This window comes from Xyrauchen texanus, chromosome 8 (genome assembly GCF_025860055.1).
Source record: "Xyrauchen texanus isolate HMW12.3.18 chromosome 8, RBS_HiC_50CHRs, whole genome shotgun sequence".
NCBI classification, from domain to species: Eukaryota; Metazoa; Chordata; class Actinopteri; order Cypriniformes; family Catostomidae; genus Xyrauchen; species Xyrauchen texanus.
Genome location: NC_068283.1, coordinates 37,762,722 through 37,878,239, shown reverse-complemented (window position 1 = coordinate 37,878,239; position 115,518 = coordinate 37,762,722). Strand labels below are relative to the sequence as shown.

Genomic DNA, 115,518 nt, shown 5'->3' with positions numbered 1-115,518 from the left:
TGAGTAACTTGGCTGGCAGATGTTCCACAATTTGTCCAACATGAACGATCTGTTAGTCAGTGATGTCTGCATTGGTAACAAGCATGCTGTATATGGACTTTAACCAGTGCATTCTGTTCCTTTAAACTAAGATATGACCTGTGTGTGATTGTATGCTACATGGACAATAGTATCCGGACACCCTCTTCTAATTAACAGGTTTAGCAGGGCTCCTTTATTCCAGTGAAACCTTTCTGACTCGCCTGCAGTGTTGGGTAGTTACATTTACTTAATGGATTACATGATCATTTTTTTTATTACATCACAAATTTGCCAAAGACTCCTACATTTTGAAAGCAGTCCGAGCCAGAGCTTGAAATACTGGTGAAACACAAACAGCTTCGCATTTATTCATGCTCTCATGTAGAAGTGCCACCGCTGGGCAAGCTGATGCCCTATGCAGTGCTCCGGGAATGTTGGGAGGCGCTGGGCAGGGCGTGAGGTGAAAGTGCACAAGGCATTAGTCTGTATTCCACAACTGCTACCGGGTCCTTGAATAACATATAACGAGCGAGTAAGTGTAGCCAGTGAAGTTTCAGTGTAGGTGCCCTACATAGACTGCATAATATGAGTATTGGGAGCGGTGGTACTTGGGTTTGCCAATGAGGAGGCCACCTCCATGCCAACTCAAAACCCCAATAAGGAGGGTGGGGTTATAGGGATCTCACTTATAGGGATCTAACCAAGTGCACCAAAATGGAACATTATTCCAGACACTCTTCTGTAAAAAAACGCATGTTGTAAACAAACATATCAGAGGTGTTGGTAACATCCACATTGTTTTATTTATTTTTACACCATATGCACTTCAATCCATGCTTCAGGATGGCAGTCATAGATTAAGACCACACCATCTCATAAATGGTTATGAGGTACAGATTCTCGTTCATTTTCTACAACATATCTTGAGACCTTCTCTCATTATTGAGTTCAAAGCCAAAAACAAAAATAGTTCAGTCCCCATTTTGAATGTCCAAAATAACAATATAAAATACATGCATGCTATCATCGTCTTCTATCTTGGGTAATATGAGTTGTTCATGGCGTTAAAGCACATTTTTTTCAGTGACTCGCAAATAAATTTGATATTTAGCTTATTTAAAATTAAATGGTCTAAATGGTAAATCGTCTGCACTTATATAACACCTTTTTAACCTTAACGGTATTCAAAGCGCTTTACACTGTGACTCATTCACCCATACACACACACCAATGGCAGCAGAGCTGGCATGCAAGGTGCTAGCCTGCCATTGGGAGCAACTTGGGGTTCAGTGTCTTGCCCAAGGACACTTCGGCATGTGGAGTCGTGTGGGCTGGGAATCGAACCGCCAACCCTGCAATTAGTGGCCGACCTGCTCTATCAACTGAGCCACAGCCACCCTAAAAAATTATGCAATCAGTAATCCAAGAGCAGTCCAAAAGAATTATAGTTCCCCTTCTGTCGCTCTCTCCACGTTGTGTCAGAGAAGCCACACTAGGGGTCTCTCTTGAGCGCCGATATTCACCTCTGGACTATGAAAAAAGGCCAATGAGAGTTGGCAACCAGTATTTGCATGTCCCGCCCCCGGACCTACGGGTATTTAAGCGGCGCAAATACGGGAGTTCATTCAGAAAATTTCTTCGGAGCCGATGGTCGTGTCTGCAACTGCTGCGTGTACACACCGAGTTCCTGTTATCCCTCTGCTGCATGCTGTTGGATTCTACGGCGCACAACAGCGGCTTTCTCCTGTTTGCACGGCTGTGCATTCCTGCCCCTGGGCGCATCGACAGTGCAGATTTAAAAACTCTCACGAGTTTTTCCCTAAAAGAGTGATTTTATTTAAAGAGTAATTTCCTCTAAAAGAGCAAAACACAGCGGCGTTGAGCGTCCTTTTAAGGACGCGTCTTTATAAAGATGCCCTTCCGCCCCTGTGTTGTTTTTGGATCGCGGTAGAGTGCTCTCCGCTTCCGGCGGCCACAGGCGCTGTCTCGTGTGTCTGGGTAGCGATCACACCGAGGCTGCGTTTGTAGATGGTTCATGTTCTCACTGCGAGAACATGACCATGACTAACGTTAGCGATCGCGGCTTGCTTACAACCGTGAGCAAGCCACTCCAGCCGCCCCGTGTCGCTCCTTCTTCCCACGGGATTGAGGGCGATGCGGCTGGCGATGGAGGCGATTTGGGGAAGGCAGCGGGTGCAGCTCCGCCGGGTACGCCCCCTCGGACCACCCGCGCCCCGACACGCTCGTTGATTCCCGTCCGTGCTCGAGGTAGCGGTGACTTGCCTCACAGCCAGTCGGCCAACCCTCTTGCGATGGAAGCCGATGAGCTCACCGCGGCATCGGAGTGCAGGTTATCTGATGCTGAGGACTCCCCTGGGCTGCCGCTTTCGGGCCTGCATGCCCAGGCTGAGGCCGACGCACAGATGACGAACATGCTTTCCCGGGCAGCCGACAGCGTGGGTTTGGACTGGAACCCTCCATCCTCCCCACAACCATCACGGCTCGACGACTGGTTCCTGGGGTCTGGGCGCCGCTCACAGCCTTGCCCCCCCGGTCCCGTTTTTCCCGGAAGTGCATGACGAGCTGACGTCTTCGTGGAGAGCACCCCTCTCCACTCGTCACATCGCCACAGGCTCGTCCGCCCTCGCCACCCTCGATGGCGGAGCGCGCCATGGGTACGAGGCGATTCCCCAGGTGGATAGGGCGGTTGCGATCCATCTATGCCCCAGTACCCCTACCACCTGGCGAGGTCGCCCCGTACTCCCTTCCCGGACCTGTAGAGCAACCTCCTCGCGGACAGCGAAGGCCTACAGCGCCACCGGACGCGCTGCTTCCACCCTGCATGCCATGGCTCTCCTGCAGGTCCACCAAGCCAAGGCACTACGCGACATGCACGGGGGTGGCCCTGATCCCGACACGCTGCAGGAACTGCGCTCAGCGACCGACCTCACCCTGAGAGCGACGAAGGTCACAGCGCAAGCACTCGGGCAGGCGATGGCCACGCTAGTGGTCCAGGAACGTCAACTGTGGCTGAACATGGTCGAGATGCGTGAAGCTGACAAGACTCGCTTCCTCAACGCCCCTGTCTCCCAGTTCGGCCTCTTCGGCGACACCGTCGAGGACTTTGCCCAGCAGTTCTCCATGGTGAAGAAGCAGACGGAGGCCATCTCTCACATCATGCCTCGCCGCAAGTCTGCCGCCACGGCCCATGCCCCGTCTGCTCGCCGAGGGCGTCCTCCCGCGGCCAGAAGGCAAGCCCCTGCTCCGCCTCAACCCGGGCCCAGCTCTCAGCCCCAGCGTCGAGCAAACCGCGGGAAGCGCACGCCCCCTGTCTCACGGACCCCCTCGAGGACCCGGAAGGCTCCCAGGCGCTCCTGAGACAACACACACAGAGCCCAAGACGTTAGCTCCGGAGGTGGTAGGACCGCTCCGTCCCCCGGTGGAGGGCCGGGAGGAGAATCCTTTGTTTTTTCATTTGCCGCACCCCTAACACGGGCTGCGGTACCCAAATTCTCAGTCCTGGCTCCACGGACGCGGTATCCCCGCCTTCAGCGCCACGACAGTTCCCCGGCCGGCCGGTTCAGACGAGTCCAGAGGACGCCAACATCAGACCTCCTCCTCAGTCACGAACCCGCAACCTGCCGGGTGCGCGGAGCAAGGTAAGTGCTTTGAGTTCATTCTCAGCACCAGAGCCTCGGGACGCCACGTTGCCTCCCGACACCCCGTTACCTGTTCCGCACCGCTGCGAAGCCCCGCCGGGTACGTCCAAAAACCCGTCCCCTTGGTGCCCCTAGCACGGAGTTTAGAGGCGTGGCTTTCACTGCCCAACCCGTCACGCTGGCTGCACCGGACCATTCGACTCGGTTACGCAAATTCAGTTTGCCAGGTCTCCGCCCCTTCATGGGCGTACATTTTTCCGCAGTACACGGCCAACATGCCCTCTCCCTGCATGAAGAAATCGCCTCCCTTCTATTAAAGGACGCGATAGAGCCTGTCCCTCCAACCGAAGCGAAGAAGGGTTTCTACAGCCCTTACTCGTTGTACCCAAGAAAGGCGGTGGCTTACGACCGATCTTGGACCTCGCGAGTTTTCAATCGGACCTTGTCCAAACTCCCGTTCAAAATGCTCACCCAGAAACAAATTCTATCTGGCGTCCGGCATCTAGATTGGTTCGCAGCGGTAGACCTGAAGGGCGCGTACTTCCACGTCTCAATTCAGCCCTCGACACCACCCCTTCCTAAGGTTAGCATTCGACGGCCAGGCGTATCAGTACAAAGTCCTCCCCTTCGGCCTGTCTCTGTCCCTCGCGTCTTCACGAAAGTCACAGAGGCAGCTCTTGCTCCGCTCCGAGAAGCCGGCATACGCATACTCAATTACCTCGACGACTGGCTCATACTGGCCCACTCCGAGAGTTACTATGCGCACACAGAGACCAGGTGCTCAGCCACCTCAGCCGTTTGGGGTTTCAGGTCAACTGGGAAAAGAGCAAGCTCTCCCGGTCCAGAGCATCTCTTTTCTCGGTCTGGAGTTAGACTCAGTCCCAATGACAGCACGTCTCTCCAACGAGCGTGCTCAGTCAGTGCTGAAATGCCTCGCTTCCTTCAAGCCAGGCGCCATGGTCCCACTAAAACGTTTCCAACAGCTCCTGGGGCATATGGCATCCTCCGCGGCGGCCGCGCCGCTGGGGTTGATGCATATGAGACCACTTCAACACTGGCTCCGGACTCGAGTCCCGAGACGAGCATGGAGCCGCGGCACGCACAACATAAAAGTTACCTCTGCCTGCCACCAAACCTTCAAACCCTGGACAGACCTCTGCTTCCTAAGGGCAGGAGTACCCTTGCAGCAGGCGTCCCGACGCGTTCTGGTCACAACCGACGCCTCCAAATTGGGTTGGGGCGCCGTATGCAACTGGCGCGCAGCCGTAGGCCGGTGGAACCAAGGCCCGTTGCGCTGGCACATCAACTGCCTAGAGCTGCTGGCTGTTTTTCTGGCCTTGAAGAAGTTTCTCCCGTTAATTCGGAACAAACACGTCCTAGTCAGGACAGACAGCACCACGGTCGTAGCCTACATAAACCGCCAAGGCGGAGTACGCTCCCTCCACATGTCACAGCTCGCCCGTCGTCTCCTCCTTTGGAGTCAGCAGCGACTCAAGTCACTGCGCGCCACTCACATCCCGGCAACCTCAATGTGATAGCGGACGTGCTATCAAGACAAAGCTTGCCCGGCGGAGAGTGGAGGCTCCACCCCAGTCGGTCCAGCTGATTTGGGACCGGTTCGGCAAGGCTCAGGTAGACCTGTTTGCCTCCCAAGAAACCTCCCACTGCCCGCTCTGGTATGCCCGGACAGAGGCTCCCCTCGGGGCAGATGCGCTGGCACACAGCTGGCCTGCAGGGGCTGCGCAAGTACGCATTTCCCCAGTGAGCCTTCTTGCACAGGTGCTATGCAAGGTCAGGGAGGACGAGGAGCAAGTCATTCTGGTAGCCCCTTACTGGCCTACCCGGACTTGGTTTTCGGACCTCACGCTCCTCACGACAGCCCCTCCCTGGCGGATTCCCCTGAGGAAGGACCTTCTTTCTCAGGGATGGGGCACGCTCTGGCACCCGCACCCAGACCTCTGGAACCTCCACGTCTGGCCCTTGGACGGGATGCGGAAGATCTAGCCGGCCTACCACCGACCGTCATAGATACAATCAATCGAGCCAGAGCCCCCTCTACCAGGCATCTCTACGCTCTAAAGTGGCATCTGTTCGCGGACTGGTGTTCTTCCCGAGCCGAAGACCCGCAGAAGTGCGCACTTAGGTCAGTGCTCGTGTTTCTTCAGGAGAGGCTGGAGAGGAGGCTGTCCCCCTCCACCCTCAAGATGTATGTCGCCGCTATCGCGGCCCACCACGACACGGTAGACGGCAAGTCTCTTGGTAAGCACGACTTAATCGTCAGGTTCCTAAAAGGTGCCCGGAGGATAACTCCCTCCCGGCCTAACCTGTTCCCCTCCTGGGATCTCTCGGTCGTCCTCACGGGCCTCCAGAGACCCCCTTCGAGCCGCTTGACTCAGCTGGACTCCGGGCCCTCTCTCTCAAGACTGCCCTGCTGATCGCTGCCGCTTCCATCAAGAGGGTCGGGGACCTGCATGCGTTCTCTGTTAGCGACGCTTGCCTGGAGTTTGGTCCGGCAGATACTTTCGTGATCCTAAGACCGCGACCGGGCTATGTGCCCAAGGTTCCTACCACACCCTTCAGGGATCAGGTAGTGAACCTGCAAGCGCTGCCCCGGGAGGAGGCAGACCCAGCCCTTTCACTGCTGTGTCCAGTACGTGCTTTACGTATTTATCTGGACCGAACACAGAGCACCAGACGCTCTAAGCAGCTCTTCGTCTGCTTTGGGGGACAGCAGAAAGGGAATGCTGTCTCCAAGCAGAGACTCGCCCACTGGGTTGTCGACGCCATTTCCCTGGCTTATCACACCCAGGCCGTGCCCCCCCTTGTGGGTCCGAGCTCACTCCACCAGGAGTGTTGCGTCCTCATGGGCACTGTCTAGGGGCACTGCCCTAGCAGACATTTGTAGAGCAGCGGGCTGGGCAACACCTAACACTTTTGCGAGATTCTACAATCTCCGAGTTGAGTCAGTATCGTCCCATGTTCTCTCAGGTACCGAACCCGTAGAACTCGGTGGCACGCCCACGATCTGACCAGGTGACTCGCTTGCACCTAGCGCCCTTCCCCTTAACCAGGGGAAACAGTGCGCCTTCATTCCCAGGTGATCTCAGGTTTGGGACACTGGTCGATTCCTCCCTAGCCCTCGTGGGTCGCAGTTCAGCGGAGGAACTCGCTGACCCAAGCCACTGCGGGTACCGGAAGCTACCCTGTACTGGTATAGGTGCTCCACAGGTAAGGCCTCCTTCGGACTCCCCTGTGTGTAACACCACGGTTCTGTCCCCTCTGGCTGAGCTGACTCCCGTGTTCCCTTAGGCAGTCATGGCTGCCTCGGCTGCCGTGCTGTATGTTCCCCCTCTATAGGCTGGATCCACCACCGCACCGACTTTTCCACAGAGGCCCTAAGCAGGCCTCTGATGGTTTTGCCACTTAAACTTGCCTCCCTCTCGGGTAGGCGTGGCCTCCGCAGGGTCTTCTCCGCCCTGGATAAGGGCTAAGACCCCCTTCCCTCAATGCGTGTAAGGGCCCCGGCCTAAGTTGCTCTATGCAAGAAACATAGAGAGAAAGAGGCCCGGCCAGGCTTGGCCCGTTCCCAGGTTGGCGGCCAGCACCTTGTTCCCCTTCAGGGTAACGATAAGGAATCCTGATGGCTTAAATGGGGCATTGGGGAAGGGTACGTGCAGCCTGATACAGTTGGTCGTCCTGCACGTAAGAATACCTGCTCGCTCCTGTATCAGCAGTTCACGTACACGGCTCAGCGCATGGCGCTTTTATAAGTGGACCCCTAGTGTCGCTTCTCTGACACAACGTGGAGAGAGCGACAGAAGGGGAACGTCTAGGTTACGTATGTAACCTCCGTTCCCCGATGGAGGGAACGAGACGTTGTGTCTCCCCTGCCACGTCGCTGAGCCGAGCCACTGTTGTGGCCGGACCATTTCCGGCTCCTCAGAAAAATCCTGAATGAACTCCCATATTTGCGCCGCTTAAATACCCGTATGTCCGGGGGTGGGACATGCAAATACTGGTTGCCAACTCTCATTGGCCTTTTTTCATAGTCCAGAGGTGAATATCGGCGCTCAAGAGAGACCCCTAGTGTCGCTTCTCTGACACAACGTCTCGTTCCCTCCATCAGGGAACGGAGGTTACATACGTAACCTAGACGATTACGTTACTGATCAGTACCAAATTACATTTCAGAAGTAATCTACACAACACATGCCTGAACAAAACCCAGACCTGAACCCCACTGAACACTTTTGGATGAATTGGAATACGAGCCAAGCCTCACTGTCCAACATCAGTGACTGACCTCTATGATGCTCTTGTGTTTCAATGGAAGCACATCCCTGCCGCCATGTTCAAACATCTTGTGGAAACCCTTCCCAGAAGAGTGGAAACTGTTTGGAAGAACGAACACAATCTTAATGCTAATGGTTATGAAATGTCAACAGGCACATCTGGATGAGGTATTAAGGTGTCCTTAATCTTTTCGCCATATAGTGCTTATTTGTAAATATACTACATGGTTTAACTTGCTTACCATTTGACTTGAGTGGGATTACATCATAATACAGAGGTCATCGATCTATTTTTAAATCATGAAGAAAAAAGCAGAAATACAACAGCAGTTCTCCAACAATTCACCCACACATACAAGACCACAGCTACTTGCACAATCTCGTGGGTTTGTTTTTGTTAATGGTTTGGTAGTATCCTGTTTTACAGAGAAGTGTGAATTTCCATGCTGGTTTATGCTGGTCTAGCTGGTGGACCAGAAAAGTCAGCATGGTCATGCTGTTCACCAGCTATGCCAACCAGTCATTCTGATGGAAGCTTGCTGATTATGATACTTAATAAGCCTGCTGGGGACACCAGCACACCAGGATCTAATACCGGGGACCATTATTCAATATACAAAATCTATGTCTTTTTAACAGTTCAGCAGTCAATGGTTTTGGATCATGATGAAGATCATGACAGTATGAAAAAATGGCATTGTTACCATGAGTGTGAGGTTGGCTCACTAGATGTGTAACAGTTCTCTGGTAAAGGTCAATTGTCTCGTCAGGGGAAGGGGGAGGGATTTACACTCTTGCAAAAGAAGAAAACAGCCTCGGATCTGAAAACCGCAAAGAGAGGGTGTGCGAAGGTTTTAGGTAGGTGTCAAGAATATGCAATGCTTAAATTAAAACTGAAATAGGCTAAAGACTAAAATATTACATAAAGTGCAAGTGATATTATCTGAATCAGAGCTTATGCATCACTTTATGACCTCTTATTATGTTAACGGTGAATGATAAAAATGTAAATGATGTTGTCATTTACTCATCCTCATGTTGTTCCAAACCTGTATGACTTTCTGTCTTCTGTGGAACACGAGAGAAACTTTGAAGAATGCTGATGCTTTTTTTGGGCAAACAGATCAAGAAAATGTTTCAACTCTATCAACAGCATACAAAACAAAACAAAAACAAAAAACTAAACAAAAACAAAAAATAAAACACAAAACAAAACACAAAACACAAAAACCACAAAACAAAAAACACAAAAAAATAAATAAATAAAAAATAGAATCAAAACAAAAACAAACGTGTTAAAACAAGCACTTAAATTGAAATCTCTGGGGTAAATGCACATTGATTTCTATTGTAAAACTGCCAAAGTTTTTTTGTTCAACAGCATGACTTGAACCACCAGGAATATTTTTTTAATCAAATAAAACAGATTCAATGTGATTTTGTGAAACAAAACTGTCCCAATAGAAGCATTTGAGAGACATAATTTCAGGGTGGCAGATGTAATATAATATTATGTTATTATTACTTCCAATGCATCAGCTCAAGATCTGTGCAATCTGATGAGATATATTTTAAATAAAAAACTCTCCTATTCCATAAACTCTGTGCTATATGAGTTCATGAATAAAATGATAATAATTCATATTTTTTAGGGTTAACACTGAGATTTCAGTAGGTTCTGATTATAGTAATTGTTTCAGTTATAAAGACTTAAAACAAGGAATATCTCAAACTGCTGCCAGAAACATCTTAAGACTCCTATCAATCCCTTTTTATAACATTTTGATGTATTATTCTTTGAACTCTCTAAACTGTGTTGTAGAAACCAGACTTGAATTACAAGATTAAGAAAATAATACAAAATTAAAATACACAGAATTATATTCGTTATTTATAAAATTACACACCCGAAAGATTTAAAAGGTTGATCTGCCGTTTGTTGCATCTACTGCAAGTGTTACGCAAGTGCCTTTGTTTGCAGGAAGACAATAAATACAGGAAAATATGATGCAATGGAGCAATGTTCTTATGCAATCGACATAACCGCCACAAAATGACTAAAATTGACTAAAATACTAAATCTAGTTTTGACATTCTTTGCTAAATCAGTGCAAACTACCGGAATATAAGATGTTAAAGCATTGTGAAATGTTTCAGATATGGTCGATCATGCGAACAACCTGACATTTCTGACAATTTGTGCACTTGTTGTGTGCCACAAACATGTGAATCAGCCCTGGATTCGGAGTACAAAACCACAAGAGAACAAACACGCTCTGGTTCGTGAAAGAAAAAACAGTCTGTGGTGACCGTGAATATTTTTTTCCTGAAATCTAACCTAATATGAGTTGTGGTGTTTACGAAAAGGGCAAAAACAAATTTGCAGTGTGAATGGCCAACAACTGACTAACAAAAAACTTAAAATACACAAAATAAACAAACAGAATATAAATGGTCATTACATATAGATTTAATTAACCAATTCTCCATATACCATTACAGTGATGATTTTCTTTTCTTACCATACAAACTCTTTCATCCCGTGAACTATTGTGTTTTTGTGTGGAGCTGGTGTTTAAAAACACTTTCAAATGATGTGTATTGTCTCTGATTTGACCGTATTTTCAGGAAACTCAAGATGAAAAGAATCAGCCATTACAACCGGAGAGGGAAAAAAACAGGTTTCAGTGGTTTTTAAGCTCAAACCACGTAAAAGCTGTCAGTTTTACGTTATGTTGATACCACATCTTACGGCAAAAAGACATCAGTCGCAGAAAATTTCCCCACAACACTTGACAAAATGTCTGTAGACACGATCTTTATCTGCATTCCTCCTTGGGTCTTAAAGACCTATTACAAGGAACTGGCACCTGTATTATGTGATATCTACATTTTCCCAAAACAATGGAAGGAGGCTATGGTCAAAACTGTTCCTAAAAAAGCAAAGCCAAGTTTTCCAGCAGATTACCACCAGATCTCATTAATCAGCTGTGTTGGGAAAGTGTATGAAGGATTCCTCAGAGATGCCATTCTGGAGGATACAGTCACAAAGATTGCACCATCGCAACATGGCTTTATGGCAAACAGATCAACTGTCATTGCTACAATACTGGCATGAAGCACTTAATAGCCACCCCAACATTCATGCTGTTTTTGTCGATTTTACTCAAGCCTTTGACACCATTGAGCACTGTCAACTGCTTCATGCACTGGCTGACATGGATGTCAGACACCCCATTTGGCGCATCGTAAGGAGTTATCTAAGCAATAGAGAGCAAAGGGTAAAGTGGGGTCCCTGTGTGTCTAACTCCAATCCAATTCCAGCTGGTGTTCAAAAATGCATATCATGCAAAAACCCAAATAAACATGACAAAATCCATTCCAACCAATCTAATGATTAAAATAAGTAAAATGCCAGTGTAAACAATGACCAAGGTATTCAATATCATTATTCTTTATAGTATTCTTTAAAATATGTCTGGAAGGAGGGCATTGCAGTAAATCTGCCTTAAGCACAAAAGTGCATCTAGAATGGTCCTGCAAATGGACCCAAAGTTCTGGCATTTAACCCCATCTGATTACCATTTTTTTAGTACAGATTTGTCGCTGTGTTTTAAAGGTATAGTTCACCAAAAAGAAAGTTCTCTCATCGTTTATTCACCCTCATGCCATCCCAGATGTGTATGACTTTTTTTTCTTCTGCACAACAGAGAAAAATATTTCAACTCTGTAGGTCCATACGATGTGAGTGAATGGTGACCAAAACTTTCAAGCTCCAAAAAGGACATAAAGGCAGCATAAAAGTAATCCATATGACTCCAGTGGTGTAATCCATGTCTTCTAAAGTGATATGATATGTGTTGGTGAGAAACAGATCAATATTTAATTCCTTTTTACTATAAATCTCCTCCCTGCCCAGTAGATGTGCAATAAGAATGTGAATTGGCAAAAACAAAAGAAGAACAATCTGAAAGTGAAAATGTCTTCAATGAATCTTCAATGTTTATTATCCATTTTATATCATAGCATTACTTTGTTTACAATTTTTAAAAACACTAAAACTTTATTTATTTCCAGGTTTATATTCGCTTTTGATGCCAGATTTTTAATGTTGACTCAAAGACTTTTGAATCCCACTGTCTAATGCTATACTTCTCATCTTTAGTCTACTACAACTGGAAAAGCAGTCTCTGTCCAATGCTCTGAAAGTTCACTTTATGAAGAAAACAGCTCCAAATTGCCTACGCAACTGAACTTTTAGCCAATAGTAGCAACAGTAGTTGTTTTTCCAAAATGCACGTTAAAAAACGTATACGTTTGTTTGAAGTGGATACATTGTTTTATTTGATAAGAAGAAATGTGCATAAACTACAATGGACACACATAGAATTTATATAGGAATATACAGTAGATACGCATCAAAAAAGTCATGTGACTTTGCCTCAACAGGCACTGTTAATACACAATTTGCAAAGGGAATATCATCAATATCTTAGCATCTGAAATGTTGCTCTGGTTATTCTGAAAAGCAGGACACAAAGCTTGTCATCAAAATGATTGGCTACTATTACCTCCAGAACTGTCTGAAACGCTTTTGCTCCCAGATACAAGGAGACAGCCGCTGAATGCTAGCAAACATCAGAGCGTTTTGTCTGTAGAGTTGAGTGTGTATTTGTGAATACTGAGGGTCACAAGTGCATATTTAAATGTAAGTCTTTAAGTAAAACTGTGTGTGTGTATGAGCTTGGATGGGTGTCATGATAAGGCTTTTCTGAATGTGTGATGAGGCATTTATTTGCTGCGGTTTTCAAAAGTGTCAGGCTTATTTGGACACACCCTTGACCTCCATTTCCTTCAGCAGCTCGTGCAGCTGTTACATTTTTATGAAGAAAATGTAAGTGGTCCCTGCAAAACACACCACTTCAACACTGTTGTGTTCTAACTGGTTGCCAGTGCATTGCTGTAAGGTTGCTCGGAGTGGTTGCTTACTGGCGCAAGTTAAAAGAGCCCACCCTCAGGTCTAAAAGGCTATATTAACACCACAGCTGAATGTGGCTCAAATCAGATTTTTTTGAAAGGTTGCTCACATGCTGGCGTGCTGGTGTCCCCAACAGGCTTCTTAACTAGTTTAACCAGCTTCACCTAAAAGATCATGCTGGTCAACTAACCAACTTACCAGCTGGGATTTGCTGGTGAAAAGCATGGCTATGCTGGTCCACAAGCTAGACCAGCACCAACCAGCACAAGCCAGCTTAGACCAGCATGGAAACTGACCAGCAACAAAATCTTGAATGCACATCATTATAATATGAATGGATGGCATTGTGCAATTAAATTATAACTGAATCCACAATTAGCAGTATTTACAATAATATAATAATACACTTATAATAACAATGCTACTCATTTGTAAGATTAATTGAAAATTATTAATAATCAGTGCTGGGTAGTTTACTTCTGAATTGTAATCTGTTACGGATTACAAATTACACAACTAAAATGTCAGTCAGTAACGTAATCTCTTGGATTTCACTTTAAAGGGACAGTTCACCCAAAAAAATGAAAATTCTCTCATCATTTACTCACCTTCATGCCACCCCAGCTGTGTATGATTTTTTTTCATCTGCAGAACACAAACAAAGATTTTTAGAAAAATAGCTCAGCTTTGTAGATCCATACAATGCAATCCATACAACTCCAGTGGTTAAATCCTTGTCTTTGGAAGCAGAACAGAACAGTCCTTTTTTACTCTAAATTTCCCCTTTAACTTTCACTTTCAGATGTGAAAATTGAACTAAACAGGCACCACCAGGGCTGGTAATCTGGCATACCGGGCATTTTCCGAGTGGGCCGACGCACTTTTGGGCCGATCATGGGCAGAATGGCCATCGGGAGAACCGAGCGGGCGGTGGTTCGGCCGCGAAACGTGCAGAATGGGCTGAGATAAGCAACAACGAGCCGCTGGGTTATACAGAACGGACCACAAAACGGCACCGCGATATGCAGAAAAGGACGGCGATTTAAAAAAAATGTCAGATTAAATTTGCTTGTGGATATTCGTACTGTCACATATGAGGTGAATAACTTCATTTGGGCAACATTCAGCTTTCAGCTGCAGTGTGAATGTGAACCTCTAATATACAGATCCCTAGATATGGCTTAGGTCCCTTTCTCAATGTTAGTCTATTGGATTTTTCCTCCTGTTTTATCTTCTGGCAGGTGAAAATCCCAACTATGATTCTCTCCTCAAAAAGGCACATGATTTGAGGTATCGTCCTGTAACAGTTAAAGGATGGACAAATGTGGAGTGGTGGTGTCGTAGTCGGCTAAGGCACATAACTGGTAATCAGAAGGTCGCTGGTTCGATCCCCACAGCCACCACCATTGTGTCCTTGAGCAAGGCACTTAACTCCAGGTTGCTCCGGGGGGATTGTCCCTGTAATAAGTGCACTGTAAGTCGCTTTGGATAAAAGTGTCTGCCAAATGCATAAATGTAAATGCAAGGAGGAGGCGGGAACCCGCTGAACAGTAAACGTAAAGTTTACTGTATAAGAAACTCAATATAAAACAAATATAAACAAAGACAGACACACACTCCTTCTCGTCACACATTCATGATATTGAGAAAAGAGGGGAACTATGCTCTATGCAGTGGTTATAAATATAGTACTGATTCTAATCAGAATTCATGTAAACAGCTTCACTTTTTGAATCACTGTGGCAAATCTGCAACACCACAAGTTTTCAGATCCTATGTGGCTGATTGGGGATGCTGAACATATGAATCCTTGACTTGAGACGACCACACCACTGGGGGCCCTGTGAAAATCATACAGTACATGATGTCAGAATGTTAGTGGTTAGGGGCCAATTTTAGCAGTTCTGCTCAAAACAGACATATTTGGGATTTGATCTTGGTTGTGGTGAGCATGTTTGCACTAAAAAGATGTGGTTTGGGGTCCTGGGTAGCTCAGCGAGTCTTGACGCCGACTACCACCCCTGGAGTCACGAGTTCGAATCCAGGGTATGCTGAGTGACTCCAGCCAGGTATCCTAAGCAACCAAATTGGCCTGGTTGCTAGGGAGGGTAGAGTCACATGGGGTAAACTCCTCGTCGTCATGATTAGTGGTTCTCGCTCTCAATGGGGCGTGTGGTAAGTTGTGTGTGGATCGCGGAGAGTAGCATGAGCCTCCACATGCTGTGAGTCTCTGCAGTGTCATGCACAACAAGCCACGCGATAAGATGCGCGGATTGACGGTCTCAGAAGCGGAGGCAACTGAGACCTGTTCTCCACCACTCAGATTGAGGTGAGTAACTGCGCCACCATGATGACCTACTAAGTAAAATTGGGCATTCCAAATTGGGAGAAAAAGGGGAGAAAATATATATAATTTTTTTAATAAATAAATAAATAAGATGCGGTTTGTGCGCATGTGTGAGACACTAGGGAAGATGTTTCCACGCAGATAGTGGCCCATCATGTGATAGGATCTGTGCTCATCTGTGCCTGTGTCAGAGTAATGCGGAGCACAAAGCGGAGAAACCTGTGGGCACAACACTGTGCTCACCTAAAAAAAACAAAGATGTTATATTTTCAAAAACAATTCACAGTTCATACAATTTGAATATTGATGTACATATAAGCCTAGTTAATGTAGAACTCACCTGGTTCCTGTTGTTTATGTCTTTTGACTGGTCGTTAGTGCTCATCCTGGAATGTTCCTTTGGTCCAGCAAAGGGTGTTAATCACACAGGAGAAATCTTGTATCTTTATATAAGCATGATAACTAACGATCACTACCCCTAATTCTGAAATATGCTGCACTCACCTCTGAAACAAGCTTTATGCTGGCAAAAGAAGAAGAAGAAAAAAACATGTATAGTTTTATATTTTATAGTTTTAAAGAGTCACACGCGCGAGCCTCAGATTCTTGGCAGTGGTTACGGACTGTGACGTCAGAACGAACATTTCATAAACAAACTCGCGCGCAACGGTTTTTAAGTAATTACTACATAACTCGAGACAGCAAGATAGTACGATACTGAAAAAAACCGAAACAGACTTTTTGGACAGCATGCAATATTAAATAATAATAATAAATATAAACCCGTTTGAATTAAATGTATTGTTCACCCAAAATGAAAACTCTTTCATCATTTACTCACCCTCATGCCGTCCCAGATGTGTATGATTTTCTTTCTTCTGCAGAACACAAATGAAGACTTCTAGAAGAATATCTCAGCTCTGTTGGTCCATACAATATAAGTGAATGGTGGCCAGAAATTTGAAGATTCAAAAAGCACATGAAGGCAGCATAAAAGCAATACATACATTTTATGCATTTGGCAGACACTTTTATCCAAACCACTTATTACAGGAACAATCCCCCTGGAGCAACCTGGAGTTAAGTGCCTTGCTCAAGGACACAATGGTGGTGGCCGTGGGGATCGAACCAGGGACCTTCTGATTAACAGTTATATGCTCCAGATGTTATACGACTCCAGATGTTAAATCCATGTCTTCTGAAGTGATATGATAGGTGTGTGTGAGATACAGATCAATATATAAAGGCGCTGCAAGCGTTTTTAGCATTCTGAAGCTTTTACGTGACTGAGCCGTTGAATTAGCCACGCCCCTCATTCCAAACCCCACCCTCCAAAGATAATTTTGAGACCAAAACCTTTAACCACTTTAGAGTTTTATTCAAATAATTCATACACTCATCACATACATCATGGCCACACATTTTAATTAAAAGTTATGAAATAGTAAAACAGTAAAAAAGTAAATTCATATTGTTTATATAGCCATAATTGGCAATATACAAAAACCCTTTATCTATTTCATCCTTGCTCGAGGGAAAATTACTCCATTGTGAATGATCTTAAACCAGTTTCCATCAATAAAAACAGAAATAACCTTTCCCATCACTTTTGTAACAACACTGGTAACAAAACAGCCAACATCAACTTCAGTCTTGATTCCTTTTCTTCTTAGAGCTACTCGTTCAATTCAGTGATGAAGACACGTCAAATCTTTATTTACACTCAACTGCAGTTTTGGGGTTTTTATTGAGTGGTGAACAATTGGCTAGGCACAGACTGTTTGATCGTCCACCTGCCGCTCTATGTTGGAGCAAATCTCTTAGCTTGTGCCCTCACGCGCTTCTCATAGTCCATCCTATTTTGACTGCAGGAGAAAGGAAGATGGGCATGATTCAATATAGTAAAATATTTGATATCTGTCTATGTAGTAAAATATCAGAACTGTGCATGCAGTGTTTCTCTATGTGTCTGCACGTACCAATATATCGTATAGGCCTCTGCCTGTGCTGGGTCCTGAATGTTGGGCTCATTCAGGAGCTCTTGGATGCCCAGTAAAATCTACAACCACAACAATTAAATATGGCAGTTTCTCAGTGAATCTGCAAACAACAACAACAACAACCCTTGCTGTTTATGTACGTTTGAAACATATCTCTGCGCCATAATACGCACCAAACAGAATTGTAAAAATAAATGACTTTTCCCGAACAAGTTACAAACACTCTTCCCATCTGCTGGTCGGGACTTTAAACAAGACTGCAATTCTGTTTGGTGCTGCAGCTTGTGTACACAATTATCACGTACTACACTTTTAAAGACAGACATCTAGCTCTGCATGTTTGTATTTGTGTGTGTATTTTAGCTTACTTGTTTGATAGTGATAGCTGGCCTCCAATCCTTCTCTTCCTCCAGTATGGACAGACACACTGTACCTGAAGGATAAACATTTGGGTGGAAGATGGGAGGCTCAAACTTACCTGAGGAAAAATGATGAGGGATATAATCAAGGTTCCACAAATAAAAACTTTCATGATCTTCCAACTCCATCAGAAGAGCAGTCTGTTAACACACCTTTGACAACAACTCTCTATTCTCTTAAATTAATACATGTGAATGTAAAACTTTATATAAAGGGTGAAGTGACATAAAATGAGTAAGTAAATTGCAGTAATAAGGGATAAACTTATTACATAAACTTTCTGGGCACAAAAATGCCTCCTCTCATTGAAAAAGAGCAAACTCACATTTTGGTGGGGAAGATGGGTAATCATCCTTAAAGAACATTCTGAGTTTGTAAAGACCTCCCTCCCAAAGAGTCTACAGAAAAACCGAAAGACATTTTCAAACAATTAAAAAAATGTGTGCAATATTTAACAAGTAAGGATGCACCGCTACATTGGCCATCTATATTTATCCGCCAATTACTGACCAATTTAAAACTCTCAGCAAAAAAAAAAACAAGTTCTATTGTTATATAGTGTGTACAACAAGTGCCAAGTGTACAACAAGTGCCAAAAATATTTAGAAGTACATATTTAATAATAACAATAATCTTATATTTATCTTACATAACATGTCTTAAAGGGATAGTTCACCCAAATATGAACATTCTCTCATCATTTACCCTCATGCCATGAAGATTTTTTGAAGAATATTTCAGCTCTGTAGGTCCACACAATGCAAGTGAATGGTTACAAATCTTTGAAGCTTAAAAAAACACATAAATGCAGCATAAAAGTAATCCATACGACTCCAGTGGTTTAAACCATGTCTTCAGAAGCAATGTGATAGGTTTGGGTGAGAGACATATTTACGGGTATGTCCATTTTTACTACTATAAATCTCCAACTTTGACCTGCCCTGACCAGTAGGTGGCGAAATGCGAGCATAATACGAATCGCCAAAAAGAAAAGAGATTTAGAGTAAAAAAAGGACTTAAATATTTATCCGTTTCTCACCCACGCCTATTATATCACTTCTGAAGACATGGATTAACCACTAGAGTCATATTGATTACTTTTATGTTGTCTTTATGTCCTTTTTGGAGCTTGAAAGTTCTAGTCACCATTCACTTGCATTGTATGAACCTACAGAGCTGAACTATTCTTCCAAATCGATCTGTATTCTGCAGACGAAAGAAAGTCATTTACTGCAGATCTGTGATTGCTTGTGGGTAAGTAAATGATGAGAGAATTTTCATTTTTGGGTGAACTAAACCTTTAAGGCCTTTTTGAAGAGAATGATGTTTCACATTAAAGCCTAGTTCTACTTTTAGTTTTAATTATGCATTGACAATCCTTTGCAGGCAACAGAAATCTAGATGGGAATAAACAGTTGTTTTAAGGGACAGAACAAATAATAAATGCAGGAAAGGGTTACAGGTCTGATCATAGACTTTGCATAGTAACATCAAATCATAGAATCTGATGGAAATGTCTGAACCCCTTTTGGCTCCACAAAGCCAAAGAATAAGTATCTTGTAACAACACACTGCGAGAATCCATAACATATATTGCACACGTACAGGTGTTTAGAGAGTGTAGGAGAAATATGTAACAAACTTTGAGAAATTAAGCTTTTGATCAGTAACTGTTTTCATCTGATAAATGATTAATATGAAACATTTGTGAATTCTTACACAGAACAACCTGCAAGACAGCAACCAGTCTGGCTTTAAAAGCGCTACACTCTACAGAGACTGTCCTGCTGTCAGTTACTGAAGCTCTGAGACTGGCATCCAAATCATCGGTATGCATCCTGCTGGCTCTGTCTGCTGCTTTCGACACAGTAATCACTAGCTCCGCATCCCACTATCTAAACGCAACACTTCAGACTCATGTGCCCTCCAGACGCCTGCGTTCTGCAGGTGAACGGCGCCTTGTGGTGCCATCTCATAGAGGCACAAAATCACTGTCCCAGACCTTGACCTTGACTGTTCCCCGCTGGAGAAATGACCTGTCTAATTCCACCCGAGCAGCTGTGTCCTTCGCCTCTTTCAAAAAGCAGCTAAAGACGTCTTTTTCATGAACACTCATTCATCTTCATGTTCTTTAAAAAAATAAATAATAATAAATAAGATAAAAACTTTCCTTGCTATGTGTACTGCTCAAAACTATGTGAGACTTGTATTACAGCACTAATTATATTGTTGCCCCTTCTGTTGGATGAATCACTTCTATTGTTCTCATTTGTAAGTCTGCTAAATGAATAAATGTATATGTAAATATAAGTTCAAGAGACACCATTTGGGCAGAGGGATATTAGAAAATTATTTACCCCCTTTTTGCCTGGTATTGCACACTCCCAATTCATTAGATTCATGGTGCCATCTGGGTTCTTGGTTGGCACAGCCACAAAACCCTATAGAAAAACAAGCAAAGAGAACCAGTGGCATTGCTCAGCATTCACACTGAGAAGACAATAGATCTTAGGACAGACAAATAGAATTATGATACTATTTTATTCATATGGGGTATTCTGCATTGTAGACTGACTGCACATTTTGCAAGTTTAGCTTTCACACATGTGTGTGTCTTACAAATGGATGATCTTTTCTCCAGTCTTTACGCTCCTGTGACAGTCTACTCAACGCAATTCCAGACATACTTCAACAGCGCCGTCCTCTGCACAGATAGAGAATCAACAATCAAACGTGTCATTGGTGCATCCATAAAGACAAAAATAAAGATAACAATGTGAATGTCCATGGTGTACACTATAAACACTTTCAGCGAACTAATTGCAGCAGTTTAAAGCATTAGTGTGTAGCATGTGACTTGCTTTGCTAAGCTTACACTTGTTATCTTTAACATTGGATGGCTAGCTAACAGTTGCTAACTTACCTTAAAAAAAAACCCAGAAAAATTCTCAACGTTAAAAAAATCAAATGGTCACAAAAATAAACCTTGCCACCCCGCCAATTATGACTACTGTATTATATCCAAACGTTAGATTTTTTTTTTATTAAAATTAAAAAAAAAAATAATAATCTGCCCGTGACTTTGTCAACCCGTTGGTAAAATGTTTGCAGATCTTACAACGAATTTAAAATCACGTACATTTTTACGTAACTGGTAAAGAAAAATCGGTAAACAACATTAAGTCATACATGCAGTGGAACGGAGACCAGCGCTAGTTCGTTTTTGCTCACAGGACCCTCAGGCATTATCCGGGGCGACTATCAACGAGGAAAACACGTTTAAAGTGATGCCATCCCAGATGTGTGTGACTTTCCTTCTTCTGCAGAACACAAATGACGATTTTTAAAAGAATAGCTCAGCTCTGTAGGTCCATACAATGCAAGTGAATAGTGACCAGAACTTTGAAGCTCAAGAAAGCATATAAAGGCAGCATAAAAGTGTTCCATAAGACCCCAGTGGTTTAATCCATGACTTCAGAAAAGATATGATAGGTGCGGTTCAGAAACATATAAATAATTACATCCTTTTAAAACTATAAATGTCCACTTTCACTCCCACGTTCTTCTTCTTTCAGCGATACACATGTTCGTCATGCATATTGCCACCTAGTGATGGGCGCTTTCAGTACACTACTTCATGAAACTTCAAAACCTTTACGAATCATTTGTTTCACAAAACCTTGAGTTGTGTTCTTGAAAAATTAATTTTAGAGGGACATAGATATGTTGTGATATTTAAAGAGATTTATTTGTTTTGCAAAAATAAATATGGAATTTCAACTATTGTACATGTAAACGTGCCATCAGTTTCTTTTTTATTAAGCAAACCCAATTTCATACTATTGCAAATGCAGTGGTGAACACACTCGCTAAAAAATTATATAAGTATTCCAGGTTCAATGGCAGCAGTTAAGCTCAATCGACAGCATTTGAGGCATCATATTAATTACCAAGAAACATAATTTTAACTCGTCTCTCATTTTCTTAAAAAAATAAATGAAGCAAAAATCTGTTACATTGATATTTTACATGTTACATGTTTTTTCTTCCATAGAGTAATATATATATATATATATATATATATATATATATATATATATATATATATATATATATATATGTATATCATAAGTGTTTTCAATTAGTCATCTGTTCAACAAGTCTCATAAACTGTTTTTCTTTTCCCTCAGAAATCACATGTTCCGGTGAATCCATGGTGAACCCCTCAGCACACACCCCATCATACAGACATACACCCGGATGGCCACACAGATAAGCAGCAAGGGCGATGGGACAGGCAGTCACACCTGAGCCACAGGTACCACAGAAGGGCTTCTGCAGGTCAACTCCATTCTGGTGGAAGAGCTTGGCGAGTTCCTCTACAGGAAGTTCCAGACCTGATGTTGAGCCCATGAAGCTGGTAAAGGGCATGTTAACAGAGGATATGCCCTGGTTCTGTGTCTGAGATAATGAGAAAATTGGGAAATAAGACACATGCATGTCTTGCAATGGTACACCATGTCTATGATTATTATTTCCTGCTATGCTGTATTAGGGAAATTGACCAATAGTGTTGGGTAGGTTACTCAAAAATAGTAATCCATTCCAAATTTCAAATTACTTCTCTAAAATGATAAAGTATTGATCACTTTTTCGAAAAGGTAATCACATTACTAATTACTTTTAAGGGTTACTTCCTAAAACTCAAAATAATGTCTACATTTCCTCCGTTCATTGTCGTTATCCCGACAGCTGTCACAGAAACACAAACAGACATACACATGAACACAATTCACATTTAAATGTATTTTACATAAATAATATTATTTTAGAAATATGTGTAATCCAAGTAATGTCCTTACAAGTAATTAATTTAATTGGAAGGTAGGAATAGTAACAGTAGTAATCTGATTACAAGAATTTAAATGTAATGTGTTAAATTACTTTTTATACTTAAAAAGTTTATATTACAGTAACTAATTAACTTGTAATCACATTACGCACAACACTGTTGATCAACAACTTGGACACTAACTTTGGTTTTTCATTAATATTTCAGGCTGAACACGATATGAATGTCACAGGTTCTTTACGTTTTAATTTTTTTTTAAATAACTTTCAGCTTTTTTTTGTAGTTCACTTGGAAAAAATAGTTCACCCAAAAATGATCTCATCATTTACTCACCCTCATGCTGCCATCATTTCTTCTGCATAAAAATGAAGATTTTAAGAGGAATATTTCAGCTCTGTAGGTCCATACAATGCAAGTGAATGGTGATCAAACCTTTGACGCACACTTAAAAGCACATAACGCCAGCATAAAAGTACTCCATAAGACTCCAGTGGATAAATCCATGTATTTATGCGAGAACAGACCAAAATATAGCATTTTCACTATAAATCTTGACATCAGCTCCTTGGCGATCATGATTTCAAGCTTGATTATACTTCCTATTTTACAAAGTGAGCTTAAAATCATGATCGTGCCTAGAGATTACAATAGCAAGATGTGCACTGAAAAAGGAGTGACATTTTGGTCTGTTCTCACCCAAAATCGACTGGATCGCTTCATTAGACATGGATTTAACCACTGGAGTCTTACGGATTACTTTTCTGCTGCCTACATGTGCTTTTAAGGGAGCTTCAAAGTTGTGGTCACCATTTACTTGCATAGTATGGAGCTACAGAGCTGAGATATTCTTTATAAAAATCTTAATTTATGTTCTGCAGAAGAAAGAAAGTCAAACACAAACAAATCTGGAATGGCAGGAGGGTAAATGGTAAAAGGGTGAGTAAATAATGGGATAATTCTCATTTTTGGGTGAACTGTTCCTTTAAATCTCTTGACTTAATGAAATCATCAATCACTGGTCTACTCATCATTCTTGCAATACACATGTAAACCAACAACCGCAAAGCCAACGTACTTTCCATTTGCTCATGTTCAACCCCACGAAATCTCCCATTTGCTCTGGCGTCAACAGCTTGACATGTTTTGGTTTTTATGTAGGACAGATTAGAACGTGCTCGAAAGTTCTGACCCAGAAAACGTCAAAGGACGCCTTGATCTCTGTGCGCTCTGGTGTAGTACAGTGTTACAACCAGTTCTTGAACCATCCGTCCAGAACTGATACCGAGTTATGTCTGAAGACCCTAAACATCCACCACGTGCAGAGGAAGTGCCAAAGTCGCTGGCATCGTTAACGACCACATGCGTGTTGTTCGCCATGCCCAAATTACTCAAGGAGTCGGCAAACTCGCCCTGCGTGGGCAGAAAGTGATCAGACTCGGAGCTTTTGTCACAGCATTCGTCGATGTCGAAAAACGAGTTGAGTTTTTTAAACTCGGTCGTTGCGTTTCATTTTAGGTAAATACCAAGACGCGTCTTATATTCGGAAATTTGGTCCCACTCGGTTGCTTTTGACAGCGTCTGCGAGCCATCGCGGTGCAACGAGAGCTCGAGCTGGGGCATCCATGGTGCTCATGTGCGCACTTAATTTTGTGTGGGGGTATAGCTCAGTGGTAGAGCATTTGACTGCAGATCATGAGGTCTCCGGTTCAAATCCGGATGCCCCCTTGCTTTATAGAGTTTTTGACAGGAATAACACAATATACTGGAAACATAAATATAATGTAAACATTACATACTTTCTTAGTGGATCATCAACATGTTCCTGTAGCCAGATAATATTACGCATGGCTCTATTGTTGTCTTTTGACAGAGCACATTGACCAATGGTTTTCTTGCTGGTAGTGAAATATTTGTACAGTTATTTTTCCTACAATATACTGTTACTAAGGCATGTCTAGGGTTGAATTTGTGATGATATTGAATATTAATTAAACTACATATTTAAAAAATATCCTAAACATAATTTTGAGAAATGGCCCATTAACCTGAATTTAGTGCCCTGTTTTAGTTACTCCATTTTTTGTGGCAAAAAACGGCCTGGATACTCTGCAAATCTCAGCATTTTACTTAGCGATCATTCAATTATAATTCATTATGCATTACTATGATGTGCTAATTTGCATCTTATTTGAACCTTATTGAATATTAGCCATTAGAATGTCAGGATACATTACAATGTTCTCATCCAGCCTCTGTAAAAGGAAATGCTCTTCCCAATGTTCCTACATGTCAAGGTCTCCCCTTTTCTCCCCAATTTGGAATTCCCAATGCGCTCTAAGTCCTCATGGTGGCGAAGTAACTCCTCAATCCGGTGTCGGAGGACGAATCTCAGTTGCCTCCGCGTCCGAGACCTTCAATCTTTGCATCTTATCACATGGCTTGTTGGGTACATTACTGCAGAAACATAGTGCGTGTAGAGGTTACCCCATGTGACTCTACCCTCCCTAGCAACTGGGCCAGTTTGGTTGCTTAGGAGACCTGGCTGGAGTCACTCAGCATGCCCTGGAATCAAACTCGCGACTCCAGGGGTGGTTGTCAGAGACTTTACTCGCTGAGTTACCCAGGCCCCTAGCTGATATATTCTTAAGATTACTTAAAATTCAAAAAGTCCTTGTAGAGTATTAATTGACAAAGATCCTTTAAGGCATGTACTTTTTGGCCTTTAGTCTGGGAATGATTTGCATGTCCCTGACATCATTGTGCTGCAGAAGCCAGCATAAGTATTTTTCTGTGCCCATACCCCATCCACTTGTTGGAAGAGGGATTACTTGATGCATGTTGATGTACCATTTGTATGAGTCTTCAGGTATGGCATGGTGTAAGGCCTCTCGAACCATTTCAGATATGGAGTGACATTCTCCAAGCTCTACTGTTTCCCCCAATCCAAAGAGAATGTCAGCTGCCTTGGCTTTGCTCCTGCATGAACCTTCAATATATGCTTGGTAGAAGGGCAATCCAAGATGATCCATTTCTGTCAACCAAACAGCTCCTCAATAATTCTAAATCAGGACTTTTCTCCTTTACAAGTTAGCTTTCTGCCAAACTGGGGTTGTCCCTGCTGAACAAACTCAATGCATTCAGATGAAGGCATTATGTGAATGGCTTGGTCTAAGGTTACTCTTAGAAGAGGTCTTTCTAAACTCTTCAATAGTTCTTGAGCATGGGATAGTGTACCAGCTGTATTTAAGATAATGTTGTAATCAAATGAGCAACATAGCCTCCAGCTATACTCATGGCAGCATCTATATCACCAAGGAGCTCACGCTCAACATGGTAAAACTGGTTTAGATGTGTAGCATCAGGATCCTCCCCTCTGAAAGTGGGTGACACATAGGAAACCCCAGGAAGACAATCCTGAAACCTCAAAAAGTACTCTAATACAAACTGCATAGAGTCAGCCAGATATACATCCTGGCATAGCAGGTTGACAAACACAGGCTCAGAATCTGACCATTGAAGAGGAAATAGTGTCAGTTGTGATGGTGTCAATGCATAAGTATACTTGCATTTGTTGTGGAAGTACTCTAATTTGCTATGAAACAGGGTGTTTTGGATTTGAAAGAGATTGTGATACCGTTTGCTTTTGATGGCTGATGTAGCTTGAGTCTGGGGTTTTTCCAGGGCTGAGGGGGAGTAGTTTTTGTGTTCTTCATGTGTATCTCTGTAAGGTCCTCTGTGCTGACTATGGGACCATCTAAATATGTTACATATCCTGTATAAGATGATCAGAACTGAGAATCCATAGGCCACTGGACTGATGATTGAACTAATGGAATCAGCTTGGCATGGGCATAGTCGATTTCAAAGCCTTCAAAAATGAGAGCCACACCATGAGCATTTATTCCCTCTTTCACAAGATGAGCAACCTTTCGTGTTGCCACAATTAGAGATATTTAATCAATCTCATCCAGATGGAAGATGTCACTGGTTAGTTGTTTTCTAGGTACTAGAACTGTAAGGCCTGGTGCATTTGGAAATGGAGTAAGGAACGCTACATGTTCACTATCTTCCACAGAAACACCACTGTTGCTCCTCACCACAGATGATGCAGGGGAAAAGGCCACAATCAGAGGGTTCTCCATGAAAATAGAAGCAAGAAGGGGCATTAGGTGTCGGAAGTCGAGAGTGAATCTTTGCCTGCACATGGTCAAGATCAGTATCTTCACAACGTGCACCTCTTTTGGAGCTACAGTAACCGGGGTCATAGGAATTGAACTCTCTTTCCTCTGAAAGGTGAGGCTTCCAGTTGGGTCCTAGGCCATGTAAAGGCACGATTTTAATGTAAGCAGGCTTGTCCAGTTCTGGCATTGAAACAAGGGCACAGTGATGCACACCAAGTTTCTCACATTAGAGGTTAGCAACTGTCTTTGCCCCTTGCAACATTGTTACATAGTCAGGTACTGCTAACTGAAAGATGCTACTAGGCCCATTAAGGGTCTTTTGAGTGAGGACAGTTACTCCTGGGGTCCAAGGATTAGACTGTAGTTGAGCCACTAATTCATTTGTCTCCCAAATAACATTTGAAAAGCTCTTCATAGGTCTCAAAACCTCAGTTTGGGGAATGCCATTGACTGCTGAACCAACTAGAATCACCCCAGCATTGGTTTCAATAACAGCTTCACCGTGATAGTCAACAGCAATAATTCCAGCACACTTCTTTTCCAGATCATTATGGATCACTTCCTGACAAGCCTGACTGAGACTGTAACCTTTGAGGTTGTATAAACTGGCTAACTTGTGAGCAACTGTTTGGCACAAGAAGGCATCAACATCACCAGAGCATGTCACTGCAAGTTTCTCATCAGCATATATTCCTGCCCCCACGATAGCCATGTCACCGACTCTGCCTTTCAACTTGCCAACTAAACCTCCAGTGGATGTGGCTGCTGCTAACTTGCCAAATTTATCCAATGCAACTGCACCAACAGATTGAGGGTGATTATTTTTCCAGTAACTGACTTCATAATCAATTCCTTGTACTTCACATCAATGTCAAAGTACTCTGACTGCAGTGTTGTTTTTTCCTCTCCAAGTCTGTCCAGAAACACCTCTGCACCTTCTCCAATCAGTAATGAGTGCACACTCTTTTCCATAACGCAACAAGCTGATTTTTTTTTTGGGGGGGGGGGGTTCACTTTATGCATGCAAGCCACTGATCCAGAGTTCTTCCAATGTCCATCCATTATGGTGGCTTCCATCTCGTGCTCTTTATCACTGTTATATACTGATCCCTTGCCAGCATTGAACAAGAAGCAGTCCTCCATTGCTACTACAGTTCTTTGTACTGCATCCAGGCTACTACCTCCATTATTAAGCACTTGTGCTCCAATAGTTAGGGATGTTTGAAGGGCAAATTCGATGAAACCAGTCACCTTCTGATACAAATTAATTTCCTCTCCTGTCCCACCATGAATCACCAGTGAAATCTGGCTTAATTTTTTGAGCATTGTCAGAAGCCAAAGAGGATTGGACCATTGTTTTATTATGTTTTTGTATTTGTTTTTGCACAGAAATACTGGCTACATCTTCCTCTGGAGGTCCATTTACTAGTCTTTCTTCATTGTCTTGCAGTAGACAGTCGATGGCTCCATCTGCCCTGCTATGACGTACCTTAATGCCAGGAGCAGTAAAAAAAAAACATGAAAGTGTTTTTTGACAAATTAACAAATTAGGATGGAAACCTATTGGTAACAAATATGAAAGTGCTTTTTATCACATCTCTTTTTGTGTTCCACAGAAGAAAGTCACTCAAGTTTGGAATAACATGAGGGTGAGTACATAATGTTAGAATTTTCATTTTTGGATTAACTAGCTCGATACAATTACAGTGTACTAATTGAAAGTGCTGATCATAAAAATTCACCTTTTTTCATACCTTGTCATAGTATCTCAAACATTTGCCATCTCCTAGGTGGACAGCATTGAGAGTATCTGCAAGATTAGCTGGTGCTGGGCAGTCAGAACTGCACTCTCTATAATTCCAGTGATGTTGCTGCTTCTCCCACTGCTTTTAAGATGTCTATTCTCACAGCATGCCAGGCTTGACGATGAAGAGACGACAGACCACAAATAGTGGTTGGGTCTTGAAAAGGGGCTGCTGCTGGATGACTCACTGCATGGACCAATTGGGTGTAGATGTCATAGAGAGGTAAAGGAGAAAGAGATTCCCCTGAACATAAAATTTGGATTGGAAATATACCCCCTTGGCAGGTCAGTATTGCATGATGTCTGTCTGGGTATATCTGGAACATGAAGGCCAAATAAACATGTCATTAAGATGAGCAAATACATCTGAAATGTACTTTATCCCATAGGGAAACATGTTTACATTTACATTACAATTGCATTTGGCAGATGGCTTCATCCAAAGCAACTCCAGATGCATTCGAAGCATGCATTAGTTAGTAGAGCTGTTATATATTTGTAATAAGATGTTCAAACATCATTACATCAATGCAAAGGCCAACCAGGAGGGCTAATTCGCCATGGTAATTTCCTTGGGTTTTTAGAATAGTGTTTTTTGGGTGGAAATTCTGAATGGATTTGAATGAGTAAAATAAGGTTTGTTTTTAACATTATTGAAGAGTCTTAAATGGACTCAAGATGGCGCCGAGTATGGCTGCTGCGTTGCGAGCTCCGTTACAACACTGCGGTTTATTGTTTGTTTTGTTTACAGTTCTTAGTTTTTTTGTCTTGGATGTTGTCTGCCTTATTGTTTACGACAGACAAACGCTTTTGGACATTGGTTCTACAATTACACATCGAAAACCGGACTTCAAATTCCTTAATGCCGACCCGCTGTTTACAAACACGCCGGCGGAGCCCTTTGTCTGGGCTGCTCGGCCGCGGAAACGCAGAAGGAAAAGAGGAAAATGAGCCGGCGTTCTCATCAGAGTAAGACGTCGTGCAAATTGACCCCGCTACCCAGTATACTACTGGCAAATGTTCAGTCTCTGGACAACAAGCTCTGCGAGCTGAGAGCCGGATCTCTTTCCAACGAGAGACGAGATTGCTGTGTTATCTGCCTTACAGAAACCTGGCTGGCTGCGGAGATTCCAGACTCGGCCATCGAAATCACGGGCTTTTCCGTGCACCGAGCGGACAGAGCGAAAGACCTCTCCGGTAAAAGCAGAGGTGGTGGTGTGTGTTTTATGATCAACAAATCATGGTGTGATCAGAGGAATGTACATTTCATCAAGTCTTTCTGCTCTCCTGATCTGGAATATCTCATGCTTCTGTGTCGACCATTCTGGCTGCCGAGGGAATTCACAGCGGTCATCATCACAGCTGTGTACATCCCCCCACAAGCCGACACAGACCGGGCACTCAGGGAACTGTATGGGAGTATAAGTGAGCAGGAAACCGCGCACCCTGAGGCTGCGTTCATTGTTGCCGGGACTTTAACAAAGCCAACTTCAAAACAATCGCTCCAAAATACCACCAACACATAAAGTTCAACACACGAGGGACCGGGTTTTAGACCATTGTTACTCTCCTTTCGGGATTGCTACAAATCCCTCCCCGCCCCCATTTGGCAAATCGGATCATTCTTCCATTCTACTTCTACCTGCTTACAGGCAGAAACTAAAACGGGAAGCACCCACCCTCAGAACGATCCAGTGCTAGTCGGACCAATCAGACTCTGCGCTACAAGACTGTTTTGATCACGCGGACTGGGAGATGTTCCGGTCCGCCTCTGATGACGACATGGAGGTTTACGCTGACAGCGTAACGTGTTTCATCAGGAAGTGCGTAGAGGACGTTGTTCCGACCAAAACTATACGGATATACCCCAACCAGAAGCCATGGGTTAACGGCGAGGTTCGCGCGGCACTCACTGCGCGGACCTCCGCTTTTAATTCTTCTAACACGGAGGAGCGTAAACAAGCCAGTTATGCCCTCCGTAACACCATCAGTGAAGCCAAACGCCAGTACAGGCACAAACTTGAAGGTCAGTTCAACACCACTGACTCCAGAAGTATGTGGCAGGGAATTAACACAATCACGGACTACAAACGGAATAAAGTCTCTGCCATGAACACCGCTGCATCTCTCCCGGACGAACTTAATACATTTTATGCTCGTTTTGAGGACTACACCACCGCCCTCGCGGAGAGAGCACTCGCGGCTGTCGCTACAGAGGTTGATTCACTCTCCGTCTCTGTTGTGGATGTAACCCGATCCTTCCGACGGGTGAACATCCGTAAAGCTGCGGGTCCGGACGGCATTCCGGGCCGCGTCATCAGAGCGTGTGCGAATCAACTGGCTGGTGTTTTTACGGACATTTTCAATCTGTCCCTCTCCCTGTCTGTAGTCCCCACATGCTTTAAAACATCAACCATTGTGCCTGTACCAAAGCAAGCCACAATCACTTGCTTAAATGACTGGCGTCCTGTTACTCTGACCCCCATCATCAGCAAATGCTTCGAGAGGTTAATCAGAGATCACATCTGCTCTGTTCTGCCCCCCTCTTTGGACCCATTGCAGTTTGCCTACCGCAACAACCGCTCCACCGATGATGCCATTGCATCTACAATACACACTGCTCTCTCCCATCTGGAAAAAAGGAACACATATGTGAGAATGCTGTTTGTAGACTACAGCTCAGTATTCAACACCATAGTGCCCTCCAAGCTTGATGAGAAACTCCGGGCTCTGGGCTTAAACAGCTCGATGTGCAGCTGGATCCTGGACTTCCTGTCAGGCAGACATCAGGTTGTTAGAATGGGCAGCAACACCTCGTCATCACTGACCCTCAACACTGGAGCCCCACAGGGCTGTGTTCTCAGCCCACTCCTGTATTCCCTATACACACATGACTGTGTGGCAACACATAGCTCCAATGTCATCATTAAGTTTGCTGACGATACGCCGGTGGTAGGTCTGATCACTGACAATGATGAAAGAGCCTACAGAGAGGAGGTGCACACTCTGACACGCTGGTGTCAGGAGCACAACCTCTCCCTCAACGTCAGTAAAACCAAGGAGCTTGTTGTGGACTTCAGGAAGAAAGATGGAGAACACAGCCCCATCACCATCAATGGAGTACCGGTGGAGAGAGTCAGCAGCTTCATGTTCCTCGGTGTCCACATCACTGAAGAACTCACATGGTCCATCCACACTGAGGCCGTTGTGAAGAAGGCTCACCAGCGCCTCTTCTTCCAGCTTAGGAAGTTTGGAATGAACCAACACATCCTCACATGGTTCTACACCAGCACTGTAGAGAGCATCCTGACTGGCTGCATCACCGCCTGGTATGGCAATAGCACCGCGCACAACTGCAAAGCCCTGCAAAAGGTGGTGTGAACTGCCAGGAACATCATCGGAAGTGAGCTTCCCTCCCTCCAGGACATATATACCAGGCGGTGTGTGAAAAAAGCTCGGAGGATCATCAGAGACTCCAGTCACCCGAGTCATGGGCTGTTCTCACTGCTACCTTCAGGCAGGCGGTATCGCAGCATCAGGACCCGCACCAGCCGACTACATGATAGCTTTTTCCCCCAAGCAATCAGACTGTTGAACACTTGATCTATCAGGATCAATAATCAGCACTGCACTTTATTCAACTGTAATCTCACACTGGACTGTCAACATATTCTCCTCAATATACTACTTCATATATATATATATATATATATATATATATATATATATATATATATCATATACTCCTTACTTATTGTATTGCATATTATGTATTCTATATTGTATTCTATATTGTGTGTATTGTATATAATTATCGTGTTGTGTAAGTATGTGTACATTTGATATGTAAATTGTGTTGTGTAAGTATGTTGTTTATTGTAATTGGTATATGTTTCGTCACTGTCATGACTGCTATGTTGCTCGGAACTGCACACAAGAATTTCACCTACTGTTGCACTTGTGTACATGGTAGTGTGACAATAAAGTGATTTGATTTGATTTGATTTGATTTGATTATGGTCATACCTCAAATGTGAATTTTGAAGCTGTTGTTTTAAAAAAATATATAATTTGCAAACAATGTGCTTCAAAAGAATACTGTGGAGATGGGGACGTGGCCGAGTGACGTCTAAGGAGAGTCAGGCCAGGAGAGGAAGGTTCACTGTACAGATTTGCAACCACCCACAGTACAGCTGTAGCCCTCTCTATCCGTGCGCTCTCCCCCTTTAGCTTAGAGGAGGCAGGATGGAAGGAATAGCTGTGGAATTGGGCAGGGTATTGTGGCAGGAGAGCAGCCGCTTTTTTAATTCCTCAGTCACCAGTTCTCACGCCCAGAGGCATGTGCCTTCAGATGTTCTTGGGCTTCCTTGAGTGCATCTCTCTGCTGAAGGAGGGCATTTTTATAGTGTTGGTACTGCTCAGGATTCAAGATGAGCTGAAGCACCCAGCTAGCCTCCTGCAGAGTAACATCCAGTTCTGGAATGGTATAATCAAGTAGCGCCATCCTGAAAAAAAAGCAAAGCACCAAAAATGAATGCCACGTAATAAAGCTACATTTGCTATGTCTGACCACAGTATATATATACATATTGTTAATGTATAATACAATTAATGAGTGCTAGTGTCGTAACTTTCTGCTAAGACTGTAAGATCTCCAAAACAGAGGATTATACAGTGTATTGCATTGGCTGGGTGTGTATAGTGTTGTTCATGAGTCATGTGATTTTAATTTTGAACTATGTTTGAATGATTACAACCATTTTTTAGCATACATTTGGTACATTACATTTTCGTTAAACGTAATCCAATAACTTCATTACATTCAATTTAAAGCACAAAATACTTATTGTGGTTATGGACTTTGACATTGCAAGCATGGTTCAAATGAATACAATAGATCTGAGTATGAGCACAATTAAGCTACATGATGTCCCATGCACATGCTCCATATTAACTTCTGCCTCACTACTTTTTGACCATGCGGCCATAATCAGATTCAGAATAAGAATGACCTTTATTGCCAAGTATCCTTACACATACAAGGAATTTGTCTTGGTGACAGAAGCTTCCAGTGCACAAACAATACAACAACAAGACAAAAAAAATAGTGAATAGAAAATATAAGTATAAATAAAAATACACAATATATATATTTACATATATATATATATACACGTATGTGCAAATACAAATCTGTTATGTACAGATGCAGGGGAATGTATGACAGAAGAGGCAGGGTATGTTGGATAAATATAAATAGAATAAGCTGTGTGTTGCACATAATTATTGCTTAATGGGTCAGCTTTAAGTGTTCATGAGACAGATAGCCTGAGGGAAAAAACTGTTCTTGTGCCTGACGGTTCTGGTGGTCAGTGCTCTGTAGCGCCGGACAGAAGGCAACTGTTCAAAAAGGTGGTGGGCTGGGTGAGCGGGGTCCAGAGTGATTTTTCCAGCCCTTTTCCTCACTCTGAAAGTGTACAGTTCTTGAAGGGAAGGCAGTGGGCAACCAATAATCCTCTCATCGTCTTGGATGAGGCCAATGACAGTAATATCATCTGCAAACTTCAGGAGCTTGATCGGGGGTGGGGTGTGTGGGGGAGGTACTTCTTAAAAAATGAATACATTTGTGTAAGTTTTTTACTGAAAAATGTAAAAGAAATAATTTTTTTAATTATTTAAAAAAAAAAAGTGAAATGGAATAGACGGAAGTTACACGGTTTGTCCGCGGATCCTCAATCGTCCACCTTTGGATATTTTATTTTCTCATTTTTGTTTTGAAATAACCAATAAACCGTTAATTTATCACATTTATGTTATCTCTAACACATCACAACAATTTATGTTGTATCTGCTTGTTTTTCAATTTAAAAAGAAATAGCCAAAAACAAGAAAACCATTTTTTTTCTTGCATACATACAGTATAAACCGAGTTTATAAAGTTATAAATATGTATATTTTTCTTATAAAAATGCATATTAACCCTCTGGAGCCGTATGGATTACTTTTTTGATGGTTGATGCACTTTTTTGGGCTTCAAAATCTAAGGTACCATTCACTCCCATTATAAAGCTGGGTAGAGCCAGGATATTTTTTATATAACTCTGATTGTGTTTGGCTGAAAGAAGAAACTAATATACACCTAGGATGGATTGAGGGTGAGTAAATTATGGGATAATTTTCATCTTTGGGTGAACTAACCCTTTAAGAGGCCATAACATGCTTTTGCATATTTCTTCCCAACATTATTATAATTACTGTTTTGCTAGTTTGGGTTTATACACATTAGGATGTTAATTTGTACTTTGTTGTGTAAAAAGTAATTCAAAGTTCTCTAATAAGTTTTGGGGGGTACTGGAGGGTCTCGCCTAGGGTGCCAAACGGGGTAGGACCGGCACTGAACAAATGAATATTTTAGTGTACAGTTATACAATTCCCTATGCTGAATGCACTAGTCCGATAAGTGGCGGTATACGCCAACGGCATTCCACCCGCCATAAAATACGGAAAGAAGAAGAAGAAGAAGAAGAAGCTTCGCCAGTCAGTCATTTAGTTCCGGAGCAGTGCTGCTGGGCGATCTGTACTGAAGGCTAATCAAACCTTCATCCTTGAAAAGCTACACACTTTCCCCTCAGACACATTCAAACGTGAGTTATGGGGTTTATTAGGCTCTGGCATGAGTTTATAAAGTCTTTGGGACTTCAGAGTTTCCGATGATTCAAATATATCCACATTAATAGAAGGTCACTGGACATGTGGCTAGCTAACCGGTAGCATATCAATAACTGCTGCTCTTTTTCATGATGGACTCTGTTTTATACGAATTCACTTGAACTGTTCCCTGTTGAGCTTATTATTAGTCCAAAGTTTATTGTTTATTTAGACTGACATAAATAAAGGGTAGCTGTGGAATAGGCTTTATTGCAGAGAATATCAGTGGCAGTGGGTGTGTAGATACTAGCAGCCCGGTCTCCTTTAATAGACCTTAAAACGTTTGTTTCCTCTTAACACTGCAAAGGTGGCACAGAAGCTGCATCTGAAGTGGCATTTAAGTGTACACAGACTGTTTAATGCTGCTCAGAGGTGGCTTAAACGCATTTACACAGTGATTACATTCATGTATAATTAATGTTTTAGATATAAATGTATCAGTGCACAAGTATAAAACGAATGGAAATCTGAAATGATTCTTTTAAATATTAAAATAAATGATTAAAAATGTATGTTCTGTCATGACAGCAAGAACGTCTGATGCTGCATTTCATTTACACAGAACCAAAACAGCCTTTGCAAGTGGCTGAGCTGGGTCAGAGCAGCAATTTAATCTGGCTTTTATGCTGCATTGCGTCTTCACACAGAAATGTAAGCAGACACAGAACAGCCTTAACAGGGCTGTATAAAGATGCCTTAAGTGCATCAATTGAATCCTTTTTTTTTTTTTTTTTTAAAGATACATCATGTGTGTTAGAGACTTTTAATTAATGCACATGATCTACAACCCCAATTCCGGAAAAGTTGGGGCAGTATGAAAAATGCTTATACAAACAAAAAAGTAGTGATTTGTAAATTATATTCACCCTTTGCTTTATTGAAAGCACTACAACTAAACATATGATGTTTTACCTTGTGAATTATATATATATTTTTAAATGTACAGTAATTTCAAATCAGATGATTGCAACATACTCCAAAAAAGTTGGGACAGACGAGTGTTTACTACTGTGAAACATCACCATTGCCATTCATCCATTATGCAGGTCTTTAGCTGAACAATTGTACAGAGTCTTCGTTGCCATCTAATGCGCTTCATAATGCACCACACACTCAACTGGAGATGGTCAGGACTGCAGGCAGGCCAATCTAGCACCCACATTCTTTACTTATTCAGCCAGTATATGGTTTGAAGTTGTCCTGCTAAAAATGTCGGGAAATCCCTGGAAAAGACGGTGCTGGATGGCAGTATATGCTGCTCCGAAATTGGTACATATCTGTTTGCATTAATGTTGCCCTCACAGATGTGCTAGTTACCCTTGCCATGGGCACTGACACACCCCTGGCCCATATAGACACTGGCTTTTGGACCTGACACTAATAACAGCTTGGATGGTCCTTTTACTCTTTGGCCTGGAGAACGGCTGTGGTTTTTAAAAAACTATTTGAAATGTGGACTCTTCGGACCAAAAAACAAGGTTCCATTGTTCTACTTTCATCTTAAAATGAGCCCAGAGAAGTCGGCAGCGCTTCTGGACAGTGTTGATGTAGGGCTTCTCCTTTGCATAGTAAAGTCTTAACTTGCATCTGTGGATGCAGCATCGAGTGATGTTGACTAACAAAGGTTTACTAAAGTTATCCCAAGCCCATGTTCATGATATCCATTACAGATTAATTATGTTTTTGAAGACCGTGATGTTTGAGTGATCAGAGATCACACGCATTCAGAAGTGGTTTTCGTCTTGCTCTTTATGCACGAGAGTTGACCAGATTCTTTGAGTCTTTTAACTATATTGTGCACTGTAGAGGGTGAAATGCCTTAAATCCTTCCAATTTGTCTTTGGGGAACATTGTTCTTATAGTGCTGGATTATATACTGAAGCATCTGTTGGCAAATTGACAAGTAGGGCTGGGCGATATGGCCAAAATTGTTATCACTATAATCTTTTTCATATTGTTCGATATCGATATTTATCATGATATACATTTACACATTGCACTTTATTTTTTTATTTCAAAGTTGATGGAAGAAAATAAGAAAAAATGTATTCTAAACAGTCAAAATAGTCTCTACAAAACTGCACAGGGGGTCCAGAGATGGCCAAAGCAGTGGGGTCTGCGGGATCTTTTACCAATTTTACCATCTTTTACCGTTTATCAATTGAAAATGAATGTTAACAGATCATCTGTTTGTTCTGAAGCAAAGTGACATCAGTCCAGTATTTGTTGGAATATTTTTACATTAAAATGAAATATTTTTAATATTTCTTTAGATTCAGATACCCAAGTATGGGGCAAAGAAGCCCTTGTGACTGTGGAATGATGCTGAATGTGGGTTCAGGGGTGTCCCGAGAGAAAATGTAGAAAAAGTTTTTTAAAAAATGTAAAAAACATTTATATATTTTCATTAAAGTGAGAGACTAGTCTACCAACTAGTAATGTTTTAGTCTTTCCTTATCCATTCCAGACATCTAATTAATTTTAACAAAATTAGAACAGAAATCAAAAAATTTGTTTATTCGATTTGTTTATTATTAAAGACTCGTAACATGCTGATTAATAAAGATACATTTAGAAGGGAAAAACGTTATGGTCTAAAAGGTGCTTTGAAACGACGTTAACTCATGCGGCGCTTCATGTCTACACACATGCAGGAAGAGGCAACGCGTGCGGAGCGGGACAGGGCAGAAATTATGCACGTCTGTTGCTAGAGAACAATATTCAAGATTACATCACAGAAAAATCAGAGCTGTTGTCCACATCGCTGTTGTCCACATCGCTGTTGTTCTGTCGCGCTCTTCACACTTCATGACACTCAAAGTTCATTGTTAATTTCAGGAATAATTCACTCAAAAATGCAAATTCTCATAATTTACTCGCCCTCATTCCATCTCAGAAGTGTATGACTTTCTTTCTTCTGCAGAACACAAATAAATGTTTTTAAGAAGAATAATTCAGCTCTCTAGGTCCATACAATGCTAATGAATGTTGGCCAGAACTTTGAAGCTCCAAAATGCAGATAAAGTTAGATAAAAGTAATCCATAAGACTCCAGTGGTTAAATCCATGACTTTAGAATCAATATGATAGGTGTGGATGAGAAACAGATCAGTATTTATGTTATTAATTTTTTTAACTAAGTCTCCATATTCACTTTTTTGACTTCCACATTCATCTTTTTGTTTTTTGGCGATTCACGTTCTTAGCGTGCATATCACCATCTACTGGTGGGTGGTCAAAATTGAAGATATTTTGTAAAAAAAAAAAAAAAGGACTTGTATATTGATCTGTTTCTCAGTCACACCTGTTATATCACTTCTGAAGATAAGGATTAAACAACTGGAGTCCTATGGACCCTGTTTACACTTGTATGATCATGTGGTCATACAAAACACATCACTGTTTACACCTGGTACTTCACACACAATCATGTGGTCATACAAAACACATCACTGTTTATGCCTGGTCACTTAAATGCATCTCCTGTGACCACTTGTGTTCGGATTTCGACGGGAGGGTATAACACTAACTCTGTCAGCCGGCTTTAGGCTGAGCTGAATACGTTCTCAGAGTTGTGTAGTGACAGCCATCTGGAACTAAATGCTTCTGAGATGGAGATGAACATTGATTTGTGCAGGGGAAAATCAACCATTTAATTAGCTAGAGGTTAGTGGTTAATCTATTGAGAGGGTGGAGATATAAGTACCTTGATACCATGATTGTTCATAATCTCACCTTTAAAACAAATATTGTGCCCACAATGTCTGTTTTTCCTCCGGAAACTCTGAAAGCTCCACGTTCATCAATTAGTCTTACAAGCTTTTTATTTAAAGTATTCACAGCGCTTCATTTTTTCCACTGATTAGATAATCGCATGAATAAGTAGGTGTACAAGTGTTCCTAATAAAGTGGTCGGTGAGTGTCTGTCATCAATCATATTAGATGTATGAACACATTTATTTGTTATGCATGTTAGCAATGTAATCCTAACTGTGATGTTGCCTTTTTATATTTACTGTCCAGGTGTGTGTGAGACGTCTGTCTCGGCCTGCTCTGAACTCTCCCTGATGGGCGGCTGGTCCCGCAGTGCCGTGCTGCAGCTGTACAGAGCGCTGCTCCGTGCAGGGCGACACCTACAGTACACAGACCGTGACTACTACTGCCGGGCTGTGACTCGAGAGTTTCGCCGCTGTCAGACTCTCAGCGCCCCGGCAGAGAGGGAAGAAGCGTTGAAGAGAGGCCAGTTTTTCCTCAGCAGTGGTCTGGGGGGTTTGGTATAGAAGAGAAGGTGAGTTTAGGTCTTTTGTGTTTATCACCACTGGACGATCTGACCGCTAGTGGGTACATTGTCTTCTACTGTCTTGTTTTGGAAAGACAAATAAATGATTATGTGTGTGTGTTAGACAGAAATATAATTGTGCCAACATATTGATTTAATTAAAGAAATTGATGTCTTGGACCGAATCATTTAGAAAAGCAGCCAATATGTGCCCAGCATATAGATGGGAAATCCTTAAATACTGTTTAAAAAGCATCCCAGGGTGATACCTCAAGAAGTTGGTTGAGAAAATGTGACGAGTACTGTAGCGTGGAGGAGTGCAGGGACGGCCCGGAATGACGCCAGATAGCCTGTAAGCGTCCCTAAACTTTTGAATGATAGTGTGTGAAAATTATAAGAGAAAATTAATTTTAAAACCAATTAAGAACAAGAAATGAGAATAATAAGTAATGAAATTAAATATAAGTAAATTATTAAAGTAAAGAAAAATAATACAGAAATAAAATTATGCAGTACAATCAGTAAGTGCAGCACCGTGTTCAGTCTGTAAATGTTAAACAGAAGTGTTTTCAGTCTGTAATTGAATGTGGCTTCTGTAGCACATCTAACCTCTTCTGGAAGCTGGTTCCAGCTGCAGGTGGCATAATAGCTAAACGCTATTATGCCACCACAAAATTATTTCACAAAATAATGTGAAAATATTATGTGGATTGAGGTAAGCTGTTTGTTGAAAACTTGTTATGTGACTCGATATGTAGCAGATAAGCTCCACTGGTTATAGAATATTTAGTTGATGTGAAAATCCATTTCTATCTCTTCCTCCTTTCTTGCTCCTTAGTGACGGAGTAAAAGATCGATGGCAGGAGTGAACGGAGATCGTAAGGGGAAGAAAGACGACAATGGGCTTGGCACGGCGATCGACTTTGTGCTCTCCAATGCAAAGCTGGTGCTGGGAGTTGGAGGGGCAGCCATGCTTGGTATCGCCACACTGGCGGTCAAAAGAGTGAGTACTGGAACATGTTGTAATGCTCTCCGGTCCTGTGGGTATTTTCCCTGCATTTTCTTTGAACTTTTAAACCATACTTTGCATTTCCTTCAGAAGGATCCAGATGATTGGAAAGTGCAGCTGAATTTATTTAAAATAAGGCAGATTTGAACAGATTGTGAGATGCATTTCAGTGCAGATTGTTTCGTGGGTCTGTCACAATGTAATTCAGGCTGTTATTGAAAAACGGGGAGTATTTCACACGACCGCAAACCTGGATCCCATTCATGAGAACGGCAAAGTGCTGTTTCTTATTTCAAATGGGGGGGGTTACTTCAAGGTACAACAGAAAATGTTGCCTGTTGAAAATGGTAAAGTGGTGTCATAAGTGGACCTCAGGGAAAAAATAAGACGTTAAAGGAATAGTTCTCCCAAAAATGTCATGTACTCACCCTCATGTCATCTTTCAGTGGTTAAATCCATGTCTTCTAAAGCGAGCCAATCGATTTTGGGGTGAGAACAGACCAAAGTATAAAAGCTTTTTCACTGTAAATCTTGTCATCTGCAGTCTTCTTGGAGGTCATGATTTCAAATTCCATTACACTTGCTAATGGCATCTATTGCTCTGTGCATGAGTCAAGCACTAGGAAGTGTAAACGAGCTTCAAATCACGATTGTGTCTAGAAACTGTAATGAACATATGTATGTACAGTGAAAAAGGTGTCATATTTTGGTCTGTTCTCTCACAACCTATTGGCTCGCTTTAGAAGACATTGATCAAACCACTGGAGTCTTATGGATTACTTTTATGCTGCCTTTATGTGCTTTTTTGGAGCTTCAAAGTTTGGTCACCATTCACTTGCATTGTATGGACAAACAAACATGATATCTCCATTTAAAATGTAATGTAACTATGTTAATGATGTATAATTAAATTTGGTGTGTCTCAGATGTACGACAGAGCTCTCAGTGCTCCAACCAGCCCCACTAAAGCTGACCCATCAGGACAGAGAAGCTGGGAAGAGCCGAGCTGGCTGGGATCTTCACCACGCACACTGAACCATGACATGAAGCAGAACATAAGCCGCTCTCTCCAGACGCTTCCCACCTCCTCCAGCTCCTTCAAGCCAGGTAATGAATTTCTGGCAGCCTGTTGACGAGACATCCTGTGCTTTTGGATGCAGCATTCATGCGATGACTTGTTCTTTTCAACTCCCTGATTATCACTTAAGTTCAACAAAAAAACGAATCATTTACTCACCCACATACCATCTCAGTGTATGATTGTCTTCTGCAGAACACAAATGAAGATATTTAGAAGATTATTTCAGCTCTGTAGGTCCATACACTGTAAGTGAATGGGTGCCATAATTGACTCCAAAAAGCACATAACGGAAGCATAAAAGTAATCCAAATGACTCCAGTGTTTTAATCCATACCTTCAGAAGTGAGATGATAGGTGTGGGTGAGAAACAGATCAATATTTATGTTTTTTGCTAGAAATTGTTCTCCCTCCCTGTTGGGGGTGATATGCATGAAGAATGTGAAGAACCAAAAACTCAAGAAGAAGATATTGAAAGTTAAAGGGTGAATTTCCAAACAGAAGTGAGCATCCCTATGCACTTGAAGTGGTAACTCTGTAGGGAGCAGGGCGGTCGCATCTCATGTATGGCCGTTTGGAAAACCCTTGATGAAGGGAGTAATGAAAGTCAAGATTTAGACTAATTTTGGGTCACTATGGACAGAATTTATTCCTGGTGTATTCTAACTGTTTTCTCATCTATTACCAGTCTTCATAACGGAGTGTCTGTTCTACTTACTCGGTTGGTATTTACTAAAATACTGAAGGTTTTTGTAGCCTCCCTATTGATGTACAGTATTCATTTTGAGCATATGTACTAGTCAACCATCCTGTGGCATCCTTACTGGGCATGGAAGCTCTCCTCCCTAGTCCACAGCTAGGCTTAATTTGTGTGCTTTAGACTGACTGTGCTTTGAAGACTAGGCTTCAAATGTTGTGCTTTAGACTGTGCATTGTGTATTTGTTAGAATTATTCTAAAAAGTGTTGTAAGACCTTTGAATGATCTTTGAATGTTGAAACACATGCTAAATAATTGCCTTTGTATAATATTCTGTTTGACTTTGCTCATTTTCAGACTCTTTGCGTCGTGTGATGGGTCGTGGTGGTGGCAGTGGTCCTGGTAAGGCTGAGCTCCAGAGGGCAAGGATGCGTCTATCACTACAGGAACACCTTTGGGCCTTCTTTCATGAGCGAGTGGCGATCCCCTCAGAAGAGCAGGCTGTGGCTCGGCGTGCTGCGTTGGATATCTGTGCCGAGCTCAGAGTCTTCCTGCACGCCAAACTACCGGACATGCCCTTACGAGAAATGTACCTCAGCGGCAGTCTCTATGATGATCTCCAGGTGAGGACAAGGGTAAAAATTATTTGTCTGTTTTCCCAACCTGGGTCCATTCAGGAGTGGGCATGAAACCTCATGCATTGAGGTTCTCAAAGATCCATAAAATGCACAATACCAGTAAGAAAGCATGTCAGCATCCTTGTCTATCGAAAAGATGCAAAGAAGCAAAATCTCAAATTAAAAATGTAAACAAACAGAGCCAAAATATTATGACCACATACAGGTGAAGCAAATGACGTTGATCATCTCCTAACAAGGCCACATGTCAAGGTCTGAGTAGATTAGATGGTAAGCAAACAATCAGTTCTCGTAGTCAAAGGGTTGAATGCAGGAGAAATGGGCTGGAGTGAAGACCTGAGCGAATTTGCGTCAGAATATCTCTGAAATGGCAAGGCTTGTAGAGTGCTCCTGGTCAACAGTGGCGAGTACCTACCGACAGTGGTCCAAGGAGGGACAAACCGGCAACATGGTGTTGGCCACCCAAGGATCATAGATGCGCAAGCGCAATGAAGGCTATCCCGTATGGTCCAAACCAACAGAAGGTCTACTGTGGCACAAGTCACAGAAAATGTTAATGATGGTTATGGGAGGAATGTGTCAACGTACAGTGCATCGCACCCTAATGCGTATGGGGCTGCTTAGACACAGACCGGTCGGAGTGTCCATGTCCACTGTTGAAAGCGCCTACAATGGGCAAGCAAGCGCCGGAACTGGACCTTGCAGCAATATAAGAAGGTCACCTGGTCCAATAAGTCCCGTTTTCTTTTACATAATGTGGATGGCCATGTACGTGTGCACCTTTTACCTGATGAAGTAACGGCAACAGGATGCACTGTGGGAAGACACAAGCCGGTGGAGGGGAGTGTGATGCTCTGGGCAATGCTCTGCTGAGAAACCCTGTGTCTGACTATTCATGTGAACGTCAATTTGACATGTGCCACCTACCTAAACATCGTTGCAGACCTGATACACCCCTTCATGGCGATGGTGTTCCCTGATGGCAGTGGACTCAACTCAAACAGAAGACTTATACACCTCCTCCCCCCCGTCGACTTAAGGTGTGAATCGCTGAAGCTCTGGGACTTTAAAGCGTGTCTGTTAAGAAAGTTTCTAGAAAAGTCCTTCATTAAAGAGTTGTAAGCCATGGACCAAACCAACCAGCTCCGACATGAATCACATCACCACAAACTTTGTTTTGAAGCAAAAAAAGGATTTGAAAATCAGACAAAAAGACATGGGTACAAGTCATTGCGAATGATGTAATCAAATATACAATTATTGAAATGTATAACTATTAATTTTAGGTTGATGATTAGAAGTAAAGAAACTATATAGTTTACATTTATTGTGAAATATTCTCGTATATACAAATATGTAAGTAGTTTGAGTATGAAGGGAGACTGACTCGTTTGCATCATTCACAGTATGTCATGGGATTGGGCGGTCGCTTACAGGCTTGTTTGGCGGGCTTTCTTGGTAGCAGTTGTCTGATGGATTGTTCTGCTGGACCACGGGTAGTGTAGTTGTTCACCAGGAACTCTGCTATTAAACACAATTTTTAAATAATGCAGTTGAATTAGTGTTGACTGATGGCTTCAACAGAAGCATACGCCATCGATGAACTAACTTGGAGATCACGGTTGGTCTGTCTTTAAAGGTTTGTAAATTATCAGTAAAATTAAATTCGTATATGGGGAAAAATGAAAGGGATTTTTACTTCCAGAACAAGAATGTTGTGCTCCATTTGTGTGTTAGGCCACTTCCACTTTGCCTTTTAAAATACAGTAATTTATGCTATGTTTACGCCTCTCATGCACACTAGAACAGCATTTTCATCCACTGAAAATAGAGCATTTTGAAAACTCTCTTCATAACCAGATACTTGGAAAATAATTATGTTTGGAAACAGAAAACCGCCCCCAAGTCTTCATTTTTCATGCTTGTTTTTAGGTGGTGACTGCAGACCATGCCCAGCTGATGGTACCCATGATACTTGAGAAGAACCTCTGGTCATCCATTCCTGGCGAAGACACCATCATGAAAATGCCTGGCTTCTGGCTGGTCCGTAGGGAAAACCTTGAATACTTCCCTCGTGGGAGCAGCTACTGGGACCGCTGCATGGTGGGTGGCTACCTTTCTCCAAAGAGCATTCTGGAAGTCTTTGAAAAGCATGTTGCTGGGTCCATCAACTGGCCCGCAATTGGTAGCGTTTTAGATTACATAATTCGCCCCGTGGTTCCATCGGAAACGCTAACGTTGGAAGTGCAATACGAAACAGACCGTCGCCTTTACGTAGACTTCCTCCCATTGCTTGTTATGGAAGATGGAGTCTCGCTGATCGCCAAACCGCATCGATTGGCTGCCGAACGGCATGAGAATTTGTGGCGTCAGAGTTTTCGTGCAGCAGAGACAGCAAAGTTACGTACGCTCGATCAGGAAGATGGTGGGTGTCGCTGTGCTTGTCTCAAAGTCGTTAAAGCGGTGTGTAAAATCAATCCCGCACTAGCGAGAATAAGCGCAAGCCAGCTCACTAATGCAATCCTCCTCCTAAGTGAACAGGAGGGCGATTGGACTCAGGAAGCGCTAGCCGACCGTTTTTTGCAGCTGCTTCATGTTCTAGTGGGACACCTAGAGGCTGGGAGGCTACCCTGCACCCTAAATCACAAAGTCAATCTTTTCTGTGAGCTAACTCCACAGGAAATCGATGAACTGGGTTACACACTCTACTGCGCGTTGTCCGACCCAGAGAGCCTGCTCAGAACTGTTTAACAAAAATGTGCTCGTACCCTTCTACAGTTTGGCCCCTGTGCAAGGCCTAAACATGGATATATATACAGTATATACCCAATCATTTGAGCATAGTTGATCTACAAACAAAACATTTCTGTTTTCTTTTGTGTCCTGGTATGATTAGATCAATAACCTCACTCATTTCACAAATGTGCTTTTGTAGTCATATTTTACATGTTAAGTGTACCATAAACACTTACTTTCTCTTGCAAGGAATACCACCTAATCTTGTTGGTCATATTATTTACAGCCGGTCATATATCATATATGTAAATGTGACTCTCCTAGAGCAGTTTTGAAGTGTCAATCAATTTATCTAGTGGAGATTCAAAATCCACATCAGCGCTCTGTACACTCAAAATAATAATAATTTTAGCCTATTTTTTTGATTTACGCATTTAAAATTCTTAACAAAATTCCATTTAAAATAATTAAAAATAAAATGAATACAACTTGAAATATTTCTTTATTTTATTTTAGATTACTCTATTTATTTTAAAGGAATTTTGGTATGAAATTGATTTGCGTGTATCTTAATAAATGTATTTTTTTAAGTGTTGTCATGTTACATTGATCTATTATTTTGTAATTTTTTATCTTATGTTCTTAAGTTATTTGCTGTGTGAACATGATTCAGGATATCTTCTGGTTTAGCTCCTGGATTCATTTAAAATATGCGCACCTGAGTTAGCTGCCTTTGGGTGACGTTCAGAGTTATATGTGACCGTATTTGTAGATTATTCAAATTGTGTGGTTGGGTAAGAAACTGGACTCTGACCATCAAAACAGGATATGATTCGAGAGTTTGATGTTGCTCTTTGTTACTTTTCAATTTCAAGTGACGTTTGGACACATAATTGAATCTCTTAAGAACTCTTGTTTCTAACATATCAAATCTTAAGGTAAAAAAATCTAAATACTTGATCTAGATGTGATCTTCTTTCCAGATGATGTCTGTCGATTAATCAAAATTGGTATGAAACACAATTGGAGCGATTTGCAAATAAAAACATTAATAAAGTAAAAATAAAATGTGTTTTGTATCTGCATTAAAATATGCAAATGACCTATTATTAAAGCTGTGCTAATGGAGTTAGCGTTATACGTTTTTTTATTTGTTGAAATTGGTGCAAACATGGCCTGTTTCCAGCTGCATTCTTTTAAAATTACCTTTCCAAAGTTGGTCATAAGTGTTCCAGAAGAGTGGTGGATGTTATTGAAATGGTTGAAACGGGTTACTATCACACTACTGATATCAGAGAGTACTAAATTCTTATCTGAATGAATAACCAAAAGACATCTTTATTCATTAGACTGGCTAAACAAAGAGCAAAATATGTATTAAAGCCGGCTAATAAACCCAAACAGCCCTTGCAGACCTCTAGGAAGAGTTTCTGCAGAAATGTGAGACTTCCCTTCCCTTTGTTTTCTGTTCGTGTGGGTTTTAAAGAATGTTTGGATGAATTGAGTGTGCATTGAAAAATATGTAAATGAGCTTAATAAAATATACTTTATAAAAATCATAGACATTTTTGTATTGATTGTACAGATGTAACCAAAAAAAAACAAGTGTGTAGATATGTATGTAAATATGTGTAACGATCATACTTAATGTGCTTAGTGTGTTAGAACAAGATCTCTTACGAAATGTCAAAACTGGCAGGAGATGGCATGTTTATGTATCGAATCATTCATTTTGCTTGCAGAACCAGAACACCTGTGTCTACCTGTGTTATGTAGCAGAAACACATTTACCCTGCAAATTATATTAATCTGAGCAGCACCAAATCCAAAGTAGACCAACTTTTATCTTGTGGGTTCAGCTTGGCCTAGTACTTGTGATGTTTGTGGATTTGTTTCTTCAGCGGATTATGTTTATTAAAGAGCACTTTGTATAATTGTTTTATGTTCTGGTAGAATTATTTGCTGCTATACAGAGTAAAGGATGACATTAAAATGGACTGGAGTGAAAACTGTTGTGGCGTTTTCTTTTTTTAGCTTTATTTACAGATATTAGTAAATCAGTGTTAAGTCATCGGTCGTCCTGGATCTGTTTGTAGTCATTCAAATTATTAAAGTATTGAAATATTAAAACGTTAAAAGGAACGTTCCAGGTATAATACAAGTTGAACTTTATGCTGTCGATTACGATAGATAATAACCTCGCTGCCCCCTCAGTTTGTCAAATCAAAGACAGTATTGCACTTAAAGTGGATGTCTGTGGGGCAAGGCATTGCACTGGGATATAAGTTGAAATATACAGTTTTGAATGTATAGCTTCAAGAACAGCAGTCGAAGTGCTAAAAGTTTGCTTTACATTACACTTTGCATAAATATTGTTAATATGCTCTCATTATGCATCATACGCTTGCATTAAATTTGCAACACGTTTGTCCATATAGCTGAACCTTTATTGAAGTTGGAACACAATTCAATATAAAATGCAATTTACACACAATCTTTGATTTAATGGTGATCAAGATTTCAACTAATCTCAACACATCTTTTTTTTTTTGGCCCCGCAGAACAGAGTTTTCTACAAACCCAATCAGCTTTGCTGGATTCAAAATGAGATCTTTGTTGGGGAAAAAGGCAAATATAATTAGTTTCAATGAGATGACTTAAGTTCATCCATTTAGTGCAATTTGGAGACATGTCTGATGTGTCATATTAAATGAATGGGAGACTAAACCGACGCTAGATATAATCATGGACACTTGGGAGAATTCTCTGGGAACAGCCTAGTAATGAACTGATGCCATAAATTAATGGCTGTCATCTGAATAAGTGAAGTATGCAGCAACACAATAGTCACAATTTCTAACCCCAAATAAGCATTGAGTACAGTATAAATGGGTGTAATCTGCTCCATAAAACTAATGAATCGGAGTCTACAAATACTATTAAAAGCTATTTGTATGCAGGAATTAGGAGTTGAGGAATTTCCAGACCTGTAGATCCTTTGAACTGGATTCCTTACACATTTATTTTTGCTGACTTTCAACTGAGCAGTTAAGTTCAGGTTTGAGAAATCAGCTATGGGAAAGTGCTTTTAGAAAGAGGAAATTAAAAAGGCAAAATATACAAAACACTTCACGATTCTGCTCAGGCCTTCATTGTGTGTGGTCATGTAAACGCCTTAAACGAATCAAGCTTAACACAAGTTCTGCTCAATTGACAGCATTTGTGGCATTATGTTAATTACAACAACAGAGTATTTCCTTTAAAAAGAGCAAAAATCTGGGTTACAGTGAGACACTTACAATGGAAGTCAATGGGGCCAATCTTTAAGCATTAAAATACTCCGTTTCTAAAGTACAGCCACAAAACAAAAACAATATGAGTGTTTTTAATGTGATAAAAATGCCTACTAACCTAATCTGTGTAAAGTTATGGCAATTATTACTTTGTTTTCATGACCACATAACACTGGAAATCCTAAAAAGACTGCAAAAATGACAATATAAACAACTAAGCAGCTCAACTACACAAGTATTAAAAAACAATAAGCTTCAGATTTCTGCCTTAAAACCTTCCAAAATTGCCGCCACATACTTCCATTGTAAGTGCCTCACTGTAACCTCGACTTTTGCTTTTTTTTAAAGAAAAGGAGGGACGGGTCCACATTTTTTTTTGGCGGTATGGCACAAATGCTGTTGATTGAGCTTAACTTATATTGAACACGGAATATTCCTTTAAATTAGTTTCAACCTGAAAGGTTTCTCTGCAAGGAAGAAGCTACTGCTCTAAAATTGACATAAAAAAGCCAGACAACATTTTGCAAGAGCACATGGGGACAAAGACCTTTTTTGGAGAAATGAACTCTGGTCTGATGAAACAAAAATCGAACTGTTTGGCCATAATGACCAATGTTATATTTGGAGGACAAAGAGTGAGGCTTGCAAGAAGAACACCATCCCAGCCGTGAAGTATGGGGGTGGCAGCATCATGTTGTGGGGGTGCTTTGCGGCAGGAGGGACTGGTGCACTTCACAAAATAGATGAAATCATGAGGAAGGAACGTGATGTGGATATATTGAAGCAACTTCTCAAGACATCAGCCAGCAAGTTAAAGCTCAGGTGTCCCCAAGCATACCTCCAAAGTTGTGGCAAAATGGCTTAAGGACAACAAAGTCAAGGTATTGTAGTGGCCATCACAAAGCCCTGACAGTGAGTGTGCAAGTAAGGAGGCCTACACACCTGACTCAGTTACACCAGTTCGGTCTGGAGGAATGAGCCAAAATTTCAGCAACTTATTGTGAGAAGCTTGTGGAAGCTACCCAAAACGTTTGACCCAAGATAATCAAATTAAAAGCAATGATAACAAATACTAACAAAGTGTTTGTAAACTTCTGACTCACTGGGAATGTGATGACAGAAAATAAAAGTTGAAATAAATAATTATCTCTACTATTATTCTGACATTTCACATTCATAAAATAAAGTAGTGATCCTAACTGACCTAAAACAGGGAATTGTGAAAAACTGAGCTTACATTTAAATGGCTAAGGTGCATGTTAAAGACTTGAACTATACAGAGCTGAGATATTCTTCTAAAAATCTTTGTTTGTGTTCTGCAGAAGAAACAATCATCTGTGATGGCATGGGGTGAGTAAATGATAGGAGAATTTTCATTTTTGGGTGAACTATACCTTTAGTAGACCAGTACTTTTTACTTTTGATACTTGATACATTTGAAAGCAAGTCATTTTATTTTTACTGGCTTAATCAGTGTATCTGAACTTTTACTCAACTACAGGATTAGAGCACTTTGTCCAGCACTGCTCAAAACACTTGCACGCATTGGATAAACCGGTAGAGGTGTTTACATGCAACCAGAATCAGTGTAATGGGCCAATCGGTTTATTCTTAAGCCGTTTATGATCCTACACCAGATTAAGGAAAGTCGCTTTCATGACCAGAAACGTTGTCAGAAACATAATCTCAATAAAAAAACTCAAGCTTCGAAAGCCTTTATACACAAATTTTAGTGACACTGTTCAATAGTTAGTAAATAGTGAAGAAAGTCAAGTAGTCATGATCAAGTTTGAGTTACCTAGTAACAGAAATCCCATTAATTACTTCTGAAATGGCAGCAGTGCAAATGGACTATAATACACCAGTGATCAGAATGATAAATACAAGATCAAGCACAGAAGCTGTTCAACCAGAGTACTAGCCTACATTTACCAGCAATTCTTCTTTCAAAACTTCAATCTTTATTAAATGTATTACAAAATAGCTTAAGTATAAATTAAAAAAAAAGCATATATCTATTGAAACTCAGTGCAAAATAAAAACAAATGGTTCCAAACAAGAAGTAAAAGTACAGAGGAACCCCAGTTTAACAATATTGTCTTAATTCCTTTTTTCATTTTGGTTTCACTTCTGTACTTTGGGCAATCTCACTTAAAGCCTATTCCCAGTGTTCCCCAGTGGACCTCTCTTGCATATTTCAAATGTGAATACATTGAACAACTTAAATGGAAACAGTGGTTTCTCTACTAATGACGACGGTCCATGGTCAGATACAATAGTGCGATTCACTCTCTCTTCACTTAGATGGAGCAAAGCCCACCCGATCAGCATTCCTGTCAAACACTGTGTAATAGCGGCCAATAAACACATCTCCTAGAATCCACAGGGGCCCAGCGGGGGGCGGGACATCCAGAGCCATAAAGCCAGATAGACAGATGCTCATGCCCATTTGAGTCACCTGAGAACAAATGGAAAGGAGATGAACTGAAATAAAAATCACTCAATCAGTCCAGAAATATCCTTAGAGCGTATTTACACATCATGCATCTTGATCGATTGGCAAAGGGCTCTATTTTCATGACCGTGCTAAGCGCAGCACTACGTACAACAACTGTGCTCTAGAACCTCTCCAATTTTCGTGAGAGTGCTAATTCGAAGTGCAATTTTTGTGCCAGCGTAAAGCGCAAGCGGTGGGAGTATTTGCGCTATCTGTGGGTGTATGCGCGCAAACTGTGTTTGAATTGTGTATTAATGAGACGGCACAAAGAGTAATTTGCTATAGGTCACTGCGCTAAGACATTTCAGACCCATGTCTGTTTTCAGCGCAAATGATAAATTCAGTTCCTGCATTTGCAGTTTGGAGACTCCACCTATAAAGTTGGCTATAAAGTTCATGATCAAACTCCGAAAATACAGTGAAACATCAAATCATGTCCCTGACAATTAATGGACTACAAAATAGGATGCAGACAGTGCAATAACTGAAAAAGAAACTCCAAATTAAATTGCACTTGACCCAGCACATTAGCGCATTGTGCCTGCAATTTTGCCAAACCCACTTTCGTCTTGTATTAGCAAATGTTTGCATGCCCACAGACTTTACAAGTATGACGGAATGTAGTGTTGCTCTTAGCGCTGGCACTCTTAAAATAGGGCCCTTTCTGTGTAGCTCAGTGGTAAAGAAGCTGGCTACCACCCCTGGAGTTCGCTAGTTTGAATCCCGGGGTGTGCTGAGTGACTCCAGCCAGGTCTCCCAAGCAACCAAATTGGCCCGGTTGCTAGGGAAGGTAGAGTCACATGGGGTAACCTCCTCGTATTAGGCATTCCAAATTGGGTGAATTGGCCCCCTTAGGGCCCTTAATAGCCGATTAAAATTCTAGATTGAGGTTTTCCTATGTATGAAGCAGAGTAAGTGTTTGGAGCGGCATGATTTTGCCTGGAGCGAGGAGAGGGTTTTTAAAAAAAAAAAAACGGAGGGTCATTGTTTTCTCTCGCTCCAAGAGCGCTCCACTAATGCTCTGTCACGGGCACAACACCTGTTAACAGCCCTTACTGCAATAATTCACCACATGTTATGCAGTATTAAACACTATTGGCATGAAGGAAAGATGGAATTTCTGATATAACCAGAAAAATACTCATTTTAAATCTAGCGGCACTTGGTAATGTTCGATCTCCAGCACGAAGGTTACTTTCGCTTTCTGTTTTCCCGCTCCCTATTATTGAGTTAAGCTTGTGGTATAGCTTGACTTAACTAAATCCTTGTGTTTCATGTCTCATCTCTTTATTCTTACATCAACTGGCATATATTGAAAATGAATGACAGGATGGCGAAAGAGAACACGAGTGAGGAGGTGATTACCACGATCAAAGGTTTGTTGTGAAATCCTAAAAGACGTGTCCAAAAAACAGGATGATTCCATTCAAATGTGGGGAGACATACCTTCATAACATAGTCATCACCAGTTAGATTGAATATCTTCCCTCCAAGGTTGAAGGAAACAACAGGAAGCGATGGAATCTTCTTACAGTCAATCCAGTACTGCTCAGATTAAAACATTTCAAGATTATTTGCTTGCTTAATGCTGGAAAATTAATAGAGTATAAGAGTTTTCACAGGACAACCACAGGATCTTCCTTGGTAGTGCATGCTGGTACAGGAAACTCATTCACTATTTTTTTTGCTGGCTCAAATCAAATAATATGAACATAATATACTAACAGGCATGTAAAAAGCTTTTGAAGTAATGTTAGCTGGAGCTCTCCTACCTCTCCCATCAGCAGTGGAATTGCTCCGATGGCTTTCTGCAGTGCTCGAACCTCTTGAACCGGCCCAGTGATCAGTGATGTTCCCGTGTCAACAATTGCCTGGCAACCACTTTTGCAAAGTGTAAGAGTGCCACCCACTTGAACTCTGTAGGAAATTGATCAAAAGATGCAAAAATGATTTGACAGATTTGTTTCAAATGCCAATTTTCAAAAAGATTGAAACTGGAAAATTCGGGTGATTACTGGGCAGGAAGGAGAATTTATAGTAAATAAAAAAAAGACGCTGGTATTGATCTGTTTCTCACCAACACCTATCATATCACTTCTGAAGACATAGATTTAACCACTGGAGTTGTATGAAATACTTTTATGTGATTTTTGGAGCTTAAAAATTTTGGCACCCATTCACTTGCATTGTATGGACCAACAGAGCTGAAATATTCCTCTAAAAATCTTAATTTGTGTTCTGCAGAACAAAGAAAGTCACACATCTGGGATGCAATGAGGTTGAGTAAATGATTATGATGTACATTTTTGGGAGAACTATTCCATTAATCAGTTTAAAATTGTGGTCTCATTGCACAATAAAAAAAGTCAGTCTGCACTTCTGAAAGATTGCTTCTACAGTAGTTGCATAAAAAGTTAATTACATACTCATCCATCTTGATCTGCCAGTAGGCTTTCCTTGTGACATTGACATAATGCAGATCGCCGTCAAAATACTGTTGGTCGAAACCTCCCAGCATCAGTTCACCTCCAACCCCACCTGCAGGGTCCCTGCAGACCACACACACACACACACACACACACACACACACACACACACACACACACACACACACACACGTTTGTTTTTCTATCATGGTGGAAATTTTCCATTGACTTAACCTAAACCAACCCCTCTGCACATTTACATTAAGACATAATTTAGTATGTTGATTAAGCTTTTTCCCTGTGAGGAATGCTGGCTAGCCCCACAATGTAGGTGATTTCAGGTTTTACTATTCATTGTACATCAAATCAGAGTCACACACTCATTTCAGTCACTCAAGAAGCTTTCTTCACAGACAGTTCAATCCACTATAATATGATCAATTGTCCATAAAATGCACGTACATTTAGCAAAAATAGAATCCATTGAGCTGTGCAATCAGAAACGCAAGTCACATGTTACTGTTTAACACAAAAACGTTCTTTCATGGTTAAGGTCAAAGACCATCTTGCCACACTCTTAGCCACATTCTTCAACTTTATAAACTGAAAAGGAGAAGCAGATAATAGAGGAACCTTAGATAAGGGAAACAAGACCATTTCCCATTTTTTTTAGGGGACATATGACTTAAATGCAAGAACACACGTTTGCATTGTATACCAGTAAATATAACTATAACACATCCTTAAAACAAGACAAATGTACATGAGAAGGAAAACAGCACAATATATAAAAACCTGTTTTCAGAGAATATATCCTGAATTAAGAATTTTATTACCCATATTGGATTTTTGTTTTAATGAGGCATCAATCCGACAGGATTTTAGTGAGGTTTATGCTTAAAATGGTTAAATGCATTGCATTGGTGAAAAACACATTTAATTAACATATTCTCTGAAAACCCGCGACCCTGTACACAGGATAAGCGGTTGACGATGGATGGATGGATGGATTCTCTGAAAACTATTATTATGTTTTTCACTTTTTGCAATTTTACTTCAAGTACATTTAACTTGTCTTAATTATGTTTTGGTATTTTTACTGGAAAGCAAGACAAAAATACTGATTAAGAAACTGATTTTTTGGAAAGTGCACCTGTTGTGTGTGTATATAAGAGATGGCGCTCTGTGCGCGTGCAAACATTTCCATTTTCTCTTATCAATGTTAAATTTGCAGATTGCCTAAACAATCAGAAAAACCTGTCAAATAAACCTTGAAATAAAGTAATGCAAAGAGAGAAGTCTTTAAACTCGCCTGTTGATGTAAAAGGAGAAGATATTCTGGGGCAAGATTTTGGCAGCCATGGCCGTGTCAAACACTGGTGTGACGCCATCTACAGAGATGGCAGGATATCCCATACCCAAGACACCATCAAACCGTGCCACCGCAAACACAATTCCAGGCTGCTTGATGGCCTCACCAAACTGCTGGTCAAGCACCTTTAGCCCTGCCAGCTACAGACAGCAACAAACATGTGACTCTTCTGATTGAAAGCTGAAATCATGCCGATATTACTGGTTCCTTTTTGACCCAATTTATAGAAACAACCGAAAATTACACATTATAATACACATTTATTGTTATGGGTTTATGTGATAATAACAAATATTGAAAAATTGCTGTCTGCACACTGAATTAAGATACACACTAGAAAAAAGTTCTGGCTAAAATACATTTGGTTTTACATTTGCATGATGAAAAAGTATAGTTTGATAATCAACATTCATTCGAATCTTTTCTGACTACAGTTACAGACAGTTGAGCTTCATATAAGCACACAATTTGATGTCACCACCCATTTCACTTCTGTAACATGAAACGTTTGAGTGAAGACGTTTATTTAAAATCTATACCGATAGTTGCTGACAGTTTTTTTTAATAATTTCGTCATTTCAAAATAAGAGTCCCCGGTGTGTTTCAGGCTTGTTTATACTTAGAAGTTCTGCATTATGCACCAAATCTTCATTTTCCTGGTTATTATTGGGATTTTGGTTGATCAATAAACCGCTTCTGGGATTTTATTCATTTTTGACTATTTTTCTGTGCCCGTCATAGTAAAACAATTTTTTTTAACATTCTCTAAATCGATTTTAAAAACTATCGGCCAATTAATCAGTAATCGGCTTTTCCCAGCACCTTAGCTACTGGTATCGGCAAAATCAACTATCGGTCGACCTCTAGTCTGTCCAGCCCAAAAAGGATTAGATCACTTCAGAAAACATGGATTTAACCACTGGAGTCGTATGGATTACTATTATGCTGCCTTTATGTACTTTTTGGAGCTTCAAATCTTTGGTCACCATTCACTTGCATTGTATGGACCTACAGAACTGAGATATTCTTCTAAAAATCTTCATTTGTGTTCTGCAGAACAAGGAAAGTCACACATCTGGGATGCAATAAGGGTGAGTAAATGATTATGATGGAGCATCATGGAGAATGTTATTACATCTCGGTGAAAGATTACTATATTAAAAAAAAAAATCTTCTATTTTTGTCAAGATTGTGTAATAAGTAAATATGGTTAAGTCTGATTTCATGCTGAATTTCAACTTTGACAGAAGTGTCACAAAAAGTGACACAAAGTTGTTTTTCTCTTGTCAAAGTCATTAATGGCGGTCTGGTGTCTTTACTCACAGTGACTGTATCCTGACTGATAAAGCCTGAAAGACTCCCTCTACCATACTGGATTGAAAACTTGGTGCCGTTCTGGACGTAAGTGCTCGACTTCTTTGAGTTGTAGCGATGGTGCAACCCTGAAAAACAGAAAGCGAGAAAATGCATAAAATGACAAAAATAAAAACTGTACAATAACACAAACTAAACTAGGCACGCACCATTTTACATTGACATTATATACAATTGCTTGAGTGTTCTGGGTTGCATATTGGTCCAAGTAAAAAGTCTTCGCAAGCAGCACTAATAACATACTGTACTGCAGGCGACCGTGGGCACCCATTTGCCAAACGGCACGCTGACATCGAACACATCATTACAATACATCTTTACTCACAGCAGGCAATATTCAAGAAAGAGCAATGGACAGACGGAACCCAGAGGTTGGATGATCCAGTGTCGAACAGCACGGTGAAGTCCTGAGGAGGGGTCCCAATACTGATCACTCCAAAATACTGGGCCTGGAGAAACAGACAGACATTTGTAGACCTTGGTAAACACTTATCCCATGCAAGTCATTCCTTCTGTAAGAACTAAAGAGCAAGAAACAAGTGATTTGATGCGCTTACATCCATGAAGTTGGTGAGTTTCTCCACAGGTGGGGGTAGTTTGGTTGGGGGAATGGTTGGAGTTGTGGAGGCAGTCTGTCCAGATAACTTGGCCATGGATTTGATCTCTTCAATAGACATGCCATTGTCTGCCAACGTGCGGCGCACAGTGCGTGTCTTGTGCAGAGGAATTCTAGATGCAGAGGAGCGTTTAATGAAGCAATTAGACACCCAAGACAGTGCGTTACAACCATTTTACCTTATGGAAATGGTGTTAATAGGCATTAACACAAAGCTCAGCCTTAAAGAAATAGTTCATCCTAAAATTACAATTTTGTTATTTATAGCTAAATGTACAAGCGGCTCTTTTCAATACAACAAAAGTGAAGGGACCACAGCTGTTCAGCAAGAACATTGATTGATGACTTACACTCAAAAAACATATTTTAAGATTTACGCATTTTAGTTTAATAACAAAATTCCATCAAATTGAATTGAGTAATCTTTAATAAAAAATCTTTTTTAATTTTTTATTCGTTTCATTTGGTTAAACATTACACAATTACATTTTTTATGAAATTGAAATGTGTAAATATTAAAAATAGGCGAAAATATTATTTATTTCAGTCCGTTCCACAAACAAGCCTATTGTGTGGCTCCAGAAGGCTAGGAATAAAGAGTGTGATTCCTATGAACGACTTTAATGATGCTTTAATAGTATTTTCATTTTTATTTATTTGATTTATTTGTCATTTTGGAGCTTGATCCTGGTGCCAACCCACTTTCATTAAATGGAAAAAGCAAGAAAGCAGTTCAGAGATTCTGCTAAAGTTTCCTTTGGCGTTCCACAGAAGAAACAAGAAGGGTCAAGTGGCTTTGGAACAACATGGGGATGAGAAAATGATGACATGATTTTCATTTTTGGGTGAACAGTTCCTTTAACAGTGTTAATATTATTGTAACACAGCCTCGAGTGTCTTATAGCTTTTATAAAATGCACCTGCTTTACAATAAATGGCACCAAAGGTTCAATAAATAAAAGGTACATTTATTGATAGTAGCCTAATTATCTGGACAAACAATTATTCCACCAATTAAAATGATTTAATTATTAATAATTAGTTTGCAAAAACTGTTTGCCAAACATCATAGCAACTTGGCGCATTAAGAATTAATTCAAACGATTTGCGAACGCTTCAAAGGCACTTCATCTGATCAGAATTTAAAGGGGAGCGTTCACACCAAAATGCGTTTTTGCGTTCATCTGCGCTGTGTTTTAATAAAAAAAATTAAATGTACACACGCGTTGAAGGACATCTTCAACTGTTCCGCCACGTCTCACTCAAAAGTGTTTTTTAGACCCCGTGTCAGGTGCAATTTTTTGAAGATGTCACCTTGGACTTAACTAACACCTAGCATTGTGGATGCATCATCTTTTAAACAGTGGTTTTCAGTTTCAGATGTCATGGTAGAAATTCACTACTAAACTTCACGGCTGATCATGTGACTCTAACATGGCAGCCCCCATGAGGGGACCCTCTCCATGTAGAATAAAACAGCTTTTACAAGGTTACAGATATGATTGGAGTCTTCATCCAATCATGGGAATGGATGACTTTATACATATGTTTCAAAATGACAATTCGTTACTTTAATGGTAAAACTTTTTTTTAAAGTGAAAAAATAACTGAGTGCACCTTTAAAAAGAACGTACTTTTTTTTTTAAAGCGGGTAACACCTGCATAATATTCGTTGCGCTGCGTCTAAGCTCATTTTTAGTGCAAGTACGCATATCTAGAACGCTCGCGACACATTTAATACTTTCTGCAATGCACGCGGGCTTGCCAGCTTCGTTAATTATAATAATTGGAGCGTTTAGTCCTTGTGCATTGTAGATGGGCATGTTTCACAATGTCGCACTGTTCACTTCACTCATGCAACTGTTTATTAGCAAGACTCACAATCACGTGATTTGTACTTCCTGAACTACAAAACCAACTAATGCTATAATAAGCTCTAACAAATAACGACCTAACCACCAAGTATGAATAACAATTTATTTGCACCTGTCAATATGATTGGAGAGAGCTCGGATTTGTGAGCAACTGCTATAAACGCAGATACAATTCAAACATAGTGAAAGCCATTGTGCAAATCATCAAAATGGAGGTAGTTTAATAAAAAAATTTTATGCTCAATACAAGCATAAATATGTGCAGCACAAATACAAAACATCCTCGGTGATAAATAACAGAATTGATGCATTTTACCTGATTATTGCTTTGCTGTCCGCAATTATATACCAAATTAAAAACGCAAACAGGTGAAAGCGATTCATGCTGCAAACTTTAAAAGAAACAAATGTATGTATTTATGATCCGAAACTATATTCTCGACTTGCAAGAGCAATTCTGAAGTATGACTTCCTCCACCGCGCGACTTTATAAATCCGCAAAAATTCCTTTCGGAAAGCTTCGTGCCATTTCGTCCTTTTCCGTTCTTCTTATAACTGATTGGCTGGAACCATTGTTCTAACAATACGATTGGTTGTAGAAAGCGTCAATCAAATTCAATATCAGGCTTGCTTCCTCAACATCTGGCAGATTAAGGGATGACAGATTGTTTGTTTGATCAAATGTCAAAGAATCATGGACTCATTTAAATCAAATTAATTCAACAGATTTTTGTGCACTCCCAGTGAACACACTTGTTTGCCTGTAATCACCAGAAATGTCAGCAACATACACATTTCCAATTTTTTCCCAACTTATGTAAAGTAAATGACTTCCTGCTTTTTTTTTGTGGCAAAAAAATAAATAAATAAAAAGATATTGAGGAAAAAGTGCACCATGCAAAGGAGGAAGTCGAGCAAGAAAAACTGCTCCTGCAAGATTTTCTACAATTCAAAGAAAAAGTTCACTCATGAAGTAAAATGATCTCATCAGTTACTCACCCTCATGCCAACTCAGACATGAATGACTTTCTTTCTTCTCCTGAGCACAAATGAAGATTTTTAGAAGAATTTGACACCTCTTTAGGTCCATACCATGCAAGTGAATGGTGACCAACATTTTGAAGCTTCAAAAAGCACATAAAGGCAGCAAGAAAATAATCCATACAACTCCAGTGGTTAAATCAATGTCTTCTGAAGCGACGTGTGTGTATGATACAGAACAATATTTAAGCCCCCCCTCCACCCCTCCCCCCTATCGCCACCTATTGAGCAGGGAGGAGAATTTATAGAAAAATAGAACTTAAAAATGTATCAGTTTTTCACCCACAGCTGTCATATCACCTCTGAAGACATGGATTTAACCACTGGAGGCGTATGAATTACTTTTATGCTGCCTTTAGGTGATTTTTGAAGCTTCAAATGTCTGGCCACCATTCACTTGCATTGTATGGACCAACAGAGCAGAGATATTCTTCTAAAAGTCTTTGTTTGTGTTCTGTAGTAGAAAGAAAGTCAAAAATTTCTGGGATGTTATGAGGGCGAGTAATTGATGAGAGAATTTTCATTTTTGGGTGAACTATCCCTTTAAGTATGCAAAAGTTACTTCCCCCTCTTGGACTTTTCAAATGCCTGTATTGAGTGCAGCTACAGCATCAGCACTAAATTACAAACAACTGTAAACAAAGAACAAAATGGCATTATTTGTCTTGAAAGCTAAGGTTGTGGTTGATATTGTACACATTATTTATGAAACATGCTCTTAAAACGAGAGAAATATTAAATGTACAGCCATATCTTCAACTACGGACACTTTTATGTCCCAGGAACTGATTTATTATTTATTTATTTTATTAACTAGCAGATTTAATCTTTCTTCTTTTGTTATATTAAGGTCACATTAAAACTTCCAAGCCTTCATCCTTTGTTTTTGCTACTTTTCAAATGTCTTTTATGATTTTGCAGTTTTCCCATTGTAAAAGTGTCCATCCATATAGTTGGAAAAGCACCTTTCCACAGACTACAGCCCTTGTTACTGTTCCTTTTATTCAGAATGATTAAATATGATTATTTGTTTTCATTCACAACTTTATTCTTTATTTATTTACCCCTAAGGTACTGTTTACCTTTAAGTGAATTGAAAAACCACAGAGCTCAACATAGTTTTTATATATTGAAAAGGGAAAGAAAAGAAAGCAGAGCAATTAATACACCCTTATAACATGGCACATCTATTTTTAGCTTTCCCAGTTAAAATCCATTACAAATAGACATTTATTAGCACATGGACAGCAGAATATTAAAAACGTAACTGCTGAGGGAACTAAACATTGTGAGCCCATGCAGTCTTCATCAGGGCACCCCCAGCATGCTCAACAGAATGTGTTGTCTTCAGTATTTAACTGTTTAAATATCTATTATAGCACATGGTTTGCACTCGTTGTGAAATGTGATGAAATTGCCAAGTGTGCCAAATTACCAAATGGCACAATACCTTTAGTAAATGCATAGGCAAAAATATAATCACACAAACTAAGAAACAATTACATACATGAATAACACTACAAAGTATTAGTAAAAAAATGCTTTATTCTGTCCTTGGTTCAGTTCATATGAAATTGGAGTTTCTTGATTGCACAACAGAAAAACAAATGATGGAAGTCTGTGTCGTAATGTGCGATTGGCAAATGGAGCTCTGAAATAATGTATTGACTAATTTGAATTTAAGAAAGAAGAGAAGAGAGTATATGATTCACTATTCTGCTTTTAACGGTTAGACTTTATTGTACAGAAGCAGCTGAAATGTCTCGGAAGATTATGATCTTTCTAGACTGGGGGATATTAAAGGGATGTTTCACCCCAAAAATTAAAAATATCACCATTTACACATCCTCATGTTGTTTCAAATACATCAAACGTACTTTTTTTTTTTTGGAACATAATATGAGGCACTGACAGCTTCTCGCACTATTCACTTTCAATGAATATTTCCCATTGAATATCCCCCAAAATAAAGTATGTTGTAAATTGTCTTATATGTTCTGCAATATACTCAGGAGACAATTTCATTTTTTCTTTAGTTGCCATGAAGGGGATTAATGACAATAATGTAATTTAGACTTTTACAAGTTTATGTCCCCATTTCCAGAGAAAGGTATAGGTGTTTATTTACTCACTTCTAAAACTTCTAGTCATTTCTATATGTGCACTTTGCACGAACAACACACATTTTCTCACCCAGAACAGAAAGTTAGCTGTGGTCATTCAGTGTACATCAAGATCTTATAGTTTGTGTAGAAATTTTTTATTTAATTTTACTTTTGTTTTGCAACATCGCCCCATAAAAGTCTCTAAATGTAGATCCTGTCTTTCAATCTCTAAATTCTGCTTTTGAAAATGAGCATTATGTTGGACAATGAGAAACAGTAAGATACACACTGTTGCAACAAATTGTTTTTAAAGCATTTATCAAATGTTTCTTGAACAATTTGTATCATAGTATTCTTATTAGCCTGGTGTAATGTTCTTTAAATTGCCATATGCCCATAGGTGAATATCATTCCTTAATTAAAAATAGCATAATTGTATTATAATTATTATTATTATTAGTAGTAGTAGTAGTATGTTGTTGTTGTAGCAGCAGTATAGTAACAGTAGTAGTAGTACGGTACAATGAGGTTAAAAGCACACCTTAAGGGTAAAACCAAGATTAAACAGCCCCAGGGGAATAGGGTGGATCAAGTCAATATGAGACCACTTTGAACGTTCTTCATAAAAAATCTATTACCTCTATGTGTTTTATGGCCATGCAACAGGTTTTTTTTTTAATTATTATTATTATTTAATTTTTACCCCAAATACTATCCTTTCACTTATTGGACAGTTATTATTATTATATATATATATATATATATATATATATATATATATATATATATATATATATATATATATATATATATATATATATATATATATATTTTTTTTTTTTTTTTTTTTTGACTCAATCACTTTGAACCAAATTGAAAATGACAAATAAGTATTTTTCTCAAAATAAATGTGAGAAGTTCAGTGATTTTCATCATCAAAAAAAAATGTAAAACATTTTAAATATGATTAAAAATGAGCTCAAATTACCCCAAAATCATCCAATAGACATTACACACAATAATCTCATATGGATCAGGAATATGTTGTAGTGTAAAGTGACTAATATGCGTTTAGGAAAGTCTTTGATGCTATTTATTATTTTAGGAGAAAATAAAATCCTTTAAACCCATTGTATTAGTAGTAGTAACACACATAACAACACTACGCATCGTAATGCGATGACTCTTTTATTCTGTTAGAACGCCAGCCTATTGTAATAGTGACGTCATAAAGACGAAGTTCCACCGTCCGCATAGAAACCAGCGCAAGTTGCAGAAATCTTATTTGCAGTCTACAGATCGCATGGTTTTCTTCGCGCAAAGGTCAGTACAATTATATCTTTTTACCGCAGCTAATTTTCACAATATATACTGTAATATAATCAGATTCAATTGAAGACTAACAAGACATATCCATTATTTTTCATGATCTTATATAGGTTTGTCTTATTTTAACAATTTATTAGGCAAGACAGAGTCCAGGAGTAACACTTTTTGCTATACTGCACAAATACAATAAGCATGACTTTTTTCACACAAGATGCTTTTATACACCTAACAATAAAACAAATGCATCTGTAGAATTTACGTCTATCTGGCTTTCTATCACTTCATGCCTTTGTCTGGCTTACATATCAAAGTTTTCTGAATAAATAAAAGCTAACAAAACATTTACTTAACAAGGAACATTTACATCCATGTCTCTTATGGTGTGGGAACATTTGTAACATAGTGTTACTTATCTCCCCCTCTGATCACCTTGCATGTTTTCCTGATTTTCGCATCCAAGCATGTCCAATAATATTTACATTTTAAGGAGATTAATTAATTATTACAACAAGGAAAGTTTCCTTTCATAGTTCAAATTAAAATAACGGGGGAACATGACCAATATCTCTTTTCACTGGAATGCATTTTTTCTTAATTCTGCTTTTAACTATTAGAAATTCTTTTGGCAGCTACAATGTCTGAAATTGAAATGGTGGTGATGATGATTGTCGCCGAGACTCTCAGAGTGGCGAAAGAATGTCCAGGAGCGGAGATCCAGGGCAGTCCTGATATTCAAGACGATGAGTGTGACTCATCCATCGTTGAGGATTTGTGCAATGACCAAGAGGTCTCAACACCATCAGATGAGGTCAGAAGAATTTACATCAGCACTCCAAGAGCAACCACCATTGCAGAAGTCCACGCTGAAGATGCCTTGAGCAAAGTTGTCTCCAATTTGTGCAGTGAGGGTATTCCCTCAGACAGTGCAAGTGTGAACCAAAGCTCAAGTGTGGATTCCCAGGAGCTAGTGACACACCAAGCCAAAAGATTCATTAGTGAATTACTACTGGGGATCCAGAGTAAACTTGCCAGTGGGAATCTTGAGATTGAGCGGGGAATCACACCAGAGGACCAAGACCTCTTGCAGGATATAATAACGGATATGCGTAGACACGTTGTGTCTTCCAGCCCCATATCCTGCCCCTCACCTGAAGGTATTGCTATGATGCATAGAGACACAATCAAAGATATAATCCGCAGTACCCTCGGCCATATCCTGCAGAAGGATTTCACCACTGACCTGGCAGATCACGCTTTCATAGAGGAGCTGCTAAAACAGCTCCCTGAAAACAGCCAGGTGAGAGTCACCGACAGGTGGGAAGAAGTTAATGCCCACCCTGAGCCGGAAGAGATGTCCGAGCTGGCACTGTCCATTTTTTCAAAGCTCCAGATGCTCTACGGTGACCGCAAGACCATGGAGAGTGAGATAAGTGTACGGTCCAACACGTTCCTACAGGATTTTTCAGATGTTCTGTTCTTGCAAATCCTCAAGGCAGAGCCAAAAAAAGAAGGCACTGAGAGTCTGACTAGAGACGTTGAGGCACAAGAAACACCGGAAATCTCCACCATTCCTCCAATTACCAAGAAGAAAGGAATAAAGACCTTTTTGAGAAGAACCTGGAAGGCCATAAAACAAACATTCACCTGCTGTTGTTTTTCCAGTGTTGCCCCTGAACTGTGAATGCAATACTTGTGCATTCTCTGTGCTAAAAAGAAAAAAAATCCCCTGTCCACACACATAAAAAAAATCCCTGTCAACACACATAAAAAATCTCCTGTCAACACACATAAAAATCCCCAAAAACAAACCCTCTCCCAAAATGAATGTGGGTACAACATCTCTGCACAGAGAATGATTGTGATGCCCACAGTATATGTTAATGCATGACTAAAAATCAATAAAGATTTTAAAAGTCTAAAAATGATCTTTGATGCTTGTTGTCTCTTTTCAATCATGCTTGACTATTTTTTACTTGGCATCTTTGTATCAGAGGATGCAATAGCTGGTCAATCATTAAGGTTGGGGTTAGGGTTAGGGTTTGACTTCATACACATTATCTTACAGTACACATTTGACTTTTTTGCACAAAACATTTTGTTTAAAACATAAGCAAAAATGAAGGTTACAGTGAGGCACTTACAATGGAAGTGAATGGGAGCCAAGTTTAGAGGCTTTAAAGGAAGAAATGTAAAGCTTATAATTGTATAAAAGCACTTACATTAATTCTTCTGTTAAAGATTAATGTATTTTCAGTTGTGAAGTTGTGTAAATTGTCATTTACTGGGATTATATGTTTTACAGCGTTACGTCGTTATGGCAAAGTAGTTGTAAAATTGGATATAACTTTACACAGAAGAGTTCGTAAGTGATTTTATCACACTAAAATCACATTAACACATATGTGGTTTATGTCTTGTGGCTATACTTTTGAAACAGTGAGTATTTTAATGTTTACGGATTGGCCGCCATTCACTTCCATTGTAAATCTGGTGGGAAAAACTGTGTTAAGTAAAATTATTAAAGTGTAAAATGTGACTTTCATGTACTTTGATTCATAAAATAGTGAATTGGAATATAATTGATATAGTGATCCTCTTTTCATTTTTAGTTGCAATCTTGATACAGTCCCAGTTTACCAAGAATGGTTACCATTGAAGTCATTTTAATGGGGGTAGGGGGTAATAGAGTAAATTCTATTGGAACTGAATACATTCAATTTGTATTTGCTAATCATAAAGGTAGTAAAACTTCATTTTAATCCTACAGATTAAATGTAAAAAAATAAATCTTTTATTTTCTTCTTTCCTGCCATTGGAATGTGAAATACTAGAGTAAATTATTGAATGTGGAAATAAACAATAGGAGGGTAAACGTGTATAACGGTAATTGTGAGACCACGGCAAATATAATTTTACTTACATGTATGTTCCAACAGCAAACAAAAAATGTGATCCATTGCACTTTCCAAACAAGATTTGTTTTTTAAAAAAAGCATACAAAGTTTAATGTTTTAAATTTACACTAAATAATAAAAAAATTGCTAATATAAAATGTTTGGCTAGATTTACGCTGCTCTTTAAAACAGGGTCCATTTCAGTTTCGGTCTTGATCAACAATGTTGTTTAACACATCAGATGAGTGAATGATTCAGTTGGATTAATGATCTCAAAAACAATATAGCACCTTACATATATAATAAAATTGGTTAATATGACTTTTGGTCTATAATATCACCGTGAAGCAGTGAAAAACAACTTAAATCTTTTTCTCACACTAGCTATTGTATGGCTTCACAAGCCTTGGAATATGCCTCGTTTTGTGTTTTTGTAATGTTGAAGCTTGATAGCCTCAGTCCTCATTCACCTTTATATGTAAACATACATTGAATACAAATTAAAACTTAAAACTGTTTAAAAGTACTCATTTGTATACCCCATTCCAGGTTACACTGTAAGAGGTCCAGTAGATGCCTTTTAAACCCTCAGAGCTTTGAGTTTAGTCAATAGAAACTTTTAAAGGAAAATAATACATTTGGAAAATTAAGAGAAAAATCTCCTATTTTATCATATCTTAAATTGGGCAGTTCCTCTTTCAGCTTTTATAATGAAGATTTTGAGAGGAGGATGGAAAAACTGCAGGTCTGCATTGGTGCTGACAGTCATAGTCTCCTTGTGTTTTAAAAATTGTTATACAAGAAGCTTATTATAGAAGAGCCTAAAGGCATAAAAGGACAGTAAATCTTGGTGCGCCTCAAATATTTGTGGTTTGGATAATTTAACTCATGAAGATTTGAGGAAACAACAAAAACAAGTGTTGTGTCAGAGTAAGTTATTGTCACGTGTTTCTACACCTGTTCAAATGTAAATAATTAATTAAAATATAAAGGGGGGTAGTAGCACAATGACAAATAATGTTTTTAACAATTTTCTTTAATGCACCCTTAAATCAGACTCAACTTCGAATTTTGGCATAATTTCATTTCTCATGCATATTCTGCTATAGGGTGAGTATTTGGTTGTTCTTTGTGAAGGTTTTTGCATTCAGCAGCAATTTACTCTCTCTTGATGAGCATGATGAGAACTCAATTTGTACAAGATTAGAAAGAAAAAGTAAAACAAATCTCTGTCTTTACCCATTCGTGTACAAAAGCTTTTTTGATGCTGTGAAATGTGGTACTCCAGTGTTTATTTGTATGGCACAAAATTAGATTTTTGTGAGGTTAAAATCATGAATTTGTTTAAAGTAAAAAGCTTTGTTTCAACTAAGATGAAAATAAGAGAGAGATATAAAATTATTCTGTGACCTGTCATGTGCATTTAAAAAAAAAAACACCAGACCCTAGGCCACATTTTACACACTTTTTTGTCATAATATAGCTCTTTTTATTTTGTTCGGTTGCAAATAATAATAATTTTTCATTGCAGCCTTTTAGTAAGAGGAAAACGGCACCATGAGTCTGGTAATATTGCTGTTCTTAATAACCTCCTGCAGGTCAGTCTGGGATATTCCCGCATCCCTGCGTCTACGATGACACAAAGCTCACTGTGATGTGCATAGGGATGATCTTGTGCACATTACATCCGCCATAAATGAGGTGAGAGACAGACCAAAAATAAATAAACAAAAAAAACACTATACACCAATAACATGAATGACACAAAGCAAAGGCACAAATGCATCAAACAATGAAGCTCGTAAATTTGGTAGCATTTCATGATGCCATCCAAAAACCTACACTGAAATAAACAGGGACCAAAAACGAATTGTTTTTCATTTTGGTTAATTCCAAGCACAAACTCCTCAGTTACATATGTAACCTCGGTTCCCTGACATGAAGGTAATGAGACATTGGTTCACTAAGCTGACGCTATGGGAAGTGTCCTTCTACACAACCTAATTGAAACCTTTCTACAATAATGCCATTATTGGCTATGGTGTTTAAGCCCCGCCTTTTAGTTGCAAAGCCGTCCGGTATAAAAGCGGGCACACAAACACCATTCCTCAGGATTTTCTGACTGAGGGACAAAGAGTGCATCGCTCGCACCTCAAAAAAACCTGAGTCCGAAGAGCGGCCAGCTTACACAATGTCTCGTTCCCTTCATCTCAGGGATACGAGGTAACATACGTAACCGAGATGTTTCCTTACGATTCAGTACACTTCACTTGCATCACTAAGCTGAACAGATTCCCAACACGCCACACTACACGACATAACCTCCCCAGAGAGGACAGTGCAGTCCCGGTGGACGGCAACTGACATGAGTATGCCACAAGTGAATGACCCTCATGGTGAGCCAGGAGGGGAACACTCAGAATATATATATGAACTATGGTCATATAGTATGTATTAACCCCTTCATGAACCCAGTTGGGAAATACGTTTTATTTATAATGAAAGTGCTTGTGACTTTGGGAGATACAATGGCCTGAATGCAGGCAGTTAATGACATGGAGACCATACTTGAAAAGAGGGCCATAAATGTATGTTTGGGCAATGAAATAGCAAGCGCTGTAGACAGACAGGACTTGCGATAAGAGAGATGTCACATCTAGGTTGTAAAACCTAGCAAACATGTTTTAAGAAGACCATCTTGCTGCAAAGCATATGTCTTGTAAAGACACCTTTCGTCCATGCCCATGAAGAGGCCATGCCTCTAGTTGAGTGTGCTTTAACACCAATTGGGCAATTTGCTCCATGCGACTCATAGGCAAGGGTGATGGCATCAACAATCCAGTGAGAAAGTCTTTGTTTGGAGATGGACATTCCTTTCTTGCATCCTCCTTAGCACACAAAGAGCTGGTCAGACAGTCTGAACTGGCAAGTGCATTCAATATATGTATGTAGCACTCCCACAGGGCATAACAAATGCAATAACTTGTTCCTCATTCAAATTAAATGGAGGAGGGAAAAAGGCTTGAAGGTGAACCACCTGCACTCTGAAGGACGTGTGTTAGAAGCTTAGGCGCATAGCCTTTTCTGGGTTTGACAGTGAGTTTTGAAAGATCCGGACCAAAATCCAGACATGAATTTTCGACTGACAGTGCTTGCAAATCACTGACCCGTTTTAATGAGGCCAGAGCCAGCAGTAATGCAGTCTTAATAGAAAGCACACGCAATTCAACAGAGTCCAGAGGCTCGAAAGGGGGGCCCGTGAGTGCTTTCAGGACCAAAGCTAGGTCCACTGTTGGAACCGGCAGCTGCTCCTCTAAAGATCTTTATGATTAAATCATGTTTGCCTATAGAGGTGCCGGCTTTGGGTGCATGATACGCAGATATAGTCAGCACATAATTTTGTGCACTGAAGAGTGAGCCCTGCGTCCAATCACTCTTGAAGAAATGTGAGAATTTAAGGTATTGGGTAGTTCACTGGGTCTTTGCCATGTGAAAAGCACCAATTAGTGAACACACTCCATTTCAGTGCATAGAGGCATCTTGTAGGCGGTGCTCTAGCCTGTAAAACCGTGTTCATAACCATGATCTGTTACATTTAGCATGCCCCATTCAGGGGCCACACATGCAGGTTCCACAGCTGGGGCTGGGGATGCCAGAATGTGCCCTGCCCTTGAGAGAGGAGGTCCCCCTCAGCGGTATTTCCCTGGTTGGGCCACTTCGGCACAACCAATAAAATAATTTCCTTGTCCTCTGAGTTTGCATATGACAGATTGATTGATGCACACAGGGGGAAAACACATCCACTCCTAGCGGAGCTTGGGGCTTGGAGTACCAGAGGGGACAGTGGCTGTTCTGGAGACACTGGAGAAGGGCCTGAATGCTCTCGATTGTGAGATGCGTGTGCTCGCTCGTCGAGACGCACTCCTAAAAATAAGATTTGTTGGCTGGGAGAGAGCATGCTCTTCGCTTAGTTGACATTGAGGTCCAAGCTGCCGGAGCAATAAGTGTCGGTGCTGGCATAACAGAGCCTCTGATTGGGCCAGTAATAGCAGTTCCCTTGAACACGAATCTCAAAAACATTCTGTGATGTTGTACAATTTGAACATAAAAGTATGTGTCTTTCAGATCTATTGATGCAAACCAATATTGTGGGCGGAGTTGCAATAAGATCTTTTTCGGAGTAATCATTTTGAACGGGCACTTCGTAATTGTGCAGTTAAAATGTCTCAGATCTAATATTGGCTGAAGCCTGCCATCTTTCTTCAGTGGCAAGAGGTGGTGACCCAATGATGGGTAAGAATCTCCAATGGCAAAAAAAAGGGGGGCAACCTAAGGCAGGGCATCACTGGCCTAGAAACCTGCCCAAGAAGGTTTGATATGGGATTAAGGAAGTGGATGAATGCTCTTAGGTCAGTCAGGTCTCCACTGAACCCGACTGCATTTTGATAACCATTTTAAGATTGCTTGTCTTGTTATAACAATTTAAATAGAATTGTTTAAGAAATGGGGTGCATGTTTGGCTAAAATTGGTATAATGATTGAAACAACAATTCTGGTGAGAGGAACAATATTCTGTTGTGTGTTACCACTGATCAAATCATTCTTGATCCGAGCGATAACAAAGCAGATGATATTGATCAATGTGAATGGTCCAATGCAATACAATGACAACTCTCTTGGATGGACAGAAAGACCAAATTGGGAGGGAATTGATTCCTCCAATGAATGAAGAGATGAATGATGAGCCATGCCCTGGGATGTAACTGCTAGCCTATCCACTCCCCAGTGGTGGCCCTCTACGTTTCGCAAAGTAACTGGGTTGAAGACCTTTTGTCAATGTTATCTTTGAAAGAAAATAACTTTTAGTGTTGAGTTATTTCTACCACTGTTTTTTACGTTTTCGATATATTTACTGATTTTGATCTTTACATTGTTATATTCAATATGCTAGAGACTGAACAGACAAATTATAGAGTAAAAAGAGCTTATCAGCCTGAGCCTAATGTATATTTAGATGCAATTGGGCAACCAAGAGGAATACCACAATCATTTATGGCCAGATATGAAATAAAAACAGAGCTGACTGTTGTACTTGTATCCCAATAATACAGCTCCTGATGGATCCTTTACTACAGCAATAAAAAAGTGGGAAAACTTACGAGACGAAGTGACTGCGAATGCTGGAAGAGATCAACATATTTGAAAATGGTTTGATAACCTATTTGGATCCTGGAGAGATGGCTTACTAAAGTAGGAATAATAATGAATAAGACATAAATGGTTCTATGGTGTAATGGTTAGCACTCTGGACTCTGAATCCAGCGATCCGAGTTCAAATCTCGGTAGGACCTACGATTTTTATATTTTTCGAAAGTAAGTTAACACGTTACCGAAAAATGCCAATAACTATAGAACAACATGCTTAAATTGTCAATGATAAAACAATTTGGCCCGCTTTATTACATTGATGACGTGTGTTTATTACACAGAGGAGTGCTGTAGTCTCGAGCACTCTCGCGAGATCTGATCAACAGCTGTCATGGCGGCCGCGATGGATGTGGACACCCCGAGTGGAGCGAACAGTGGAGCCAGTAAGAAGCGTTTTGAAGTGAAAAAGGTAATCGTTTGTGAATTCAGTATTAAGAAATGATATCAAGTAGTCTCTTTAAAATTCAGACTCCTCTAGAATAGTTTGTTTTAATCCGCTGGTTAGCATTAGCTGTGCTGCTCCTTCACGTCGGGGTTTGATTTAATCACCTGCCCATACGTTTTTTATTTCTTTCTTTCATTTTTTATTATTAGATACAGCTTTTAATATGTCCTGGTAATGTTTGTAATCTTGTATCAGGTAGATACATATAACCTGGGCGTTCCATTTGCTTCTGGTCTGCTCTCTGGTCCATTCTGAAGCGTGATACGAGAGATTACTAAACTAGGCCACTAGAGAAATAAAGCCCGGATGGGAGTCAAGTATCTTAAAAGCCTGCAACAAACAGCTAGACAGTATTTTGAGCACTATAGGTGTGTTCTGAACGTCCGATTCGAGTCTTTTTGGGAATCATATGCGTGTTCCAAACGTTCGATTCCAGGGCGTTGGCGTGTCATATGTTTTGTGGCACTGTGAATCTGTTTATGTTCAGGACAGTCTGTTTTAGCGTTTTGGGGCATTTATTCTTAATGTATGATTTCTGTGTTTTTGGGTCATCATAGGTGTGTTCCTAATGTTTGATTTGGGTGTTTTAGGGCATCATCATAGGTGTGTTCCTAATGTTTGATTTGGGTGTTTTGGGGCATCATCATAGGCGTGTTCCTAATGTTTGATTTGGGTGTTTTGGGGCATCATCATAGGCGTGTTCCTAATGTTTGATTTGGGTGTTTTGGGGCATCATCATAGGCGTGTTCCTAATGTTTGATTTGGGTGTTTTGGGGCATCATCATAGGTGTGTTCCTAATGTTTGATTTGGGTGTTTTGGGGCATCATCATAGGTGTGTTCCTAATGTTTGATTTGGGTGTTTTGGGGCATCATCATAGGCGTGTTCCTAATGTTTGATTTAGGGCTGTCAAAATTGCTCAAAAATGACATTCGAATATTCCCTCTAAAAAAAACACATATATTCGAACTATTCGAATATCTGGTTGCGCATTTGGTCAATGACGCGCATTACGTCAATAACAGGACAAATTAATACAAAGAGACATAACTATTTGTATAGGTAGTTTATTTAAGTTTAAACATATTTGACAACGTATTACCTACACAAAAACAAGTAAATCAACTAATGGCCAAGACCTCACTCTCGCTCGCACGACGCAGGCACTCTTTCTCTCTCTCTCGCCCTCACGCTCTCTCGCATAACGGTTTAAAAGAACAACAACAATAAACAAATGTTGAGTGCTGATCAAGAGTTTTGTGCAAGCAATATAAGGTCGCGACTCTTGTCCCAAATATAGCAGGCTTCATTCAGTGATTAAAACAAATTATTAACATTAATTGAAGTTTTACAGTATATAGAACCGACATTGAACGCTCCGAGCGAGCTGTGCTGTGGTAAACATGGAACTTTTCCTTGACATGAAACGGTAAATAATCAAACCAGTGGAAGCCTGCAGTGCATGAAACTGCTGTATCTAACCTACCTTATTCATGCAACATCTATTCAGTCAGTACAGTAGCCTTACATTTTAGTCATGTTTCTGTTTAACGTTAAATAAAATGAGGCACACAATTCCGAGAAATGTGACAACAAAGACCCCTCAGGCAGCACGCCCACTCGCAAAGCAGACAGCCGCACATCTGCTACCGCGGGCTGCTTTTTTCCACATTCGAATATTAATTTTCACCTTCGAATTTCTGTTTTTTAAAACTATTCGAATATATATTCGAATTTAGAATATTCGTTGACAGCCCTAGTTTGATTTGGGTGTTTTGGGGCATCATCATAGGTGTGTTCCTAATGTTTGATTTGGGTGTTTTGGGGCATCATCATAGGTGTGTTCCTAATGTTTGATTTGGGTGTTTTGGGGCATCATCATAGGTGTGTTCCTAATGTTTGATTTGGGTGTTTTGGGGCATCATCATAGGTGTGTTCCTAATGTTTGATTTGGGTGTTTTGGGGCATCATCATAGGTGTGTTCCTAATGTTTGATTTGGGTGTTTTGGGGCATCATCATAGGCGTGTTCCTAATGTTTGATTTGGGTGTTTTAGTGCATCATCATAAGTGTGTTCCTAATGTTTGATTTGGGTGTTTTGGGGCATCATCATAGGTGTGTTCCTAATGTTTGATTTGGGTGTTTTGGGGCATCATCATAGGCGTGTTCCTAATGTTTGATTTGGGTGTTTTAGTGCATCATATGCGTATTCCACACTATCAATTCGAGTATTTTAGTGTATCATATGTGCCTTCCGAGCATTCGAATGTTTAGCACATATGTGTTCCAAACATTCGATTTTATTATTTTAGTGCATCATATGTGCCTTCCTAACATTCCAATCACGTGTTTTAGCGCATCATATGTGTGTTCCAAACATTCGATTCGAGTGTTTTGGGGCATTATTTGCCTGTTCAGAATGTTCAGTTTGAAGAGTACTGTGGCATGTGTTCCCAGTATTCAATTTGGGTGTTTTGGAGCATCATATGCATGTTCTTAACATTGCATTTGAGAGTTTTGGGGCATGTGTTTCAAATATTTGTTTTGAGTGTGTTACGATCATTTGATTCATCTGTTTTGGGACATCGTAGGTGTGTTTTGAACATTAGATTTGAGAGGTTTTGTGAACGTTTATTTCTTGTATTTTGTCATAAGTGTGTTCAGAATGTTTGATTTGATTGCGTGAACCATTGTTGAGTAACGAATGTTCGATTGGAACAGTTTTGGGCAAATGCTCATTTGATGCCCTAAAATGCAGTAAGGGCAGGCTCAAATCGTGGCAGCGGCATCTAGCAGTGGCACTTCTGGTGTCATGCTCCGATGCCACTGACTTTACGCCATGTGCCGCTGTTTGTGGCTGGTGCCATTGAATTTCAAACGGCATCTGCCGCTGTTTATGGAAGAAGCCAGTGAATTTCTACGGCATCTGCTGCTGTTTATGGATGATGCCAGTGAATTTCTACGGCATCTGCCGCTGTTTATGGATGATGCCAGTGAATTTCTACGGCATCTGCCGCCGTTTATGGATGATGCCAGTGAATTTAAATTCAATGGCACCAGCCACAAACAGTGGCACATGCTGTAAAGTCAGTGGCACCGGAAGTGCCACTGCTAGATGCCGCTGCTGCGATTTGAGCCTGCTGTCTCTCCTAAAATTTTCAAATTGAACGTTCAGTGCCCAAATATGCTATCTAGGTAGTTCACAACTAATGATTGGAACCATTAACATCTATGTAGCACTTTGTTGCTTTGGTGACAGAGTCAATTATCATTTAATATGATTTAATATCATTCTATGTATTTGATGGGTTAATAGATGAACAGAGTTTAACAGAGCACTTCTGGTATGTAACAAGGTTATGTTGACAAGGATATCTGGTGGTTGCATTAAGGCACTCTCTCTTGCAGTGGAATGCTGTGGCGCTGTGGGCTTGGGACATTGTTGTGGATAACTGTGCCATCTGCAGAAATCACATTATGGACCTCTGTACGTATCAACTCTCATTTGACTTCATTACCTTTTAATGTGGCGTAAACCTATTGCATGTTTTGCTCACAATTTTCACTGTTCTCTGTTCTGTAAAACATTATCTGTATTGAGTCTGTCCAGAATGTTTTAAATGTTACTCTAGCATTGCCATTTCCACTTTCAGAGCTCCATTACTGTAGTATGAGCTCTAATGGTCATCTGAATCTTGGTTTGTTCATCTGAAAGTCCTGTATGTCTTTCAGGTATAGAGTGTCAGGCCAATCAGGCTTCAGCTACATCAGAAGAGTGCACAGTGGCCTGGGGAGTCTGCAATGTGAGTATGACCGCACACACATACCATCTGAGCTTTGGGTCTGTAGAATGGTGCTTGTAACTGTGTGGTGTTTGGTTCTGCAGCACGCCTTTCATTTCCACTGCATCTCTCGCTGGCTGAAGACCAGACAGGTGTGTCCCCTGGACAACAGAGAGTGGGAGTTTCAGAAGTAAGTGACTTTGCATTTAAACACCTAACAGTATAAATCAAACTGTGGACTGTGGGCCTGTTTAGATTAAGAATCCCCATTGACGTTTATCATCAGTCTAGGTCTCTTGACTCAATTAGGATGCAATATATCATGGATTTTGAATCTTTTTGATTGAGTTTACCTATTAATATTCCGTAATGGCACTTTCCTAAAATTATAGTAGTGCTAGTAATAGGGCTGGGATAAACGATTATTTTTTAAACGATTAATCTAGCGATTTATTTTTTCGATGCATCGATTAATCTAACGATTCATTTTTTTCAGTTCGATTCGATTAATCGACTTGTGACAACACCGGTAATACCGGTTTCATCGGGGGTGGGGGTGTATAAAATGTTAAAAAAAAAACATTTGCCGGGAGTTTGATTGACTGGCGATCTGATCAATCAATCATAATACGCCATTTTTGTCCGACAAAGTAGTCAGGAGAGAGAAGATTAACGTCGGTGGATTTGAATTTGAATAATGGATTGTAGGCTACTGTACTGACATCTTTCCGCGGTTAAAACAACAGTCCTTCTGATGTAGGCTACATTCATGTTTAGCCTATTTGATGCTATAAATTAACCAAGGAAAAGATGATCGGTTCACGAGCAGCTTTAACTGAGGCAATCTGTCACGACACATTAAAGAGCCACAAAATAGTAGGCCTATTTATGGTTTAATTTTCTTTGAATGACCAAATTTTAAAGTTGAGACTTTATTAAATGTTACCTGCTTGGTCCTGTCTGTCAGCGCGTTGTCAGTGTCCTCTATGTATTTTTCACGACATTCATTCATAGCTATAAGCGCATTATTAATAGCTATAAGCGAAAACTTTAGGTGTCGACAACGTATTATAGCCTACTCCAACATCGAGTGCAAAGTGGGGAGTTGAAAAAAAACTTACGGTGCTCTGTCATCTGCAGCTGCAACCGGGTGGCGCCTCTTCAGATGCTGGTGCATTGCCGTGGTGCTAGAATGGAAGGCCATCTCCATTTTGCAAAGACGACATATCACGGAATTGTTTCCTTTTAAATTAAAGAATTCCCAAACTTTAGAGGAACGAGTGCATGCCGCCTTGCACTTCTGATAGTCTGAGGAGCCACTCGTGTTGCTACTACTCGCCGACGCCGCCATCTTTGTTTTGGGTCCGACGAATCGACGCGCATATTTTGCGTCAACGTATTTTTTGCGTCGACGTCATCGCGTTGTCCCAGCCCTAGCTAGTAAACAAAGGCTATGTATGGAATGAAATACTAGCATACTGTTTACTGCACAGTATAGTGTGTACTGTGTAGTGCCTACTATTGTATGATAAAAGTGAAAAATTATGCAAAGATGAACATTTGAAGTGATAGTACATTGTTCTCACCTGAATTTTTTAATCCAAGTTTGTCTAAAATGTGATAACTCTTTGGCAGCAAGATCAAATAATGATTTAAGAAAATGTTTAAATTGTGTTGCTATTATTTGTTGGTCTGAGATGTGACACTTCTGTTATTGTTGATCTGTTATTGCTTTGTTTTTTTTAGGTACGGCCATTAGTGTTTAATATATATGGATGGCCCAGTGTTTAATTGTTCGATTCAGGATTTTCTTTCCTGAGCCATTTTGTTCAGATGCCACTGTCCTCCCCCTGTTAAGACCAATGCAGTCACTATGGAATTGTTATATGTTAGTTATACATTTGTATTTTTTTGTGCTGTGCAGCATTCAAAGCTGTAAATTATGAATAAAGTTCCTCTGTGTCCAGCTGGTTTGGCTCATTTTTCAAGATTAACCGGGTTCCTAAACTACTATAACATGCATGGAATTGGCAAATATTTTGTTTACCAGAACTCCAAAAGATGTGCTTTTATAAGAATGAATAAGAACTATGATTAATTCCAAGATTAATTGTTAAAAATTATGTTCATTGTTAGTTTATGATGCCTAAAGCATTTATTAATATTAACAATAAGAACCTTATTGTAAATGGTTACATTTTTTGGCCTTCATATCCTAATAGGAGGAAAAACAATTAGAAAGATTTTAGATCATTTCATAAATGGAAAAATGTCCAATACACTGCCAGTTTCTGTCTCGTGTACATTTATTCACAGACTGGAGCTTACTAGTAAATTTGCCATTTTCTTACAATCAAAAGTAACAGTCAGTATCTGGTGTGGCCACCAGCTTTGTTAAATACTGCAGTGCATCTCCTCCTCATGGACTGCACCAGATTTGCCAGTTCTTGTTATGAGAGCCACCAAGACACTTGCATGTTCCTGGATATTTCTGGGGAATGGCCCTGGCCCTCACCCTCCGATCAAACAGGTCCCTGACGTGCTCAATGGGATTGAGATCTGGGCTCTTCGCTGGCCATAGCAGAACACTGACAATCCTGTCTTGCAGTAAATCGTGCACAGAACGAGCAGTATGGCTGGTGGCATTGTCGTGCTGGAGGGTCATGTCAGGATGAGCCTGCAGGAAGTGATACCACATGAGGGAGGAGGATGTGTTCCCTGTAATGCACAGTGTTGATATTGCCCTCAATGACAACAAGCTCAGTCCGATGATGCTGTGATTCACCTCCAAATCAATCCTGCTCCAGAATACAGGCCTTGGTGTAACGCTCATTCCTTAGATGATAAACACGAGTCCGACCATCACCCCTGGTGAGACAAAACTGTGACTCCTTGACGGAGAGCACTTTTTGCCAGTCCAGTGACTGTGTTTGGTAAGAACCTGCCTTTCAACAGGCCTACAAGCCCTCAATCCAGCCTCTCTCAGACTACTGTGGACAGTCTGAGCACTGATGGTGGGATTGTAAGTTCCTGGTGTAACTCAGGCAGTTGTTATTGCCATCCTATACCTGTCCCGCAGGTGTGATATTCGGATGTACCGATCCTGTGCAGGTGTTGTTACACATGGTCTGCCACTGCGAGGACGATCAGCTGTCCTTCCTGTAGCACTGTTTTAAAATACCTGAAGGGATGTTTCTATTTTCTGCTGAGTTTATATTGAAGGAGAGACTGAAGCCATATCTAGAGGCTTGGTGGTGGTCTCTTGTGAATTTCCACTAAACCAGAATTTTTCCAAATTGGGGTCTAGAGGTGCTAGACAGTCTGTGAACAATGTCAGTCAATGTATTTATATAAATTAAAGAGTAAAACAATTAATATTCACCAAATTTGACATTATTATGGTAAAATTCTGTTTTCTGAAGACTGATCAGAAATCATGAAACTAATGAAATATTGACAGGCCTAATTTTTTAACAGTAAGAAATAAAACCACATCTGCATATAGTTTTGTGAACTAATGTCTCTAGTGCAGCAATTGCATGCTGTTGTTTCAGAACTGGCTCCAGAAATACTTTTATTGGATGGATTAAGTAACTTTATAGACACCCCGTCGCGGCGGTTTAAACAAATTGATCAATTTCAGAATATTTAACTCTGGATAGGTGCACTCGTCAGGGTTGCCCTCTTTCTCCATTATTGGTCTGTCTTGCCCTGGAACTATTAGCAGCCGCGATAAGGAGGATGATTTTCCAGTGGTGATGGCGGGTAAGGTTGCCACCCGTCCGGTAAAATACGGGATCTTCCCGTATTTACGAATAAAATGATGCGCCCCGTATTTAAATTGGTCAGATCGCGTCACGGTGAAATCGTTCCAGATCACCAATTTAACATTGATATAAGTTGGAAAATGTGCCTACGTAAGGGACCATCTGAAAAAAACACACATTGTGCTAAAACGTGCTAATAATGTGGAGGGTGTGGTAAGGGACCATCTGAAAAGTACACACATTGTGCTAAAATGCGCTAATAATGTGGAGGATGTGGTAAGGGACATTTACATTTACGCATTTGGCAGACGCTTTTATCTAAAGCGACTTACAGTGCACTTATTACAGGGACAATCCTCCCGGAGCAACCTGGAGTTAAGTGCCTTGCTCAAGGACACAATGGTGGTGGCTGTGGGGCTTGAACCGAGAAGGGTCTGGCTGCAGACTGTGGGCGATTGGAGCTCCACTCTCAAACAGGAAATACGTCACCTCCACTTCGCGGGGGATTATTTGTTTTTTTACATAAAAACAATTAAAACTTAAATTGTGGAAATTATTCTTCATTATTTTACATTGGTTGATTTGTACATGTTATTTAGCTTTAAATAGAAAATTCTTAAATTATTTTTACTATAATATTATATTTAAAAGTCATAAACCGTAAAAGTTTAGTATACTGCTTTGATATTGTGTGTGAAGATTAGGTGAGGTCACGTATATATGCGCTCGGTTAAATAAATAAATAAATATATATATATATATATATATATATATATATATATATATATATATATATATATGCGCTCGGTCGCAGTCATAGACAGTATAAGGCCGCAGTAAAGGTGACGTATATATACGCTCCGGCGCAGTGGAGGTGACGTATTTCCGCTTTTGAATGGAGCTCCACTCGCCCCGTAGTCTGCAGCCAGCCCCTATTGCTTGAACCAGCATCCTTCTGATTACCAGTCATGTGCTTAGACCACTACACCACCACCACTCCAAGGGACCATCTGAAAAGTAAACACATTGTGCTAAAACATGCTAATAATGTGGAGAAGGTGGTAAGGGACCATCTGAAAAGTACACACATTGTGTTAAAACGTGCTAATAATGTGGAGGATGTGGTAAGGGACCATCTGAAAAGTACACACATTGTGTTAAAACGTGCTAACAATGTGGAGAATGTGGTAAGGGACCGTCTGAAAAGTAAACACATTGTGCTAAAACGTGCTAATAATGTGGAGGATGTGGCAAGGGACCATCTGAAAAGTAAACACATTGTGTTAAAACGTGCTAACAATGTGGAGGGTGTGGTAAGGGACCGTCTGAAAAGTACACAAATGGTGGTATAACTGTGGAGTTTTTTTCTAAATAAATGTTCAATAAGATCAAACAATGTATGAATACAACCATAAGGAGGTGAAGGAAAAAATTAACAAATAAATAATTATAAAAAAATATGTATAAACCATCCAAAATGTATACATAAGATAAAGACAAATAATAATAAAACAAAAATGTATTGATCTATTTTTAACATATAAATTATATATTTATTTTTATATAAGTCAGGGGTCAGGAAAGTTCTCATTTTAGCATATAAGAAAGGATATACAACTTTTATAAATAACACATTATCTGTGAAGGATGTGTTTAGGGGCTGCTAGATCTTTGCCTTGCCACCATAGAATTGTTAATTCCTTTTCTAAGTTCTCAGGATACAGAGTGAATTGGTCTAAATCCGAAGCTTTGGCTCTGGCAGCGTACTGCCCAGTAACGGCTTTCCAGCTGGGTGCCTTCCATAGGCCCAAACAAGGCATTTTATTCCCAGTAAATTTGTCTGATTTAGTTAGTTAATTTTGACCCTTTAGTAAAAAGGTTTTCGAGCGATGTGGGCAGGTGGACTTCAATACATTTATCGATGATTGGGAAGGTTAATGTTATTAGAATGAATTTTATTCCAAAATTCAACTACCTGCTACAATCTCTCCCTATAGATGTCCCCCTCTCTTATTTCAAGCAATTTAATAGCATAGCGAAGTCCTTTATTAGGAATGGTAAACGTCCCAGATTACACTTCAGTAAGTTACATAGGCTGATTGACAGAGGTGGGCTAGGCCTACCCAAGATGTTTTATATTATGCATTCGGTCTCAGACATTTGGCTCATTGGACGCTTCCACCTCAGAGAGCCCCTCCCTGGTTTTGTATTGAACTGGAAGTTCTTGCCCTGTTTCACCATTACAAAGCCTTTCTATTAAACTAAATGAAGTTACACCCAGTTATCTCACATTTGCACTCTGTATGGACAAAGGTGTCCAGAATGTTTAATTCAGACATTTATTTAAATGTTGCTTCGAGCATATGGCTGAACCCAAAATTATGTATTGATCAGTCCCCTTTCTGCTGGTCAGAGTGGCTTGTGAGGGAGATTAATACACACGGTGACCTATATGAGAGTGGAGTGGGTCAACATTTTGGGATTCCCAGATCTACCAGGAAAGATTTAAACTTTGTATTGGAGGAGGGAGTGTGGGATAGGATTTAAAAAAAAGTCAAGTCTACATTTAGAGATGTAAGTGTACGCCATATGTGACGTAAGATTGTACATCGATTCTGTTGGACCCCTTCTAGATTGTATAGGCTTGGTCTTAAAGACACACCCACCTGCTGGCAATGCCAATCAGAAGACAGGGACACAACCCATGTTTTTTGGTGGTGTGTTAAGATCCAAGAATTTTGGTTGAGGTTTCAGAGTATTATGCATTACGTATTGGTCACTCAAATTTCACTTTGCCCCAGACTCTGTATTTTAGGCAATGGGCAGTCATTAATATTGGGGATAGACATAAAAAATGGGGCTGTAGCCGGTGTTATGATTAGCAGACAAATAATTCTTAGGGGAAGTTGGCTGGAGCCACCTTGTTTCAACATTGGCACACAGAGATTGGCAGGGTGGCGGCATTTGAGGGAATGCCATATAGAAGGCAAGGTAACATATTTAATAAAAAAATGGGGCAACTATTTGACCTTTTTGGAGGGTTCTCGGGGAGGGGCAGTGGTGGGAGATTTGTAGTTTTAAATGTATGATTTCATTTATTCATTATATTTATTCGCAGTAACAATAAATGCTTGAATATAGGAATAAAAAAAGAAATGCTAACAATATTTTTAAGAAAACACTTTCAACTAGTCTAAATCACTGCAATCAATAATGTTTGTTGTCCCAATTATGGGAAATAGCCTTGAATCATCCATTGTTGTTCTTAAAATTTGGTCAATGGTACATTTTTAGCTTGACAAGCTCTGGTGTTAGGCCATGCCCAGCTGAGTGTTGTTGTCTCAGGGAGTTTTTTCCCTTGCTAACTTGGGTTTTTAAGGCACTATTTTTGGTAAAGCTCCTTTGGAACAATATGTATGGTAAAAAGCACGGGAGAAAATATTGAATTAATAATTTAGGGTGTCAGTATGCATTGCATTTCTTTTAAACCATCTTAAAATGTCAAGCTGGTTAATTAACAGACTACTTAACTGTGCAACAACCAAAATGTTTATTGAGTAAAATCATCATGAAATTCAATATTAGATGCAAATGTTTTCACAAAATGAAAGAGTGCGTTTTATCATTGGATTTTCAAAAAAAAGAAGCATAATGTAAAAACAATTAACCATAAACCTTTAAAAGGAACATCTATGAAATCAAGCGATTGACAGCTTGCTTTGGACAAGAAATGATAATCACGTGTGATAATATAGCCAAGATGCCATCTTGATCTAGAGAAGAATGAAGCCACATTGAACTTCCCACTCGACTAAATCAATCTTGAAGTGCACAATGTTTGATGTTTAAGTGGATCGAATCAAGAAGAATGATTTGGTAAAAACCTTGACCAAAACCATAAGCATAAGCATAAGCAGTTATAATTACTGAATGGATGAAAGTGATTATTAGAATTATACTAAATCTCCTGAAATGGTTGGCTGCACTTTTGTTCATTGCAGTTTGTCTGCGCAGCTAGAGATGTGCTTCTCAAATCCAGAACTGAGAACATCTGTGCTATAAGATTCAAATGTCCCCAAATTATCTGAAGAGGAGATTAAGATCGTAGTCTTAAAGGGATAGCGCACCCAACAATAAAAATTCTGTCATCATTTACCAAACCCGGATGACTTTCTTCTGTGGAACATGAAAATATGTAAGGCATAATGTTAGCCTCAGTCACTGTTCGCTTTCATTGCATCTCTTTTCCATCCAATGAAAATGCATGGTGACTGAGACTAGCATAGGCTACTGCCAGAAAAACCTGAAAAATATGAGGGTGTGTAAATGATGACAGAATACCTGTTCCAATAATCTTTCATAGTTTCTTCTCCTATATCTGCATGTCATTATAGAAGTTACGACTCTGGTAAAACAGTATTCTACTTCAAATGCTTGTAGAAATCAGAAAAAGCTACATCAGAATATTGGAACTTGACACTCTCTCCCCATTCACATTAACTCGTTCTGCCCATTAAGGCTGCTGGCCGCCAAACTTGGAGCCGAGTTTGTTGATCAGGGCCATGATCTTGGGGTTGCCCTGGTACTTGGCAATGTTGGCGGGATTTTGCGCCACATCTTGGAATGCTGCCATCACCTCAGGATCCTAGACAAGTAGAATGTAATGGCAATGTATGAATTCTCTAGACATAAGTGCATTGTCAATGCTGCCTGACGCATGTTAGATGAATTGCAGAATTCAAATATTATAAATCAGGACCAATAATATCTCAAAACTAGATTTTAACATGTGATGAAAACATGCTGATGAAACTGATTTATCGGTCAGGCTGTAAAAGAAAACTCAATTGTGATCCATAAAGGGATAGTACACAAAAAAAATTAAAATTCAAATCATCATTTGCTCACCCTCATGCCATCAAATGTTGATCAAAAGTCATCCATATGACTCCGGTGGTTTAATCAATGTCTTCTGAAGCAATCCAATCGGTTTTGTGTAAGTCAAGACAAGTGGACCAAAATGTAACTTCACTAAAAATCTCATCAGCAGTCTCCATGGCGATCATGACTTCAAGCTCCATTACACTTCCTTCAGAGCCATCTAGTGCTCTGCGCATGCAATCAAGCACTAGGAAGTGTAATCAAGCTTGAAATCATGATTGTGGCTAAAGACTGTAATGGCAAGACATACAGTGAAAAAGGAGTTATATTTTGGTCTGTTCTCACCCAAACCTATCATATTGCTTCTGAAGACATGGATTTAACAACTGGTGTTGCATTGATTAGTTTTATGCGCTTATGGCAGCTTCAAAATTTTGATCACCATTCACTTGCATTGAATGGACATACAAAGCTGAAATATTCTTCTGAAACTCTTAATTTGTGTTCTGCCGAAGAAAGTCATACACGTCTGGGATGGCATGAGGGTGAGTAAATGAGATAATTTTCGGGTGAACTATCCCTTTAACATTGCAAATCAACCATTCTGGTGCTCAGTGTTGTAAGGTTAATTGTACCTGCATAGACATGAGAACCTCTGGGTCGTTAAATAGCTCGTTAAGTCCAGGCATTCCAAATGGAGGAGCTCCACCAGGGAACCCAGCACCTCCTAAAGGGTCAGAGGGAATGTCAATACAAATATATACGATTAAGTGTTCAAACTCTGTGCCTGAAACGAGATCTGAGGTTTTACTTTCAAATGAATAACCTTGTTGATCTGTTACGAACGTAATTTTTTTTAATAAACAGGTTTGATACACCCTTCAGCAAGGATTAGTAGTATTTAAACATATACCTGGGAATCCTGGGAAGCCTCCATGTGCACCTCCAGCCTGTTGTCTGGTCTCCTCTTCCTGCACACACAGACATAATTTAGAGTTTGTCTCGTTAATGTAAGACACTTCATCATCATGTTTTCTTACCCTTTGCGCACTCTCATGCTCCTTGTTAATGTAAGACACTTCATCATTGTGTTCTTACCTTCTGCGCTCTCTCATGCTCCTCCCTCGCTTTCTTCACTCTTTCTTGTCTCACTTTGAGCTCACGTTCTTCACGCTTGCGTTCGTATTTGCGCCGGTGCTCCATGATTTTGTTGGCCTGTGATGGACAGTTGAGGTTACATGAGATAATGTATTTTTTTTTTTGTGCCGTTATTTGATAAAAAAAAAAAATTAAGATTTTTAAGATGTCTAATTCGCCACTGGCTAGAACATATTCAGATTTCACTCGCCAGTGATTGAGGAAATTGACCTTATTTTGCTGCAGTGGGTGTAACCATTGCTTTGGGTGAGCTGTGATACGCCAAAGTTAAATTTACATAGTATTTAACAACGTCAACTCTATATTTGCTTTAACTTTTTGTGGGTAAGAAACAGATCATTATTTAAATACTTTTTTTACTATAAATCTCCACTTTCAAACAGCCCTCCTTTATGCACTTCTCTCCATAGGGTTCTTTTGTTTTTGGCGATTCGTATTCTTTGTGTATATTGCAACCTATTAGGCAGGGAGGCAAGTAAAAAAGGACTTAAATATCTACTATTTCGCACCCACACCTATCATATCACTTGAATTGTATGGACCAGCAAAGCTTCTAAAAATCTTAACTTGTGTTCTGCAGAACACAAGTTTAATCATTTGGGATGGCATGAGGGTGAGTAAATGATGACAACTTTCATTTTTGGGTGAACTAAACTACCTTTAATTGCAATTAATTGCATATTTTTGAAAGTGCTGAAATTTGATTGAATGGCATACTACCCAATAAATGATGACAGTTTATAATGGCACAGTTCTCACAACCGTTTCTCTGAACTTGAGCCCATGTTTGTGTAAGGGTCAAATAACAGTGTTAAGAGTGTGGCATTGATACCTTAGGTTGGACTTCTTTCAGCATGGCACTGGCTTCATCATCGTAGTCTAGTCTGCAGGCCATCGCCAAGTCTCGGGATGACTCCTCCCAATGCCCAAGCAACCTGTGTGAGAAAGAGAGATCTTCAGCATGATAGCAATATAAGAGTCTAAAACAGCACAGATACGAGCTAGATGTGAACTAGGCACAACGTATATAAAACATCAAGTGATTAATTTGAGTTTTGTCTTAAACAGTTGTGCCTGCAAGACGTGTTGCATAATAAAAATACATTTTGAAATCACTTGGCTTCCATTTTCGTCATGTTGTGCAGAGTAGCTCCACCCATAGTGAAATCTCACTGGTCGTAAATCCTGCTCACAAGCACTAATATATATATATATATATATATATATATATATATATATATATATATATATATATATAAAATGAGGGATGTGTTCTGGTTGAGAGCAATTTTGTTGCTTCGTGTAGCCTTTTGTTATCAATGACAACAGAACAATTATTGTCTGTTTAGGAGACTGTAACACTTATTTGTTCTACTTCAGAAGAGTAGTTTTTCTCATATTACAGTGATAATGAATTCAACCTGTTACCTGTGTGCTTTCCCCCTCCATTTATATGGCTGAGCTGAGTCTGGGTTGATATCAATGGCTCTATCACAGTCTCTGATCGCAGCATTGGGTTTCTGCATCTTCACATACACACTGAAAGATAACACACATACAGGTCATAATCAACGACATAAAAGATCAGAAATAAAATAAGCTAAAACACAAGGCTGTGATTGGTTGATACCTGGCTCTTTTGGCATACAGAATGGCCAGTCTTGGGTTGAGTTTAATGGCCTCTGTGAAGAGGTCGAGAGCTTTCTGTAGGTCACCTAAAAAGACCAGAACATTTGTTAGTTTCCACTTAAACTAGGAGGCAGACTGATATATCGGTTTTACTAATTAATCTGTCCGATAGTTGTTTTTGGAACTATCCTATCTGCAGATATCTTATGCCATTAGTTTCAGATTTTTTCTCCCTCATTTCATGTCTGGTGAAATATATAGACTGATCAGCCACAACATTAAAACCACCAGCCTAATATTGAGTAGGTCCCCCTCGTGCCGCCAAAACTGCTCCAACCCGCATCTCAGAATAGCATTCTGACATACTATTCTTCTCAACACAGTTGTACAGAGTGGTTATTATCTGAGATACCGTAGACTTTGTCAGTTCGAACCAGTCTGGCCATTCTCTGTTGACCTCTCTCATCAACAAGATTTCCATCTGCAGAACTGCCACTCACTGGATGTTTTTATTTTTGGCACCATACTGAGTAAATTCTAGAGAATGTTGTGTGTGAAAATCCCAGAAGATCAGCAGTTACAGAAACACTCAAACCAGCCCATCTGACACCAACAATCATCCATGCAATTATCTAATCAGCCAATCATGTGGCAGCAGTGCAGTGTATAAAATCATGCAGATACAGTTCAGGAGCTTCAGTTAATGTTCACATCAACCATCAGAATGGGGGTGGAATGTGAATGGAAACGCCTTGTTGATGAGAGAGGTCAACAGAGAATGGCTAGACAAGTCTACGGTAACTCGGATAACCACTCTGTATATTTGTAGTGATGCTATCCTGCTCACTACAATTGTACAGAGTGATTATCTGAGTTACCGTAGCCTTCCTGTCAGCTTGAACACTCCGGCTATTCTCCGTTGACCTCCACTGAACTGCCACTCATTGGTTGTTTTGGCACTATTCTGAGTAAATTCTAGAGACTGTTGCGTGTGATATTCCCAGGAGATCAGCAGTTACAGAAACACTCAAAACAGCCCACCTGGCACCAACAATCATGCCATGGTCCAAACCACTGAGATCTAGGCTATTAAAAGCTTAATTTGTTAAATACTTACATAGGGCATTGTAACAGAGCCAAGTTTTCGTTATTTCAAAATAAAAGTCCTCTTAGGTTTTCAGGCTTGTTTGTAGTTAATAGTCCTGCTTTTGAAATGTTATTCATTTTAAACTCTTGAAGCCTCAATGTTTGTGCCCGTCATAGTAAGGAAAGACCAAGACATTTTTTATCATTCTGTAAATTTACGAAAACCTTTGGCTAATGAATCCACTATCAGCCAACTATCAGTAAGTGGGGGCATGAAGCTCAGTGGCTACCACCCCTGGAGTTTGCTAGTTTGAATCCCAGGGCGTGCTGAGTGACTCCAGCCGGGTCTCCTAAGCAACCAAAGTGGATTTATAAAAAATAAATAAATGTAAGTTCAAGGGAGTTGTGACTTACCATCTCCTAACATTTCAATGGCCTCCATCTTCTTCTCATTGGCCTGGTCAATCATCTCATCAGTAATCTGACATAAAAGAAAACTATTTTATCATCATGTTTGTATAATTGCTCGTCACAATAAATGCATCTTAAAAGTCTTTGTTAACATAATTCACAAGTAGATAGATTATGTTTCCTGTCATATGTTTAAAAAAAAAGAAAACATCAAAAGAGAGATAGCCAATACAAAAGCCTTTGCATCAATGGTTATCTACAACGAATACAATCTATAAACTAATATAAACCTAAGCAGGAAATGGCAAGGATGTATCTTGGAAACTGCCTCATTCCTGACTTTGAGTGTCCAACAGATTGAAATAAAAGGATGTTGTTCGTGCACTGCATTTACCTCCAGGTTCTCGTAATCACCCATCTCCTGAGGATCATCTGTGTCAGGCTCAATCACACCTTCCATGTCGATTTCTGGTGCAATTAATGCCAGCATATTCATGTTTATATAACAGCATAAGGTTTCAATATTTCAAGCATAACAACTCCCTTTATTAAAAATGTTTGCTTAAAAAGTATGTTTGTTGCATCTTGAAAATAAATGACACTTGGACTGATATGTCACTGTATTGATAATAGGGACACTGTTGCTTAAAACCTTTAAAAGAACAATGGAAAGGTTCTTCTCTCAAGCTAGGACAGGAATAGGAAAGGAATAGGACAGGAAACAAAAAGATTGAACGCCAATGGACTTATTGTAGGAAGAGTTTAGAAATGGCAAGTGTTGCACACTTGGGAAATGCTGAAACAGGTGACAGCTACAATAACTGGAAAACATTTAGGGAATGTTAAAAGGTCACAGCAATGTGCCTTTCTCAAGATGGCATATGAGGAGCAAACAGATATTGAAGGAGATATTAGTGAACAAACGACACGCACCTACTTCACTTTCTTCACTCTCAGATGGAAGGTTTGGTTCAGGGTTTGATGCTGCTTTGGGAGCTCCATCACATGGACAGCTTCCCTGAAAGCAAATTAAAATATGGCAATCCGACAGGCATTATTTAGGCAATTCAACAGGCACCATCTATATCCTACCATATCATATCAAGTCATTCATGCCACTGTAACAGCACAACTAGCACCAATCATGATTTTAATTATTTTGTGCCCTAAACGCGGTCATGCTGTCAATTAACACAGAAAAACGCTCTTGTTATATCTAAACTGGACTACTGCAATGCTCTTCTTGTTTCCTGCATGTACATTCCAACCTCTGCAATTGATCCAGAATGCGGCAGCACGATTAGTCTTCAACAAGCCCAAGAGACTGCACGCAACGTCTCTTCACTGAACTACACTGGTTACCAGTGGTTGCTCACATCAAATTTAAGACATTGATGTTCTGATGTTCACTTACAGAACAGATGCCCCGCTATCTACACTCACAACTTCAAGTCTATGTGCCCACACAAATAGGCAGAAAATTATTCTCCAGGTCCTTTACTTTAACTGTTCCTCACTGGTGAAATGACCTGCCAAGCTCCAGCCAAGCAGCTGGTTCTCTAGCCACCTTCAAGAGACATCTAAAGACACATCTCTATTGTAAAATGAAACTGAAAAGTTGTCTAAATCATCATCTTAGTGGTGGAAAGATCTTGTGCCTATCCTTTGGAAAAGTGTGCTGTTAACACGTATTACAGTGCAATTGCTTGTTTAATACACTTCCGATGCAAGTGCACTGTAAGCGTGTTAAAACTGTGGGACGAGTCAATGCTATTTTCTGTGGTCATCAATGGAGTTGAAGTCACATTGAGCCTGGAACATTTCATCAATAATGAATAGACACAATAGACAATGCAACTGTTGATTTCACATCTCACCTTGCATGATGAACCACCAGTCTTGGTTGGTATCGGTACATTGGCTCCCATTCTATAATAAAGTCACACATATTTACATTTAGCAACTAACCAAAACTCATAACTGTCATAAATCCAAGCGCAGCTTCATTTGTCTGTGTGCTCCACTGAAAAGGGGATAGAGCAGGAACTTTCTGGGAGGCATTAAAACTTACTTTATGACACAATATTTTATTACACAAATGGGATTTGATCATTTTTATCATTATGTAAATTATTGCATTGTAAGTCCATACTGATTTTGAAAACGTAAACAACACAGATTCATAAGGCACTGACCCCTGCAGCCAGGTCTTAAAGAAGCTCATCTCTGGAAGATGCAAGAGAGCTGGATTGTCTTTGCATGCCTGCACGAAGGCCTTTAACTCCGTCACTTTTCGCGGGTCCATATTCCACTACAGGCGCTGGATCAAAACTCACCCAGAGAAAAACACACGTGCACGCTGGAAAAACAAAGAAACATTCATTAATATTCCCATCGTATGATGGATCCGTCTCCGATCACTGCGCAGCAAAATGCATTGCTTGCGTCACATGAAAGTGATTTAAAAACAAAAAAACAAAATGTGCAACCGTGCACTAAATTATCCGTAATTAGTGGTGCAAAGGATTAACGCACGCGCTCCATAGAAGCTTCTGGAAATAAGGCACGAGGAAGCGCGACTTGTTAAATCAACAGTGGTACTAAAATATTCATTAGTTCAACTGTCTCTATGTATCCAAATTCAACAAACAAAACATCAGTGTTGTACCTGAAACAGCTTGGTCTCTGAAACGCGCTTCCCAAAAAGTGATTTGAGGGGTCGCGAGATTGAACTCGCTCTGCTGCTTCACGCGAGAGTCCGTGAAAGCGATACTGCAAATTCTGCACAGGCAGGAATTTAACTACTAACAAGAGGGGTCCGTTTTGGTTTAGGAAAATTTAAAGTTAACCCTTGTGCGATCTTAGGTACATATTTGTCTTTTTTATTTTAGTTTTTTCAATCATTTTGGCTGTGCTAATTCCAACGGCATAAATTTTGCCAAAGGTGTGTATTTTTGGGGGAATTTTGATATTTCAACCTCAGTTCCTATAATACATCTATAATACACTGTGTGCACAAAATAGTTAAATGCAGGACTCTAAGGACATAAGTGTCCCCATTAAAACTGCAATATTTGATCCCAGTGCCTTTAAAGCATAAAATCATTAATTATATGATATCATACTTTCATTCCCCTGGCTTCAAAAATATAATTTTTTATATTTTCCACCAGATGGGCCATTTTCCTCATGTTTAGCCTATGGAGCAAATACACGCTTTTTCAATATTTGCTGTTTGCTGGATTATAGAGCACTGCAGGCTAATTGAATAAATGATGCAGCTAAAAGTGTGTGTGTGTGTGTTGTTATGGATGTCAGTGTGTGTTTTTTATGTTTGTATTGAGACATTTGTGTATGTGTGCAAAAAACAAAACAGTAATGGCATGTGTAAACACACTGGCATTTAAAGGGTTAAAATCCTGAAAATGAATGCATATTTTGTAGTTATCCATCAGGACTTAACTTGTGAAAAATAATATATGGCCGTTTTTTAACTTGGATATTTTTGTTCTCTAATGACCTCTGAGTAACTTTAATTGATGCACAAAGGTTAATGTAGTCAGAGACCATGTTGTCCACAATTTATCAGTTGTGTTGCTTCATTTTTGGGGGGCAGGTTACTGAAAACGAAACTACATTTTGTTTCTGCAATAAATAATTTATCTTAAAATTAAATAGTCACTATAGTTAAATAAACATTAAATAAATAAAACAAACCAAATTGTAAGAAATATCTTTTAAGCACTTCAGTACGTAATATCCCTGTATTTCCTAGGCTAAAATAATTGAGCTGATATTGATGTATCTTGACTATTTTATGCTTCACATCCAGAAATAATATTTTATTTATCCTTAAATGGTCATTATTTTGCTTATATTTAATTTATTTAGGTTAGAATGCTGCTATTTTTTTTTAAATAACATCTAGTCTAATTTATGTTTTTATTATTGTTTTTGTTTATTTGTTAATTCTTTGATGCATTATCAATATATAAGTTAGGGCAGAGATGTTTTTTTACACATACAGTTTGTGGATTTTTTATTTTATTTTAAAAACTGAAATACCTTTTGTAGGCTGTTATGAGTTTCCTTATAAAGCATTAGAAAAGAATGATGAATTTATTATTATTAGTAGTAGTAGTAGATATTTTTTTTTAATATATTATTCTATTATTATTAATGTACGTTTACATTTATTATTATTATTATTATTTTTTAAATAAAGGCAATATATATACAGGGTTGGGAGGGTTACTTTTGAAATATATTCCACTACAGTTTACAGATTACATGCTGTCAAATGTAACTTGTAACATATTTGGTTAGATTGCTCAAGCTCAGTAACTAGAGTGTGGAGCGGAGGGGGGGGCGCGGCCGGTCGGAATATCGCGCGCCCGGTCCCCAATCAGCCTGATGAGGCGCGCGAGGGATAAAGGCGGCCGGTGACGATGGTTCGAGAGAGAGAGAGAATTACGGACATGTCCGTCATGTGTGTTTGTTTATGTGTTTTTGAGTTTAAGTTTCTCATTAAAATATAATTTATGTTGACAAGCCGGTTCTCGCCTCCTCCTTGCCCATCCTTCAACTGTTGGTGCCGAAACCCGGGAAGGAGGAGGGATGCCCGTCGCAGAGTCCTCGACACTGCCGTCCACCCTGGGGAGCGCCGCTGCCATCTTCCGGGTGACGGAGTAGCCCGACCGCCCGGATGCGGGGCAAATGGGGACTGGATAACCCGACTGCCTGGAGCGAGGGAGCCGCTGCCGGGGGCGGAGGAGTGCCCTGCCGTTCCCCGAGACGCGGAGGGGTCGAGGGAGACCGCCGTCCGCGAGGGGAGGAGGGAATAATCTCACCGACCGCCCGGAGCGGTAGAGCCGCTGCCAGGGGCGGAGGAGTGTCCCCATTTGCCGCCAGAAAAGCGGAGGCGCGTTCTGCCCGCTGGGGGTCGAAGGTGTCACCGGTTTGCCCGGGGTTGGAGCGGCTGTCGTCCGCCTGAGTGTTGAGGAGTGTTTGAGGACCACGCGACGGGCATCCCTCCTCCTTCCCGGGTTTCAGCACCAACGTAACACAGTTGAAGGATGGGCAAGGAGGAGGCGAGAACCGGCTTGTCAACATAAATTATATTTTAATGAGAAACTTAAACTCAAAAACACATAAACAAACGGACATGTCCGTAATTCTCTCTCTCTCGAACCATCGTCACAGGCCGCCTTTATCCCTCGCGCGCCTCATCAGGCTGATTGGGGACCGGGCGCGCGATATTCCGACCGGCCGCCCCCTCCCTCCGCTCCACATAGAGAAAAGAAATTATGATCCAACATTAATTTTCTTGATAAAACAATATGATTGTGCTGGTTACATGTGCATGTAAAATGGCTAGAAATAGCATTTTAACTTAGCATAAAGCTGACAATTTACACAAGGTTTATTTCTATTTCTTCTGCTCCAAACTTACTTCAAACGTACTTCTCTGTCTGCTCGTATGAATGCAATGCTTCATTAAGTATAAAGGTTTTCAATCTGAAAGGACTAAATATTAAATGAAACAAATGACAATAAAATGCAAAGTAATCTCTTCAGTAATCAAAATAATTTTGGATTGTAACTGTATTCTAATTACCGATTAATTTTAAGTGTAGTGGAATACAGTTACTAATATTTTGTATATTAAATACGTAATCCAGTTACATGTATTCCGTTACTCCCCAACCCTGTATTAATAGGGGTCCTTTTATCATTAACGGAGGACCCCTCTTTAATTTTTGTTGAATATATTTTTTGAATATATATTGAATATATTGTATTATATTTATATAAAAAAATTATATAATTGTTTTTTTTTTCCAAGAGGGGTCCTCCGTTCTTCAAAGTCGCCGAATGTAACGGTCATAACTGGGCTGACCAATCAGAGCGCTGGAGTCCTTCATCGATCTACCAATAGGCGTTCAGAGTCTTCCATGTGTGGGATGACACTTGCCATCTTTCATGCGATCCTGCTGTGAACTGTAAGATTAAGCGCTAAACCAAAACATGAATTCTTTACCACAGTATATTACTTTTAAGTTAACACTCAGGAGCGTTGACTTATTTTGCTAACGTTTTTTAACGCCTACAGTTGTACGAACTTAGTCTACCTCATGTTGAAAGTTGGCACATCAGTTCACCTCTGTAGGAATTACGTGAACTTGCACTGATGTTGCATTCCTCCACTAGTCTAAGATTCGCCGTTCAGTTTGTTTCTCGGTCTCATTGGAGTCCAGGTAATCCATAATAGTTTTGTAGTGTCGTTTTTTATATATATATGTTTATAGCTAGGCCCTTTAAGCAATCATTTCAGTACACACACACACACACACACACACACACACACACACACACACACACACACACACACACACACACACACACAGTTGAAGTCAGATGTTTACATATACCTTAGCCAAATACATTTAAACTCACAATTTCTGACAATTAATCGTAGAAATCATTCCCTGTCTTAGGTCAGTTAGGATCACTACTTTATTTTAAGAATGTGAAATGTCAGAATAATAGTAGAGATAATTATTTATTTCTGCTTTTATTTATTTTATCACATTCCCAGTGGGTCAGAAGTTTACATACACTTTGTTAGTATTCGGTAGCATTGCCTTTAAATTGTTTATTTGGGTCAAACATTTTGGGTATTCTTCTACAAGCTTCTCACAATAAGTTGCTGGAATTTTGTCCCATTCCTCCAGACAGAACTGGTGTAACTGAGTCAGGTCTGTGGACCTCCTTGCTCGCACACGCTTTTTCAGTTCATCGGATTGAGGTCAGGACTTTGTGATGGCCACTTCAGTACCTTGACTCTGTTGTCGTTAAGCCATTTTGCCACAACTTTAGAGGTATGCTTGTGGTCATTGTCCATTTGGAAGACCCATTTGCGACAGAGCTTTAACTTCCTGGCTGATGTCTTGAGATGTTGCTTTAATATATCCACATAATTTTCCTTCCTTATGATGCCATCTATTTTGTGTAGTGCACCAGTACCTGCTGCAGCAAAGCACCCCCACAACATGATGCTGCCACCCCCATGCTTCACGGTTGGGATGGTGTTCTTCGGCTTACAAGCCTCACCCTTTTTCCTCCAAACTAACAGTTAAATTTGTTTCACCAGACCAGAGTTCATTTCTCCAAAAAGTAAGATCTTTGTCCCCATGTGCACTTACAAACTCTAGTCTGGCTTTTTAATGGTGGTTTTGGAGCAGCGACTTCTTCCTTGCTGAGCAGCCTTTCAGGTTATGTGGATATAGGTCTCGTTTTACTGTGGATATAGATACTTGTCAACCTGTTTCCTCCAGCATCTTCACAAGGTCCTTTGCTGTTTTTCCGGGATTGATTTGCACTTTTTGCTCCAAATTATGTTCATCTCTAGGAGACAGAATACATCTCCTTCCTGAGTGTTATGATGGCTGTGTGGTCACATGATGTTTATACTTGTGTACTATTGTTAGTACAGATTAATGTGGTACCTTCAGGCATTTGGAAATTGCTCCCAAGGATGAATCAGACTGGTGGAGGTCCACAGTTTTTTTCTGAGGTTTTGGCTGATTTCTTTTGATTTTCACATGATGTCAAGCAAAGAGGCACTTAGTTTGAAGGTAGGCCTTAAAATACATCCACAGGTTCACCTCCAGTTCAGGACATCTGTCAGAAGCTAATTGTCTAAAGGCTTGACATCATTTTCTGGAATTGTCCAAGCTGCTTAAACTTTGTGAATGTAAACTTCTGACCCACTGGAATTCAATTGTGTTTTAGTCAATTAAAAGTGAAAGAATCCGTCTGTAAACAATTGTTGGAAAAAATACTTAATCATGCACAAAGTAAATGTCCTAAACAACTTGCCAAAATTATAGTTTGCTAAAATGAAATCTGTGGAGAGGTTAAAAGATTAGTTTTAATGACTTCAACCTAAGTGTATGTAAACATCTGACTTCAACTTTACACACACACACACACACACACACACACACACACACACACACACACACACACATGTTGTGTTTCCATGTTTTATGGGGACTTTCCATAGACATAATGGTTTTTATACTGTACAAACTTTATATTCTATCCCCTAAACCTAACACAACCCCTAAACCTAACCCTCACAGAAAACTTTCTGCATTTTTACATTTTCAAAAAACATAATTTAGTATGATTTATAAGCTGTTTTCCTCATGGGGACCGACAAAATGTCCCCACAAGGTCAAAAATTTCGGGTTTTACTATCCTTATGGGGACATTTGGTCCCCACAAAGTGATAAATACACACACACACACACACACACACACACGTATATATATATATTAATTTCCTTGTCTAAAGCCTACACCAGAATTAATTATAATGTGGTTTCACTAAGTTTTTTTTAAGGACTAATCATAGTCCTGAACTCATAATATGTACAGTATGATGCAACAACTTCTGAGCTTCATGTTGGTTTTAGACATTGAAAATCTTGTCAAGTCCATTGGCTAGTTTCGATGCCTGTAATATATGTCAGTATTAGTTGATATATGTGTAATATCAATGTTCTGCATTGATATATGAAATGCATTTAACACTTTAACCAAAAACATTGAGCTGTTCTCCCAATATATATTTTTTTGCATCAGTGTGTTAAACGTTATTTTTCTTTTTCTACAGGATCTGTATGGTATCCATGCAGGAATGTGTCCGTGAAAACAGGGGGATGGAAAACCAAGAAAGTTCCTCAGCGCTACCTGGGCCAGCCAAGCCCGTACACACACCCTCACCTCATCGCACATGGTAATAGAAACAGAGATTGGCAACTGGCAAGACCTTTTCTGTTTAGAGGACACATTTGGCTAACTCCATTCTCCTTCTAGAGAGCATTTGATTGGACAGAGAATTTAGTGCAAGATGAGTCGTCAGAATTGTCCCAGAATAGAAATACTAAACATTTTATATGTATATATCTGCTAAAAAGATTATTTTGTTTACTTTTAGGAGTACACTTGCATATGGACAGTCTCAAAGCTCACAGACTTTGAATAAAACTTCACAAAATCTTTATTTTAATTAGTTTAGGTCTTTAAAAGAGTAGTTTGACCAAAGATGAAAATGTATTCCCCCTTAGGCCATCCCAGATGTGTATGATTTTCTTTCTTCTGCTGAACACAAACAAAGATTTTTAGAAGAACATTTCAGCTCTGTAGGTTCATACAATGCAAGTAAATTAAGACCAAAACTTTGAAGCTCCAAAAGCACATAAAGGCAGCATAAAAGCTATACATATGACTACAGTGGTATAATCCATGTCTTCAGAAGTGACCTTTCTGGTGTGAACAGACCAAAATGTAACTCATTTTTGCACCGTACGTCTTGCCATTGTACAATCATTATTAATTTTTTTTGTTTTCAGCAGAAAAAGAAAGTCATACACATCTGGGATTGCATCAGGGGCAAAATGATGAGAGAATGTTCATGTTTGGGTGAACTGTTTCTTTAAGGAAGAAATGTGTTAATGACCACAACTTGACATTGTCTTCCTCTCAACCCTGCTTTTGTCTTTTCTCTGACTCCGCTCTCACAGGCGAGGTAACCCCGGGTCTTACCCAGGCAGACTTTGAGTTGCGTCGGCAGCGCTTGGCATCTCTGATCGAGATGCAGAAAGAGCGACTGACAGGTTCTAGAATCTCCTCAAACTCCTCCCACATCGTCATCGTCTTATCACATCCCATTCGCTACATGACCAATGACATCCCTTACCCGTTCCATCAGAACCAGGACTTCCTGTACCTGACCGGAATAGTGGAACCGGACAGCGCCCTGGTGATGTACGGATCAGGTAAGCCGGACCAGGCCATGTTGTTCGTCCCCAGGCGAGACCCAGCACGAGAGCTTTGGGACGGGCCACGTTCGGGGAAAGATGGTGCAGCTGCCCTGACCGGTCTAGAGAGAGTTCACAGCACAGAGGAACTGGGCGTAGTGTTAAGGAGCTTGAAAGGTAAAAAAAAGAAAAGAAAACAAACATGCAGTATATTTACATTTATGCATGTGGCTGACGTTTTTCTACATGATGTTGTTCAGTAACCGACTTATTGTGATGTCATTGTCAACAACTTAATCTAGATAGTTTTTTAAATATGTGTGTGTGTGTGTGTGTGTGTATATATATATATATATATATATTTAAAGATCCATCCATCCATCTTCAACCGCTTATCCGAAGTCGGGTCCTGGGGGCAGCTGCTCCAGCAGGGTCAATTCAAATATCTTTAATATTTAAAGATAACTATGTATAATTATTTCATCATTATATATAGAATTATTGTTATATGAGGGGTTACATACATATATATAAAATAAAAAATATTCAGATAATTAAAATGCATTACATTCTTGTGGCAGAAGAGTTCATCATTGATAAGTCTAGAGGTCGACCGATAGTGGATTTTGCCGATATCGATAACAAAGGTGGTGGGAAAAGCCGATAACTGATTAATTGGCCGATAGTTTTTTTTAATCGATTTATAGAATATTACAAAAAAATCATATTATTTCCTTACTAAAGCGGGCACAGAATAAGTCCAAAATGAATAAAATTACATATGCGGTTTATTGTTCAACAAAAATCCCAATAATAACCAGAAAAAATGAAGGTTTGGTGCATAACGCTGGACTTTGAAGTATAATTAAGTGTATCGAAAATACGAAATTATGTAAAAACTATCGGCACAGATTTTTGGTAAAACCGATATTTCTGTCTATCTCTAGATAAGACAATACAAAAAGCGGCTTTAGAATACAATGTATTGTTTACTATCATATTATTAATCATAAGTCAGTCATTGGCATACAGTTCACAGCAATCCATTTCACAAGTGAATTTGTCAATCAGTTGGAGATTGATTATGAGGGCTTGTTTAAGAGCCCGTCAATGAACATCTTTCAACTTCACGTTGCTCATACAGCTGAAGTTTCACTTACTGCCCTCTGGAGTAAACATGTGGTACTACAAGCTTACATTTCTCAGGAATCCTCCTTATTACGTACGGTCTGGGGGAATTGCGATGAATTGCGTTATTTTTTTTAATGTGTTACTTTTTAATAAAATTAATCGCACTGAATTAATGTGTTAAATCAACAGCCCTAATATATATATATACACACACACACACACACACACACACACACACAGAGATATTTATTCGTGTTCATTTTTCAGCAACAATACTTTATTAGCATGCTCTGAAATGCCACTGCTTAGGCCATACACATTCAGACAGACATTTTTGTCTGTGTCTTGTGCGTTTTTTTTAGCATCCCTCCACGAGTGTTCGTTTTTAAAGAGGGAGAGTCTTGTTAAAAATTGTAACCCTGTGTTTTGAAACCCTGCATTATGCTCTGTCTAATGGTTTTTAATGCAGGAATGTGTCTTATTTAAATGCCCACTTTAAATGTCCGTGTGCAGCCTAGATTTTCTGTAGAGTCCGCATCAATGCGCATCGTCTGATTTTTGGGTGAACTATTCCTTTAAGAAACATGACCAATTAGGGTCAGGTGAACCAAAATAAATGATTATACTGGGCTTCCTTAAAACCGACGAGTTACCAAGTCGTTCAGACAACCCAATTACTTAGTTGTTTTTGTAAATATGTAGTTTTCTACATTGCTAATTCAAGGTATGCATTTATCAGCATTTATCAGTACAGTATGTGTGCATTTCCTGGGAATCGAACCTATGGTCATGCCATTGTTTATGCTCTACTAGTTGAGCTACAGGAATGTACAAAAACATCTGTGGCAGGGCGGAGGGCGGGGCCGGGTCGTGATTATACACACCCGGTCCCTTATCAGGCTAATCAAGCCTCTGAGAGGGATAAAGGCCGATTGCGGACGGTGGTGCGACGAGAGAGAGATCGTTTATGACATGTCCGTCATGTGTGTGTGTTTGTGTCTTTTGTTTAAGTTAACCATTAAAATATTTTTTATATCATCAGGCCGGTTCTCGCCTCCTCCTTTCCATTGAACTGCTTTACAACATCCAAGTGATGATTAATCTCTGTTTCTGTCTCTATTTTTGACCTTCTCTTAGGAGAAACAATATGGTATGACAGCTCTCAACCATGCCACCCACGGTTACATCAGACTCACGTGCTTCCCCTGTTGGAGGGAGGACCCATGACGCTGCCTCTCCGACCACTCACTCACTCCCTCAGAGCCATTAAGAGTCCAGCAGAGGTCATGCTGATGAAGGAAGCAGGACGGATCACTGCCCAGGTAACATATCCCCAATTACGGTAACATATATATGGTACACCTCGATATTGAATATTCAAAAATATGAATGAACAGTAAAACAATAATGATCAGTTAGTGAATTCAGTATTTCAGTTTTGCATTCAAGTCAGGGGTGTCAGGGGCTTCCTATAAATCATGGGAAACAGTCTAACTTTTTTAATAACTATTACATTTGCAGCTGTTTGTCAATAATCTGAAATGTATATATTTGTGTTGGCGTGCGTGTCTGACATTTTCTGGCGGTTTTACATCACTTTTTTGCATGCTCTTTTCATACACGACAGACAACAGCATAATGGTAAAGGAGGAAAAAAAAGAAGAATATGAGAAAAAGAGTGAAAAATAGATACATTATTTTTGTAAACCAAAGTTGGGTATTTCCAAGGCTTTCTAATAAATTAAATAATTTAGTGGCATTCTTTTTCTTAATGCACCTCAATGAAGTACAAAACAAATATACTTCATTCAAAGAAATTTTAAAACTGGTTGGGTCTTAGTAAATTTAGCTTTATGTATAAGAAAAATGGCCAGCCCAGTATGCAATTAATAATATGCTTATTGTCTTTGTTTCCCATGATAAACCCAAACAGTATGTACTATATAGGGAATAGGGAGCGATCGATCAGAATGTTCGGGAACTGACTAAAAGCTGAATGGCAGCTGATTAAAGTCATGTGTGTCTGAGTGGTTAGTGACACGCAGCAGCCGTGAAAAGATTAAATGTTTTTATCTTGCGCAGTGTGTGCTAAGCAGTCATGAAACAAAGCGGCTGATGTCTCGTGAACACAAGCGCTGCTGCTTCGATCAGTTCTGCCGCCCGCGTTGGCTTTCTCCCGCTGAAAATATGGAACACACTGCTACTGAGGAACCATGTAAAACTGCCTTTCACTGCTTAAAGTCTTTATCATGACTGAAAAACAGACGATTCACACTAAAAGAAGATAACTAATTATATCTTAAGAGAGTGTAAAGATGCCACAAAACCTGACAAAAATGCATTTCAGCACCAGTAAGTAAATGAACAGCGACCGATCAAACAAAAACATAATCTATATTAGATTTTATAGAAATATTAATTGACTGATCAGACATACAGTAGTTGGAAAATGTTAACTGCACTGAAGTTGATGCAGTTAATGAGTTTTTATTACCATAACACTGCATTTGCCCGTAGTGCTCCACCTTCCCCTTGAACGTGATCTCTGAAGCAGCCACTGGCCGTCACGTATAGGGCAACATATTTGAATTCACAATTTAAACATGTGAATAAAGATTTCTGCCACAGGCATTTCGTTTGTACATGCAATAACCATTTAACTTAATTATCGATGGTACCATACAAATACGTTTTTGGAAGTTACAATAATCCATTCAAAATGGGGGCATGTGCTCCCTCACTCTGAATGGGCACGATGCCTCTGATTCAGGTCACTGTTGATACTGATTTGTATCTTGTATTCACTGAGTTTGTGAAACATCATGCAAGAAATGTGTGATATACAGAGTGTTTGACAGTCAGGAGTTGTGCAAACATACACTGAACTGCGTGTTTATCTTAAGGCATTTAAGAAGACGATGGCTGTGTCAAGAGGAGACATTGACGAGGCACTTCTTTATGCGAAGGTGAGCAGAGGGGCTACATGTGCACACTCACACATAATGTCGGCTGTACTATGCGTGTGTAGGTTTAGGATATACTACATAATGTATATAGGTCTAAAAGGGATAAAACCAATATCTAAATAATTTACTGTATGACATTCATCTGTATGACTTACTTTCTTCTGCTGAACACAAATTAAGATTTTTTGAAAAATATCTCCGCTCTGTTGGTCCATACAATTCAAGTGAATGGTGACCAGAACTTTGAAGGACCAAAAAGCACCTAAAGGTAGCATAAAAGCAAACCATGAAACTCCAGTGGTTGACTCAATACCTTCAGAAGTGATATGCTAGGTGTGGTTCAGAAACAGATCAATAGTTAAATCCTTTTTGACCAACAATCTCCTTTTCACATTCCACTGTTTTTTATTTTGGGCGATTTGCGTTCTCAATGAGCAGGGAGGAGAATTTATTGTAAAAAAAGGACTTTTAAAAAAAAGAAATTGATCTGTTTCTCACCCACTTATCATATTGCTTCAGAAGATCTGGATTTAACCACTTGAGTCTTTGTGGATTGTTTTCATGCTGACACGATGTGCTTTTGGACATTCAAAGATTTGGTCACCATTCACTTGCATTATATGGGCCTACAGAGCTGATACATTCTTCTAAAAATCTTCATTTGCATTCAGCAGAAGAAAGTCATAGACATCTGGGATGTCATGAGGGTGAGAAAATGATTATAAAATTGACATTTTTGGATGAACTATCCCTTTAATGATCACATTCAATGGACTCTCAAATGCACAGATTGTCTGTCCCTCTCAATCTCTCTCTAAAATGGTGTTGCATATGAGGAAGATTTAAAGGGATAGTTCACCCCAAAAAATTTTTGGACTCACTGCTGTGTCACTGCTGTGTTTTTATAACCCCATTTTGCTTTCTTTCTTTTCCTTAACACAAAGGGAGAAATTGTGAAAACCTGTTGTGCTCAGGGATGTCATACAAGGGCAGTTTATAGTGACCACCTCTTCAAGCTTCTAAAACATGCAAAAGTATAATTCAGATGTCTTATAAATTATTCCATGAGAATCACGATTGTCTTGAAAGCATACAATGAGCTTTAGTGAGAAACAAACCGAGAACTAATGTATTATTTAGTGAAACTGTTGACTGAACGTTGATCTCCTCTGCTCGTTCATGGTACTGCACGAGAGCAAGTTCTAGCAGACCCCACATGCGAAATGTGGCGTTCAAGCCAAAACACGTTTTGCTTATCTAAAAACAGGTTCACCACAGAGATAGAAACAACAGAACACAACACAACTGCACACAAACCAGAGAATAGAACATATTAAACATGTCTGACGAGTTTGTAGTCTGAAAATAGATGCATTTCTATGCCCAGCCTCATTTGTTTGAAACAGAGTTCTCAATCAAACTGAGAGATGGAGGAGGCAGGGATGAACTGGGGAGCATTTGTGACAGACTGACTGAATCAAAACATTTAGATAAACAAAACAAGTTTTAGCTTGAACGTCCTATTTCATGAGCTGGGGTACTACAAGATTACAAAAATCCTTCGGGCAGCTTTACTGAAAACGTTTGGGGCTTAAGCCCCAGTAGCCCACCCCTAGCGCGGCCCATGGTGAATTAAATACTGTTTCTCTTTCTTGGTCTTCTTTATAGTTTGATTTTGAATGCCGTGCTCACGGTGCTAACTTTCTGGCATACCCTCCTGTGGTTGCCGGTGGAAACCGAGCCAACACACTTCATTACATCAACAATAATCAATTAGTGAAGGTACAGCACCAAACATCATCACTTTTTTCTTTGAGGGAGAGTCTGGAAAAATTTATAATGTAAACAAGGATGACATTGAGTGCGTTTTTATTTTTTCTTTCTTTATCAGGATGGAGAAATGGTGTTGTTGGATGGGGGTTGTGAATATTTTGGTTACGTTAGTGACATCACGCGTACTTGGCCGGTGAATGGAAAGTGAGACGGCTGTTTTTTTTAACAAAACTCTCATTGTCTCAGATATAATGTAGCTTTAATTTCATGCTATTAGTAAGTCATTAATTAGCATTCCAAGTGGAATAGCACTCAATCCACATGCCTGTCTCCAGGTTCAGTTCTGCTCAGAGAGAGCTGTATGAGGCTGTACTGGAAGTGCAGTTAGCCTGTCTGTCTCAATGTAATCCTGGGATCAGCCTGGACTACATATACTCCACCATGCTCGCTCTGTTGGCCCGACAACTCAAAGAGCTCGGAATCATCTCACAATCCTCCAGTGATACAGACACATTGAAGGTACTCTGCATGTTGAAAAATATATCTGTTTCTCCCAGATATGATTAAATTAATAGTTCAAGCCTCTTTTACCAACCTGAGGGTCTCTGAAATACACAGAATGTCAGGAATCATAGACACTCTTTTGTTTATTTAATTTAATTTTAACCAGATTCATGTGTTTGGTCCATTGTTTTACTACTAGGTCAATCGATTACAATTTTTAATCAAATGAATTACATGATATGCAGATTAATTTATCACATATTTACAGTGCATAAGGAAAGTATTCACAGCGCTTCACTTTTTCCACATTTTGTTCTGTTACAGCCTTATTCCAAAATGTATTAAATTCATTATTTTCCTCAAAATTCTACAAACAATTCTCCATAATGACAACGTGAAAGAAGTTTGTTTGAAATCTTAGCAAATGTATTAAAATAAAAAATAAAATAAAAAATCACATGTACATAAGTATTCACAGCCTTTGCCATGACACTCAAAATTGAGCTCAGGTGCATCCTGTTTCCACTGATCATCCTTGAGATGTTTGTACAACTTAATTGGAGTCCACTTGTGGTAAATTCAGTTGATTGGACATGATTTGGAAAGGCACACACCTGTCTATATAAGGTCCCACAGTTAACAGTGCATGTCAGAGCACAAAATAAGCCATGAAGTCCAAGGAATTGTCTGTAGACAGGACTGTATCGAGGCACAGATCTGGGGAAGGGTACAGAGAAATATCTGCCGCATTGAATGTCCCAGTGAGCACAGTGACCTCTATCATCCGTAAATGGAAGAAGTTTGGAAGCACCAGGATTCTTCCTAGAGCTGGCCGTCCAGCCAAACAGGGCCTTAGTCAGGGAGGTGACCAAGAACTTCCTTGATGAAAACCTGCTCCAGACTGCGGCGAAGGTTCATTTTCCAACAGGACAACGACATTTAAGCACACAGCCAAGATAACAAAGGAGTGGCTACGGGACAACTCTGTAAATGTCCTTGAGTGGCCCAGCCAGAGCCCAGACTTGAACCCGATTGAACATCTCTGGAGAGATCTGAAAATGGCTGTGCACTGATGCTCCCCATCCAACCTGATGGAGCTTGAGAGGTCCTGCAAAGAAGAATGGGAGAAACTGCCCAAAAATAGGTGTGCTAAGCTTGTAGCATCATACACAAAAGACTTGAGGCTGTAATTGGTGCCAAAGGTGCTTCAACAAAGTATTGAGCAAAGGCTGTGAATACTTATGTACATGTGATTGCAGTTCAATTTGCAATTAAATTTGTCAGTCTGACTAAGATAGAGTTATTATAAGGGCATTTCTAAGGATGCGTTAATGTACACATGCATCAGCCTGACGCTTTGAATGTCTCACTGGTTGCGTGACATCATAGACATACTTTTTAAACAAAGTTTGAAACTTAGAAAAACATGTTTTGAGATCCCTGCGTTCGGATTTGCACTCTGAACAGCTGTATTTGTACGTAAGAACACATTCTCATATTGTGCTGTCACCAGAGGTGGGAGCATGTCACACATGTTCAAGTCACAAGTAAGTCTCAAGTCTTTACCATCAAGTCTCAAGTCAAGTCTCAATTGCAGTGCAGACAAATCAAGCAAGTGAAGTCAGTAACTCGCCTCAAGCAAGTGAAGTCGAGTCCTGATGAGTTTCAAGTCGAGTCAAGTCACAGTACTAAAATAAATAGAAATAATATATCTTTACATTCATTTTTTTGTGTGAATTGTACAACAGTAATGTGTTATACAATATATATATATATATATATATATATATATATATCTCAGTATCTCACAAAAGTGAGTACACCCCTCACATTTTTGTAAATATTTGTTTATATCTTTTCATGTGACAACACTGAAGAAATGACACTTTGTACAATGTAAAGTAGTGAGTGTACAGCTTGTATAACAGTGTAAATTTGCTGTCCCCTCCAAATAAATCCACACACAGCCATTAATGTCTAAACCGCTGGCAACAAAAGTGAGTTCACCCCTAAGTGAACATTTCCAAATTGCCGGCGGGCTTACATTTTTGCATTTAAATTAATTGATGTCTCAATATTTTTTAAACACATTTCATTACTGTTTATAATAAGTTATTGAAAATTATAATAATAAAAAATATTCAAGTCATTGTTGAGTCATTCAGTTCAAGTCAAGTCTCGACTCGCTGGATCTCAAGTAAAAGTCAAGTCATTTTCTTCATTTAGTCAAGCAAGTCACAAGTCCTTAAATTTGCGAGTCACACTTGAGTCAAGTCATGTAACTCGAGTCCCCCACCTCTGGCCGTCAAGCAAGGCTGAGTTTGGTTTGTTGTCTGTACAGCAGCACCAGCCTAAACAGCTGGAGTATTGCTCATTGCCCCCTGCTGAAAACAGGTGGTACTTCAAGCAAGAGTAGGAATATTCCTTATTACAGTCCGTGGGCATGATTAAATTGCATACGTTTTTTAACGCTTTATTTTTCTATTATTAATCGCACTGAAAGGATAACCCATTTCACATGCTGTGAATTGCAAAGCAATCACATTACAAACAGAAGTTTAATTTGTTTTTTGGTTAATGGATGCTTGTTGTCTGTTTGTCTGACTCTTGTCTTTTTCTCTCTCAGGCTGCTCGGAAATTTTGTCCCCATCATGTGGGCCACTACCTGGGAATGGACGTTCATGACACACCAGAGCTGTCCCGTTCACAGCCACTGCGGCCTGGCATGGTTATCACTATAGAACCAGGTGGAGATCACAAACAAATATATCATTGAGAAAATACCCAGAAATGGTCTTAAATCACTTGTAGACAGTTATAGCTCAGCTGGCTACAAAAATCATGTTAACACATACAGTTTAATGTTTACGCTTGTGGCGATACATTTGAAACCATGTGTATTAAGGGACGAGTCAGTTATTAATTAATTTTGGTGGTAATCAGCATTATGCCACAAATGGTGTCGATTGAGCTTACATTTACTGTATTGAACCTGGAAGATTCCTTTAAATTCTCATCTCTTCCTCCCATCACCCAGGGTTGTACATCAGTGAGGATGAAAGCTCAAGTCCGGAGCGCTTCCGAGGACTCGGGGTGCGAATAGAAGATGATGTGGTGATCCAAAATCATGGGGGGCCCCTCATCCTGTCTGCACACACCCCAAAAACCATCGCTGATGTGGAGAGAGCTTGTGCACAGAGAGAAGACTGAAGGCATCAGGAGAGAGAACAGAGCAAATGTTTCCAGCATGAGTCTCGGCCCTCCATTTTCCTAACATCTCTCATAGGGTTTTCTTTAAATGCCTTAGAGTGAATCCACTTACAGTGGGAGGTCTATTTTTTACAAAACTTGCTCCAGTTAAGTATTAAATCTGGAGGATTAAGAGCTGGATGAGTCTGGGCAGGGTGCACCGTCTCCCTTATACCCAGTTCATTCCTACTCTAGCAAATTGGAGGTTCTTGTTTTTTTTGGTTCATTTGATGTATTTAAAGGAATATTTCACCCAAAAATGAAAATTCTCTCATCATTTACTCAACCTCATGCCATCCTAAATGTGTGCAGAACACAAACAAATATTTTTAGAAGAACATCTCAGCTCTGTAAGTCAATATAATGCAAGTGAATAGTAACCAAAACTTTGAAGCTCCTAAAAGCATATAAAGGCAGCATAAAAGTAATCTGTACAAATCTAGAGGTTTAATCCATGTCTTCTGAAGCAATTCAATCAGTTTTAGGTTAGAACAAACCAATATAACTCCTTTTTCTCCATTAATCTCGACATCTGCAGTCTTCTAGGCGTTCGTGATTTCAAGCTCGAGTACACTTCCTAGTGCCATCTATTGCTCTGTGCATGCGTCAAGCACTACAAATTGTAATCAAATTTAAAATAATAATTGTGCCTAGAAACTGCAATGGAAATATGTACAGTGAAAAAGGATTTACATTTTTGACTGTTCTCACCCAAAATTGATTGGATCACTTCAGAAGACTTGAATTTAACAACTGGAGTCATATGGATTACTTTTATGTTGTCTTTATGTGCTTTTTGGAGCTTCAAAGTTTTGGACACCATTCACTTGCATTGTATGCACCTACAGAGATATTCTTCTAAAAATCTCCATTATAGAATTTTCATTTTTTGGTGGACTTGCCCTCCTAAGATTTGAGATAATTTATTAATAAGGTTTATAGGAGACACTGGGATTTAACAATTATGTTTGTGAGACCATGTATCTATTTCACAGAGAGAAGCTTTACTTGTGCTTGAGGGTGACTTGAGGATGTTCGCTCTGTTTTTATTGTCATAAATGGGGATGTCTTTTTTCTACCCTTGTCAAAATAAACGTCTAATTTACATTTACGCATTTGGCAGACGCTTTTATCCAAAGCGACTTACAGAGCCCTTATTACAGGGACAATCCCCCCGGAGCAACCTGGAGTTAAGTGCCTTGCTCAAGGACACAATGGTGGTGGCTGTGGGGATTGAACCAGCAACCTTCTGATTAACAGTTATGTGCTTTAGACCACTCCACAACACCACACTACACCATATAATTCTGTGTTTTGCTATGATCTGGGAAAACAATGCACATCTAAATCATAGAAATTAGTCTAATGTACTGTGACAAATAACTAGGACGACATATTTAGGGTTTCATATGAAATGAGCTCTGTTGACAGCATTTGTGGCATAATGTTGATTTCCTCAAAAGTACCTCCTTTTCTTTAAAAAAAGCAACAATCAAGATCACAATGAGGCACTTAAAATGGAAGTGAATGCGGACCATTTTTGGAAGGTTTAAAGGCAGAAGTGTGATTATTATAACTTTAAAGAATAATATTAATTCTATTAAAACTTGTGTATTATTTGAGCTATACTTTGTTTAAAACTGTTTTTGAGGTTGTTTTAGGGTTTACGCCGTCATGACAATGAAGTTATTAAAATAGAATATATCTTTACACAAGAAAGGTTTGTCACACTAAAATCATGTTAACACTCATTGTTTACGTCTTGTGGCTATACTTTTGAAACCGCGAGTATTTTAACTTTTATAGATTGACCCCCATTCACTTCCATTGTAAGTGCAACATTGCAACCAAGATTTTTCCTTCTTTTTGGAAAAGGAAGGACACGTTGAAATGACCTTTTGTGGTAATCAACATTATGCAACAAATGCTGTAGATTAGGCTTTACTTGTATTAAACCCCAAATATTAAAAATAACCCCAAAACAAAAAGTTTGGACACATGGTGAATGCCTTTTAAAGGAATAGTTCACCCAAACCTCATATACTCACCCTTGTGCCATCCCAGATGTGAATGACTTTATTCTGCTGAATGCAACTGAAGATTTTAAGAAGAATATTTTAGCTCTGTTGGTCCATACAATGCAAGTGAATGGGTACCAAAAATGTTGATGCTCTCAAAAGCATCATAAAAGTAATCCATATGACTCCAGTGTTTTAATCCATATTTTCAGAAGTGACATGATAGGGGTGGGTGAGAAAAAGATCAAAATTAAAGTCCTTTTTTGACCCACACCCATCCCTTCTGAAGATATGGATTAAAACACTGGAGTTATTTGAATTTTAGTGCCCCAAAATGTTGGGACCCGTTCACTTGCATTTATGGACCAAAAGAGCTGAGAAATGTTTCTAAAAATCTTTATTTGAGTTCAGCAGATGAAAGAAAGTCATTCATCTGGGATGGCATGAGGTGAGTAAATGATGAGAGAATTTAGATTTTTGGATTGCCCCTAGATTTGCCTCAAAACTCCCCAGAAACTTCTGATGCTCCCACCCTGACTGACAGTGGAACTATAAATGGGCACACCACCCCGCAGACAGATGGCATAATGACTGACATTGCCCCCACCCACACAAACATATAAGTGCCCCACCAAAGTCTGCATCCTAGTACCGGCTCCGGAGCAGACACTGAATGTGCTTATGATGCCTAAAAATGCTGTCTAGTTTTATAGCTTGCTCTGTTTTGAAGTTTTTGAACTGAGCAGACTATGTATGGCATTGCCCCCTAGATTTGCCTCAAGCCCACCCCCTACCCAGGTGGGTGGCATGCTCTGTTTTGACGTTTTTGATCTGAGCTTACTTGAAACATGCCAATGATACCCAAAAATGTTGTCTATGTAGGCAGCTAACTAGGTTTTGAGGTTATTGAACTGGGCAGACCATGGTTGGGGCTAGGGGGCATTGCCCCCAAGATTTGCCTCAAAAAAGTTTGCATCCTATGGTGTGTTCAAGCCATGTATGAATGATCGTATTTAGAATTGGGTGCACATAAACGCCACCAAAAAGTCGTAATTACGAGTGGGACACTTAGGATTTTCTTTGAGCCCTGACTTTCCGAGTTGGGAGCGTGCCAATTGGTATTGCCCCCTTTGAAACATAAGATGCCCCCACCCTGACTGATAGCTAAACGATCAAGGGGTACAGCGAAATTACACCCTTGTATGCTGTCTAGTTGTGTAGCGTGCTGTTGTTTGAGTTAAACTGACTTATAACATGCATATGGTCCCCTAAGATGTTGCCTATGTAGGCAGCCTACTAAGTTTGGAGGCACAGCCACTCCTGCCTCTATAACTAATGAGCCCTTAAACAAGGCACTTGACCCCCAGGTCTCTCAAATGTGAACCCAAGACCCTTTGGATGTGATGCCAAGTAACATTTTCCAAATCAACTGACAGCGTCCTAGACTGTGAGCATCATTTAACTATAGTGACTCCATCATTAGATGATGTTGGAGCCCCTCGCCCAGACGAGTCGCGGCTCCGAAACTGTACGGAAACGGCACTGTCCGGGAAATCACGATCGCCATCTCGCCATCTCCCCCTCCACCCCCTTTACTAATGTTACTGCACCTCCAACCTTCCCTCCCCCAGCCAGAGGAGTAGAAACAACAAGCCGCCATTTTGTTTGTGCGGAGAGAGTGAAGGAGGCACGAGCGACTGAGGGAAAAAAAAAAAAAACAGTCGAGCGTCGACCATTGCGACTCTGAGCGCCGCTGGCAGCGAAGCGGCTCCGTCCTCACGGATCCACACCGGATCAAACACTGACCGGGCGATTAACGAAAGAAGACGGAGGGACATGATAGATTCTCCCGAGTAAAAATCAACGAATGCACTGGGTTATCCTTTCTTTTTCTTTTTTTGAAACGAAGCGGAAGAGGGCAATACGTTTGAACGAAGGGAAGCCCATCAGGGTAAAAGGGAAATAACAGCAGAAAAAAACTCTTCCTCTCGAAGTGGGAAAAATCGGTGAAATTGCATCGCCGGTTGCCGGTGGACTACACTAAAATTGGGGAAAATAGCAGGAACTGTGCAGGCGAAGAGAGACATTTATAAGGGATGAACGCGCAGGGGGGTTCACAGCATCACAAAGCCTGTGAAAGAGGTCTGAGGACCCCCAGATTTTGGGGGGTGCAGCTGGCAATATCACCCGGATCGGCAGATGCTTCAGACCCGAAATATTACTAAAGCCCATCTCGATTAACTTTATTCAATTTTCTATCCCACTCCTGGTGGATCGTCATGCAGTGACAAATCCTTCTAATTGCTTGATTTACAGTGCATTTAAACGCATGCATATGCATTGATCAGAAAATCTACAACTTCACTTAATTCTAATTTTTAGCCTGTACAAACACAAAAACTGCACGATTGCAAGAAAACATCCTCAACTGGGGACATGTTCTGTGTCAGCCACGTTTGAAAACATTTCTTTGCATTTTGCATGCACGAGCCTATCAAAAAATATGGACTATATACAGTGTGCGCAGTACAGAGTGGTCGTGAGCTCTTGAAGCAATGGTCAGTGGTTATCTGCAAACAGTTTTAACCCCCACTGCGCTCGTGCACTGGACACATTCACGCAGAGGGCGCAATAAACTATTTACCCCGTTACCTTTCACTCAGAAGAGTTGTTGCAAAATACTAAAACATTAGACATGAAATGTGAAAGTTGTTTGTGAAAACCTAAAGTGTTAACTCGCGCGTGCAAACACATTTCAGCTCTTTCGTGCACATTTCTCACAAGCGTTGGCACCAATATTATTTATTCTGCAAAGAGTTTGTGCACAAGATTTAATCTGGACTATTTATAGGATGAAAGGTTACACTAACGTTGAGGTGCATACGATTGCTTAAATCTAAGAACAGTCCTTTGCCATGCATTTATTGTCATCTGCCACATCTTCATTATTTGAGGGGAAATAAAGACAGTGAAGGAGATGCATACGGTTATGTCCATTTTAAGGAGTCTGGTGGACTTTTAATCTTCCTTCCTCTTATTAAAAGTGATACTCGGTGATAAATGCACATACTACAACGCAAAGAGGCGTAATGCTGAATCTTATTGTTTTCTCGTAAACATTGCACGAAGACACACGGTCACACCGGAGAGGGTTCTTGTGGCTTTTCCTCATCGTCTCGCTCACAACGCCTTAAAGAAAGCCCAACACTTCAGTTCGCCGCCGACAATGGCGGAAAAGACGGATGCAAGCAGCGAGGATAAATCTCGGGAATATTGCTCAGTCGCCGAGGAAGCTACGTGAGTTTGCGGCGAGCTTGCATGACCGCCTGTCCCTCCCTTCGCCAGCATACTTTGAGGAACTAAAGGGAAACAAAATCGAACAAGACAGAAAGAAAGGAGGACTGAATATCGAATTGAGAGAATTTTTGTGGACGAGCCTGGCATTGCATTGCAAGCATCGTCCCATGAAAGGGAAACGGGAATCCGTCCGGAGCTCGTGAACGTTTACACGTCGGCTCGAGACTCAACGGGAAGGGCTATCCTACGCGGGATATATGCTTGAACATTAACATTGCAGGAAAACTATGGCCGATAAAGTGCTGGACGTTGGTCCGCCTACAGCTAAGAGGCCTAAATTGTCTTCCCCGGCTCTGTCGGTCTCTGCGAGCGATGGAAACGGTAAATAATAACGTCCACGCGCTGCGGTGTGCGGCGAGTCTCGCGCCTGCTGCACACTGCCACTGTTCGCGTGCATTCATGAAAAAAAAAACATTCCACTTGTAATTTTAAGAGCTTTATTTTGTTTATTTGTTTGTTTGCATCAATTCCCGGCATTTAAATAACTTAGCTAGCTGGCTAATTAGCTCAATGTTTTCATGTGAAGTTAACGAGGTGTTTTACAATACTGTTTGTGCGTGGTCATCATGGTGTGGATTGTTTTTCCGGGTATGTGTTACACAAAACTTTTGTCTCGTGCTTCGTTGTTAAGATTTCGAGAACTTGACTTACAAACTGAGCTTGGCGTCAAAGGTTTACGAGGTGATGCATTTAGAGCTTGTCAGTAGTTTGTGCATACAAGGAAAACGCGACATGCACACGGATAAATCACGTCGCTTTGCTGACATGGTTGAGAATGATGTCTGGAACACTTTGAAACTTGGAAAGCATGCAAAAGGTGTTTCAAGTTGGTTTACTTTTAGTGGCCACTAAACAGAAGACAAATCATGGTGTCTCGAGACTGGCCAGCATTAAGTGAAAACTTGTCTAAAGTTGCTCTTTATTTTGTCACTTTACCTCAGCTATCTAGCTATCTTTAGTGCCTAGAAAGCAAAATAAAGTGGTGTACTACCGATATCTGTTTTTCAATGGCTGAAACCGATATCAAGAGAGCAAGGTGGCAAATGCTTATATAATTTAATGATTGCAAATACGATGCACACATGATTGCTAAATATAAATACTTATTTTGCATAGTATTTACTCAAGTTGAATTTTTTTAATCTGTTAAGGAAATATAAATATATTAATAACCGATAATGTGCACTATCCATCGTCAAGGCTGTCCGCAGATATTTGGATTTGACACTGAAGGAATGACCACTGTTTATTGCTCAAGTGGACACTGTTATTGGCTTCTGCAGATCAATCAGATAAATTGTCCGATATATCTGAATGTCACTAATACGTAGACTGCATTTATTAAGTCCTGCCATTACAGTTAAGGCCCCCATTTTATCCCGTGCCATGTGTTTTTTTATTATAGTACCAACCATTGGACATGCACACCGGTTCTGCATGACTTCTGCATAAAATGATAATCTCAGTCTCTCGTTGTGAGAAATGTGCACATCTGGTGAAGTATTCTGTGGTAGAGGTGAAGTTTTGTCCAACAACTGAGTTTTGCCCAATTTCACTGTTGGTGAGGTAGTGCCATAGAATATAGTAAAGGACCAATATATTGGTTAGACTGACTAATTTAGATGTTTAGCCATTTTGAGAATATAGGTATTGGTAACTACGCACTTGGCTGTTTGTTTGCCCTTTTGCCAGTTCCGAAACTTACAGACAGGCTTGTTGATGAAAATTAAAAATGGTGTATAAATATTTATAATGTAATTTTCTTGCAGCATGGAAGCGTGTTTTTTTTTTTTAAACACAATGTT

At 40.1% G+C, this 115,518-nt stretch overlaps 8 protein-coding genes, 2 non-coding genes and 2 pseudogenes across 14 annotated transcripts in view; 7 read left to right on the top strand and 5 right to left on the bottom strand.

Annotated features, from left to right (window-relative positions):
- Positions 1-16,663: 16,663 nt before the first annotated feature.
- LOC127647498 (SUMO-conjugating enzyme UBC9-like) lies at positions 16,664-21,178 on the bottom strand. Its single transcript, XM_052131767.1, has 7 exons — positions 20,641-21,178; positions 20,337-20,421; positions 20,075-20,158; positions 18,043-18,115; positions 17,666-17,775; positions 17,277-17,356; positions 16,664-17,162 (listed from the first exon to the last, which is right to left on the bottom strand). Exons 2-7 carry the CDS (start codon positions 20,400-20,402, stop codon positions 17,099-17,101), a joined length of 477 nt encoding a protein of 158 aa, XP_051987727.1. The 5' UTR covers positions 20,403-20,421; positions 20,641-21,178; the 3' UTR covers positions 16,664-17,098.
- A 676-nt stretch (positions 21,179-21,854) lies between these two features.
- Positions 21,855-24,193, bottom strand: LOC127648157 (3-mercaptopyruvate sulfurtransferase-like; annotated as a pseudogene).
- Positions 24,194-24,222: 29 nt separating this feature from the next.
- On the top strand, positions 24,223-24,294 carry trnac-gca (transfer RNA cysteine (anticodon GCA)). Its single transcript has one exon. It is a non-coding gene; the product is annotated as a tRNA-Cys (tRNA).
- A 974-nt stretch (positions 24,295-25,268) lies between these two features.
- On the bottom strand, positions 25,269-30,923 carry LOC127648156 (uncharacterized; annotated as a pseudogene).
- A 4,191-nt stretch (positions 30,924-35,114) lies between these two features.
- On the top strand, positions 35,115-39,541 carry LOC127647500 (MIEF1 upstream open reading frame protein-like). Of its 2 annotated transcripts, XM_052131769.1 has the most exons (3): positions 35,115-35,198; positions 39,128-39,176; positions 39,285-39,541. In XM_052131769.1, exon 3 carries the CDS (start codon positions 39,329-39,331, stop codon positions 39,539-39,541), a length of 213 nt encoding a protein of 70 aa, XP_051987729.1. In that variant the 5' UTR covers positions 35,115-35,198; positions 39,128-39,176; positions 39,285-39,328. The 2 variants fall into 2 exon arrangements, with proteins under 2 accessions (XP_051987729.1, XP_051987730.1); XM_052131770.1 differs by lacking the exon at positions 39,128-39,176.
- An 855-nt stretch (positions 39,542-40,396) lies between these two features.
- LOC127647491 (mitochondrial dynamics protein MID51) lies at positions 40,397-47,696 on the top strand. The gene is made up of 4 exons (XM_052131757.1): positions 40,397-40,543; positions 41,476-41,656; positions 42,683-42,948; positions 44,896-47,696. Exons 1-4 carry the CDS (start codon positions 40,397-40,399, stop codon positions 45,712-45,714), a joined length of 1,413 nt encoding a protein of 470 aa, XP_051987717.1. The 3' UTR covers positions 45,715-47,696.
- Positions 47,697-48,138: 442 nt separating this feature from the next.
- LOC127647494 (cathepsin D-like) lies at positions 48,139-59,666 on the bottom strand. Its single transcript, XM_052131763.1, has 9 exons — positions 59,468-59,666; positions 57,219-57,390; positions 56,987-57,110; positions 56,611-56,729; positions 55,228-55,427; positions 53,916-54,038; positions 53,262-53,406; positions 52,936-53,034; positions 48,139-51,450 (listed from the first exon to the last, which is right to left on the bottom strand). The coding sequence occupies exons 1-9, from the start codon at positions 59,533-59,535 to the stop codon at positions 51,289-51,291; spliced, it is 1,212 nt and encodes a 403-aa protein (XP_051987723.1). The 5' UTR covers positions 59,536-59,666; the 3' UTR covers positions 48,139-51,288.
- A 12,133-nt stretch (positions 59,667-71,799) lies between these two features.
- On the top strand, positions 71,800-71,871 carry trnaq-cug (transfer RNA glutamine (anticodon CUG)). The gene has a single exon. It is a non-coding gene; the product is annotated as a tRNA-Gln (tRNA).
- Positions 71,872-72,010: 139 nt separating this feature from the next.
- Positions 72,011-77,915, top strand: LOC127647499 (E3 ubiquitin-protein ligase RBX1). The gene is made up of 5 exons (XM_052131768.1): positions 72,011-72,137; positions 75,580-75,658; positions 75,904-75,974; positions 76,058-76,143; positions 77,700-77,915. Exons 1-5 carry the CDS (start codon positions 72,060-72,062, stop codon positions 77,710-77,712), a joined length of 327 nt encoding a protein of 108 aa, XP_051987728.1. The 5' UTR covers positions 72,011-72,059; the 3' UTR covers positions 77,713-77,915.
- Positions 77,916-83,251: 5,336 nt separating this feature from the next.
- On the bottom strand, positions 83,252-91,670 carry LOC127647495 (hsc70-interacting protein-like). Its single transcript, XM_052131764.1, has 13 exons — positions 91,554-91,670; positions 91,081-91,244; positions 90,763-90,814; positions 89,819-89,903; positions 89,280-89,353; positions 88,889-88,955; positions 87,390-87,474; positions 87,188-87,298; positions 86,592-86,694; positions 85,700-85,816; positions 85,515-85,572; positions 85,237-85,328; positions 83,252-84,365 (listed from the first exon to the last, which is right to left on the bottom strand). Exons 2-13 carry the CDS (start codon positions 91,188-91,190, stop codon positions 84,234-84,236), a joined length of 1,086 nt encoding a protein of 361 aa, XP_051987724.1. The 5' UTR covers positions 91,191-91,244; positions 91,554-91,670; the 3' UTR covers positions 83,252-84,233.
- Positions 91,671-94,762: 3,092 nt separating this feature from the next.
- On the top strand, positions 94,763-108,716 carry LOC127647489 (xaa-Pro aminopeptidase 3-like). Of its 2 annotated transcripts, none has more exons than XM_052131755.1 (10): positions 94,763-94,887; positions 97,569-97,691; positions 98,479-98,892; positions 100,984-101,168; positions 102,750-102,812; positions 104,481-104,594; positions 104,704-104,789; positions 104,921-105,104; positions 107,716-107,836; positions 108,127-108,716. In XM_052131755.1, the coding sequence occupies exons 3-10, from the start codon at positions 98,550-98,552 to the stop codon at positions 108,297-108,299; spliced, it is 1,269 nt and encodes a 422-aa protein (XP_051987715.1). In that variant the 5' UTR covers positions 94,763-94,887; positions 97,569-97,691; positions 98,479-98,549; the 3' UTR covers positions 108,300-108,716. The 2 variants fall into 2 exon arrangements, with proteins under 2 accessions (XP_051987715.1, XP_051987714.1); XM_052131754.1 differs by having other exon boundaries at positions 94,773-95,142.
- Positions 108,717-113,128: 4,412 nt separating this feature from the next.
- Positions 113,129-115,518, top strand: part of LOC127647484 (histone acetyltransferase p300-like) — a 49,997-nt gene continuing 47,607 nt past the window's right edge. For all 3 annotated transcript variants that reach the window (XM_052131746.1, XM_052131747.1, XM_052131745.1), the window contains exon 1: positions 113,129-114,034. In XM_052131746.1, the coding sequence (XP_051987706.1) occupies positions 113,941-114,034 (94 nt within the window). In that variant the 5' untranslated portion in view covers positions 113,129-113,940. The remainder of the gene's footprint in view (positions 114,035-115,518) is intronic.

What these genes read in the sequence shown, in the direction of transcription:
- LOC127647498 (XM_052131767.1), bottom strand. Translation starts at nt 20,402, where the DNA reads ATGTCTGGAATTGCGTTGAGTAGACTGTCACAGGAGCGTAAAGACTGG. An exon ending in CCCATCTTCCCCACCAAAAT is followed by an intron (nt 17,776 to 18,042) that starts GTGAGTTTGCTC and finishes ATTTTTCCTCAG; the next exon opens with GTAAGTTTGAGCCTCCCATC. An exon ending in CAGCTATCACTATCAAACAA is followed by an intron (nt 17,357 to 17,665) that starts GTAAGCTAAAAT and finishes TTGTGGTTGTAG; the next exon opens with ATTTTACTGGGCATCCAAGA.
- LOC127647500 (XM_052131770.1), top strand. Translation starts at nt 39,329, where the DNA reads ATGGGCGGCTGGTCCCGCAGTGCCGTGCTGCAGCTGTACAGAGCGCTG.
- LOC127647491 (XM_052131757.1), top strand. Translation starts at nt 40,397, where the DNA reads ATGGCAGGAGTGAACGGAGATCGTAAGGGGAAGAAAGACGACAATGGG. An exon ending in CTCCAGCTCCTTCAAGCCAG is followed by an intron (nt 41,657 to 42,682) that starts GTAATGAATTTC and finishes GCTCATTTTCAG; the next exon opens with ACTCTTTGCGTCGTGTGATG. An exon ending in GTCTCTATGATGATCTCCAG is followed by an intron (nt 42,949 to 44,895) that starts GTGAGGACAAGG and finishes GCTTGTTTTTAG; the next exon opens with GTGGTGACTGCAGACCATGC.
- LOC127647494 (XM_052131763.1), bottom strand. Translation starts at nt 59,535, where the DNA reads ATGAATCGCTTTCACCTGTTTGCGTTTTTAATTTGGTATATAATTGCG. An exon ending in TTTCTTGAATATTGCCTGCT is followed by an intron (nt 56,730 to 56,986) that starts GTGAGTAAAGAT and finishes TCTGTTTTTCAG; the next exon opens with GGTTGCACCATCGCTACAAC. An exon ending in TTCTCCTTTTACATCAACAG is followed by an intron (nt 54,039 to 55,227) that starts GCGAGTTTAAAG and finishes TGTGGTCTGCAG; the next exon opens with GGACCCTGCAGGTGGGGTTG.
- LOC127647499 (XM_052131768.1), top strand. Translation starts at nt 72,060, where the DNA reads ATGGCGGCCGCGATGGATGTGGACACCCCGAGTGGAGCGAACAGTGGA. An exon ending in AAATCACATTATGGACCTCT is followed by an intron (nt 75,659 to 75,903) that starts GTACGTATCAAC and finishes TATGTCTTTCAG; the next exon opens with GTATAGAGTGTCAGGCCAAT. An exon ending in TGGCCTGGGGAGTCTGCAAT is followed by an intron (nt 75,975 to 76,057) that starts GTGAGTATGACC and finishes TTGGTTCTGCAG; the next exon opens with CACGCCTTTCATTTCCACTG.
- LOC127647495 (XM_052131764.1), bottom strand. Translation starts at nt 91,190, where the DNA reads ATGGACCCGCGAAAAGTGACGGAGTTAAAGGCCTTCGTGCAGGCATGC. An exon ending in TTTAAGACCTGGCTGCAGGG is followed by an intron (nt 90,815 to 91,080) that starts GTCAGTGCCTTA and finishes ACTTTATTATAG; the next exon opens with AATGGGAGCCAATGTACCGA. An exon ending in AGGCTTCCCAGGATTCCCAG is followed by an intron (nt 85,329 to 85,514) that starts GTATATGTTTAA and finishes CTGACCCTTTAG; the next exon opens with GAGGTGCTGGGTTCCCTGGT.
- LOC127647489 (XM_052131754.1), top strand. Translation starts at nt 95,076, where the DNA reads ATGTTGCATTCCTCCACTAGTCTAAGATTCGCCGTTCAGTTTGTTTCT. An exon ending in CCCTCACCTCATCGCACATG is followed by an intron (nt 97,692 to 98,478) that starts GTAATAGAAACA and finishes CCGCTCTCACAG; the next exon opens with GCGAGGTAACCCCGGGTCTT. An exon ending in GTGATACAGACACATTGAAG is followed by an intron (nt 105,105 to 107,715) that starts GTACTCTGCATG and finishes TTTCTCTCTCAG; the next exon opens with GCTGCTCGGAAATTTTGTCC.